We start from the raw sequence: 101,054 nt of genomic DNA on the forward strand, positions 1-101,054 counted from the left end.
AAGAAGTAATGCCAGGCATGAATGTCTAGTTGTACACCACTGAATTCAGTTAATGCTTTTTGTATGGGGAAGTAAATTTTTTTGGGACGGGAGTTTTTTGTATGGGGAGTAATTTTATTTATTTATTTATTTACAAGTGTAACTGCCTCAGAAGTGAGGGAGGAGTGGGGGGGTTTTTTTGGTGACTAATTGAAGCCATCCGCAGGGCATTAAATTAATAATACGAGGGGAGGATACCAGGAAGGCCAGGATTTAGTGTCACCATTTTACAAATATCATAAAAATTGAACCAATGTGACAAATAGGAATAAAATAAACTTCCAGTAGTGCAAGATGGTTAGGTAATGCATAAGGGGCACAAAAAAAATTCTGCTTGATGGATTTTATTGTTTATAAATGCTGATAGAGCGTATCACCTAACTACAAAAATATTTCTTCAGGAAGAATAATTCAGAACTAGACAGTTACCTGTTCTGGACTTGAGGAGACGGAGAGGAAGAGGGTCAGCTAACAGATTTGTTGACGATGTTATACACCCAGCCATAAACTTATTGGGGATTTCTTAAAATGATAAATTAACATCAATGCTATTGATCCCAGCAAAATACTGCCTCTCGTCTTTGATGTTATTGGTTGGCTTGCTGTTCTCTGTCTGTCTGCTGTGACTTCAGTCATGGTCCGACTGTTTTGAGTCAGATTGTTTCTGCTAACGTGTATGCCCTGTGGTGTGAAATGATACAGTTTGCCAAAGCTGAGTCCCAAAAATTTGGCCTAAGAGATCTCTTCTGCACTCAAGACAGTTTTGATTAAATTTCAGGACGGTGAATAAGGTCCTGGACTGGAAGAAAGCCAATGTCAGTTTTCAAAATGAACCAGCTGAGGGCTTGGGAGAACTGAGCGCTCTTGACAGCTGATGTTCCTCTTGTCTATCCTAAACAGTAATAAAAAAAGGTTGATACAAGACGCTCTTACAAGCAGAAAAGCTCATACTAATGAGCAATCATTGTGATGAGTAGGCGTAGTAAAACAAACAAGGTGTTTAATTTACTTTTAAACAGTAACAATACAGGATCAATAAGACACATCATAGCTACTGACTAAGTGTAGATACGAATGAGGAGAGTATTTCTGGGAGGCATCTGCGAGGATTATTTCTGTTGAATATTTTTCTAAATGATCTGGAAACAATTAAGACTTGAAGTTGACATGTAGTAATCAGGAAGGAAAATACAAAGTAGTGTGAATCATGGAGTAAACTGGATTCGTTCATCCAAACCACATCCTTGTACAGATGAAGGAATAGGATTAGAGGTGGTGTGTACCGAACGGTCTCTCTAGGGTGCTGGAGAAGTAGGAGTCGGATTTGGCATAATGTTTCCAGACTAATGGTGTAGCAAAAGTATAATGCAAGGAGGAAGACATTTTTATTTCAGATGTGGAATCAGCACAATGGGTGCTGGTTCCCTCAAGCTTTACTTTAAAACATCCTGTGTACGTTTTTTCCCCCTAGTTGTATACCTGACACCCTACTCCAGTTTTGGTTTAGGTGGAGGAGACAGATAAATGATCTCTCTCTCAATTTGCCTCATCTTACTCGTTTCTAACACCATTTTCCTTTTGCCTGCCTTCCTCCACATGCATATTACGGGGGAACATAGTGGACATTGTTACCAATGATCCTTGTCTTTTAGCCTGCCTACCAGGCTTTTGCTTTCCCGAGACACTTTTCCCCCTGCTGTTGGTACCAAACTGCATCACACTGCCAACTCCTCTTTGGTACCCTTGGTCATTTGGCATGCTCCGAATACTGGTCCAGGATTTTTTTCCCTCTCATCCACACTACAAACAAATTTGCATCTGTTAATCTTGAGCGAACTAAATATTCTCTTTCCATGAAAATTTGGGTATGGAGTTGGAGACCTGTGGAGGTAATCTGTGTCACAGGCGTCTGTTCCAGACTTTGGTCCAGCTGAGCTGCAGCACGGACCTCGACGCTTGAGGTGCAAGGACACATGCTTGTCTGCAGCAGCAGTCCAGGGCATCAGGACTTGATCTCTGGTGTGCCTTCGTGTCAGTACAGACACAGTCTAGAGGTCTACTGGGGAATAACTGGTTTGGTCCTGTCTTTTTGCTGGTCCACACAGTAAACATCACAAGTCTCTCCACCAGACATTACATCAGGAACAAAAAGCAACATGGTGACTCATCACATTGCACAGAAGCTGAAAAGTCTTAGTTTTCTTCTGATGTGGGGTATTCCGGCGCAGCCCTTTTATTATCCTACACTTTCTCCCCGCTGCAGGGTGGCCCGTGCAGCCCGGGAAGCGCTGCAGTGCCACAGAGCGAGGCCCTGAGCTGCAGGTGCTCCTGCTGTCCCTCGCAAGCAGCCCTCCAGGGTGTCTGGCAAGTCGGGCTGTGGACACCTCTGGCAACTCCAATGGCCCGCTGCTCTCGGTGGTGGGGAGGGCCGCATACTGACGGCTAACCCTGCCTGGTGTCACTAGCGCTATAAAAAGGCAAATTACTGGATACTACCTACAGCAATCAAGGAGCGATGCGTAAGCCGGCGGCACACCTAGCAAGACAAAAAGGAGGTGTTAGCTTGCTAGAACTGACAAATTTTTAGGGCAGCCATTATCATAAATGCCAAATAGAGTACAAAATCTGTAAAACCAGGGCAAACAGGGAATAGATAAACACGTGTGAGCTGTTTATTTGGAGGGGATGAGGGTGGTAAAGGAGAACTTAGCAGTGGAAAGAGGGGATAAGCAAAAAGCAGAGCGAGGGCTTATTGTACTGCCAAACAGCCCCAGGTCTGATCCCGTTGCCTCAGGACAACAGGCCCATCACACCGTTTGGCCCTGGTGGGAAAAACAACCAGGTTAACTGAGTTGTTGAACTCCCCAATTCACTGGAAAAGTATTTGCAACATGAGGTGGTGATTTATTTTCATTTGTTTCTTGCAGCAGAGTCGGCAGGTTTTTTTCATTGAAAATGGATGCTGCTGCAGTACCCGCGTCCACTGAAGCACAGTGACAGAACATCTCCCGAGAGGTGTCTGGCTGTTCTTCAGCTCAGGACACTGCCTAGTTATTTGTATTACACATATATTTAGTCAAGCAAAGGACAAATACAGGTAAAGGCAGTTACACTCAAAAGAGCATTGACCCAGGGTAATCTGACTTTCGTTTTAATTCTGCAACCTGGTCATAAGTGAAGACGTGGGAAACAACCCGCACTCTCGTTTGCTGGAAGTTTGATGCCCCGTTTCCACAGCAATAACCCTCAGTTACACCATGGTTAATTTCCACAATATGTGTCACGCCGTCACCGCAACACTGTTGTACCGGAGGCAACTAAACCAGTCCTACACGGCGAACCCGCCGTGCGGCGCCGTCGCTGCGGTACTGCTGTGAGAGGCCTCTGCTGACCGGCAGCCCCTTCCCGCCCCGCTCCCCTCAGCCGAGCCCCTCCCGCCACCCCGCGCGGCGCACGCGCCCTCTGGCCCGGGCGGGGCGGGCGCCAGCAGGCCCTGCGCGCGCCGGAGAGCCCTGCCTTCCTCGGGCCGCCCAGCCGAGGCCCCGCCCCCTCCCTGGCGGCGCCGCATCGGGGCGGCCATTTTGTGGCGCGGGGCGGTCGGTGGCGCTGGGCTCGGCGCGGAGCGGGGCCCGGGGCGGGTCGGCTCCGGTCTCACCCTTTTCCCGTGCAGATCCCTCGGTAAGAGCGCGGCGGCGCCCGGGCGGGCCGGGCCGCTGCGCTGCGGGCCCGAGGGGAGGCGAGGCGAGGCGAGGCGAGGGGAGGGAGGCCGGGCGCGGCGCGGCTGGCACGCGTCCCCCGCACAAAGGGCCGACCGGGCCGGGCCGGGCCGGGCCGGGCGGCGTCTCGTGCGCTGCGGGCCCGGGGCGCCGAGCGGGGTCCGCTCCCGCCTGGCCGCGGCCTGGCGTGCTGCGGCCGGGGGGCCCGGGCCGCGGGCCGGCCCACGCCCTCCGCTCCTTCCCTCTCTCCCTCCCTCCCTCCCGCCGCGCCTCCGCCCGCGCCCGGCGGCCCGCGGAGCTGCGCGGCCGGCGCGGGCAGGTGAGTATGTGCGGGCCGAGCGCCGGCGCCGAGGGTCCGGCCGTAGGTGGCGGCCGAGTGACCTTGCGGCGGTGGCGGGGCCGGAGCCCGAGCCGTGGCCGGAGCGCGGGGGCTGCGGCGGCCGGGGCTGGGCGGGCGCGGGCGGCGGCGCGGGGGTGGCTCAGGCCGGGAGCGGTGGCCGGCGGGCCCCGAGCGGCGGGGGAGCGGCGGCGCGGGGCCGCGTCGGTGCCTGGGCCGTGCGGCGCGGGGCCGGCCCTGGCGGGGCTCGTCCCGGGGGCGCTCGGTGGGGCGCCGGCGGCTGCTCCGCGCCGGGCCCCAGGGGATGAAGCGGGACAAACGCTTTGAAGGGAGGAAGGTCCTTGGTGCCTGCGGCTCTGCCACCGCTCGTCGGGGTTACCCTTTAAACACCAGTTAAATTGCCGTGCAGTAATGTAGTGCTCTGCTCCACTAATAAAAATAAGATCTGTAAAAAAACCAACCAAAAGCCAAACTGAACCCAACCTAGTGTTGAATTGGGACCCAGAAGTACATCAGGAGCCTGTGTGAGCTTTCTTTTGAAAAAAACTCTTGTGTATGGTTTTAGTCACTTTAAAATTACCTGTTCTTCTTAGTGATTATCTTACCCACCTCGTTCTGCTGGGGTTAGGCAGAAAAATCAGTAGGTTGCTTCCTCAGTGGACTCCTTTTAAGGTTGTTTCATCGGCTGTTTTGTGTCCAGTGGCTGGTGGTTTTTCCTGTGTAGCTGAAAGATGGTGTGGAGGGTCTGTCCCATGAAGTCCCAGCGGTGTGGTGTCAGTGTTGTGTGGGAGCACCTGTGCCCTAGTCGATGTCTGCCTAGATAATACACTCTTAATGCATCGGGTTGATGGGAAAGGATGTCCTTACCTATGAGAGTGATGGAGATGGTTTTCTTTAAAGTTGAGAGAATTGAGACTTGCATGCAAATGTAGATGTTTGGTGTGAAGTTTACACATGGTAGAATGGAGTTTGGCACCTTTTCTGAAGAATGCTGCTTGGTTTTGTTTATGTTATTTCACATTATAGCATGTTGTCTTGGTCCACTGCAAATCTTCAGCTTGTTTTCAGTGTTGTGAAGAGGAAAATATGCAACACTGTGGTTGCTATACTGGAAATACGTCAAATAATTTGGGTTTTTCTTCCAAATGGAAAGTTCCTTGTGCATGAAAGGTTTATCTGCTTCTTAAAGCAGGTGTGTTTTTGCATGAAACTGTTTTTTCAGGTGATTGCATTCTTTCCTGTGTTGTAAACTACTGTTTGACGCTCCTAGATATGAAAGTACATAGTTGAATTGCTCTCATAGAGGGTTGCTCGTTTCTCTTAAAGGTCTAATCAAAAGAAAAAAGGTCTTTTCCTAAATGCATTTGCTGTTTTAATACAAGTCTGAAGAGCGTAGTTGTATCTTTCTCACTTCTAAGTCTGCTGTTAATGTCCTGAAAGATCTATGAATACCTGTGTTTATTTTAAATGCCTCTATTAGGGAGTTTGTGGATGGTTTGGTAGTACTTTTGTCTTGAAGCTTACTTTGGTAATGATACTTGTAACTGAAAATGGCCTGTTTGGGTTGTGTGAGGAGGGCGCAGTTAGTTGTTCTTGGTGTGATTCATTCCTGAATAGTTTTCCAAAGAATCACAATTTTAGTATGAGATGGTGTACTAAGCAATCAAAGAGCAAGGGTTTTCCATCCTTTCTTTAAATACAAAATACATATGTTGCCACTTAAAATGTTTGGCTCTTTTGTTGAGTTGTAATCTGAGGAAGAAAATTTTTCCACAGGGATGAAAAAAATGAGAATTTGATCAGTATTTGGATAATGAAATGACTGATTACAACTGAAAATGCAGTATCTCGGTGGGGAGTTCTTACTGTGTGCTCTGTAGAGCTGACTGCCTAGAGGCGGCTGTGAAATATCACTTAGTTTCACCAGTTTGTGTCACTCCTGAAGATTTTTTTATGTGCAGCTATAGGGAGGTTTTCTGAGGTGCAGCTTATGTTGCTTTGCTTGAGTAAGAAGATGCACAGTTGATGGAAGGAATATCATTATTTTTGGAGCAAGGGTTTGTTAAAATTCAGGGGTTTTGAGTATTTAATTCTTGCTCTTTGCCTTTGAAAGAGTGATTTGTTCACCTACTGGTGATGGTAGAACTTGAAAGGTCCTCTGAGTGTTTTCTGTTGGTTCTTATATTCTTTCTGGAAGGCGTATTCATGTCTTGAAACTATACCAAAACTGTGCAGTGCAATTACCAACAAGTTATACAGGGATAAGGTATTAAAAAATGCACTTTTACTCTTGTGGTGATTATATGTCTCGGTGCCTTGTGGTGGTCACAGGTTTGAACTTTCTATTTAGACAGTTCTTTGTGGACTGTTACTGCTGTTGTGTTGCCTGCATTGATTTTTGCCTCCATTTATTCTTTATTGCAGTCTAAAAGTTGGTTTTAATTGGTTGCCCACAGGATTGGCTTGGCTTCTGCTACTTGTTAAGAAAAAAACATCTGTCTTTGCAGGTAAGAGCCTTTGAATTGAAGACTTCTTTATATGCATATTGAGTATAACTTAAGAAATATTTGAAGCTTTTTGAGTCTGAATTGGTATCAAAATACTTGGGTCAGATAATCTATAGCTAGTCTCTTTACTTTGACTCTCACTGGTGATGGTGGTTCTGGCAGTGTTGTTCTCATAAACAGCATTTTCTGCCAAACTAATGTTTTGTTGTTACATCAGCATGTGGTAGTCTGGAACACTCTCCCAGTTATTTTGCACTGCTGGAAAATGTAGCTACTTTGCTGCAGGCCATAGATCTGCATGTTTCTAACTATTGGAGTTTAGAAGTGTACAGTAATTGATTTTGCAGCTTTTAACGGGATCAGATAGGCTCAAATTAGCTCAGAGATGACTATCTTAATCTAACAGGTTGACTTTAGCCTTTTTTTTTTTTTTAAAAAAAAGGGGGGCAAAACTGTGGTCTGCAGTCTTGGCTCTTACTAGGCAGTCTCAACCCGGATACTAAAAGTTCCTCCTACAATAACAATTTTATTCCAGTTCTTAGTTTTCATCTAAGAACTGCCAAATATGTGGTGTGTCTGTACCGCGTGGGTATTGCACTTCCATACTTCCCAGCGGCTAGGATGAATCTTCGGAACTTTTCTTAGTTTGAAAAATCCATACATCTTAAAAAGCTAGTCTGGTGTTTCTATAAATTTATGCATATGAACCAAATTCTGCTTATTTTACTGACTAGCGCATAGCTGGAAGATGGAATAAGTAATATTGTAATCTTGTACACATTTTTCCCAGTGTAACATCAATGTTTTTAAAGATGTTACTGTCAAGAAACATAAAAATGTTGTTAAGGTTCATCAAATGAGTTGAATCTGATTGTCAGCAGCCCTTTACTCCATTTTTTTTGTCTTGGCTTGCTAATGGGGATGGCTTGTCCATTGTACAGCTCCAGGATTTTGTGCTTCTGGTATCTCCAAAAATATACCAACCACCCAAAATGACAACAAAACCCACTTTTGCCTCAGAGTATCTTTTTGTACAGGGAGAAAAGCAGGCAGCCTGAGAACATCTCTAACAGCCCAACAAAAAGCCTTCAGTGCACACTTAACAGGCATGTAGCCTGTTCTAATGTTGCGTCTGCATGTATGTTACAAATGAGCGGTGAAATATTTGAGCAGGCTTTGCTTTTTCATTAGTTGGGAAATTTGAGTGAGTGGGTTATTGTCTTCTAAGTGCATTTTGGAACAAATCAGACTTGTGAGTGCTTATAAATGTGGAATTTGTCCCTTTAGGTCTGTGTGATTTTTATTTTTTTTAAAAATAACAGAAGTGAAACTAATATTTTGTTAAAAGCACTGAAATCTTGGAAAAATTTGAAGCAGTTATGTTTTGAGTTGACAAAATATTTTTTTTGACAGTAGTATTCGATGGGAGTGAAGAAGTTCTTCTTATTCATACCATGTTACTGTTAGCTCTTGCTTAATAGCAAGCATGAAATTAAGTAAGCTGAAGTCATTGCAGCTAGTTTTTCTAGCAACTATATGCCAAAGCAGCCCTTTGTCGGGGGGTGGTGGGGTGGTTGTCAATAGTGATTTAGTGGACCTAAATAGAATACCTGGTAACAAACCATCAAGATATGTCTTAGCTTTTATAGTGAAGTTTTGAATGTAATGCAAGATTGAAATGCTTGCATTATCCCCCAAGTTATGTACATGTTCAAATGCGTGTACTCTTTAAGAATTCTTTTGTGACCTTATCTGGTAATTTGTCTTCTGGGCTAGATTTATGGAGACATTAGTAAATGCAGTTATCTAGCAGCTGTCAGTTCTGATAAAGAATATATGATGCTCTAAACCAGCAGATCTGGGCAGAAAAATCTTGCCAAGTTCCCTTTGTTCAACTAATGGTCATATCAGATTGTCATCCCTTCTGCATTAGTAAGGAAATCATTGAATGGTTAGGGGAAGGGACTAAAGACCATCTAGTCCAACCCCCCCTGCCATGAGCAGGGACACCTCCCACTGGACCAGGTTGCTCGAAGCCTCATCCAGCCTGGCCTTGAACACCTCCAGGGATGGGGCACCCACAGCTTCTCTGGGCAGCCTGTTCCAGTGTCTTGCTGCCCTCAGAGTAAAGAATTTCTTCCTAATATCTAATACAAATCTCCCCTCTTTCAGTTTAAAATTGTTACCCCTCATTCTATCACTACACTCCCTGATGAAGAGTCCCTCGCCAGCTTTCCTGTAGCCCTTTTAGGGACTGGAAGGTGCTCTAATGTCTCCCTGGAGCCATCTCTTCTCCAGGCTGAACAACCCCAACTCTCTCAGCCTGTCCTCATAGGAGAGGGGTTCCAGCCCTTGGATCATCTTCATGGCCTCCTCTGGCCCTGCTCCAACAGGTCTGTGTCCTTCTTACGTTGGGGTCCTCCGAGCTGAACGCAGTACTCCAGGTGGGGTCTCACGAGAGTGGAGTAGAGGGGCAGAATCACCTCCCTCAGTCTGCTGGCCGCGCTTCTTTTGATGCAGCCCAGGATGCGGTTGGCTTTCTGGGCTGTGAGCGCGCATTGCCGGCTCATGTTGAGCTTCTCATTAGCCAACACCCCAGAGTCCTTCTCCTCAGGGCCGTTCTCAATCCATTCTCTGCCCGGCCTGGATTTGTGCTTGGGATTGCCCTGACCCAAGTGCAGGACCTTGCACTTGGCCTGGTTGAACTCCATGAGGTTCACACAGGCCCACCTCTCAAGCCTGTCCAGGTCCTTCTGGATGGCATCCCTTCCCTCCAGCGAGTCGACTGTGCCACACAGCTTGGTGTCGTGGGCAAACTTGCTGGGGGTGCACTCAATCCCACTGTCCATGTCACCCACAAAGATGTTAAGTAGTACTGGTCCCAGTACCAACCCCTGAGAAACGCCACTTGTTGCCACTTGGACATTGAGCCATTGACTGCAACTCTTTGAAAACTACCTATCTCTTAGATAAATAAAAGTAATTTTCCATTTAATACAAGAAGCTTAAAATGTTTTAACTCCTAATGCATAAAAATTTCTGAAACTCATTCTTTGTATAATAGGTAATAGAGAAAAGGTAAGCCTCCTAGCAAGATTTACTCTTAGTGTTACTTTAAATTTTTCAAAGCACAGGTGCAAGAACAAGGATGCTTTTATACTGCTTGCTTGCCTCAGGATCATCTAATCTAATTCGAAAGCAGTCCTTTAACATAATGTCCTAATGGTTTTACAGTCCCCTTTAGTAGGACTTCCCTAAAGGAGGCAGAATTTTCATTTTAACTTTACTTTCGGAGATTGCTATCATTTTTAGGCGAGTTTAAAATAAAACTACAGAATCATCGAAAAATACTGCTGTTTTAAAACTGCAAAAAATTGTGTATGCTTTCTTAGTTGTGCACATAGCATAGATAGTTCTTACTTTGACTTGCTTTTTTTACGTGGACCAGTCATTTTGCTGTTGGAAAATGATTGGGCAGTGAACTTTATTCTCAAGTTAAATGTGTCACTGTAAGAGATAAATGCAAGATGTTGCTTTTGTTACCTTGCCACGGCAACGCAAAAGTTGCTTTTAAAAAAATTTATCCCTGAAGCTTAGTATATATTCCCCTTTCTGTTGCTGCCATCCCTTGGTGGAGTAGGGGTTTTCTTAGCGGTATGTACAGCTAGATTATTATTATTCTTTTAGACATTCTTATGTTCGTCTTGCAAATTCCAGTTTCTCTTTCAAGACAGTGTAATAAGGAATCGGACGTTCATTTAGAGCAGCAGAGCTTACTATGTGCCAGCGGGCTTTTCTGCTGTTTCCTTGAGGGAGAAAGGTCCTTCACGCTTTTCTGGTTTTAACTGGATGTGGGCCAATACCCTGTAATACCGCAGTATATTGCTTGAGTTCATGTATGGAAGGGGTTAGCTCTGGTTTATTGGGCAACAAAACAAAATACGTCAGTACCTATTTGAGTAATCTGAAGTTCCATCATGCAAGCAAAAGAATTGCTGTGCACTTTTTTTTTCCCTGTAGGAAAATTGTTACTTTATTCATTAAGTACTGAATTCAGCCTTACTTAACATGGTTAAATTGTTGGTAGTGGCTTTACTTAGTAGTTAAGGATGTACTCAAGGCATGTCCGCTCTAAAGCGATTGGGAGACGTGGACAGGCAAATGCAGCTGACTTAAAGATTTGACTGTATGCTGGGATACAATACTTAGCTGAATGTGAAATGTTGTGAGATAGTTACTGATCGTAGTTGGTCATAGCTTTGGTATACAGCCAGAAGTCTTTGGTGGTGCGCTGCCTCCTGGTGTTGCATTGTGTGGCCTGGTTCATCCTTGATTTCAAATGCTTAGTTAACACCAGTTGTATGTGACTAACAGTAGCCCTGATGGTCTTCCGTACAGACACTGAACTGTGTCTTGTACTGAACTTGTACTTAGGAAGTGAAGAAGTTTCAGAGGTAAAGTGGCTCAGGTGAAACAAGGTGCTACTACTGATGGCTTAGGATGAGAGATTCATTTCTGCTATGGTGAATTGTGCTAGTATTAATATGGCGCTTTCAGTATTTACTGAAGGTTTGTCAAGAATAAGTGAGAATTACCTAGTTTCCTGTTTATCTTGAACTTCTGATATGACCTCAGGCTCTTCTGTAGAATGTGTACAAGGTAACTGTCGAGATCTACCTGTTCAGAATTGATCTTAAGCTTCCACCAACCTCAGCTGTCTGAGATGGAAGGTGTAATATTAGACAGGGCATCTGCAACTATTACAAATTACACCTTGTTTTTGAAAGTTGTAAAGGCCTAATATCTAGCTAGGATATGCATAGATGTTAATGATGTTAATTTGTTTATGCAAGGTCTGTATAGTCACAAAACATGTGGGACTAGATTATAATGGTTAGCTAGCTTCATGGTCACCTAGACCTCTTAACCTTTCCTAGGAGGAAAATATAAGATCAGTATAATCTAGATGGTCCCTGTCAGGACGCTGTGTGAGTCTTGCTGTTGCTAGTTGTCCATAATGGGTTTTGTTCATAACCAACCCACCGTTACATTCCCAGTTATCTTCTCCTGTCAGGAGATAAAACCTGCCCTCAAATGGAAGAGAACTGGTTATTTCTCATAGGTGTGCAGAATTTGTTGCAGTCACTTTGCCAGGTACAGTGGATACCATACCAATGTATGGTAAATTAATTTTGCTTGGCTAAAATACTCATTTTGCTTACATTAAATATTCAACTACTGATATAATAGTTCTGACTTTTGCTGTTCCTTACTTCTTTTTTTTTTTACTGACACTTGGTTCTTAGTTTAATGGTTATTTTGGAATTTCCAGTGCAAAATGTATACTAATTTTGTTGGTAAATGTTTAATACTTCAATCTGTATGAAGTAAACAAACATGAATAAGGAACTTGGAATATAAACATGCTTAATCTTTGCAAGATGTTCTTAGGTGTATGTAAACAAATACAGTAGATGGTGTCTGTAGGTAATTGCATGGTGTCATAAACAGTAGTCTGACATAGCCGTTGCCTTTTCTCATCTGCAGGTGTGTGTTGTTTCAGCGCAGCATGGCTGTGGTCATCCGCTTGCAAGGTCTCCCGATTGTGGCGGGGACCATGGACATTCGCCACTTCTTCTCTGGATTGACCATTCCTGATGGGGGCGTGCATATTGTAGGGGGTGAACTGGGTGAGGCTTTCATCGTTTTTGCCACTGATGAAGATGCAAGGCTTGGTATGATGCGCACAGGTGGTACAATTAAAGGGTCGAAAGTAACACTACTGCTGAGCAGTAAAACTGAAATGCAGAACATGATAGAACTCAGTCGTAGGCGTTTTGAAACTGCCAATCTAGATATGCCACCCGCAAATGCTAGCAGGTCAGGACCACCACCTAGTTCTGGAATGAGTGGAAGGGTTAACTTACCTACTACTGTACCTAACTTTAATAATCCATCTCCTAGTGTAGTAACTGCTTCTACTACTGTGCATGAAAGCAATAAAAACATATCCACATTTTCTACTGCCAGTATGGGGACTGCACCTCCAAATCTTGGGAGTACCTTTGGTAGCCCAACATTTAGTTCAACTATACCTAGCACAGCATCCCCGATGAACACAGTACCTCCTCCACCAATCCCTCCTATCCCAGCTATGCCGTCTTTGCCACCAATGCCTTCTATTCCCCCGATACCTGTTCCACCTCCTGTACCCACACTGCCTCCTGTTCCTCCGGTTCCTCCGATACCCCCCGTGCCCCCCGTACCTCCAATGACGCCTATGCCTCCCATATCAGGAATGCCTCCTATGAATCCTCCACCCGTAGCACCTTTACCCACTGGAATGAATGGGTCTGGAGCAGCAGTGAATATGAATAGCGGCTTGAATCCATTGTTTATTGGTCCCATGAATCCTGTAAATCCTATCCAGATGAACTCTCAAAGTAGTGTTAAGCCAATTCCAATCAATCCAGACGATTTGTATGTCAGCGTTCATGGAATGCCCTTTTCTGCAACAGAATCTGATGTGAAAGATTTTTTCCTTGGGCTCCGTGTGGATGCAATCCATATGCTGAAGGATCATGTAGGTCGAAATAATGGAAATGGACTAGTTAAGTTTTTTTCTCCTCAAGATACATTTGAAGCACTGAAGCGAAACAGAATGCTGATGATTCAGCGCTATGTTGAAGTTAGTCCTGCAACAGAGAGACAGTGGGTGGCTGCTGGAGGCCACATAACTTTCAAGCAAACCATGGGTCCCTCGGGGCAGTCACACGCTCCTCCTCCCCAGGCTCATCCTAGGTCCAAATCTCCTAGTGGACAGAAAAGGTCACGATCGAGATCTCCCCATGAGCAGGGTTTCTGTGTTTATTTGAAAGGTCTTCCCTTTGAATCAGAGAACAAACATGTGATAGATTTTTTTAAAAAGCTGGATATAGTTGAAGACAGCATTTATATAGCTTATGGACCTAACGGGAAGGCAATTGGAGAGGGGTTTGTCGAGTTCAGGAATGAAGCTGATTACAAAGCAGCTTTGTGTCATCATAAGCAGTACATAGGGAATCGCTTTATTCAAGTTCATCCAATTACTAAAAAGGCAATGTTAGAAAAGATAGATATGATTCGTAAAAGATTGCAGAACTTCAACTATGACCAGAGAGAAATCCTCATGAATGCTGAGGGAGAACCAGGCTTGCCAAAATTGTGTGCACATATATCTAATATTCCATATAATATAACAAAAATGGAAATCCTTCAGTTTCTAGAGGGACTGGCAGTAGAAGAAAACTCTGTACAAATACTTGTTGATAATAACGGGCAGGGTTTAGGGCAAGCACTGGTTCAGTTTAAAGCTGAAGATGATGCTCGTAAGGCAGAGCGTTTGCACCGTAAAAAACTGAATGGAAGAGATGTTGTTTTGCGTTTGATAACTGTAGAAGAAATGAGAGATATTGAAAGAAACCCACCATCTCAAGGGAAAAAGATATTAAAAATACCGATACAAGGAAATGCGACTGTGCCAGGAGCACAGGGCGCTGGTGGGGATGAGCATGCCTTCTTGGGAAATGCTAAAGATGCAAACAATGGTCCTCCATTTAACTTCCCTGGTAACTTCAGCGGGTCTGGCACATTTGGTCCTCCTCTACCACCACCTGGAATAGGTGGCTTTCCTGATTCTAGACCAGGAATACCTACAGTTGCAACTAGTGGTTTGCCTGGTGCAGGTATTGAGGTCCCAGGTTTTGCAGGTGGTCCTGGTAATTTGAGTGGACCGGCAGGTTTTGCAGGGGGTCCTCAGGCTTTTGGTAATGGTCCTGGCAACTTAAGTGGGCCTCCTGCCTTTGGCGCTGGTCCTCCAGGAATTGCTAGTGGTCTCGGACATTTAAGTGGACCTCCGGGGTTTGGACCCGGACCAGGTAATATACATATTAGTGGACCCCCAGGTTTTGGAACAGGGTCTGGGAAGCCGGGACCAACTGTCATTAAAGTGCAGAATATGCCCTTCACTGTTTCGGTGGATGAAATTTTGGATTTCTTTTATGGTTACCAAGTGATCCCTGGTTCAGTGTGCTTAAAATACAATGAGAAAGGCATGCCCACTGGAGAAGCAATGGTTGCATTCGAGTCTCGTGATGAAGCTATGGCAGCTGTTGTTGATTTAAATGACAGGCCTATAGGCTCCAGAAAAGTAAAACTTGTTTTAGGGTAGCTGTTAATATGAAGTAGTTGTAGAATAGATATTCATAGTGCTGTGATAAATGCATCCAGATTGGTTTTTATAGTATTTCCAGGATAGAACCTGTGGATTGCTTAAATTGTAAAACAGGTTGGTTTTGATAAGACAGAGCACTGGGTTAGCCATTACATGAGAAACACTGCGAGGACAGATGCGCAGTGGATTTTCCCGTACAAATATGTGGAGAAGCTAGACAGATTCTTACTCATCATAGAAGTTTGGTAAACTATACTGGACACAGTGCTTATCAAGGAATCTAGATTGGTTTTACGTAGTTTCGGATAAGGGAAATAGATGAAGCCAGTGAAGCTCTTCAGTGGGTGCTCCTGCAAGCTGTTGTAAAATAGATAGCTATTTCTAGATTTGGTTAAAAGCTGGCTGAATTTGCTTTGTTTACAGGTCAAAGCTTTGTTTAAAGTCCTGATTTTACTCTGCAACTGAACGAATTCTCAGTGTACACAGAAAAATTGTTTTGTGTATGTATCTTTATTTTTTTCAAGATTCTCACTGTATGAACAGTTGAATTATGCCCATTGCTGATGTGTCTACCAAACTAATTCCTATAAGTATGAGCAGAATCGTTCTGTAAAATTCAAGCTGTTCTCTGTGGAATAACCTTTAGTTATTTATATATTGCAATTATAACTGTGCAGAATAAGACTTTTGCCACAAGTATAGCTAACCTCAAACATTACCATATGAGTTTTACAGTACACTTATAAAACGTTTGCAGTAGAAGTAACAACTTGAAAATACTCATTATTGTTTAAGTAGCTTGATTTGTTAGGATTACATGAATCGGTTGGGATAGGACCTTTGACACTAGTTGGATATTGATGTTGTATTTCTCATGTGTCTCTTGAACTCCTTACATAGAGTCTCTGCTAAGAGAACCAAAGTGATGATTATCAGTAGAAGATTGGAGTCCAGCTAAAGTTTTAAATTAGTTTATATATGAAAGAAACTTTTATCTTCAGCAACTCTGTCGTGAATTACTGCTATGGGTGAATTCAGAGATAAAATTTATTTTTTTTCCAAAACTTGAAAATACTGAGTTTACTATATATTTTTGCAATAAAGTTGTGCTGTTGTATTCAAAGTCTGTAAAGAGTTGCCATTTTCTTTGCTGTGCAGTAAAACCTTCCATGGAAAAAGAGAGAATTGGAAAGGAAGTAATTACACAAGTGAAAAGTAGAATTTTTTTGGTTCATTCTTGTTGGCTTATGATAAATTTGAAGACTTGGGCATTGCCTGAAAAATCCTGCTATTCCCTGCAAATCATTGTACTTAAACATAGTAAACGTTAAACTGTTTTGTTTTTTGGACAAAGAAAAACAGTGCCTTTTGGTGTTGCATATCATGGAACACTGAAGTGTTACGGTCAGGCAAAACTGAGAGGTGCAAGTGGCAACAGTTTTATTCATGTGGTGTGTAGGAGGGATTTGAAAACCTGTGCGGCGCTGCGTCCTGAGAGGATTTCACAGTACAGGAATACGTGGAAGGATTGTATAAAGGTGTACTTCAATAAAGAGGTGGTCGCATTACACAGATGCTTCTGTAATTCATTAGCATAATTTTGTTTTGACAGATTACTAGGTGGTCCCAACTTTGGAAAAGTCATGTGATTTGTATATACTGTTCAAAATTAAGCCTCCTGTTAATAAAACTGTCTGTCTCTGAAGCTTCATGTTATGCGTTTCAACAGTCTTTGGGAGTAATGTTTCAACAGCAGATCTTTGTTTCTTTTTTTTTTTTCCTTTTTCTTTGAAAGTCTGAAAATACTCTTGCTGATGTCAGAAAGATGTACGATTAGGAGTCAAGCCTTTCAGTTTATTTTTAAAATTATGCTCTTTGTTTTTTAAACAACTTTTATTAAAGTTTCATACTATATTGGAGTTATTTGGGTGCTTGTTTCTTCATGTTTCATATTAGAATAAAATTACTGAAAAGGAAAACTTGGCTTCGTTGTTCACAGAATTGATTTAAGATATTAGTGTGTGTTGACTTGTGGAAACTGGTGATAACTTTTTTCAAGTTCAAATGGATCACAACATTGCTGGCCTTGTTGTGAAATGTAATTAAACTACAGGTGTCTGGAATTAGGTACACAGTTCTGTGTTACTGTCTTTTGATTTCATGTCTCAATCCTCTTGGTAATAGAGGCAGGGTTATTAGTGTTTGTGTTAGACACAGCATATGCCGTGAAACATGCTTGTGTGCCTGTTCCTTTGGACTTTCTAAAAGTGCAGGTTTGTTTTGGAAATCTTTCATTTTCTGATTGTTGATTTTTCTGTGTGGTCTAAAGATGTTTAAATGCCTATCTAAAAAAGTGCAAACCAATACAAAAAGTCATTGGTCTTGGGAACACTGACATGGATGGAATGCTTCAGTGGAGGATTTGGGGTGGGGAAGGGGCTCTTCATCTTGCCAAGCAGTTGATGCTCCATATCCTTTAGCGCTTAAATTAGTAGTAAATTACTTAGTAAGTACCTCTTTTCCTTGAGAGTAGGCCCTTGGAAAAAATAGGAAGGCATAGCATATTTAGGATTTCTGTATGTACTATAAACAATACAGCTGCTGTAACAAATAGTTATGGTTGATCCTTTAAAGCATATATAGAGAAAAGTTTGTTATCAAGTGTCGCTTGCAAATACAAGTTTTCTATAACAACTCGCTTTCATGTTAGAAGCAGCCTTAAACTGCATGGTGTGCTAAATTGTGAGGATACCCTTATATTAAGAGACTGCATGGCTAGATTTCATAAAATTGCATACTTTGCACATGTTTGTATTCATAAATAGCCTTAATAAGGGGTTGGACCTCTGAGGTCCTGTCTCTAGTGTGGAAGGTATGTAACTGCCTTTGCACATACGCGTCAAGTCAGGCTGCTAACAAGAGGTAGCAACAGAAAGAATCAGCTGATGGACACGGATTGAGTTGGCAGTTGTTTTGGCCTTGATGATTTGAGTGTCAGGAACTGCCGTCCCGCTTAGCCTCATTGGAAGAATACAGTCAGTGACACCGATGTCCCAATTTCTTCGAGTTATGGAAAGAAGGTACTTGTTATATAACTGGCTAAGTTGGTGTTTTTAGCAGTTCCTTAAGTGTTAGTGTCTAAGTACTACTTGTGAAAAAGAAAAAAAAAAAAGATGTGTTTTCTGTTAAACATACGTATTTTTGTCGTTCTGCTCACAAGAGAAAGTATGAATATAATAAACTATTCAATGATAAACTTGTAACCTACATGGAAGAACTGCAATGGTTAGATGAAAGTGTGACTTCAAAGTTACCAAGTTTTCAAACAGTTACACTTAAATGTCGCAGTTTTTGTTTTTAATGTTGTGGATTTCATTTTTAACAAAAAGTCAATTCTCTAATATCACAGACAACATTAAAACCAGTTCTTTATTGATGAATTGTTGTTGCCACATTCTAAATGTAGATTTACGAGATGTTTGAGGCTTTGTAGGTTTAAAGAAAACCGAAGGATACTTCTCTCTTATTCTAAGTAGTGTTCTTTTCATAGCGTTTAATGTTTTCCTTGAACGTCTATGCTCTGAATTTGTTGTGAGTGGAGGGGAAGATCAATGCACAAACGAAGACTATAGTTGAGCGGCAGTTGACATTGAAGGTCTACCTTCTAAAGAATGTATGTGCTGGTCAGTTCTGCTAATTTGCTCATGCTTAACTCCTTGAAGAAGTTGTTGCCTATACTGCCTGAAATCATCAGCTTGTTTCACTGAGATTATTTCGGTGCACTAAAGACTGTGGACTTCCTTTGGGGAAAAAAAATATCTGGTTACCTAGGCACACTAGTGGTGTGTTAACTGTAAATATGAGTTTCTGTGTTTTGTTCCTGCTTCGTCTTCTGCTGTGGTGGTTCCAAAGCTGCTGCTTCCTGCAGTGAACGCTGTCGGTCCTCAGCGTGTTGTTCGGCAGTGCACGCCTCTGAATGGTGTTGGCCTTCTGATCTGCAAAACTGAAACTACTACGTACTATGGACCACTTAGAGCCTCTGGTCGGACAGTGGACCACTCTGAGAGCAGTTGTTTTAGGATGATTATCTAGATATATGGATTAGCCCCTGAAGGAAAGGGTTGCAATTCCTGATTAATACAGACTCTAGTGCAAGCAAAAGACTACTTTCTATCTTTGACAAGGTAATTGGTTGGAAGGAAGCTGTTTTGAAACTGGACTGATCTATTAGGAAATGTTAGAGTCTAGAGACATACACAAATTAGTCTTACGTCAATTTGCTTCTTTAGATACTGTGCAGGTCTTCAAAAAGAAAAAAAAAAAGACATGCTAAATTCTGTTGCTGTAAGAGGTTTTCAGAAATGGTGCCTCGGGCCCAGAAGCAGTGTTGTCAAATGTATTTGCTGGTCTTTGCCCTCTTGCAGGTTTGCTGATGCTCCCTTCTCTTCTGTGGCTGTATGTTCTTTCATGGTTTTGGGAAAACTGAGATAGAGCTTGCGTACAGAATGAATTACTCTTCTCCTGGTGGAAGGGGAGGTGAAACGGCGTTAAATACTTCTGCAGGAAGAGTAACCTCAAGGAGTTCTTTTCTGTCTGTTTTTGGCATTGAGAACGTGATCGTAGTTGAAAGATTTGGGTTTCCCGTGGAATCTGTTGGTTGATAGTATGCATTCGACTTAAGGTTCGTGTACTGAACTCCACTACTCTTGCCCTATCATACGATCAGGTAGGTGTACTGTAGCTTTTTTTCTGCACAGATGACTTTGTCAGTAATTTTCTCGGAGCTTTGTTACTGCATGGAATATTTTGGATGGTGTTGGTGCATGGACTGCTTCCCGCCTTCCCGACTTGGATGCTTTTCACTCATGGGTATAAAGACCGTATGTAAGAAAAGCAGGCCTGGAATTGTTCCTTTTCCATAGCTCCATAGACCGACTGCGGGTGTCGGATTATTTAGCTTGTGACTCTTCGCTCGCTGGCACTCACTTCTGAGCAGCTTCCTTTATTATCATTCTTCTGGTTTTATTTGTGTATTCACAGCATGGCAGTTTAGGAGAGAGGCAACCAGATTAATTCTGACCTGGGTTCCTTTACTGCCTCTGCAGAGTCAAAGCTTACTCCTTTGTGGCTGTTTTTCTCTTGTATGCTCCCATGTCTACAACCTTAAATTCAAATGGTCTTACCAGTTGCTTCCCAAATATGTTAAAGTAAGCTTTCAGAAACAGTGAATATATTTCCTTTTAATGGGAGTCTGATTTCCACAAAATCAATTCGGTAACTCTGTATTTACCACTCTCACACCAGCTTCATTGTTTTTTCCTAACTTCTGGGGAGGTCTTTGTTACGAGTTATCAGTGAACTAGACCGTAGTTCTTCATACAGTTGATAATAGATCACAGCCGGGGTAACTTCAAGGGGTGGAGTGGGGATTGCCTTTACGGTACATGGTTGAGGGAGTACGATTTCCCTGTAAAGTTTAAAACTGAAAATTTAGGAGTTGGAAGGCTTGCATGGGGAAAACAGGAATTGATCCTGCCCAGAACTCTTTTAGTTGGCGTAGTCTGGCTTTTTGGAATGGTCACTGCTTCTGGAAGGCTGGTGACTCTTTGAAATCTTCATATTGTAGTTACAGTATTGTTAACCAAAGAATCAGTAGGATGGTATTGCTCCAGTTTCTCACCATCTGAAGGTAGGTGGAACTTCCAGCTAGCTATTTCGTAGTTTCAAACAATTTGTTTAATTCCAGCCATTTCCCATTAAATGTGACTGCGTGGGTGTAGCATGGCTCTGTGACAGTAGGAAGCTTAGAAAGGCTTTCTAGGCACTTAAGCAGATTTTGGGAGGAAAATAGCCTTATAGTCAGAACCTAAACTACTTCAAGAATTCCTTTTAGGTAATTTTGACTTTTATGATAAAATTCGTAGGACCTCTGCCACCAAGATTCCAAGCCTCTGTGCAGCATTGTTTGCTCAGTGACCTTGCTGTGGTGGCATTTGCCAGAATGTGCTCCATAATGGGAGCTTTTTATTAGTTTTGTTTTCAGCAGTGTAGCCAAAGCATTGCTGCTTGTTTTGATGGGAGGATGGATATGGAGTGTGAGAAGCGTTGCTTGTTTCAACAGGAAGCTCATCTCAAAAGTGAAAACGATGGTTGCTGATACTATTTCGTTATTAGCCAAATTTTTCTAATAAAAGGGCAGTATTTATAAGTCCCATTTTCTTAAGGAACACTAATGCAACCACGTACAAAAGCAAAGAGGCTAATTTAAAGTAAATTTAGGCACTGTCAGTTGTTGACTGAATGTAGGGGAAATCACCTCTTAGGGAAGGGAGGCGGAGCTGTTAAGTATTACCGATCCACTTGCCTAGGATTCCCCACGGTGTCCCAGCATTGCTGCAGAGCCAGGCTTCTGTGTTAGAGATACAGTCTCAAACGAATAAATGGAGTGTCTTTTGTAATGCTTAAAGCTTTTTTCATCTGTGGACTTGAATGCGTTTAGGAAGTGAGGTAAGTGTCTCTGCAGGGCAGTGGTGTATAGCTCATTTGTCTCCGAGTAATGTTTTCATCCTCACCTTAAAGGCACATCAGTATTAGCGTCAGTGAAATGGCATTAGGATTGAAGTTGAAAAGTTGGGGCCAAGCTTTCACTCTGCAGCTTTATTAAAAACAACTAAGTGATGCTCTTACCTAAAGAAGAATGTGGTTCAGAACTTCAGCACTGAGCTTGCGTGAAAAAGAGCAGAGTAAAACAGTGAGTAAACTAATCTGAAATTTAAATGCAGTTGTTAATGATAGAATGTATGAGATGCGTAATTGATCTAAATGGTTTGCTGTTAAACCTGCGCCCTGCACAGTCTTAGGTACTCTTAGATTGTAAATCAGAATTGGTTTTGATGGTCAAGTCTGTTTTAAGGTTTTTAAAGACTACTGTAGTTGTTGTCACTTAAGTCAGTGGTAGCCCCTGTGTGTGTATAAAAGTGTTTTGAGTAAGCTGGATGAATCTCTTAAAGGGATAAAGCCTTTCAAGTATATCTGAAAAAAATTACATACACAACACCATGACGTATTGCACAAATGGCCTGAATTTTTTTGAAGGCCTCTTTTGTCGTCGGAACACTCATCCCTCCCTTTGGGTTACTGACCCTGTATTTCTGTTAAGACAAGAATCGAAATGGCATTTCTTCCTTGCAGTGCAAGCAATGTGTCAGGTTATCTCTTTGAATGAGAAGATAGTGTTTGGCTACCTGAATTACTCCAGGAGCAGAAAGCAGAGTGTGCAAACAGTGCTTTCCTTCTGCTGGACGGCTTGTGCTACTTCTCCTGTTAAAATTTGTCCAGAGTTGTGCCTGTAAAAATAACTTAAGGTAGAAACAGGAGTAAGTTTTCTGAAACCAAAAATTCTTTGGTTTAAACAAAACCAATAATAAACAATGTAATATAAATCCTAATATGAGTCTGCAGGTAACGTATCTCTATGAAATAAGGGCTGTTTTCAGTGCAGTGACTTGACTGAATATGACTGTAGTATCCCTATTTAGTTCTGTTACTGTGAGAAGTATCCCTATAATTGGGTTCTGCTCCAGCCACAGTGTGGTGGTGTAGTATGTAACCTTCCTCTCCATCGTGTTTAGCCTTGAAAAAGTAGTAAGAACCTGTTGTTTTGAATGTTTTTGAGCAGCCCACGCTCCAGGGTCGCTTACACGTATAATGTGAAAACGGATCCTATTTTAATCTTTGTGGTCTCAGATCCCTCTGCTACTGCGTTAGGTACGCATAAAAGCCTTGTTGATGAAGAATCTGCGATGAACAAGATCCTATCCGGTGTTCTGTTGTGTCTGCTGCCTGTTATTCAGCTGTTCCCTTACTATGTGGATGGTGCTCTGCTGCCCAGAGAACGTGTAATTTGTGACCTGGATTTCCAGGTTCCACCTAATGGTGATAACTCCAAGTCCGTTTAGAGTAAATGTAATTCAATTCATGCTTCTACGACTGTTAAATTGATTCTAGTTTTTTTGTCGGAGATTTTTGCTTACAGAACTTCTATCTGCCTTAATTTGGTCATATTTATTAAAAATTTGTTGGAACTATTCATTTGACTTTGAGACAATAAAGAGGCTCACCTGTGGGACAGTCTAAGGCTTACCAGTATTGGGCTCTAGGGGTTTTCAGGTTCTTAACTGGCAGAGGCGTGTGTTGTAAAGGGTGTGGAACACCTTTGTAGCAAATTCAAACTTAATGAAAACAGACTTTTTTAGGGTATAGGTTGAAAAGTATTGCAGCGCATATACTATGGGTAACAGACAGGGAAGAAGCACTTGAGGAAATTTCTGTTCACGTTTGTGGAATCTCTTCTCCCGTAATGCAGGGAGGTTGTGTGATCAGTTTGGCCCACTTGGCACTGAGACAAGCGGAATATCTTGAATCCGTTGTAATGAGTTTGTGCTTGTGGGGAGGTACACTGTCAGGAGAAGTTAGATCTGGAGGAGAAGAGAAAAGGGGCACAAGGTCAGGGTGATGTTTTGTGGCCTTTAAATACTTCTGTTGTTAGTCTGGGTGAGGGAGAGTAAAAACAGCTTTTAAAATCCCTTGCCGTATCCTTTCCTTTGTACTTCCTTATGTCGGGTTTTTGTGGTGGTAGCTTTTTTTGTAGGTTTTTCTGTTTTGAAGCATCGTTAATTCTGCAACAGATCGTGATGGAGAAGTGAAGATGTTCATACTGCAGATGGTAATAATTAAGTGGCACAAAAGTATTATGGGGGTGTGAATCTCTTCCTTTAGAAGCAGCATATACTCAGAAGGAGAAAAAAGAACTGGAAGACAATGTTGGCATAAGAAAGGTTGAACTTGCAATGAATAAATCGGAGAAATCAATGTCTTATGAGTACTGCAGAAGCATTATTATGGTATTTTTTCCAGATGATATTTCATGAGGAGCTAGATTCAAGATTAAAATTAAAGTTCATAAAGAAGAAAGCCTGACTTATATAATGAGAGACACAGTGTGGTTCTGTCATGTGTGAGCACTTGAAAGGTCACTTCTGCTTTATGTCTATACTCATTTTTTAGGCAGAAATTGTCACTGTGCAGTAATGACTCCAGGGCAACTGAGAATAGTCTAAAGAATTCATCTGGGGTATGTCAACCGTTTTTTTTTTTTTTGGGGTGGTCGTTCAGCAGTGCAATACTAACAAGAGATATCACAAACTTTTCATTAACTAAGTGGCTGTTGGTACTACACGGTCACCAAAATTCTTCGGTGATGTGAATTTGTTTGGTAAGATGTGTTACTGGCGTATTTCTTTTTAAAGTCTTATTTTGAACTTATGCTGTTCTTACAGTATGTACTAGTTCAGACAGATGGACTTTAATGAGTTTCTGCCTTGAAGTCACCTGCATGATATCACGGTTACGTTTGGGGGAATGGCTAAATCATGCAGACTCTAGAGTAAGTACAGCAGGGTTTAGATTTCCAGCCTTTAGGAATGGTCAAGGTTGCCAAAGGAATCGGCAGAGCGAATGCCAAGGTGTTGCCTCAAAAGCCATGGGTGTGTGCCGTGCGGTACGTTGAGGTACTTGCAGGTGAAGCTGCAGCATAGTTGAAGAACCGAAGAGGAGGAATATGGTGTAGTCTTCAACCTGAGTTTAAGGAGTTTGGACTGAGAAGTGGAGGACTGAGCCATAGCCAGCTTGGTTCATGTGGAGCACGAGACAGAAAGTTCAGCTGTTTGTGGCAGAGATGGGAATGGCTGGAGTTTTAAGGGAAAGAGTGAGGCCTTACGTGAGAAAGGAGGATTTGAAGTGTAAAATGGTGGGTTTGAGGTTGTTACAAAGGTCAGTGTGGTTGAGTTTTTAAGTCTCTTTTTCAGTTAAGTTGTTCTTTACGTTTCAGTAATAAATACTTGAGAATCGGGGCGGGGGGGGGGGGAGCAGCTAAATAAAAGAATATGAAAGGAACGAAAAAAATCTTATTTGGTGGGAGAAGTCAGGGAGCATTTCTAGGATTGCAGTCACTGTTCCAACTTAAGCCAAATGAATGAGCGATTCCAAAGCCTCAACCTGTTTTAAGTTATTTTTTCAGGGAAATGTTTTTTTATATTCTACTACTAAATGCTATGAACTTTGAAATGTGTTTTCTTTTGCATGAAGAGCTTGGAAATGTAACTTAGGTTTTACTTAAGTTCAGGTGTTAATTTGAACCCATTGTAATTTAATATATTACAAACAAATATTTTTGAAATAGGATGAATGTTGACCCATCAGTTTCCTTAATTATTTCTCAGGCAAGTGGAGAATATCTATTGTAAAGGCACACGCAGGCCTTTCTTTGAGCTTGTTGGTTGTGATTAAGGGTGGTGGTGCATAAGTTAAAAGGTGAACATCGAACAGCGTAAAGGCGAACTTGTAGAAGAAGGTGTTGTTTCCCTAGAAAAGTAAAGATGAAGAAATGACTGAAGTTCTTGTTCGCATTTTCTGCTGGAAATCACAATCCCATTTGTGATTTTTGGGCTTTATTTCAGTTGTTTTGTTTGGTGTTTTGTTTTTACAACTGTCTTAAACTTGTTGTTCTTATTATCCTAAATGGGAGCTGCGCCTTCTCAGTTTCCGTAACTGTCTGGGAGGTCGGGTTGCCACACCATGTGCTTCGCGCTCCTACCTGTGGGCTGCCTTCAGATACGAAAAAACCTCAAACTGTTGTGGTGATAGCGGAGCTTCAGGGTTCTAGTGGAGACAACTCAGGAAGCGGAACTAGGTCACAACTTCCATGCGTATTGAGTAGCCTTGGGTGCGCAATAGTCGATAACCTCTCTGTGTAAGGCTTGTAGACAAACTCAGAGCTGGGAAAGGCTTGTCTGGGCTGGCGGCTGTGCCACTGCTTACCTCTGGTCGTGCCTTGGCGTGGTTCGGTGTCAGCACAGCCTCACCGCTGCACCCTGGGGGAAACTTGTCAGCTTTCCGCTGTGTGTGTCCTCCCTGGGAGCTCTCACCCCTGAAACTAAGGCTGTCTGATGGACCATGGACACTCATTACTAGGACTGAACCAAGCTGCCAGAGCAGTTTCCTCAAAAAGGTGTTCTTGATAGTATTCAATATCCTGTTTCTTTTTTAACAATTAAGAGATGCCTTTTGTTTCAGGTTTTGTATCAAATTTGTGGTAACAGTTAAATAACCCCCTTCCCACAAAGTTTTGGTTGATCAGTCAAAATGTATGGTGACAGATACCTCAAAACCACAGCGTCATAGAATCATGGGGTGAGGTATAGAGTATACAGTATAGAGAATACTGATTTATTGTCTGCCCGTAGTAATGCCTGTTTTAAGAGTCTCCTCTCCAAACCCCTAGGAATAATTAAATGGTAGAAAAAATTGTAGCCATTTGTATTCTCTGCAGAGCTTCTGGGCTGTGGGATGAGGCTCTGCGGCCCATGGAAGGGCTGGTGTGCTGGAAAGAGGCTGTATTTACTCATGATTTTTGTGGACTGTGGTCTTTCTCATGAGACTCTCTTAATCTCTGTTTAAAATAAAGATGCTTTTTTAGTGCATCTAGTGATACAAACATAGCTTTACGATTTCTTTTAGAGCCTTATGGTGTTCTGGAAAGTATGATGATGCCGTGTCCTGGTTCCGGCGGGGATGGGGCTAGTTCTCCCCAGGCTCGGGCAGGGACACAGGTATTCCATCCCATGGGAGCCGTGCCCAGGCTGAGCTGCCGGGGGAGGGGGTGGGAAGTCACGGTTTGGAGTGGGCTGGGGCGTCCCGGGTCTGGTCAGTGAGCAGTGGTTCCATAATCGTGTTCATACATTTCTCTCTCCGTGTTACTGTTGTTTTCTTGTTCCCTTTGCTGTTCTGTGAAACTGCCTTTGTCTGAACCCCCGAATTTTGCCTTTTTCTTCTGATTCTTCCCCGTAGAGGGGGGGAGTTTGAGAGTGGTTCTTTGTTGCTGTCTGAGGCTAAACCATGATACACCGGAATTTTTATTTTGATAATAAATTAGAATGGTACCTCGGCGCCAGCATCGGCTTTGTAATACCAAAACCCAAACCATAACTGGCTGTCCACTGAACACTGAACTAGTTATCTGAGAAAGTGTTGCTTCCATCGGTCTGCGCGTTCAGGGATCACAGCAGGAGAGAGAAGCTGTTTAGAAGAACGTAGGGTGATAACTGCAAGATGTGGGATTAAACTAAGCAATGGACAAGGAGAGGACTACATTAGGCTGTTGGGAAGTGCAAGATTTATGAACTGGGATGGTCTGTTACATGCGTTGGGGTGTATTTCTTGGGTTATTTTGTAGGATAAGGCCAAGATGGTGAAAATTTCAGTTGGTACGTACTGCTAGCAGGATTGCTGGTACTTGTGTTGTGTTTGTAAGCAGAATGTAAGGCTTCTGCTGCTGGTGTAGTCAGTTCGGTACAAAATAAGCTCATTGGAAATCAGGTGTCCTTAAGCACATGCATTAAAGCTTCAAGCTTGAGTTAACCAAGTTCTTAAATGAGTGTGTAATTGGTGTACACTGAAATAGAGCGTGTTGGGTATCCTGTGCGGAGTGATGTAGTTGATAAGAATTTATTAGAGTGATTAACTAGGAACAAACTGCAGGTTTTCTTGTGCTGAATCCTTGCTTATATTCCATCTTACATGGAACAGTGAAACCAAGCCGACCCACAAGACGGGATTCTGCGATAACACAAACGTTTTCTCTCTAGAAGACGTCACTCCTGGCACTATTAAAAGTACTGCTGGTGGTGTTCGATGCCATGAAGTTACTAGATTTTTCTTGTCCTCCGGTTGACTCCATGGGCTCTGTGCTGAGCTGCCATACTGGGGTGATTGAGTCACAACCCCCCTTCTTCACCCCGTCCTCCCCAGGCGAAAGGGAAAGGGGAGCCTCTTGACTTTCAGGCTTGGTGCGGTACAGAAGTGTACAAAATCGAATGCTGTAATTCAGTAATTCTCACCTCATGAGTCCAGCACTCGATCCTTAGTTAAGTAAATGGCGGTACTCCTGCTGCAGAGCGTAAGTACCAGAGGAGTTTGTTTATGCTTCAAACACCTATATGTGGCGTTTTGGGGAAATGCGAGACCCTCTAAAGCTCTGAATGGGGACAGTTAAAATCTCTGAGCACTCTTGTTCTGGAGTTTGCTTCTAGTATAGGTGGACAGTGCTTTCTTCTCTTCTATTTAATTTGCTTTTAAGCTTTGATTAAGGAGAATCACTAGAAGAATAATTATAAATGAATACTAGCCTTTTTTATGGAGTAGATTTTGTTTACATTGGAGAATGTTCTTTCCTGTGTGACAGGAAGCTGATTTTTCTGCAGAAACACATGAAAAGGGTTGGACGTTCTGAAATGCTTACGTAAAACTTCAGAAAGTAGCAGGTAATTCCTTGTTCTTTTGAATGTGTAACATGGATCTCCTACGTGATTTTCCTTTTTTTTTTTTTTTGGCTCTTGGTTTGATTATTTAGGACCAAATTCTTTACTGATGTGCTTCAATTCAATGTAGAACAGCTTTGTTGGAAATATGGGATTTATCTTTCCATGTGTGTTATTCAGCTATTGGAGTTCATGATCTTTACAGGCGAAGAAGTGGTATGTGTAGTAAAAATAATTTTGACATTTTAAACTGGACCTTGGTTTGGTTGTCTGAGCACTTCTTCAAGCGTACTTAGTCTGGAGCCTTTGGTGTTTTACTTGAATTAACTGGGAATGGTGTCTAGTTGAGCAGTGCCAGACCTCTGGAGTATGCGCTCAGGATCTTAGACTTCTGCATCTAGGGTATTTTGCTCTAGAGTTTGTAGGAATAACATGGATGATGTATTATTTTTCCTCAAAATGTGGTGTGATACCACGTGCAATTCTAACTAAAGGCAAAAAATAAAGGTGCCTGATGGATCTGAAGCCGAGTGTTGGAAGCTTCTCCCTTGAGAAAGGAATGTGCAGAGTTCGGCTCAAGATGCAGCTTCGCAGGCGATGCCTCTCAACAGTGAGATCCCTGAGTTGTGAGAGCATTGGCTCAGACGTGTGTGGCTGTTGTCAATATAAATTGTTGATCGTGGCGGCATAACATAACATCAGTGGTGATTTTACAGGCTGTTTCTAGCAACACCACTTACCCAGTGGCTTGCTTGCATTGCCCTTTCTGAACCTGCTATGCCGGGATGTACCCGGTGGCTCTGTTTTATGTATTTTCAATAGAGTTTGAATTTATTATCACATTTGGTGTTCATTTTTACTTGTCAAACTGAATTTTTGTTGCTAGAATAGTTTTGTGACTTCCAGACCAATCTGCCAGTGGTGAGTAAGTTGCAGGGATTGTTTATTAAACTGTCGTTGTTGCAAGCTGTTACGGATCAATCTGTGATAAATCCTTTATAAATTGAGTGGTTTTAATACTTTTATGGAAAGCGGTTTGCTTTAGTTGCTGTTTTTGCTTTGGGAATGTCCGTTGTCTTCTGTAAACCAGAAGCTGCAAATAATGGACATCAATATTAGTTATCGAAGGATGATTATAAAGGGAGAAAATAAGAAATTTTAGCATTTCTGGAATTGCTGGAAAATAGAAAAATGAGTGTTGCAACAAATGCAGATAACATTCTCTCATAGTAAAGATTAATTGTTGCAAGTCTAAAAGCTAAATTTATATTGTGTGTATGAACGGATATAAATATTAGCATGCTCTACAAAAACTCAGTGAAACACCACGAAACTTGTTTTTGAAATGTTAACTTGAAATCTGCAAGCTGAAGGAGATTGGTGTTCTTTGAGTGCAAGCCAAGGAAAAAAGGAAGGCCACTAATAAAAATAACAAAGTCCCAAGTTCTTTCAGTTTAATTACACTAAACTGTATACTTAGCGTGGGATCAGAGCCTTCGTGCGCTGTTTGAGCATAGTAACCGCTAGAAGGTTTTTTCTCTGGTCGTGTGTCTGATACGCAGCACTGATAAGTGATGAAGCATCAGTCCGTGCTGTTCGGAACCGTACTGACGGCGCAGTGCTTACTCCTTGGGAGTAAGCTGGCATGTGCCAGCTGTGCAGCTTTCAAAGGGATGAAATACCAAGAAGATGTCGCAGGGTTATGTGGAAGTTCAGAACACAGAGGCTTCAGAGGAAAGAGAAAGCATCACGGGCTTCTGCTTGAAGAGAGACAGGACGGGGGGTGGTGCTGGGCATGGCGTCGTTCGAAGCACAACTGCTGGCTGCTGGGACTTTCAAAGCTTTCAGGATGGTCACTCCTCTCGGAGGAGGTGAACAGAGCCTTTGTGGAGAAAGGTGGAGATGAAAGTCAACTGATGTGTTTCACATAAACAATCCATTTTTTTGTAGGAAAAAAGGTGAAATTACTATAGTAAACTGCAGTTTATTGTGAAGAATGAAAGTGAATTCCAGAATTCTTGCTTTAGGGAGGAAAAGAGAATATTTGAGCCAATGCTTATCATAATTAAATCCTGTTTAAAAATAGCTGATAACTGAAGTTGGGGCTAATTGGTGAGGAACTCCACTAGTTGTTCCCCCCCCCCCTTCAGTGTTTTTGTATGTGTGTGTTTGGGAATGAAAATGTATTAAGCTTTGGACCTTTTTAATCTTTTCAGATGCAGGCAGGTTTCGAGATATTTGCGCATCTCCCACTAACTGCATGAGCAGGATAATTGGGTGAAGGTGCTTACCTAGAGACTAAGCAGATCTTCAGGCTTGACTGAAGTGTCTTAACAGACCCACCTACTCCTTGCTGTTGCTGCCAGGATACCCAGACTAGTCTGTGATCAGGATTTTCTGCTGCTATTATTCAAGGAATGGATTGAAACTGGAGAGCACCGTACAGTATATTTGGAAAGCTGTGAAGCGAAAAAAAAACTTTATGTGGGCTTTTCAAGGATGTCTGTAGGCAACAATATATAAATGATTGCTGGCTGAGGTTCAAACTAATGTGTTCAGATTAAACATGCATTTTATTTTTTTTTTATATGAATGTGCTAAGGAGCTATCCCACTTCTTTCCATAAGGGTTCTGTCTATAGTTGTTAAACCCGCATTCTTGTTATCCGCAAGTTGGTGAGGAGGAAGTACAGCCTGTTAGAAGAACAGTTCCTGCTCAACCTCTCCAAACAACCGGCCTGGCTGTGCTCTGTTGCGTCCTGGTTGTCACACGCATCAGCTGGTGCCCTGTGATCTCCCAATGGAGTAGGAGGATGTAGTGGGAAAGGGTGGATCCTTCGTGCTTTGTAACTTCCCAGGGGTTCAGCAGAACATCTGGGCTGTGTTTCGGGGGAAATCCTATGCCATTACTAAATCCGAAACAGTAGGATGAGGCAGCTTTCTGGGTATTAGTGTATTATATCCTTGAAACAGTGGAGTATTTTCATAATTCCATTGCTGCTGATCTGGAGAAGAGATTCAGATAGCAAATGGGAGTTGGTCAGGTTTGAGGACTTGTGTCACTTCACCTCCTGGCTTCATTGTCTGGTTTAACAATTCTCACCTCTAACTTTTAACTTTTCTTTATCAGTGTCTTTTTAACATGGAATAAATATGTATGAACTTGTTCTGCGTGCAACTTGAGACCGATAGTAATGGTTTCCTCCCAAAAGGGAACAGCTGCTGCTTGGGGATGCTAAAGCTTACGGGGGAGCTGTTTCTTTGAGGTTAACTTTGCTCCGGATCCTTTGTGCTCTAGTGGGGAGCAAAGGTGTCTCCTCGTTCTGTCTTCTGTTGGTACAGAAATCTCTGTCGCGGTAGAAGAAAATAGAGGAGAAATGTTGTCAGGGGAGCTGGCTGTCCTGATCTTCCTGTTAAACAGCTGATGCCATCCAAACATGTACAGTTATCTGTAGAACCGCAGACTGCGCAGACATCGGACTGTGTGAGATGTAAGCTGCTCTGGTGTAATGGTATGTGTAGGTAAAGAAAAAGCCTGATACCTGTGACTTGCGATTTTAGGAGAAATGTATTTACTAAAGGCAATAGTTTCTTTTGTGAATCTTAACTGGGGTTGAAAGCAGCTGAAATGGAAGATGGATGGCTCTAACTAGTAGTCTGAACAGTTGACAAGACTCCTTCAAACTAGCCTCTCTGAAAATGCTGGCGTTAAAGCAGATGATGATGACGACCTTAGTAGAAAGCTGAACTATGATCCTCTTTGCCTAAAGCTTTGCTGATTCTTACTGAGTGTGGGTTTTGTCCTGCCACCATCACTGGAGCAGCCGGGTGCCATGCAATAGCATTCGAAGTGGTGTCGTTAACATCTGTCCAGGGCAGACTGCTGACTGGGAGGTCTAAGGGATTAAATGTTGTCTAATAAAAGCTCACCTCTCCGTTGAGATAAATATTTGCACCCTGCAAGCGTGAGAAAGCCACGTGGATGCTCAAGTGTTAGAAAGATCAAACAATTATTTCCTTGTTTTCTGAACCCTCAAGGAGTTTTATCTATGAAATACTCACGTGTGAAGTACTTGTTCGAGCTCTCAGGCTGTCCAGTCTCTTGAATGTTTTGATGCTGGGAGGCTTATCTTCTAAATTCGGTTTTGGGAATTAGAGCTGTTCCTTGGACAGAAGCATCTGCAGTTTGATACGCAATAAAATTTAGTTATCATCCTGGTAGTGTTCTCTGAAGGCAGAACCACAGAGGGATGGGCTCTGTGGCTCCCCTGGCCCAGCGTGTGGGGCTGACGGGAGGTCCGGCAGACGGGGGCGGGGGGGGGCTCGGGGGTCCCCCGCGGGGCGGCCCGGCCGGGCCCCTTCCCCGGGCAGGGCAGGGCTGTGAGCGGACGGACAGGCCCTGGCCTTCAGGAGTTGTCCCCAGCGCCCGCCCGTGCGGCGACAGCATGCCACAGAGGCTTTTAAACGCGCCGTATCCCCCGGGGGAGCGCGGGGTGGGGGGAGAGGGCCCTTCGCTCGGGGGATCCGCCGCCGGGAGCAGGGAGACCGGGCACCGACGGGGCCGGGCGCGGCGGGCGGGACGGAACCGGCGCTTCTCGCGCGGCGGCGCGGCGCGCGCGCTCGGAGGAACCCGGCCCCGCCCCCGGCGGCGCGGGGGGGCGGGGAGCGAGGAGCGGCGGGCGGTCGGTCGGGCTGTCGGTCGGGCGGTCGGTCGGGCTGACCCTCTGTTCTGCCCGCAGATGGCCGGGTGTGTGTCCAGGGTGGAGCTGTCGGTGACCTGCCGGAGCCTCCTCGACAGGGACCTGGGCTCCAAGTCGGATCCCCTCTGCGTTGTGCTGCAGGATGCGGGCGGCGGCCGCTGGGCTGAGGTAAGGGCGGGAGCAGCGTCTGCTTTGCCCCGCTTCCGCTCCCTGGCTGTCCCTAGCAGCTACGCGACACCTTTAACTCAGACTTGCGTTCTGTGAGCAGTCCCACGGTGCCCACGCTCGAGCTCTGTGTTTGTTGGGTTCACTGACCGCTCCTATGTTCGCTTAGAGCTGCATCGGGGCGTTCATTTGCCTGTTACGACGTGGCCTGTCCCGTTTCTTTAACTCCAGAGCGCACAGTCCAGAGTACAGTGTTTTGCCAGCCTTTTTTCACCGAATTTTCAGAATTTTCCTATAGGTTAACGTTTCTTATCCGATGCTGTTTCCTCTCTGGGCGAGCCGTTGGCCAGCCCGGTGACAGTGACCTGGTTCGTCACCGAGCAGGAAGCACGGCCCAGGGTTCGCAGTCCGGCTGGTGCTGTGTTCGACCGGCACAGAGGCCTGGGGGCGCAGGCGAAAAACCACATGGGAGAATGCGCGGTTCTTGCTCCTCATCAACAGCTTTGTTTCCACATTTGTGCAGCTAGATCGCACGGAGAGGATCAAGAACTGCCAAAACCCTGAATTCTGCAAGAAACTGGTTGTGGACTACTACTTTGAGAAAGTGCAGAAGCTGAAATTCGGCGTGTATGATATCGATAACAAGTCCTTTGATTTAAATGACGATGACTACCTTGGAGGGATTGAGTGCACGCTGGGACAGGTAGTGTAGAGGCATGTTAAGTGATCTACAGAGTAGCATCAAGCATTGGGTTTATTATGAAAAGTAGGGTGAAAGATGGCTTTATCAAAGGCTTGGACACATTCAAATTTGAAAACACCTTGTTGAACAGGTTAATTTGCATTAGCATTGAACATAGTTAGAAAAATCATTGTGTCAATCGCAAAACGAGGGTTAGAAGTATGTATGGTTTGCAATTAATTGCTTAATTTAGGAGGTGCTTGTAGCAGTCTGGCAGTAACGAAGGCATGGCGCTTGGAGAGCTCTAACGGAGTTTCCTCTGCACAAAGTGATCCTCAGGCAGTAGATTTGGGGAAATAAGGCTATTTGAGATTCAGTATTCGTTTCCTGAGGAGGGGTTTGTATAGCTAGGTAGGAGAGGAAAGTGGGGTTCATGATAAATTAAATAGCCTTTTCTGAATTTTAATAGTTTTTTAGCTACTTGTGATGAAGATGCCTCTTGTGTCTTAGGGGTGGCAAAAATAGGAGGCTAAAGTTAAGTTTGGAGGCATGTTGGCGGATACTGTTTTGTGGATAGTGAGAGAAGATAATTATTGGGCCGTTCATCCATTCAGGAGCACAAACTCTGATGGTTGTTGCTGTTGGAAATGCATTTAAATCCTTTTTGATCTTTTAGAAGAATTTGAAAATTTTGTTCCTGAAGAGTAATTCCTTGCCCTCTGTCTAACTTGATATGTATATTATCTGTCTTTTAACCTTAGGTTGTGTCCAGCTCAGTGTTCACTCGACCACTGGAATTGAAGCAGGGAAAGCCGGCAGGAAAGGGCACCATTACGGTAAATAAGGCTTTTGTGTGGAAAAAATGGTTGTTTGGGACAAAGTAACGTTTCTGGTTTTCTGTCAGTGTATCTTCAAATGCTACACACGTAGCACGTGTAGATGGAAGGATAGATGTTTATAACTAGTTTCTTTCGTGGACAAACTACGAGCAAAACTCTGAGAGGTTTCTGGTTTAATTTTTTTTTTTCTTAATTTCTGTGGCACAGATTTCAGCAGAGGAGATTAAAGATACCAGGGTTTTATGCTTGGAAATTGAAGCCCGAAATTTGGACAAAAAGGTACTGATTTTTTTCAATGATACTGTCTGCTTCTGCGATAGTTACAGTTAGTGCATTTTGGCCAGGAATCTCTCTGAATTTGCAGACGTTCAACTAAGCTAGGTAATCCATGTATGAGAGAAGGCTCACTGTGTTTCGTTACTTACAGTGAAGTAAAATGGAGACATAGTTTCATGTTGAAAACCAGCATCAAATCAAACACTCAACCACCAGGTTTAGGTTTTTGGGGATTATTTTGTCTTTGGAATATTCTGTGTGTTAACGCGGTTCAACTGCATGATTGTCCCAGATGAGTATTATACCTCTGAACTGAGCTTTCTGTAATCTTATTAAAGAAAGAAAAGGTGGAAATTTAGGTGTGCTGCCTCAATGTTACTTTAAGCCAAAGACCAGTCCAGGGACTTAGTGACCTCACTGCTCAGTCAGCAAAACTGCGGGATTTATAGTGACAAATATGGTCTGAGGAGGCAGTCTTGGAATCAGAGCTGTTAAATTCTGATGACTTAGGAAGTGCGGCAGTTTAAAAGAGAAAAGTAAAATAAAAGAGGAGAACAAATGTATAGTTTGTTTGACTTTGTTTGAAGTATTGTGTACCGATTGGTCAGCTTTTCTCTCATCTAAGTAAAATATAGGAGGCTGATTACTTCTGTTGGCTTTTTGTTTGCAGGATTTATTAGGTAAATCAGATCCATTTCTGGAGTTTTACAAGCAGAATGACGCTGGCGCGTGGCAGCTGGTGTACAGATCAGAGGTAGTATTTCTTCGCTGATGTTTTTCTTGAGTTGATCAGATGGCTTGCTCCCACCGAAAGTGGGAGTCCCACTCCTGGTCACGCTTTGCAACAGTTCTGCAATGGAAGTTGCTTATATCCTAAAAAAGGGACTCTGCTCAGTGACCTGGCAGAAAATGGTTTATTTGCTGCCTGGTGACTTGATGAAGCTGGCTCAGTGAAGAGTCCAACCATGCACCGTTTGGGAAGAGTGGCAGGACTCTCCTCCCTTTCAGTGGTGATGAGCTGTTAGGTTGGCGTGGCTCTAAAATTTAACTTTACCCTGAACTTCAAACTTTTATTTCTTATAGAGCTTTTGCTTGGCTTTCCACGAATGTCAGGGTTGAATTGAGGCTGTTCTTAGGCAGCCATGCAGAACCCTCACGTTAAATTTCTTAGTGACGTACTTGTGCGTCGCATCCCTTATGTGACGTTATGCTGTAATTTTTTTTTAAGGTGATTAAGAACAACTTAAATCCATGCTGGAAGAAGATCAGTGTTCCCTTGCAGACATTCTGTGGTGGAGATTTTAATAAACCTATCAAGGTACAGTCTTGAGAAATTCTTTGGTTTTATAAATAACCCAGTCTTTGTTGATGTTAATAAAGAGTTTATTAGATTGTCTAGTTGTATATAAATTTTTAGATTGCCTTTCTAAAACAGCAGTGCGACTGTTATAAGTCACATAATAAGATAAGTGACTATATGTCTATCGTATGAAATCTGCGTTAAAAGATTATGCGTTGTCAAATTAAGAAGTTGGGAATTGCAGAAGTGATGCACTTCCTAGTGATTAGTCATAAGAAGAATTGTAACTGATTTTTGTACTACTCTGACCAGGGTTTCAGGTTGGGTTTTGGCGTTTTGTGTGCTGGGGTTTTTTTTGGGTTTGATTGTGTTTTGGTTTGGCTTGGTTTTTGTTTTTTTGTTTTTAAATTGTGGCTTTCTAGCACTGTTTCTAAGTTAACTGAGAAGCTCATGTATGTTGGACAAGCTCGAGGGCCTTAGGTTGCTGACACAGAGCGGACCTTAATGCCTCTATCAGATTCATCTGGTCGTGAGACCAGCAGGCTCGTCCCAACGCTTTTCCAGTCTGTTACAACTAGAAATTTGGGGTTGGGTCCAAACTTCAGTTCCTTGTGGTCTTGTATGTGGTGACTAGTTCTCTCTGATCCTGGCTTAGGAAGGTGGTGGCAGAAGAATTACATCTTTTAGTAAGTTTCTACAACAGAAAACCTGATAGCAAATTAACTTCTTAATTTCTATTCTCAGCAATGCATTGATAATGCAAAGCAGTTAAATCCATACATAGTTCTATGTGAGTATAGTATCTCTCTGCTTATCCAGCTCCTAACCGCTTTCCATTTGCAGAATTTTCCTGCCTCATCCTATCTGTGAAGAAATCTCATGCTGGAATTTTGATCTGAAAGGTTTAGCAAAAAGCATGCCTGCTAGTGTTTTTACTTGTGCAGCATGGCAGGTCCAACGAATTACTGAGGTTATTAACGTGGAAATAGATGTTCAGGTGCGCTGGGCTTGTGCTGGGCTTGCTGGTATGTGGTGATGTTCTAAGTGGTGTTTGTGAGCTTTTATTGCTGGGGAATCAACAGTTTTGGGTCAGAAAGATGTCCTTTTGGTCCAAAAGTGAGCAGCGAACGTGGAAAGGAGATGGCAAAGAGATGCATCTTATCGTTTGTCAAAGCTGAGATGAGATGGCATGGTTTATGCTTTCTATTAAATGAGGCTTTATTTGCTATAGTCCATAAAGATTTATGTGGGGTTCCTTTTCGTTTGTCTGTTCGTTTTATTTTGTTTTATTTGTTTGGTTTGTTTTGGGTTTTTGTATGTTTTCCAGAAGCTTTCTGCGCTTGGAATTCGGTTTGGAATGACCTGCTTCTTAGGTTAGATCTTTACTGTTAGTTCGTTTCAGCCAAAATTCTTGATGCGTGTGCAAATACTACTAAGTTTCACAACGCAGCTGCGAAAGAGGATTATACTGTTCTTGTGCTTGCAGGTTAGGGATGTCAGTCAGAAAGGGGAATCCAGGCTGACAGGCAGGAGTTTCAGTACAGCAATAAAGAATATAATATTGCGCTGGTGTTTCATTTTTCATCTGATATTTGCTGCTCTGAACCTCTTGTTCCAAAAGTTTATGTAGGAACAATTATGCATATAATTATGCAATAATGGTAGCTAGTGAAGGCAGAACTCCTTGCACTTCAGCACAGTGGAAACATTTTGATGCATCCACTAAACATCAGCTTTGACAGCTATGTATGAGGATTATGTACTGAATATGTGTGTGAACATAAATCTTCTGATCAAAATAACGATGCTACCTAGTGTTTCGGTAATTCTTTATTCATTGTAATGCAGAGTGATATTCTTCTTGTTCTGTATTAGGAACAGCTCAGATTTCTGACACAGCCTAATCTTCTCGACAGTTTTATTAAAAAATTAGGGGCAAATGAAAGTAATGTCTCTCCCTTCTAGTTATTTAAATGGAAGTAGCAAATGTGAAATTTGTGGATGTTGGTATTGGGACTAAAGTTGCCAGCCCACGTGTTTGATGGCATATACATAAAGGCAGATAAGTTTTCTGTAAATTTTGAAAGTTCCTCCTGTAGATGAATGGGGCCTTTTACCCGCTGACTGTATATTCCAAGCCTTGCAATGAATGTTGGATAGTTAATTCACAAAGAAACAATTAATCAGTAAATAACTATGTACAGTGTCCTGCAGTATTGCTAGCAAATTTTTTTTTTTTTTTTTTGCAGCATCAGCACCACTCTTTGTGCTGCACACAGTGAATCTTGGCCAGTTTTAGAAAAACCTTGCAGATAGAGGTTTGTTTTAAGCCGTATCATGCTGTGAACTAAGAGCAAAACTGGTCCTAAATGCAGTTTTATTGATGTGGCTGAGAGGGGAGAGGAGGTGCGTGGAGGCAGCAGCCGCTGAATTCTCTGCAGCTCTCCAGGGAAGCAGACCGTGCACCAGGAGTCCACTCCCTGGCTCCTGCACGAGAGCCTCCTCCTTTGGCCTCCCTGGCGTAATTCAATTGCTTTTGGTTGATGTTTGAACATCCGAATTGTTGAGAGGGGCGTAGTGGAGTTCAGGCAGGAGGGTGGGAGTTGCTTCATGGTGGAGCGTGCAGAAGAGAGGAGTGGGAAGGGTGATGGGTTGGGAAGGATAAAGGGGGAAAAGGGGGGCACAGTCTCTAAGGTGATCTCGTTTTCCCCTTAAGAGGCTGAAGGACGACACAGTGTTTCCAATTTAGGTGGCTAGATTAGGCCATAATCCATGCAGCTTTTTGTACAGGTTTCCCGCTGATACCAGTGGAAGATCCCTAGTGCGTTGTGGTCCTAAAAGAACCCTGTCTCAAATTCAGATATCTTAGCCATTGAATTTGACGTCCTTATGGAGGTGTTATCCATGTGTTTGTGTTGTCCCTTCATCCTGAGGAGAAAGCTGTCACTGTGGTTTTTACTGGAGTAGCATTGGTTTCTTGATTACTAAAGGCGGATCTCATAAAGAGAGCTTTTGAATCTGTGTGGCGTGTGAGCTTCACCGGGGAGGAAGCAGCTGTTCACAACTGTTTCTTGATTGACTGCTTCTGGAATTAACTTGTGTTCTGCAGTTGTGTGTATTGTGCATGTTATAAATGCTCCTTATAGCTGATTTTGTGGGGAACTATTGACAATATCCATCTTACTGTGTTTGCTCTAAGCCATTGTTATTAGCGTATTTTTATTTTTAAATGCATTACTCTGCTGCATTATCTAGTTCTGAAGCTTTAATGCTGATTTAAACATGACTGGTTATTAATTAAGTATTTATAATTTGGTTGGTAGAAGATGCAGAAAAAGACAGACTCAGTGCTCTGTGGAAATTGCAATTTCTTTGTAAATTGATGCTATTTCTGGACAGGAGGAAAGAGTATATTCAGAAAGTGTGTAGATGAACTTTGAATTGCTTCTTCCCATTACCCCAGTTTGCATATCTTGTCCTGAATGATCTTGCACTTAAACATCTGGGGTATGAAATGTTGGGGATTTTTGTGGGGGTTTTTTGGTTTTTTTTTGTTTTGTTTTCTTTTTTTTTTTTTTTGATCTCTTTTGTAACTGGGGAGAGCTTTTAGTTAAAACTTTCACTGGGTGTACTTAAATGGGTGAGCAATTGAACATCTTCCTTCTTCTGAGATTCACTCTGGGTGTCTGTGTTACTGTCGGGTTTCAGTTCGTGATTACGGGTGACACCGCCGCTTCAGATGGGATAGGGGAGTTCACTGGCATCGCTGCAGACCTGCTGGAAGCAGGAGGTCACGCTGCGAGCAGCTGCAGTTCTCCCGAATGCAGTACACTTTCCCATTGCGTGCACTCTCTCTCTGCTGTTCCAGGTACAGTGTGCAGATCACGACAGCGACGGGTCGCATGACTTGATAGGCACTTTTGAAACTAACCTGACTCAGCTGCAGAAAGCAGGTGACGGCTCTGCGGTGAGCTTCCTCAATCCCTTGCTAACTTAGGCTATAATTCGGTCTCTCACAAACCCTTTTTAATATTGACCTCAGAGATATATTTTTAGTTGCTGCCCCCAAAAGTGAATTTTTCTGTCTGTATCTTTGGATTACTAAGCCAGCATCTGGGAAGAATAAAAGCAGGTGTGGGAATTATATTGCTCTGTTTTCCTTGGGTAGTGTTACCATTTCTGTTCCTAAAGACATCCTTGAGCCCATTGTCTGTTGGCTGCCAGACACTTTTCCCCAGCAGTACAGCTTGCTTTTGCCACTGCTGAGCCAAGTGGAAATAAAGGGGCTTGTTGATCCTTTAACAGACGAGTCCAGAGGTAGGACTTCTCCCAGATAACATTTGCGATTGAGCTGGTGACTCTCGTAAGCGCTCCGTTCGCCTTTCTAGCTAACGGAGAGAAACAGTTATTCCAAGGGGCACTGTTCTTACTTAGTCTTGGGCATCCAGTTTAGAATAAGTTGAATCATTTGCTGCTGGTGCCAGTTGCTCTCTGTTGTCTGCAGTGAAAACCCGAACTGTCATTCTTGTGGAGATGTCTTGTCTGAATTCAGACAGATGAATCCGCGGATACAGAACATAGCCTGGGACTGCTTCCAGTTGCCAGCCAACTTGATTTCTGTGGTTGTGTTCCTAAAGCTGGTGGAAGGTTCTTGCCTTTTTCCCTAGCCCGTGTGAAATCGGAACTAATACGAGTGAAACAGAACAGTGAAACACTGCTATTGGGAACCTGCAACCTAGGCCAAAAAATACCCTCCCCACCGGGAGATGCTGCCCCCTTGTCTTGTTTGAGTGCATTCCCATCCTTTAACTGAAAAATAACGTGATTATGTTAAGAGAAATGCTTGTATTTGTGTTCAGCTTTTTTTGCCTCTGATTCAATGACGCTGTTCCGTGATTGCATACAGAATAAGAGTTACATTGCTGAGGAGAGAGACTTTTCTGAGGTCTTGCCTCGTGTTTTGCCCAGTGCTGGTAGCAAAAGCTACGATTTAACTCGTCAGATAGCAGCCAAAGTAGTTGCAAACCTTTTTTAAAATTCAGTTTCAGAATTCTTCTGCGTATTTGGGTAATTCTGAAATTGTGTGATGTCTGACATCGTTTCAGTGATTTGTCCTGCTGTAAATGCAGATGTTTTGGAACTTGCTTCTTGCATGCTTGCTTTCTGTAGGTGGAATTTGAATGCATTCATCCTGAGAAAAAACAAAAGAAAAAGAGCTACAAAAACTCTGGCATTATTAGGATAAAATCCTGCAAGGTAGGAAGACTTTTGTTGTTTTTTGTCTTTTTTTAATTTCCTGATCATAATGAAATCTGTTCTTATGGGGAGGAAGTGTAACACTGTCTGCCTGTTTCTCTAGATCGAGACAGAATATTCATTTCTGGACTACGTCATGGGAGGCTGCCAGATTAACTTTACGGTGAGTTGTTTCCCAACCGCACATCTTGGTAGGTGACAAGAGCAATGAAGTTGTGATTAATACTTTTATTTGCAGAGTGAAGACTGCAAAAAACAAGTGATATTATATTTTTACTTCTTGTGATCAAGTGGCAACTTTAATGTAACTAGGGTTTCTTAAACTTCTTTTGAGAAATAGGTTCAGTCTATCAGTGGAAAGGATTACTACTTCTTAAACATGCATGTACCCCGGTGGGAAAAGGTACGCAGGCTTGTTTGCCTGTCCCTGCCTGTGTGCCTGGGAGGAAGGGAGCTAGGTGGGCCTGGGCTAATCCTTTGTTTCTGGGTATGGTTAATTCTTCTCATTTGCTTACGGTGATGCATCAATGACTTGCTGTCATCATCTTAATGGATTAGGTGGGTGTAGACTTCACTGGCTCCAACGGAGATCCCAAGTCACCAGATTCTCTTCACTACATCAGCCCAGACGGGATAAATGAGTACCTGATTGCCATCTGGAGTGTGGGAAGCGTAGTCCAGGATTATGACGCGTATGTAGCTGTCCTAACTCATCCAGCCACTGAACCAAAAATGTGTCAACAGCAGGTGTCAGTGATCACGGCTGATGGGTTGTTCCAGAGCTGTAGCGTTTGAATGACTGAGATGCCACCTTTCCTTGGGAGATCCCTTTTCCCTTCCACTGCTTCCTCCTGCTTCTGTCACTGCCAGGGAGGGCTGTGGCAGCCCTTTGTAATTTGGCTTATTTACTTGGTTTGTCCCTCCGGGTCTACTCTTTTATGGCCCTGGGCTGCTCTGTAATGCTGCTTTATCTGGTCACTAATCCCTTGTTGCTGACGGTGCATTTCAAACATGAATGCACTGTTTGATTCAATGGGAACACGTTTGTCTGCTCTGTCCTTTAGCCAGCCTATGGTTGGGTTGACTTTTTCTCGTGCTACTTTCAAACCTCCTGAGGGTTCTGTGATGTGCCGCACTGAGAGAAATTCTGAAACTGTCAAGCCCAAGCCTGAAATCCTTGGGTGACTGGCTGTGGGGAGCTAGATGGTGTACCCGTTCCTTATGGCAGGAATTGAACCTTGCTCTCCAGCTGCTTTCTGGGAATAAAACAGAATAGTGAGTTATTAAAGACTTGCTCTTTCTCATTTCTTGTTGTTGCCATTTCTCTTCAGGGACAAGCTGTTTCCTGCATTTGGGTTTGGAGCTCAGGTTCCTCCTAGCTGGCAGGTACGGCCTCCACAACGCTGGGCAGTTGCTCTGTCTGTGTCTGCATGCCTTAACTGTTTGTAATGTCCCCTTTCCTAGGTGTCTCATGAGTTTGCTTTGAACTTCAACCCCAGCAACCCTTATTGTCAAGGTGAGGACACCTCTAGTAATATTTCACTGAGAGGGGGAGGTGTTTGAAGTGTTGTATTTCTTTCATAACTGGTGAAAAACAGATGCAGTGCCAAGACATGCAACAAACTAGATTTAGTCTCACCTGGATGCTGACAAGAGTGTATGTACGTTGATGCTGACTTCTGTGCGGTCTACATAAGCTCCAGTGAAGGGATCTAGATTTAATTTGAGTGTTAATCCATGCTGAAATTTTTGTTGCTGCAATTTGGTTACTTCTGGTGTATTATAGGTAGCGGTGGATTCAGATCAGCAACGTGCCTGTGCTGGTCATGCTTCCGGGGTGACCACCTGCTAAGGCGGTTGGAGACCCTCGTTACTTCATCAGCAAAGTGTCTATGTTTGAATGTTATCTTTTAAAGGGTTGTATTAAAAACTTACTTTCTTTACAGCTGTCGTCTTTAGTGGAGGTAGTTTCAGCTGTTTTTAATGGCTGCTCTCTAAACTGGATTATGACCTTTTAGGACTAAGAACTGTCTCAGCATGCAGTGACGCAGAATTGTTCTTGAACAAGCATTTTTAACTCCGTTCAGTTTTTCTCTGTGGTCTAAGGCCAACAAAAATTGCAATCTGAGTTTCAGTGTTAAAATCCAAGCATTTCCTCGATCAGTTTGGCATTGTCTGACATTGGGATCTGTGTGTTTGCTCTTTAAGGGTGCCTGTGGAGTAGTTTTGAGAGGTACTGCGCTAAAACCTGCATGGTGGACAATGCAAGCAGCAGTGGCACTTGAAATTCCATTGATACAAGCCAGGAATAGGCCAGTTTAGATGGATCCACAGAAGATTTGCACCGTTTAAAATCAGACTTTAAAAAAAATTTTGTTTAGTTAGCCTGAGGAAAGCTTCTTGCATAGGACAAGCCATAGTGATTGCTATTTCTGTTACAGAAATGTCTGAATCCTGAATCAGGGATCACTATCTAACTTTCACACAAGGAAAATGAAAAGTTAGTGTTCCAGAGAGCTTCTGACCTTGTTGTCTAATTAGACTATAGGCAATTAAACAAGATAAATTGGATGACAAGGTAGTCGTCAGTGTGCCTTCACCTGGGTTATTTTTCCCCACAACTTCCATGAGCTCTGTGATGTTAGAGGCACAAAGAGTGATGTGAAGAATGTAGAATGGGGGAGAAATCAGCAAATCCTGTCTCTGCAGATGTCCACTGGTTTCAGCCCTGTACTTTGTATATTTGCTGTTACCCTGCTGCTTACTTGCCCTTCAGGAGTTCACAGCTGTGTGAAAGTTGTTATCCTTTTGCCGTACTATTTCGTAGTGCTTGTAAAATAATTACTGGAGAAGTTGTGAGGCTCTTGTGGCAGCTGCCTGCCTTGTGTTTCAGGGATCCAAGGAATAGTGGATGCCTACCGCCAGATCCTGCCTCAGATCCGACTCTATGGGCCAACCAATTTCTCACCTATTATAAACCATGTGGCAAGATTTGCAGCGCACTCGGCACAACAAGGAACTGCTTCAGTGAGTGCATGTCCTTTCCTGTAATCTGCATTGGGTTAGTGTTTCTGTTTTCCATGTTCACGGTGGGTTAGAATGGAACGGTAAAGTGATGTCGCCTTCCTTCCTCGAGATGCAAAGTTTGGTTCTCTCCTACTGGCCTACAGAGAGGCCGTTGGTACTCTCTTGGTACATATTGATATGTAGAAGACGTTGACAGTAGTTTTCATTGCTCAAGTGATATTTATTTCTCTTTTTCACGGTTTGCTGGCATTGTACTTACTATTGAAGTATGCAGAGGTGCTGTGTTGGCTTTTAGACCAGTTGGACTCAGTCAGCAGTTGCATCAGTCTAACCTCTCTTGCCGAGCTCCGTCACCTATAGGAAATGCATACAGTATAGAGGGGCTCTACATATTTTATTCCAAACAATTTTGCTCTCAAGAACCTATGCAAAGACCGCCTCCAAGAAAAATATCAGAGGGCTTGACTATCCATCCCACCATGGTGGCATGCAGGATCGGGCTATCTGGAGGGCCAGATTAACAAAGGAGTCTGAGAACTGTTAAATCAGCGTGCTAATTGCATTGCAGAGCACCTGTGCTACCCTGTAGTTGTGTTGCATGTCCTGTTTGTGTGCTTGCGTGGCCAGGGCAGCTGTTAAAATTAAACTCCATTTCCTTAACATTCATTCCTTTTGCTTAAGGAATTCCTTATAGATAAAACTAATTCCATTTTGACAGACCAGTCAGGAGGAATTTTGATGTACGCCTTGGTTCTTGCTTTATGGTCTAGCTGTTTCAGTATTTTTGGTTCGACTTATGTTTGTGTGTACGTCAAAGACGTTTCCCACACTGAGGTGCTTGGTCTAAGGAGATCCATTTCTTACATTTCTGAGGGTATTTTTTAGCTTTCCCAACACTTGGGGGAATCTTCTTATTTCTTTATATGTTACATATCTCTACTTTTTCTTACAGACAGAAAACTAACTATTTAAATAAAGAACCTGTCAGTAATGGGGTACAACTGTAGTAACACTTGTGTTAACTGGGTTTTTGGAATGGGAAATGCACTTTTCATTGTGTGTGTGTGTGTCGTTTTTTGTTTTCATTTTAAGTCTGTAGAAAGCTGCTGTAAAGCAGTGGTTGCTCGTTTCAGAATTAGGTGCTAAACCTTACCGTCTAGGAAAGGAAGGAAATGTTAAACACTTTACCATGCTAATGAATTGGGTTTGAGGTATTTTTTTTCTTTCTAGAAAAGTTCGTGTGTTCTTCCCCTCTTGTTATCTCTAATGTGTCTTTGTGTCATGACATTTGTCACTGCTGTGTTTTGAGATTTCTAATACTTTAAGTTATTGGTGACTAAAAAAGAAGGCTTTTTGAGTTACACTCTAGGGATATTAAATATTGAACTTTAACCTTTTTGAGATGTCAGTGAATAAAGCAGCAGTCATCAGTGAATTTTGTATGCTTTGTTGAAGCATACAAAGCTTTTGAAGCTTTGTTGATGTAGTAGTACTTTGCCCACCTCTAGTTCTTTCTGTCAGTTGATGTAGTTGTTCTTTATAACTTGAATTTAAGCCTTTATCCTTTTTCTAGTACAGAGTGCGCAATGAAAGGTGTTATGCATATGAAAAAACGGGAATAAACATAAGTTTCTTTAATGTTCTGGTTTTGTCTTAGCCACAGCACCATCTGATTTCTTCCTTGGAGTAAGAAATTGCTCCATCAGCCTCCAGTTATGTGAGCTTTGATGTTGAACTCCCTAACTGGGTGCTTTCTAATGTTTTTCAGCAATACTTCATCTTGCTGATCATCACAGATGGAGAGATCACTGATCTGGACCAAACTAGGCAAGCGATTGTTAATGCCTCTAAGCTGCCGATGTCCATCATTATTGTCGGAGTTGGTGAAGCTGATTTCAAAGCCATGGAATTCCTTGACGGAGACAACGGTGTCCTGAAGTCCCTGACAGGAGAGCCAGCTGCACGAGACATCGTCCAGTTTGTGCCTTTTCGACAGTTCAAAAACGTAAGTTGTCTTTAACTTAGAAGAGTCCTGGTGCTGGTACATATGCAGATACTACATCTAAAAAAACCGAGCGCGGGTCTAGACAAGGCAGCAAGCTGCGTGCTCAAAGTGCTGTCCAGGCGCTGGGAATTGAGATGTTTGCTTCTGCGTTCGAAACTGTGTGCCTCGTCACAGCTCTCTTGTAGCTTCTCTTAGAGCTCTCCTGTCATTGATTCTGTGTACTGTATCTTGACCGTTACAGAGTTAAAGCAGTAAAGGAGATGTTTTCTCTCCTGGGATGCAAACATTAGGGCAAGGAAATGAGATCGTATTGTCAGTCTCTGATGTTGAGTCCCATCTTATCATTTAAGATAAGTCTTCCCTGCTGTTGAAAGCAGTCCTGTCGTTCCCCAGCTCCTCCCTACTTCCAGGGTTGGCACTAGCATTCCTGCATGTTGCACAGTGAGTTGGGTTGAAAAGTAGAGTCAAGTGAAAACCCAGGATAAGAGAAATTGTTAGTGGCTGGGGCAGTTTCCCACTCAGATCAGGGCCGTACAAAGGCTGTGTGAGCCTGGGCTTGAGGTGGTGGCAGTGCAGGGGTGGGAACAAATGATTTTTCGTCAGCTGTGCTCACCGAGACTGACTGGAAATGCTCTTAAAACTGCAGCAAGGAACTCTTGAAACCGGGAGCGAGATGTGGCAGGTGGGGGGGCTGCGCTCTGAATCTGTAAGAGAGTTTGTCACTGGGCTGATAAATCCTTTCTCTGCAGTATTTCTCATTTATTCTCCCTGTTCTTCTTGCAGGCTCCCCGTGAGGCGCTTTCCCAGATGGTTCTGGCTGAAGTGCCTAAGCAGCTGGTGTCATACTATAAATGGCAGGGATGGCCACCAGTGAAACCACCGGAAATAAAGAAGGTGTAGATCGCAGCCTGGCCCTGGCTCTCCCTTGCACACTGTGGGTGCTCAGTGTCTCAAGTTTGTATCGTTCACACTAATTCTCTTACCCGCTTGCGCGCTGCGTCTTTGATCTTTCCTGTTCCTGATCGGAAGAAATGTAAATATGGAAAAAACACAACTGCTGGCAGTTTTTGTCACAGAAAAATAAACCTTGTTGGTTTTCTACCTTGCAACAGTGCCACATCATACCACGCATCATTGCTTGACGTGGCCTATCCGCTGCTTGGTATCAGCATGAGCATTGAGCTGCTCGTGCAGCACTGCTTCAACGCTGAGATTGGTAGGAGAAGTATTGCGATCGTGCTTGCTGTAATGATACTTATCATGTGTTCCTTGATAGGTTTTTTGTGGTTGTGTTTTTTTTTCCTTCTATTAAGCTGCCTTGGGAATGGGGACCCTTCTGTCCTCATTGGTACCAAAATCTGTTGGTTGGATGCCTGAGGTAGTTCTTGTTGTGCCTTCATAAAATGCCAGTATATTTTTATATGTAGAGGTTTATTTTTAAATTTCAGTAACCATACTTCACAATCGTCTTTTTAATCACATTTTTATATTGGCAAACTTTGGTTCTGTGACGGCCTCTTGCTTAGAGCCATTGTTGCAATTTAAGAGCACTGCACTTTGCTTATTTGCTGGGGGGGATTAATGAGGATTAATCATTAGTTAATCAGAGGTGGGGTGGGATTAATGAGTCACATTGCTGGATTTTGAAAGTCACATTAACTGGAAACATTGAAATAGAGATGCTTTGAGCGATCCCTTCGTGTCACAGAAGTTAGGAAGTGAAGAAGTAACTGTGGAACTCCAAAGAGGTATTTCCTTGTCTGTTGTGAGGTCTGCAGTGTCAGAGGTGTGAAGTGTCTATTATGAGGTCTGAGGACTACGACAGGCACATGGTAGCAAAGCACAATTGTTTTGAGAGACTGGAGTTGATAGTTCATTTTAAAATAGAGATAAAGAAACTTGGGCTTGTCATTGCACTACAAGTGGTCATCACTTTCAGTTTCATAAATAAATAATTTGCTTTGACATACATAACACGTCTGGACTCTTATTTCCTTTCTGGGCTTTTCCTTTTGTTTTCCGGCAGTGTGAATGTTTTGGTGTGTGGAAGGTCTTTGCTGTAGTGCTAGCCTGGTGGTGATTTCAGCACCTGAGTTTGCCTAGGTTGAGTGTCATCAGCTGCAAAAGCAGAGCAAGTTGTCCATCATCATCGGTTTTGTTACCTGTTAATCACTAAGACTGCCAGGCATATATCCTGCAGCCCTGTCGTGCAGTAAGATGAGCTGTTTCTTTACTGTGAAATTATGAAAGAACTTGTGTATTCTATCAGGTAAACCAGGAAATGGTGAGAATACATTGGAAGACTGCCTTGGTGATCCGGGCTATGAAACTGGTAGGTTACAAGCCCATGTGAAAGCAGAACCTGGGTTTGAATCCACGCCCTCAACTAGACTAGTTGTTCTGGATGGTATCTGTGACCAAACTAGTACGTAGCTTGTGCTTGAAGGGTTGTGGGTCTAGGACCGCTGCTGAGCAAAGATTAATTTATGCTACTTTTTTATTCAAACCTAGCTTTGACGACGATGCGTTCTCCCAGGCTCTGCAGGCAGCAGGGCTGTCTCTCCTGAAACACTCTGTCCTCTAGCCTGCAGCACCCAATTTTCTTGCACTTAGATTCTTGAAGGAAACCAGGCAACCTGCGTTCTTGAGCGGCTGCCTAAACTAAAATGTGTTACAAGTGTGGAAGAGAGGGAGGAAAACTGCCAAGTCTTCTCTGAGAAACTGCACCGTTGTTGAGAGCATCCTTTAGTCATGTTTTCAGCTGCTTACGACCTGTCGGCAGAGCTCTCCTTCCCTGTATTAGCCGTACAAGAAACTAAGGCTGGTTTTTGTGTGTGTGTCTTTTTTCTTCTTTTTAATAAAGTGTTCTTTAAAGGATATTTACAGCAGCAGTTCTGAAGGCTTACCGGTCCCTTGTTTGGACCAAGAGATACTGGTGGCTGTGTGTAGTGCTTGGCTTCAATGAATGTTGTTTTTGGCAAGTTGTCAGCAGCATGTTGGGACTTTCCTTGGCTCCAGCCTTGAGGGGCAGAAGATGGGCTCTGAGCAGCAGAAATTGTAGTGGGAAATCCATTTCACCTGGCAGTTCCCACTCAGAAGGAAGAGAATGAATCTTCTGCCTCTCTGTGCTGGCTATGAGGAGTGGAGTCACTGTGTTCTGCAGCTAGCCGAGGTGTCTCCACGTGCTGGACTCATTCGTGGTAGGAGAGACCTTCCCTGTTTTGGGGAGGAAGAGGCCAAGATGTGGAAGAGGCAGGTCTGAGGAAGTTCTTCCCCCTGCAGGAGCAAAGGAGAATATGGAGGAGACGCTGTTTACTTGCAGGTAAGTGGCTGAAATGTGAATGACCAAAGGCACACGAGTCCTGTGCTTGTCACTTGAGAACTAGAGCTGCACGGGTGTGGGCCTAGGTAAAAAGCCATGGGAGGGGCAAGCTTGGAAGCTGCTGATCCGGCACAGCACAGTTGTGCCTGTTTTCTCTCATTCTTGACTCTCCCCAGGGCTCCTGCTTTTAGAGGCAGTGAAGACAGCTGCCGGGTGCTTTGGGGAGAGGCTGGGAGCTATGTGTCCTGCCTTGTGCTGCCCTGGGTGTTGCTGGAATGCGGATTTATGGCATAGTTGTCGCTTGAGGTAGATGAGAGCTCGGGTTTGAGCTCAGGTTTTCTTCCTCAGGAGAATGTTCTGTTCTTGCCCAGTGCTGATCCATCCTCCCGGATCACGCTCTTGCTTTATCTCCACAATAAGCACGGGGAACACGCTAGAAGTCTTGTTACCCTGGCCTTGGCCGAGATTGAGCGAACGCTCTTGTACTTGTGGTCCCCAAAGGGGTTTCAGCCTTGGGGCTTTGTGTAAGTCAAAAGCTAGTGCATTGGGGAGGGTTCCTCTTGCTTCTAGGACATCTGGCAATAAATACTAGTGACATGTTGTGCCAGATTACGCCATGCTACCCAACAGAGCTCCCTTCTCTGGGGGAGATAATGCTCCATCCCCCTTCTTTGCCCAAGCAGCTTATTGGGCTAAGGGCCCTACTTGGGGTCTAAAATGTTTGTTTCCTCCAGGGACTGTTTCACTAAGACTGAGGCACGGTGGTCTTTAGGTGAATGCAAGTGATGGGACCACTCCAGGTGTTTGAGGGAGCCATACAAACCCCCCTGGGAGATGATGGCTTTTGGTCAGCTTTGAGCAAATGCTGGATACACCCATCAGCGACATACTTTGGTGGTCTGAGTGTCTCATTGAACAGCCTAAATTCCCCCCCTTGCCCCCCACCTCCAGCCGTGACAAAGCGTGGGGTGAGGGCACTGAGCTTTCTGTGCTGCCCTAAACTGATTGGCTTCTCATTTGGGTTCACAGAAGTGGTGCCAGAGGCTGCTGGCCTGCTGTGTTCCGTTGCTGCGCCATGAAGTGGCATCCTCCCCGCTGCGGTGTGTTTCCACTGCCCTCGGCGCCACTTCTCTGGCGCTCCAGGAAGCTCTTGTGTAAGAGGAAAATAAAGGGAATAACCGCAGGGCTTGGTTCGAAGCAGCCTGGCATTGCATTGCACAGACATGATTCACTCCTCAGTGTTTGCAGAGCTGGATTAGCCGCCCTGGGTGGCTGCAAGGCACCCTGTACAGCATGCGCGGGTGCAGGTGTTTGCTGCTGGGTGCGGAGCGGGGAGGGAAGGAACGCTTTCCAAATCCTGCTGAGCTTTTGATGGTATGATTGCTCTAATCTGGCCTGAATCTGTGTTCTGGAAGGGCTCCCTCATCTCTCATTTACCAGTTCTTGGGCAGGTGAGGTGAGCTGAAGCAGGTGAGGCGTGCTGTGCCCCAGGTCTCCATCCTGTGAGGGGCTGGGGCTCGTGCCCTGCGCGGCTCCAACCCCACCCTCCGTGGATTTCAGTGCTCGTCTCTGTCCTGCAGGGAGCTGGCACCCGGGCTGCAGCCTCTGTCCCCAGAAAGTGCTCGGGTGTCCCACTTGCACACGCTTAGCTCCTCCGGTCCTGCGTGGGGGGGTCGCCCAGCACTTTCCTCCTGTCAGGGGAGCCCGACCTTCCTCCTCCGAGGGCTGCAAGCAGCCCGGCTGCCTTCCCTTTTCCCTCCTCCCTCTGTTTGCTTTGGAGGGGTTGAACCGCAGAAGCTGTGACCGGGCTGGAGCAGCCGCAGGGTTGGGGCGGCCGAGAGCGGAGCCTGGCCCCTGTCTCCGCTCCCAGCCTCGGAAGCCCCCCGTCCCCGTAGGCCGCGGGGCTGAGGCGGGCGGAGCAGCCAGGCGGCCTCCCCCGCCCCTCTCCCTCCTGTCCCTCGGCGGGGGCTCCGCGGCCCGTGGGGTGCCGGGGCGGGGAGCGGGCGGCCGAACCGGCCCGGCGAGTCGGGGCTGAGTCACTCCGGGCCGAGCGGGGCCGCGCTGCCCACCACCGGCTCCATGGCCCTCAGCGTCGGCGTCCGGCGGCTCTCCCGGCTGCCGGGCCGCGGCGAGCGGCAGGTGCAGCTCAGCTTCCGAGGTGGGCCCCGGCGGGCGGGCGGGCCGGGGTCTGCCTGCCGCGCTGCCCGCCGGCACCTCACGGTCTCCCTTCTCCTTCCCAAGGCTTCACCCAGAAGACGAGGAAGATCCGCTGCGGCCCGGAGGCCGTCTTCGGGGAGGTGAGGGCGAACCGGCGGCTCCCTCACGGGTGTCGTCCGTGGGACAGGGGTGGGACACGGCAGCGTCCCGGCCGATGCCTGGTGGGGCAGCAGGGCCGGGAAGCGCCCGCCTGCACCGTCCCGTCCCCGGAGCCTGTAGCTGGTTCCCGCCCGGCTGCCTCTGTTCCCCTGGGCAGGCATCGGGTGAGCCGCAACCTCGGGGCGCAGCTTTGCGATGTGCCCGAGCCCGATGGCGCCTGCCCTGGGTGATCTCTTCTCCCCAGGCACCCCTGTGCCTTCCCATGCTCCGTCTCACCCCTCAACCCCTTCCCAGAGCGACGATGCTCTGGCCCCTGTAGCAGCTGACCTGCAGCTCTGTGCTGCCGGGGGGGCTCTCGCTCCCCTCCCCGTCCTTCCTCCATTCCCGGCTCCAGGGTCTGCCCTGGCCAGCGGGAAAGTAACTTCCCCCTGGAGCCGCTTTTTGTCGCGCTCGTTGGTTCTGTCACCTTGCAGAGGAGACCAACCAGGCGCCAAATGTGGGAAAGCGTGGCTGGGAATGAATCCTCATCCCCTCCTGCTCTGTTTGGTTGTAGCTCTTTCGCTGGCCTCACTACGGGAAGCTCGTTGTGGGAGAAATGCTGTCCGTTAAGGTTTATAACTGCAGCAAGGTTTTCAGTAACAGGTAGGTTCTTTGGGTGTTGGGGTGACGAGCAGAGGTGGGGAAAGAGATATACTGGGCTTTAAATTTTTCCCTGGGAGTAGAAAACTTCTACTGGAAGTTTGGTGGAAGGAAGATGAACACTATACAGGTTATAGAAGACAGATGGAGCTGGTTGTTCTGGTGGGGCAGCAGTGCTGTATATAGTAAGTTAAATAACGCTTTGTTAGATTTAGTTGCACCAGCGATAGCAGAGACTACGCAAGGATCCAGACCAGACCCCCAGGTGGGACAAAGGTAAAATAGGCTCCTAAAAAGTAGAGCTGCAAGGCGGGACTTGCAGCAGAATGGGGACCTGCTTTCACCCTGTAGATCCACCTCGTGACCGTGACCGTGCTACATGCAAATTCAAGATGCCTATCAGCGAGGAAAAGCCCAAAGCCTGTGGTGGTATGGTTTAACCTTTAAAAAAGATAGCAATTTAAATTTAAAGGATCAGCCAGAACTTAGAATGCTTCTAGGTGGCACAGACGCAATACTGTGAACTCAGCAGTTATTCCAGCAGTTGTAAAACACTTCAGGGAATCCCGAGAGTGGAGGTGACAGATTGAGTAGTGGTAGGGGAGCAAGCAAGGGAGCAGAGACGTGTCCTTCCAGGACACGTGAAACGTGAGGATGCAGGGAAAGGTGCCAGCTCTGATAAGGAAAATGTAAGAACTGGAGCAAAATCAACAGTAACAACTTTCTAGAGGTAGTTAACAACACCAACCTTTTCAAAGCTATCGTAAGCCTGATAGAGAGGGTGTGGAGGAAACAGATGAGTACAGCACATGCGAGACACTTAAAAGATAAAGCCAGAGCAGAAAATGTGGCTGAACTTTGTGTCACCATTTACTGTGTGCTTTCCTTTGGGAGCTGGATCAGAGGAATTGTCTGTGACCGAAACGTCAATAGAAACTGCTTATAGGACAAATAGATAAAACAAACAGTAACAAATCACCAGGACCTGATGGCGCTGAGCAAAGAAGTCGATGGGAAGTGACTGGACTGGCACTGACAGCGTCTATCCATGCACCTCTGCTGCCGGGGAGCAGAGTAATGGCAGGTGACAGGCGTTACAGTTTAAAAGCAGTTGGTCAGTGCACTGGGATGATCAAAAATAAATAGGGTGTGAAAGGACAGAAGGGAAAAACTTGTTACGCCGCTGTATCAGTCTGTGGTCTCTGGCCTCCTGCGCGTGCAGTCTTTCTGTGGCAGCAGCATTGAGCTGGAAAAGCTGGAGAGGAGGGGGATGAGTGGAGAGACTCCTTCCTTGGAGGCTGGACAGGCTCTGTGTCTCAGAGAAAAGGGAGGTGAGAGGGAATACGAGAGATCAGCAGTTTGCAGCTGAAATGGAGGTGACTGGGGAATAATTCCTTCTGTCTCGGTCCCGGGCAGGCAGTGAAAAGCTCTGATGGTTTCCAGCATGCAGTAGGAAGCTCTGCTTTGCGCGGGGTTAGCCCGGCCGCTGGCAGAGCTGCCATGGGGAGATGGAGGCCAATGTACAAACGGGTTCCAGACAGCAGTAATACAAGGTGGGGTTAGGAGCAGCTGAATGCAATCCAGCACGCGTTACAGCTGCTTGCGGGGAGCCAAATGAGCCTTTCCCACGGAGAAGTTCCTTTGGAGCAGATAAATTTTGGCCCGACTTGCTGCAGACCTCCCTACAGCCACGGTTTTATGTCCTATTTCTGTATTTCCTTGTGTGGAGCCTCTGCTTCCCAGTTTTGTTTGGGAAGTCACCCCAGCCCTGCTGGGTGCCCAAACACAGGCTGGCTCCTGTGAAGCCTAGCTCTGCCGAAGGGGAGAGCTCTCACAACCGGTGGGATTGGATCTGCACAAGCCTTCAACTGTCAATGGCAGCTCAGCTGCAGGCGGCTGCCTGGGCATGACCGGGGTGGAGGCCCAACCCACTCCAGTCAGTGGGGCTCGGGTGTTTCGGCTGCCAGACTCTCTATGGAAAGCACTGCAGCAGTTCGCTGCCTTCACCGCCGCTCAGAAGGGCTGTGAGCAGGAGAGCGGAAATCCTGATACTCTCCTCCCCCAGGATGCAGGCACTGATGTTACATACAGTATTGCTGCAGCCTCTGGTTTCGTTCCAGGCTTCTCGGCACCCTTGTCCTTAGCCTTCAGCACCTGGTGACGTCTGGGAGGCTGATCCTCCGGGAGGCCCTCGTTGACAGGAACCACAGAGTCACTGACGTAAGTCCTCCGCGGGTAGCCTGGCCATCAGCAATCAGGAAAAACCAGGGGACCGGGGGCTGAGGGGGAGTCCAAGGTGCTGCTTTGAGCCTGGGAGCGCTGCGGCATTTGTGCCCTCTCTACACAGGGATGCAGCCACTTTACACACATCAAGCGGTTTTAGGAGCATCCAGAAGTGCGTGGGGTGGGCTGGGGGCCCTGGAGACCTGCTGAGGGCCTGAATGAGCAGAGGGAGCCTGCCCCCCTCTGACACCAGGGCTCACAGTGCCCTTTGTGCTGTTGGAAAATGAACAGGACACAAAAATGAACCATTTCCTGCCAGTTGGGTGTGCGGGCATGGTTCGGTGAGTGATGGACAACCAGGGCTTGGTGCCAGGGCTGCAGGCAGAGCCAGGAGGAGGAGAGGCAGGGGCGGGCAGCCCTGCGAAGTGCTGCGCCCCATTTTGCCCTTCCCACGGGCAACCTGACTCAGCCTCGTGGTGGCGTGTGGGATGCAGCCCTGTGGCCACCAGACCACAAGCCCGAGTGTCACAGGCATGGCTTTCCTGTATTGCTGAGCTGGCTGGTTCAGGGAGCAGGTGGAATCTGAGCATTTTCAGGATTATTTTTAGACCAATGCAGCTCACTGCATAAACAGTTGTGCCAGCAAAGGGACCAGGGACTAGACCGACCCTTCGGCATCGCTCCGTCCTGGCGATGGTTTGAGGGGACTGAGCGAGGGGCACTTACGTTGCTGTAAAGTCAGAGCTGCTCTGCAGCCCAGCCCGTCGCCCCTGGCTACCTCTTCCCTTGTGCTGCCAGCAGCACTCATGCCGACGAGCCGCTCTAACCAAAAACCAACTGCATCTGGTTTCGCCAGGTTAGTTTTCGATCGTGCAGCCCTGGCTGCACAAGGGCTGTGGGGGAGAGAAAAAAGGCAGGCAAGACTGGGCACCCATCCAAGGGCAGCCTGAGACCCTCTCCCTCAGCTCAGCTGGGAAGAGACGCATCCCCAAGGCTGTTTCAACCGCTCCTCCTTTATCAAAGTGGGAACAAAGCCCTTCCTGCTATTCCAAGTCCTGTTCTTCTCTGGGACTTGTGTTATTTCCATCCCTTTTTCTTCTGGTGGTTTGAAGGGGTTTTTGAGAGCCTCAGCTATTCACCCAGCTTCCCAGGCTCCTGCATCCACCCAGCCTTTGCTGCTGCCTTTCCTGGTCGCTGTACTGCTGCTTTCTTGGCCTGTATTTCTCCTCCCAGAAACACATGTTTTCCAGGGACTGAGCTATGAACGCATCCCCTTCAGCCTGCGAAGAAGTGACCTCCTCCATGGCTGCAATTTTGGCCTCTGGAGGGAAATTCTCGTGCATTTGTGTTGGTTTGAGATCAGACTGATCACTTGCAGACAAAGTATTTTCAGACCTGTACTGGCTGTGCCAATACCCAACACGCCCCGTACTTCTCTGGCTGTCTTTCTTCATCACTAATGCTAAGTCAGTGTCTCTGGGTGTGCTTCTGGCTCCTGTGGTGTTTCAAACCAAACTGTCGTGCCCGGGGATGCTCTTCCAGATGTCTTGTGCCTCCCACAGGGAGTCTGCTCCAAACCCCTGCAAGTTAGTTTGCTCTGCTCAGGGCTCTCCCCATTTCCCTTGCCAAAAGTGCCCTGAGATGGCTCTTAGGGGCCTCTCCGCGGTATATTTTAGATTTGGAAACTTGAGCCAGCTTTTATTCAGTGAATCCTGGAGTTTGGGAAACTGTAGGGGAGGGAGATTGGTTAACTCTAGCTCATTGATGGAGGCAGACAAGGAGACTATGGTATAAACAGGCTTCTTACGGGGTTGTGACCCCCTTCCTTCCCCTTCTTCCCACTAGCATCTCACTTCTTTTTTAATTCCATGCTCCCCTTCCCTTTCTCCATGACGTTTCTGGAGTCGTTTTGTGGCTGCCAAGCTCTCAGGCAGCTTCATTTTCTGTTTGTAGATCTACATTGAGTTGGATTTGCGCTACCAGCCTCCAGATGGCTCAGCTGGGACCTGGGTTGAAGAGGACTTTGTCTATCAGATGAAAGACAGGTATTGAAATCCTGGGAGGAGCAAATTTCCAGGCAGCTTGTACAGCCGCCTTTGCCAGTGGCAGCCTTTGAGATGCAATCCAGACTCAGTTACTCTCCACCTCTGGCCAGGCCGATGCATCTCTGCTCTACGGTGACAATAAGTGAGCAGGGGTCTTGGGAAGAAAAGACCTTGTCTTCACAGAGAGACCATGATTGCAACAACCCGGTGCACCCTGGGAGTCCTTTCGGACTCAAGAGCATTTCTGCAGCCTTTCTGGCTGACAGCAGCAAGACTTTTTGATTGCAAAGTTGCAGAGAAAGTGGCTTTGGACTGTAGCAACCCCAAGCACCTTGCACGCAGGTGGCGCCCGAAGGCAGGGGAGATGCGGGTGTCTGGGCGGACAGGATAACAGGCAGCAGCAAGGTCTGGAGTGCCAGAGGCAAAGCAGCAGGCACACGGGGTGAACAGTGGAAAAGCATCACTTAGGAGGATGCTCGTGTCCCTGCCAAGAGCCAAGCAGAAACATGGCTGTGGCACTATTAAATGCATCAGTGAACAGCCTCAACACACTCGTTTTTCAGCAAAGCATCTCTTTTTCTTACAGTTCGGAGTTAGTCATCTGCAATCCTGGATTTGAGGAGCTGGAGTAAGTAGTCCCACTCCCCATGGGTGGAGCGGAGTGCACAACCCGCTTATCAGGGCTGATGATGCGGCATGTGACATGGTGGGGGGTTTGCAGGGCAACCGAGGGGCCAAGAGCGAGTGAACTGGACCGGAGGGCTGCTGCTCTGGGCAGGAAGCTGGTGAAAGGCCTGGAGACTGATGAGGAAGAGGAAGAGGAGGAAGAAGATTTCTACGATGTGTCTGAGATGGAGGTCTCGGGCATCATCTTCAGCCCTGTGAAGAGGTATCCATGGCATGCTCTTCTCTCTTGCCCCTGCTTGGGCCCTGGGGCTAGTGCCAAGTGCCAGCTCATGGGGTGGTTTCTGGGGGAATCTTGCATCTCCTGACATTCTGCTTCTGCAAAATGTCAGAAACCTTCAATCTCCAGTGGCCCCGAGCAGGGGCTGTCGGGGATTTGCTCGTTCCCAGGGCAAGGGGCCATTATTTGCCATTGCTTCCCTCAATGGGGGCTTACTCAGGCCCATGTAGATGAAGAGACCTGCTCACTCGGGTTGTTTTTCTGTGCAGCCGCTCCAGACTTTGCTCCGCACGGGACCTCTTTGCCACCCCAACCCCGCAGAGCTTCCAGGTACTGCAGCGTTGGATGCACATCCATGCAGCTGCCTCTGGCCCTGCAGCCAGTCCCTTGCTGCGGGCTTGGGCTTCTCCAATTGCCACGTACCTCAGCAAGGCCTCTATCCTGAAGACACCTTCTTGCTTTGTGTGGCTTCCCTGGGCAAGGTGTGAGATTCCCTGAACGAGCTGCACCCACGAGTGCTGCCTCCAACATCAGCCAGCCCAGAGCAGAACTTCTTTTTGGGCCATGTATTTAGCTATGGATGTACAGGAGAACGGAATCAGGCTGACAGCCATACGTGCCACTGCAAAACACTGCCTGAGCAGAGCTTTGGAGATTGCCCAGGCAGGACTGGTGCCTTCCAGCCTCCCCAGGGCCTTGCCTGGGTCCCTGGGAACATCTGTGGGACGTGGTTAGGGGTGGAGGGCTGCTGCAGGGGCTTTCTTGGAGATGCCGGGAGGCTGGTATGAAGCCATGGCTCTGGCCAATGTTCTGACATCAGGTTTATTTGAAACTACTCTGAAGTTTGGAAATGGACTTCGGTCCCGTCTTTTGCCCTGCAGATTTCAGAGCAGGTCTCCCAGCCTGGATATGGATTTAAATCCTTCCCTGGTTCTAAGTAAACGTGGACTCACATTTGAGTCTCCTGCTTTTCAGGGCTGAGTCCTACTAACCAAGCAGGAAGCTTTTGTGGGGGTGGAATTTCCTACCATCCTTTTCTTGAAGCTATTATTCACCTTAACAACTGCCGGGTTGCTTATACTGAGAGCAAATGTGAGAACATTTCTCCCATGTCTTAGACTCGTAACCAGTTGCGGCAAATGAGACAGCCACATTCCAGTCTTTCCAATGGTGTCCATCTCAGTAGGATTCAAACTACTAACAGAAGATACAAAGAGCATCTTCTCCAGGATGCTCTGTGGACCCCACCATGTGGGGAGTGGTTTCCATCCCCTTGGGATCAGGAACCGAGTGGACACAGTGCTGCTGGGGAGGCTGCACTTGTCAAAGGTGCTGGGGATTTAACACTTAATTTCCTCGCTTGTCTGAAAGAAAAACGTATCTTAAATACCATTTTGGTTTGTCTTGACCGTAGCAGATTTCAGCAGCTGTGCTCTTGCCTGCCCCGAGCGTCCCCCGCTCCTGCAAGAGGGCCCTGTACATTTGCATACTGCTATTGCTGAAACAAGCTCAAGATGGAGCTGGAAACAAGGAGAGCGCTGATCCGAAGGTTTTCTCCCACATTTTCTCAGGTTGGGATTAATATCATTGAAGCACAGAAGCTGGTGGGGGTGAACATTAACCCCTTTGTGGTGGTCAAGGTTGGAGAGGAGAAGAGGCACACAACAACGCAGAAGTCCACAAACTGCCCCTTCTACAATGAAGTACGTGATACGGAGAGGGGCTCCGTCCTTGCCCCGCCAGTGTCCCAAGTGGCTGGGGCCATCCTTGCAGGCAGTGCTCAGGATGCGGCTGCTCTCAAGCAGAGGTGCTTGTGGGGCCCTGGGGCTCACCTGTCTTGCTCTTCTCTTTCAGTATTTTTTGTTTGAATTCCGTGAGCCAAGGGACATTTTATTCCACAGACTCATAGAGATCTCGGTAAGTATGTCCTCCTTTTTATCCTTTGTTGGTAACGGGTCCAGCCCAACGCTTCTGCATGTAGATGCTGGCAGCGATGGGCAAAACAAGGGTACCAGTACTGGCCAGGTTTTCCAGCCAGAGACATCTGCCCCACAAAGAGACCAAAGGGCCTTCCTGTGGCCACAGTGGAGCAGGGACCCAGCCCCGCTCTGAGCCGCCATGGGGTAGTGTGGCCTTCCCACCTCCTCTGGTCAGGTTTTCTCTGCATCCAGTGACTGAAGTGGGGCCTCTGGGGCAGTTTTTTGCCCATTGCCTGGTGTTGTGGTTTTGGCCAAATTGTCCAGTGGCTGGCGACAGATGCTCCCCTGCCCCCAACCTCTCGTACAGGAGAGGAGGAGGAGAGATAAAGAAATCTACAAGTTTAGAAGAAACTAAACTACTTTAATGAAATATTAATAATAAAATAAAAAGGAAAATAATGAAATAAATACAGTATATACAAAACCATATCAAGCTCCCAGGATGATGTCACCGGCAGGCACTGGGGAAGTCCCAGGCTGGACTGAGCGACGGGTGGGAACTGGGTTCCAGAGCTGGAGTCAGGAACACGCGGATCAAAGGCAGATGAACAGGCAGGGTCCTCCTCAGACGTCGGCCACTGAAGAAAGAGAGTTGACTCTTTGATCCCTCAGCTTTTGTACTGAGCCCGGGGCAGACGGGATGGAATACCCTGTTGGTCAGGTTTGGGTCACCTCTCCTGTCCACTCCTCCCTGCAGGTGGGACCCCTCTACGCTTTTCCGCTTCCGACCCTCCAACGGGGCAAATAACGAAATTAGCTGACCGTGGTTGTTATAGCAATAAGTATAAGCAAGAGCCTCTCTGCCTACCATTCCTTGGCACAAACTGCCTTGTCTCATCACTCTGAGAATGAGCTGTTTTCGACACCACACGCTGTTAATTTTAGAGAGTTATGGAAGACGCCTAGCTAAGAAGTAAAATTACTGAACGGAAAATGGGTTCTGTTTTACCTCAAACCGGGACACCTTGCAGCCCTGCTTTTTTGGGGAGGGTTTCCCTGCTGCCCCTTACCCTGGAGCCTCATCCTGCAGGTCGTGGAGGCAAACGGGTGGTGTGAGGGGAGCTCAACGGTGATTTGTGCTTGTAGAAAAAAAACAGGCAGGCAAAGAGTAGTCTCCAGAAATCCCCTGGCCCAAAGTGCAGGGGCTTCTCCAAAGTGCAAAGGCTTCCCCAAAACGCAGTGCTTTTCTGAAGATAGCTGAACCCAGCCAACACCTCCTTTGCCATGTTATCTCCAGCACCTTCCCTGTGAAATGCTGCCTGTCTCTTCTGCTGGTGTGGGTTCAGCAAGCACCAAGCAAGGCCTGGGTTTGGGAGAGACACTGGCCTGGTGGGGTCATGGCTCTGCCCTGACCCACCAGGATATGGACATAGGACTCCCTGGGGGAAAACAGGTCTGCCCTTGGTCCATTGTAGGGATTCGGCTTATCTGGGGCTGGCAGAAGCAGCTGAATTGGTTGCACGTGAATTTCTCTTGGCTCAGGTTTAACTGAGGGCTATGGGCTCATGGGCTTTGTGGGAATAGTTGGGCAGGAATGGGTTTGTCCCAGGGCTAGCTCATGTGGGTCAATGTACATGAGGAGCTTGCAACCGCTGCCTGAGCTGTGTGTTGGAATGGGCATCTCTTAGCAGTTGTGTCCTCCTTAGAGATGTCTGGATGTGTCACTTGGCTGCCCACATCTCTTGGTGCTCAGGGGGATTCATGCCGTCTGCAGGTTTTTCACTCAAAGAAGATACCATTCCTGGGAACGTGCATAGGAACGTTCAAGATGGATGTTGTGACGGTGTACAGCCAGCCAGGTATGACCAACTGCACTGCTTACCTGCTCCCTGACCCTGGGCTTTGCCTGAAACTGATGTTTCATTTGTGCTCTGCTGAGTTTGGTGAGGGCCCTGTCTTCCAAGCACTTAGTTCACATGAGGACCAGCTCTTGCTTCTCCGCGCAGTTGTCTGAGGGTTGGTATCACCTTCAGAGGCAGTGTCAGGGCAGTCTTTCTGCAGATGTAGTTGGGATGTGAAATGGTAACCTGGGCTCTCCACAGGGAACTCCGTTCCTTTCCTCTCAGATCACAGGTTTTTCCAGAAGTGGGCTGTCATCAGTGACCCCACGGACACCCGGGCAGGCGTGAAAGGTTTTGTGAAGTGTAGCATCTCTGTCACCGCACATGGGGATGTTGTGGGCTCCCTTCCCACCTCCTCCAGCAGCCGGGATGAGGACATTGAAAGGTAGGTGCAGTGCAGTCTTCCATGGCCCTGGGTAAAAAGGTCATGTCCTCTTCACACTACCTTTTTTAGCCCCATTTTTCCCTCTTTTGATGGGGTAAGACCTGGGGAAAGAGACCTGTGGTAGGGCAGGATCCAAACCTCCTGCCAGTCAGGGCACTTCCAACATCGTATTTCTGGAGAAGTATTTCCCGGCATCGTATTTCTCCAGGAGAGAGCCAGAACATGAATTTGTCTTTCAGGAACCTGTTGCTGCCTAAGAGAGTCCCTGCAGAGAGACCCTGGGCCAGGGTCTGCATCAAGCTGTATCATGCCGAGGGCCTGCCCAGCATGAGCGCAGGCATCATGGGTGGTTTCTCCAAGATCGTGGGGGAGAAAAAAGTATTTATTGACCCATACGTGCAGGTCTCGTTCTGTGGGCAGCAGGTGAGTCTGCCAGGGGGTCTGGTGGGGCCAAGCTGATCCTCCCTTGCCTGTGCGCGAACAGGCGCCTCCATGAAACACAGGAATCCCACTGAAGACAGGCTAGGAGAGCCAAATCTTGCTGTCTTTGGCAATGGCCAGAGCCGTGTGGCCATGGATGTGCGGTGTCTGGATGAGAAGGCTTTTGTGGGACTTCTGTTTCTGCAGAGAGCTGCATGGGGGACAGCCCCAGCCCTGAGCACAGCCACTGGCTGAGCTACTGGCTGCGCAGGCCAGTAGCTAGTTGATATTCCTAAATATAGAGAGGGGGCCAAATAAATCCCGGAGCGGAAGTCCTCTGTGGCAAGCTAGACTCAGGTTGACACCCTCAGGAGAGTTTACCGGGCTATTGGCTGTTTTCTTGCAGCTAAGGCCGGGGTTTCTGGTCCTGTGACGTCCATTAAGATGAGAATCAGTCCCTGTGCAGCCTTGTGGGCCTGGGGGTGCTCCCAGGGGACCCTATGACACCTCTGGGTCTGGTGGTGCTGCCCACTTGCTTCTCGTGTTTCCCTTGGCTGTGTAGGGCACGACCGGAGCCTTGGGATGGCCCCCCTTGATGAAGCGCAGAAAGCAACTGCTGGGACGGGGCCAGGAGCAGGGATAGTGCCACCTCCAGAGCTTGCACAGCACTGTCGGCAGGCGGGACAGGAGGACATGCTGTTCCCAGAGAGGCTCTGAGGCATGCCTTGCTCTGGCCACTGTCTGGGACTGTGTGGCTTTCACACCTTCTCCTTCCCAGGGGGAAACATCGGTGGAGACCAGCACCACTGAGCCTGAGTGGAACGAGCAGATCAGCTTCATAGAGATGTTCCCGCCTCTGGCCAGGAAGATAAAAGTCCAGGTGCTGGATGATGCCAATGTTGGTGACGTGGCCGTGGCTACACACTACATTGACCTGCAGCAGATCTCGGACCCTGGCAGGAATGGTGAGGCCTGGCATGGCTGGCCCCGGGGCATGGCGTCCTGGGCAGCCCTATGCCATGCACCTTCTGCTTGGCCATGGTGGTCTCCTGGAGGTGGGAAGCAGGAGTGGCCGAAGCATGCTCACATCCCTGTGCCTTGGGCTGTCTTCTTGGGGGAAAGTCTCTCTGCATCTCCCTGTGGTGTAATTAGACCCTCTCCCTGTTGCTGCAGGCTTTAACCCCACGTTCGGCCCAGCCTGGGTGAACCTGTATGGCTCCCCCCAGAACTCAGCTCTGTGGGACATCCACAAAGACCTCAACGATGGCATGGGTGAGGGGATCTTCTACCGTGGGCGCATCCTCATGGCCGTCACGGTGGAGATCTTCAGCAGCCCCAGCATGGCAGAGAGGAAGCTTGGGGACAAGACGAAAAGTGCCCTAAGCAAACTGAAGCTGAAGAAGAAAAGTAAGAAATCCAAGGAGAAAGCCAAAGAACTGAGGCAGCTGAAGGGAGAAGAGGAGGCTGGGGACTCTCAGGAGGCCGAGCAGCCTGAGGAGGTCACTGTGGAAGTGGAAGAGCTCCATCCGCTCCCCGAGGTGAGTCCTGCCAAGCTGGTGTGGCTGACCCATGCTGGCCTCTGGCGTGCACAGGCCTCATGGGGAAGCGGCAGTGGGATCGCTTGCTGTAACAGTGCTGGAGCAAATTCAGCCTGCCCATTGCTGGGCCATCCAGAGCTCGCTGAGCCTCTGCAAGGGCTGAGGGCCACACCCACAGCCCCAAAACGCTCCCATGGTAAGGCTGGAGCATCCCCACATGCGCTGATGTCCTGGAGCAGGGAGGACTCTCACATGGGTGTTATTCCCAGGGCACAGCTGCCTTTGAGCATGTACTTTTTTTCCCCCTGGAGCTAAGGAGGTGTTAGCTGGCTCTGGGTCTCTACTTGGCCTGGAAAAGGCAGGCAAGATGCAGCTGTGTTGGTACTGTAGCCATCCCTTAGCCTACAAACCTGCTCGGTGGCTTCACACAAGCGTCAGCCAAAGCCATGGCTCTGCACCAGCACCCCAGGATTTCCAAGAAAACTTGTCCCGCATCTGGCAGACCAGGGGTGGTGACCTCGGCAGCATCCCACTGATGTCCCTTGGGAGGGCTGGCAGGCACTGGCCATGTCCTGCTGCTTTCTGAATTTCTGCTGAGGCAGTGTTTTGGCACACGAGGCTCTTGGGCTGATTACTGTCTCCTTGCTCAGAACGCACTGGGGAGGAAGGAGGAATTCCTCCTTTTTGCTGCCTTCTTTGAAGCCACTATGATGGACTCCTCTCTCAGCTCCAAGTCTGTCAGCTTTGAAGTCTCTATAGGTGGGTATTCCCCAGGGCCCCGTGTCCAGAACCTATGGGACCAGTGTGAATCTCCCTCTGACAGCCCAAATCAGCACTGAGGTCCTAAGGTGCCAGCCCTTGTACGGCTCGTGCTTCCAAAACAGGAACACAGGGAGGATGGGGGATGAAGCCAGGGAGTGCACACAGAGCTTTAATTACCTTAAAAGTCTGGATGCTTTCCTATAGGATTGGAGATTTGCAGTATTTGTCTGAACTGCTTGTCTGGGGAGAGCGGCTGAAGCTGTCCTGGGAAGTGGGGGTGACGAGAGGTGGAAGGGTTTGGGAGCAAGAAAGGGAAGCCCAGCAGGGGAAGGTGGGATACTGGGGTTGGCCTTGTAGAGCTGAGAGGCTGTGACAGAGGGTGATGGGGAAACAATGATAGGAGAGCAGGTCCAAACCCCCACCTGATGAGTTGAGTTGAGATGCTTGATGCTGAGAAGTCTTCCTGGGTGACTGCTGCTGACCCCAGTGTAGGGCTGTAGATGATGGTTAACAGGCACTTGGAACTGGCGGAACTTGAACGCATACACAAGGACTTCCCTGCAATTGCCCAGCTCCCTCTCAGACCTCCTGGTTGTCCGTGGAATGCTCTGGTGGTTGGATGCTACTGAACTCCTAGTTTCAAAAGCAGTGCGTGCCCATGTGCTTCTCTTGGCAGGATGATGGCACTCTCATTTTGCAAGCTAGCAAACTTGTTTAACAGTCATCCTACTTATCTGTTTACTGTTTAATGCATAACTTCAAGGAAACTATGGCAAAGTTGAAGAGGTTGGGACCAAAGTATGGAGAAAAGTGGAAAAGGGAGAAGCGAAAGAAGAAAAGCAGCCTTTGCTGGACCCTGGTTCAGATGGTGAGCTGGACATTGAAGTCCCAGCCCCAGCTTCAGCAGCACCGAACAAGTCAGTGACGAAGAGCCAGAAACCAGAGCCCATGGAGTATGACAGGTGAGTCTTCTTTGTCCTTCTTTCCCACCTGCCCTGGTCCTGCCCCAGCTTCCTGCGTTGGTTATTCCAGGTGTTCTAGAGGTCTGCTCAGCAATCTGAGCGCTGTGCAGGCGTTTCTCCTCTTTGCAAGCCTGCAGCTTGCCGTGGCCTAGCTGGCTGGCATTGCCCATTAGCTCTACAGGCCTTACAGTGTCTGCTTGATGTGTGCAGGTGGCCAAGGATGTGGTCCCAGTGAAACTGTGACCCGTCAGTAACAGCAGTCCCTTTTCTGGTTAACAAGCAGCATCCTAAGGGCTTGATTCCAGCGAGGAGGAAGGGAAGGAGTATTCTGGCAGATGCTGTCCTATGTTGGGCAGGCAAGACAGATAGACAAGCACTTCTGGTGATATGTTTGCCCTGGCAACGCTGCCTGGTTTGTGCCACAGGCCTGGCAACATCTTGGTGTTTGTGTTGTGAGCCCTGTGCCTGCTACTATTCAGTCCCATAGCAGCAAGAGATCTTGGCAGCACCCAAGATTGGTGGGCTCTTCTCCAACGAGAGGTGGTCCTCTTCTCCAATGGACTGCTTCTTTGATGGCTCTCCTTCTTAAATGACTGATGTGTGAGGAGGACCCCATCAGCTCATCTACCTTTTGATCCCAGTCAGTGTGTTCCAGTTCCCATTTGTCACTGAGTCCAGTCCAGTCTGGAACTTCCCCAGTGCCTGCCAGTGATATCTCCCTGGGAGCTTGATACACTTTTGCGTATATTTGTATATATTGTATATATTTCATTATTTCCTTTTTAAAAAATTGTTTATATTTCATTGAAGTAGTTTAGTTTTTTTCTAAACTCATAACTTTATTTCTCCTCTTCTCCTTGGAGCAAGAGGTGGGGGAGAGCATCTGTCGTCTTGCCACTGGCCAACCTGGCCAAAACTGCGGCAGATTTATTGTCGCCCAACATGGGGCGTGAGCTTCCAGTTTGCTCAGGGAATGTCATTCCTAAGCGAAATGTTATATCGTGCCTTTGGAGAGCATTGTTTGAAGTAAATGGATATAATGCTGCTGAACTTGCTGAATATGTTGAATGGTTTACTTGCTCTTTGTATTTGTACATTGTGGTTTAAATGTGCTATTTTTGTATGTTTGGCATTCAGATGTATAATATAGTTACTTGGATAATGGCTATACCTGCATATTTTGGGCATCAGATGATGGATTTTATTAGTAATTACCCTTTTGGTTTCACCTGGGAAAGGTTTATGTTGTCCTTTAATGCTTATGTCAAAGAGCTAGGGGATGGCTTTTACCTCTGCAAATTGACTCAATTCACCTTCTCCTTCAGTCGCTTCTGCAACTTGTGTAGGACTCCGTACAGCAGCTTTCCACCTTCAGTGCTTTCCTACAATATGACAAGATCCATCAGTGAACAGAGCATACTGTTTCTCATTATCTTGAGAGTTCATTATATGGTGGGGCTTCCTCACCACGAGTCACCACATTCTCTGGTGGCGTTCCAAAGTCTTTGTCTTTGAGCCAGTTTGTGATCGCTTCTACAATTCCTGGACAATCTGGGTTTCCTATTTGAGCTCACTGTGTGATTAAGGCAACCCACTTGTTCCAGGTAGCATCGGTGGCATGATGAGTAGAAGGAACTTCACCCTGGAACATCCAGCCCAGGACTGGTAATCGGGGTGCCAGGAGGAGCTGTGCTTCAGTAACAATTACTTCTGAAACAGCTCTAACTCCTCCATATGCTGCCAGGATTTCTTTCTCAGTTGGGCTATAGTTGGCCTCAGAACCTTTGTATCCTCAACTCCAGAATCCTAGGGGTTGACCTTGAGTCTCCCCTGGTGCTTTCTGCCATAAGCTCCAGGTAGGGCCATTGTCCCTGCCTGCGGTGTAGAGCACATTTTTAATGTACCGTCCTGTTCGGACTGGTCCAAGATCTACTGCACACACAATCTCTTGTTTAATTTGCTCAAAGATGGTTGTCGCCAGATCCCAATGTATGTGATTAACAAAATATCAGCTATGTCCTCACCTACTAACAAAAAGAAAATACAAGTCTTTTTAGGTGTTGTAGGTTTCTGGAGAATGCATATACCAGGTTATAGTCAGGTTGTGAAACCTCTGTGTGAAGCGACTCGAAAGAAAAATGAGTTTATGTGGGGTCCTGAGCAACGACAGGCCTTTGAGTAAATTAAACACGAGATTGTGCAAGCAGTAGCCCTTGGACCAGTCCAAACACGACAGGACATTAAAAATGTGCTCTACACTGCAGCTGGGGACAGGAGATCATCTAGTCCAACCCCCTGCCAGAGCAGGGTCACCCAGAGCAGGTGGCACAGGGACGCGTCCAGGCGGGTTTGGAATGTCTCCAGAGACGGAGACTCCCCCACCTCTCTGGGCAGCCTGTGCCAGGGCTCTGCCACCCTCAAAGTCAAGAAGTTCCTCCTCATGTTGGGATGGAACTTCCTATGGTCAAGTTTGTGCCTGTTACCTCTGGTCCTGTCACTGGGCACCACTGAGAAGAGCCTGGCCCCGTCCTCTTAACACCCGCCCTTCAGATATTTGTAAGCACAGATTCATCTGGGCACGTGCTGCTCTCTGTTAGAAACCCTGTGCGCTGGTTTGGGATGGCAAAGGGCAGATCCAGCAGCTTAAATCCATGTCCATGTTGTGGTTCTCTGTGAGGAGCCCAGAGCCCAGATGCTGCTTGCTGTGGTGCGGCACACGCTCGTGCCTTCTGCAAACAGCAGCTGTAACCTCCTGTGCCTGCTGCCCATAGGTCATACAGCTGCCTGCCCATGATGCATGAGAAACCCTGCGTGTACGTGTGGAGCTACTGGGAGGATCACACGTGGAGACTCTGCATTTCCAACTGGATCGTCAAGCTGGCAGAGCGCCTGGTAGTGTGTTCAGGGTGTGCGTGGTCCTTCCCGGTGTGCTTTCCTTGTAGCACGTGCAGTTGCTCTGTGAGATGTTTGCCTTAAACATCCTCACCTCCCGTGCGAGTCGGCGTCCCTCACAGGCCTTTTAGATGTGTGGGGTAGGGCAGTGAGCGCAGAGCCACTGCCCATCCTGTGACACAGCCTGGGGGTGTCTCCTGGAGGTGTGACTGACACCACGTTGGTGACAAAAAGCTCCTCTGCTACGAGTCCTGTTTGCTCTGGGGAGACGCTGCTGCAAGCAGACTTTCAGCCTTGGGCTGCCATCAGGGCGGTGCAGTCTCTTCCCCGTACCTCATCCTTCCCTTTCGGGAAAGGGAGCTTGCCAGTGGTTTTCAGTTGCTGCTCAAAGACTGAGACAAAAGGTTTTGTAACAACCGGTGTTAAGGTTACTCCCAGGCTCCAGAGAGCCCCTGGCAGCACAGCACTGACCCGCAGCACTCTCACGATCCCTAGCTCTGCAGGACACAAGCCGTTTGTGGCAAAAGCATCCTTGCAGTGTTTCACTCTGACTCCGCAGCCAGGTGCAAGCTGCCTGAATGTTGTGCTTTCCCCACAGGAGCAGGGGCTGGACGATGTGGAGAAGCTTGTGAGAAGGCCAAAGGCTAAAGCAGAAGAACGGCTCAGAGAGGTGCTGGAGGAATTTGTAGCTGGATGCAGGTTAGCATGTCCCTCATTTCCTAAGGTTTCATGTTTTCAAGTTAGGAGGCCATAGCGCGTTCTGCCTGGGCTGTGCACAGCCTGCTCTCTCGTCCTCTTGAGACAGATGAGCGGAAGGAAACTAGGATGACCTGGGGAAAGGACCCTGTAGCTCTTCATGCTTGGAGAGGACGCCCCAGTCCTGGGAAACACAGGCATCGTAGGCTGCAGCCTTGATTTTCCTGGACTCTTGGGTGTTTCCTAAGTGTCAGGACATTTCCTTCACTCTCTTCAGTCATGCAGACAAGAGACTAGTGTTTCAATCACTGTGACGGGCCGACGGGGTCCCATACACATTTCAGTCCCCAGCCTTGTCATGGCAACAGTAGAGAGGGATCCTCAGGTGCTGAGCAATCCCCAGTGTACCTTCCAAATCAAAAAGCTTGCAGAAGAGAGGGCATTGCAGAGAGGGGGGATTCTGGTGCATTTGGGTTAGTACCAGAGAGTGGGAGCTTGTGCCCCTGCTGTGTGAGCTGTGCTCTGCCTGCTGGGCACAAGGACTGTGGAGCCTGTGCTGCTTTTCTCATTGCAGGCAATATTCACTCGGCGCAGAGAGAAAAACAATGGCCCATCCAAACAACCTTGACAGATGTCGGATGAAATACCTGATGCGCAACATCGTAAGCTGTGGGACTTAGTGGTGGGGGTGGGAGCCCACGCAATACCTGCTCTGGGGGATGCTTCTGGAGGACCGGCTAGAACTGATGCGAAGAAGGAAATTTGGGGTTAAGACATGGTATCAGTCATAGGCTTTTACTGCAGCATGTCCCGCTTCTGCTCAGAGCAATACAGCTTCCAGCACAGGGAACAGAGGCAGGGACTGGCCATGGCTGCCTCCAAATTTATGCAGGCGTTGCGCCCTGATGCCATCCTTCCTTTCCTGTGGGGCACGTGTGGCTGAGCACATGCGTGTTGCTGCAGGCCTTATGGTGCAGGCTATTCCCGCAGGCAGTTTTGGGGGAGCTCACTGAGACCCACTGCCCCTGGAAACTCAGCCCATGGGCTGGGTACCCATCCAGCAGATCTACAACAGCCATCCACCTGCCTGTCTCTGGAGAGAGCAACATCCAGGCACTCATAATCCTGCAGACAAGTCCAGCTAGCCGAATGAGAGCACAGTTACATACCTCCCATCACAGCACAGCAGAGCACAGCTATAGTCATAGTCCTCATCAGACTCCAAAGCTTTGAAATGCTGACCAAAATGCATTGACAGCAGTAGGAAATAAAAATTAGGCACGTCTGGGTCCCGGGTCCCAGCTCCCTTCCCTCTGCCTCCCCGCACGGTGTCACCTGAGCTATGGTGAAGGTAGCCTGCTAAGTCTGAGTCTCTCTGAAAGACAGAACCAGCCCAAGAGATGAGTTTTCTGGCCTTGTCAGTCCATACCGGGTTTGCACACTGAATTCCTTCTGGTTTTCATTATTAGTTTTAGTTCGTCACAAAGTCTCTCCTCAGATGTGTACGCTGTCAATTACTGGGCATGAAAGCCCAGCCCCATCTTCCAGTTTCCTACATTTTTCTGTTCCCATACTTCTGTGGCCCCAAGTATCGCCTTGTGCAAAGCCTCTCCCAGGCACTATCTGGAGCCTTCGACCACTGGCTTCTGAAATGTCTACTCCTTGTACCTCTTTCTGCCCCGCATGATGCAAAAGCGAATGGACCTCTGTTACTGGCTGGTATGGGCAGAGCTGATGAGTTACTGGAGTCTCCAGGTCTTGGCACCCTTCTTTCAATGGCTCGTGACAGGTTCATGGACGTTTGCTCTCAGCAGCTGGAGAGTGAGCTGTGGTGGAGGATGGGGTGCAATGGGGCAGGATGGACGCGATCAGCACACGGGTGCTTCCCTGCAGAGCCCTTGTGAGGGGTGCCAGCCGGGCATGCCTCAGCCACGGCTGGGCATGTGACAGCCGTCTTCTCTGTTCAGATCCTGTATGCAAAGCAGGGGCTCCGCGTGAGGCGGCGGCTGACTCGAACCAATGTCAAGGAGAAAGTTAAGGAGACAAGGAGGATCCTGGCAAAGCTGCGCTTCATGGCTAAAGAGGTACAGCTGCTCCTGGGGCGCCCCATTTCCAAACACAGGCAAGGAAAGGGCACTGGGCTGGCTGCCGGGGCTCTCACTAGCCTGAGTTGGGGCTTTTCCTCTGCTGTCTTTCCTTGCTGTGTAAAATCCCAAACTCTAGTTACTGGAAGTTACTGTATTTCATGTAATGGCTCTTAGGAGGGATGAGGCTTGGCAGCTTTGCAGGGCTCTTGGTGACGGAGCTCAGCGGTGGGTTGGAGGCAGAACCGGGCCAGCTCCAGGCCACCCAGGCCTCTCTTCCTGGCCGGCCCGAGGCTGTGCCCGCAGCGGGGCTGTGGGTGGTGTGCCTGGGAAAGCCGCCTCGCCTGTGCTGTCCACACTCCCACTGGGGGCTCACCCTGGGCACCTTCTGCAAATTCAGACTTGCGTTGAAACAAGATCTCTCATCCGTAGCAGAGACTCTCCGTTTTCAGAGTTTCGCTGGCTCATTTTAAATAACTCCTGAATGTGTTTGTGTAGTTGTAGTCTAAACCAGCATGCAGCGTTTGCTGGAGTTAGCAGACGTGTTTGCAGTTTGGAGAAGTCTTTCACCAAGCAAAGTCGTATCGTTTTCACACCTTTAGCTATGTGAGAGTAGACTTTAGCATGACCAAGATGTCACCCCTCGCGCCACCAGGAGGAGAAGCTGTCCTCAGGATCCAGCTTCACAGGCCTGCTGCAGCTGGTCCCCCGGCCAGACAGGAACCTCCTCCCATTTTGCTCTCTGCTATTGGGTGGGAATGTTGCTGTCAGCCCTGCACGTACACTTGACACTTTTAGTCTGTGCTTGGAGGCTGGTGGTCTTTGTTTGGATCAGTAATAATTTGGTTTGGCTACTTGTGTACGGAAAAGCATTAAGTACAAGTGCAAACACTAACGGCAGGGAAACTGAGATGGGGAAGGGAACTTACATCAGAGTTTAAAAGAAGTCATTGCTTCTACCTGTGCATTTGCTTTATTGCAAGTCCTGCTCCCAACCTGAACTGCAGCTTTATGCTGGGCACTCTTGTCACGATGTAACTGGGATGCCAGCTAATGTGGTGCCTTCCCATGGATCAGCACTCGGGCTCCTGTCGAAGGTGTGGAGTAAAATGCCACTTCTCCAGTCTGGCGGGCACTCCTCCTCACCAACATGGTATGGGGCTGAGCGCATCCTTCTGGTGTTCACAATGAAAAACAAGGCAGATCACAGATCCCTCTAAGAAACCCGCAGAGCCACACTGCAGGGATGAGACTTTCAGAAGCCCGTGCCCAATGTTAGGCCCTTCATTTACTCTTGGATCTCCAAAGTGGCGTGCAGCCAGCAGTCCCTCCTGTGAGGAGATGAAGCTTTCACTGTGTCAGTGGGTGGAGGACAAGATACGTGCTATTCCTCTGCTATGATGTTCCTCTCTTTCCTCCCTCCAGCCCCAGTGCACCCTCCCCGATGTATTCGTCTGGATGCTCTGCAACAACAGGCGTGTGGCATATGCAAGAGTTCCTGCACAGAACGTTCTCTATTCGGTGGTCGAAGAGGAGAAAGGCAAGGACTGTGCGAAGATCCAGACTGTCTTTATGAAGGTAGGGTTCATATCAAAAAGTGTGCTCTTGCTTCGCACTGCTTCTCCCTCCTTCATGAGGAAACAAAGCTCTTGCTCCACCACTGCCTTTTGCCTCTGTTAATGTGATTCTCTGTCTCCTGTGATCTTTGGTTAGTCACTGACTGACGGTGATCGTCTGGTCTGAAAGGGGCATGGCTGGGATGGGAAACCTGCTAAACCTCCTGTGCTTTCAGGTCCCTGGCTTGCACACTGGCGAGATCTTTGCCAAACTGGAAATCTACATGTGGCTTGGGGTAACCAAATATGCGAAGAACTGTTTGGCAGAGCTGCCTGAGGAGTTCAAGTTCCTCTCTGAGAGTGGACAGGAGATAGCCCAGCTCTCAGCGTGCAGTCCTCCCAGCCGGCTCAGCAGGGATGGTGAGCGTAGATGCCACTTTTCCATGGCTTAACTGTGAGCAGGAGAGCAGAGAGGTGAGAGGTCCTGCCCCAAGGTCAGTGTCTGAGGAGTAGGACCTGATCTGTCATCTCCAAGGCATGACTGGGACATGTTTGCTCTCATGAGGACGTGTTTGCATGCTCACAGCTGAAGCAGCACGCAGGACGGGTGCTTCGTAGGCACTGAACTTGTTGCCAAACTGACAATGGGCAGGAGGTCTGCCCCATTGCTGAGGCCCGGTGGTGCTCCCCCACACCAGATGCTCACAGCAGATCACTGCACATCTCACATGTCATTTCCTTCCCAGAGGTGTCTGGGGAGCCTGCTGCGCTTGACCAAACCTTTTGAGATGTGCTGGCCTTATGAGAGCCACAGTGAATGCCGCTGGAGGTGGCAAGGACATTCCTTGCAGGGTGTGCCCACTCCTACCTGGCTGGCCCTCTTCTTCATGCGTTTTTTGACCTCACACAGGGCTGGATTGGGGAACTGGGACTTCTCTTCTCTTTCTCTTACCAGATTTCAGCTACTTCCAGCTCCGAGCCCATCTGTATCAGGCTCGAGGGATCCTCCCTGCAGATGACAATGGTCTTTCAAATCCATTTGCAAGAGTGGTGTTTTCAACTCATTGCCAAACCACCAGGGTGAGACTACGTAAACTCTTGCCTCTGCCATCTTGGGGACTTAGGGAGAGAAAAATCATCATGTCCTCGCTGGCATGTTGAAGGCCCGTGCTGTGGCAGTCCTCCTGGAAATTTTGTAACTCCAGGCATGAGGTATTTATGTGCTCTGAGCGGTGTGACTGTGTTCAGGGAACATTTGACAAAACATATATATCATTGAGCACGGTCTCAAAGTTTAATTGGCATGTGCTAGTTGGCCCCAAGTGCTGATTTCACACTTTTACCATCTCACCTCCTGCCAGGTGCCAGCTGAATGCAGCTGTGTGGGAGACGGGGTCAGCCCATGCTTCCTCCCCCTCTTTACAAAGCGCACGTGGTTTGTTTCCACTGGCTGTGGTGTGCTCAGGCCTCCTGTCTCTCTCTGCAGATGCTGGAGGAGACACTGAGCCCCATGTGGAACGAGCTACTTCTGTTCGACCAGCTCGTTATTGATGGGAAAAAAGAAGAGTTGAAAACAGAGACCCCCATCATTATAATCAACCTTTTCAGCCACAATAAATTTGTAAGTATGGCCATGCTGCCCTCCTGCTGTCATTTCCAGGACAGGGAAGGCAGAGGAGCTCTGTGCGGGTGCTGAAAGCAGGCGCTTAGGAGGCACATCTCTGGTTTCCATGAGTCAGCTTGATCCTAGTCCGCTGGTGGTGGTGGTGAGTCCTGGGGGCTGTGGCTGAGGCGATAACAATAAAAAGAGTTTCTATAAATATATTAGTAAAAAAAGGAGGACTCGGGAGTATCTCCATTCTTTATCAAATGAAGGAGGTAACATAGTGACAAAGGATGAGGAGAAGGCTGAGGTACTTAATGCCTTCTTTGCCGCAGTCTTTAATGGTAGAGTTGGTTGTCCCCTGACTGCCCAGGCCCCTGAGCTAGTAGATAGCGGCAGGGAGCAGAATGAAGCCCCCGTAATACAAAGGGAGATGGTGAGGGACCTGCTCCAGCACCTGGACATCCACAGGTCTATGGGGCTGGATGGGATCCACCCGAGGGTACTGAGGGAGCTGGCAGGAGCGCTCACTGAGCCACTTTCCATCATTTACCAGCAGTCCTGGCAAACCGGGGAGGTCCCAGTTGACTGGCGTCTAGCAAATGTGACGCCCATCCACAAGAAGGGCCGGAAGAATGATCCAGGGAACTACAGGCCTGTCAGTCTGACCTCGGTGCCTGGAAAGGTGATGGAACAGACCATCCTGTGTGCCGTTATGTGGCACATGAAGGACAACCAGGCAATCAGGCCCAGCCAGCATGGGTTCATGAGAGACAGGTCCTGCTTGACAAACCTGATCTTCTATGACAAAGCGACCCGCTTGGTGGCTGAGGGAAAGGCTGTGGATGTTGTGTACCTGGACTTTAGTAAGGCCTTTGATACAGTTTCCCACAGCATCCTCCTGGAGAAACTGGCTGCCCATGGGTTGGATGGGAGTACTCTTCGCTGGGTTAAAAACTGGCTGGAGGGCCATTCATAAAGAGATCATCTTTATGAATGATCTGGACGAGGGGATTGAGTGCACCCTCAGTAAGTTTGCAGGCGACACCGAATTGGGTGGAAGTGTCGACCTGCTTGAGGGTAGGAAGGCTTTGCAGAGGGATCTGGACAGGCTGGATCGATGGGCTGAGGCCAATGGTATGAGGTTCAACAAGGCCAAGTGTGGGGTCCTGCACTTGGGTCACAACCCCATGCCGTGTTACAAGCCTGGGGCAGAGTGGCTGGAGAGCTGCCTGGCAGAAAAGGATCTGGGGGTGCTGGTCGACTGCTGGCTGAATATGAGCCAGCGGTGTGCCCAGGTGGCCAAGAAGGCCAACAGCATCCTGGCCTGTATCAGGAACAGTGTGGCCAGCAGGACTAGGGACATGATCGTCCCCCTGTACTTGGCACTGGTGAGGCCCCACCTCGAGTACTGTGTCCAGTTTTGGGCCCCTCATTACAAAAAAACCATTGAGGTCCTGGAGCATGTCCAGAGAAGGGTAATGAAACTGGTGAGGGGTCTGGAGGAAAAGTCTTATGAGGAGCGGCTGAGGGAGCTGGGGGTGTTCAACCTGGAGAAAAGGAGGCTGAGGGGAGACCTTCTCACCCTCTACAACTCCCTGAAAGGAGGGTGTAGAGAGGTGGGGGTCGGTCTCTTCTCCCAAGTAACAGGCGATAGGACAAGAGGAAACGGCCTCAAGTTGTACCAGGGGAGGCTGAGACTGGATATTAGGAAAAAATTTTACACTGAAAAGGTGTTGAAATGGGCTGCCCAGGGAAGCGGTTGAGTCGCCATCCCTGGAGGTATTTAAAAGACAGGTAGACATAGTGCTTAGAGATATGGTTTAGTGATGGTTTTTGTCAGAGTTGGGTTGATGGTTGGGCTAGATGATCTGAAGGGTCCCTTCCAACCTGGGCGATTCTATGCTTCTGTGATGAGCTAGGATAAACGTGCTGTCTGCAGTGCGCAGATGGCTCAGAGATGCCCTGAGCCACATCCTGATGAGTGCTCAGTGGATCCGGGATCTCTCCTTTTTGGAGAAGCACTGTGCCTCTCCCAGGTGCCTGCCCCGCTTCCTCGGCATGCTCACGTTGCAGAGGGCTTGTAGCCAGGGGGAGACACGTAGCTCATAGGCCTGTTCCTTCCCCTCTGTCCTTCAGGTGTCATCTTCCATTGTTCCTCAGTCCTCCCTTTTCTCTCTTCATTAGTACTTTGAAGTCACACTCCTGTGGCCTCTTTGTTATCGTAAGGGGAACGGTGTAACTCGCACTGGATTCTCCTGTGTAGCTCAGCAGCTTTCCTGGGTCCCAGTACAAGACAGACGTTGATGTACTAGAGTGAGTCCAGAGGAGGCCACCAAGATGGTTGGGGTTGAAGCACAGGACAGAATGAGGAGAGGTGGAGAGCTGGGTGTATTCAGCCTGGAGAAGATGAGGCAAAGGCAGTGTCTTATTGCTGCCTGCAGCTGCCTGATGGGAGAGGGCGGAGAAGGTGGAGTCAGACTTCTCTTGGAGGTACCCAGGGGCAGGATGACAAGGAACAAACACAAGCCGAAACAAGAGAAATATCCAACTTGCTCTAAGGAAGTAATTTTCACCCAGAGGGAGTTCAAATGCTGGGCCTGGAGCTCAGGGAGCTTATGGGATCTCCGTCCTTGGAGACACTTAAACCCTGGCTGGAGGAGACTCTGAGCAACCTGATCTAGCTTTGATGTCCTCTGGTGCACAGTCCCAGGCCGTCTGCCCAGTTCTGCATGGAGATGGACTGGGAGTTAAGAGGATTTGCTGCAGGTGTGTCTCATTTGCTCCTAGCTCTGGATGGAGCAAAGGGAATCAAAGCCGAGGATGGCAAGCAGTCTTGTGCTGTCCCAGATTGGCCAGAATTAGTGGTGGTCTTTTCTCTGAGGTGGTGAGATAACACAGGGATGCTTTGACCCATTCCCCCCTTTCCCACAGGGCTCCCCTGCGTTCCTTGGCCAGGCCTTTGCTGTCCCACAGGTGAAGCTGGTTGATGAGCCGTACACCAAACCTGCCATGCAGTTCTTTGATTTCTACAAAGGCACCAAAGCAGCGGGAGAGCTTATTGCCACTTTTGAGCTGATTGAGTTGGATTACAGTGGCTATTTGGAGGTAATGGGCTTGTAGGAAGCTGCGTATGGTTGACAGCTCGCTGGGGAGAGATGTGTGGGTGAAGAGCTGGTTGCACGGGGCCCACCAGAGGGTTCCCTGTTGAAAACCACATCTGCCTTTCAACTGAAGGGAGGCTGCAGGGACAGAGCCTGTGAGCCCAGGTCAAGAGGGGAGGGAGAGGGGGCATGGCATGGAGTAGAAATGGCTTTCATTCCTTGGTGTGCCCTGGCTCCACCTGTTCAGCCATCAGTGCCCGAGGATGTGGAACCCAAGGAGCCTGACTACCTGGGAGACCCTCGTGCTGGAAGGTTCATCATCCCTGAGGGCATATGCCCGGTGCTGAAGGAGTTTCGCATAGAGGTACACTGCCTTCTACTGGGCTGGCTCCCCGCGAGGCTGCACCAAGCAGACAACACAGCTGGTCTGTGCAGAGGGCAGGGCTTGTGGCGGGAGTTGGGTTTGGAGCTCAAATGTGCTTTGAGGCCTGAGCAGAAGCCAGAAATGGAGGTACTTGAGAGAGAAGCTGTCTCAGCGGTTTAGCGGCCAGAGCTGTTGAATGGCTGGGTTGGCAGAGTGGCCTCATGCCTCTCTTGAAGTCTGTGTCCTGCAGGGTGAGGGTGGTGGTAGCAGCGGGCAGGGTTGCAGGCTGCATGGCTGTGCCATGCCTGGCGTGTCTCAAGCAGCCCAGTGGCTTTGTGTTGTTCTTCAGATCCTGTTCTGGGGCCTGCGAGACCTGAAGCGGGTGAACTTGTTCGAGGTGGATCAGCCCCAGGTGATCATTGAATGTGCTGGCAAGAAGGTGGAGTCAGAAGTGATCGTGACCTACAAAGAGAACCCCAACTTCACCGAGCTGGTCAAATACATGGATGTGGTGAGTGGGAAGGGGGGGTCCCACCACGCCAGGGTCACTGTGGCAGTCTTGCACCTGTGCGCTGCCTGTCTGCACGGGGCAAGGTAACAGGATGGGAGCTGCCCCTGGGGTTTTGCTCTCTGGTGGCCACACGGTTTAGCTGCAGATCAAAACCTTTGTGAAACTGCCCACCAAGAGCAGTCTTATCCATCACCTGTCACTGCAAGGTTTTTGTTTTTTGGACAGAGCTGCCAATCAGACCTCCCTGCCACGTGGTGGGGCTGCCACGGGTATAGCCCCTGTTCCTGTGAACTCTGTGCGTGGTTCTTTTGCAGGAACTCCCAGAGCAGGTTTACCTTCACCCTCCCCTCAGCATCTTCGTGGTGGAAAAGCGGGCGTTTGGGCACACTGTGCTGGTGGGTACCCACGTTGTGTCCAATGTGATGAAATTCTCACCCAGAGAGCTGGAGGAGGAACCAGAAGATGTGTCCAAAGGTGAGATGATTGGGAGGTTCCTGCGGAGGCAGCAGGCAGGGTCTACCAGTGGCAGAGATCCCTGGCGCTTCTCCTCCCTCCTAGCCAGGCAGCAAAAGTCCTCTCCTGAGACCCGTAAGATGCCCAGAAAAAGCACAGCATGGGGCAGGTTAGGGTTGGGGGCAGGTTGTGATCCTAGTCTGTTGCACTCGGCTCCAGACTGGTATTTGGGAAGCAGCAGCAGCCAAGTGATGGAGCGCTGGGTAAGGGCTGTCATCCCTCTTTGGGGATGGCAAAGGGCAATTTAAAGGGTAACAGGTAGGGTTTTCCTGTGGAATAACAACAAGTAGGAAGCAGTAGGCAGAAATAAATGATTGGAAACATGAAGCTCTTTCTCTTATCTCAGCTTGGAAAGTCTCATCCCAGTGTCTTCCCTCTCAGACTGTGGTAAACGTTGGCCTGGCATCTGGTGACCCAGGTCCCAGCACTCAACCCCTGAGTCTTGTGAAGGTGAGTGATTTGTAGGGCCCAGCAAATTTTGAAGTTTGGAAAGCCAAACTGAAGGTTAAAAATGAAAACGAAAGTTTAGAAGTCCAGAGTTAGGTTTCAACCCGCCAGTTTTTGCTCTGGACCCAAACACTCCTCTCCCCTGACTGTTCATCGGCACTGCTGAGTGTCTGGGCTCTGGCACAGGGAGGAGAGCTGTGGTGCCTTGAAAACTGCTGCTTTTGTAGCGAAGCGCAAACCTGGGGCTACAGGTAGCTTTACACCTCCTGTGCTCTGCTTGAAAGCTGCGCCTCTGCCAGAGACTTCCAGGGCACTAGAGTAGGGTGCATGGCTGTCCTGGACGGTCGTTTCCTCCCTTGGAACCCTTTTCTCTGTTCTTTTAAGTCTCCTTTGAGGAAAATTCCAATCAATAAGCTTGTAAAGAAGGAGGATGAATATGAAGAGGAAAAACCAGAGCTGGAAGAACTGGATTGGTGGTCCAAATACTATGAGTCCCTGAAGGAGCTGTATAACCAGGTAATCGTTTGTGACAGCTGCCAGCAGAGGGGGAAAGTGGCTGCACTGGCTTGAGGAACAGGTTTTCAGCAGCACTGGGTGTCATAGGAATCCTCCTGGTATGGATCTGCAGGAAGATGTGGGCTTTTGTGTGTCAAGCGCACTTCTGGTAGCCGGGTATCAAGCATCCACCAGCTGGACTAAATTCAGCAAGCAATGGATGTTGAAACATGCCTGAGGCTAGGGTGCCCAAGTGGTTTTGAGGATTCGACCGGGCTTTTGTTGAGGTACTCCTGAAAATGTGACATTGACGATTTTAGCTGCAATGCAGGGGCTTTCATGCTGCTTACTCTCCGTCCTGGCTGTCTTCCCAGGATGTGCTGTGGGAGGTCTGTGCCAGATTTCCTTTCTTGCCCTGTGTCTCTTAGATCCCAATCAAAAACACCACTGGGAAGATCTGGGGAGAAGAAAAGGTCGTTAATGCACTCACTGGATACCCTCCTGTGATGATTTTAATCCTAAATTATCTCAGGCTAGGGATTACTGACTCTGCTGTCAGGAAAGCTTTGACAGCGTCCTGTGCTTGGACGGAGCAGCCTTTGCTGTCAGGGATGTGGGGTAACTGTTTGTGTGTGTTTCAGGCACGTAGTGATGAGGAAGATGCTGAGAACGATGACCTGAATGATGCAGGTGAGTCCTCTAGGAATAGCCAACTCTTCTGTGGAAACAACCAGGACTTACACCATCCCGGATGGTGGTGGGCTTGTGGGAAATGGGGTCTGAACAGGTAACGACTTTGCAACATTCATCAAAAACAACGCAAAAGAGAGCAGAGACTGGAAACATTGGCAAGGGCTAACAAAGGCTATTTCAAGTTGAAAACACCAAACTTGCTGCAGAAAAATTTGGAAAACTGCGTTGAAGCAAGAGCCTTCCCAAGTGAGCAAAAACCTGCAGAAAAATCACCTGCAAGGATCGTGGGATTGTCAGGGTGAGAGCAGGAAGCAAAGGTGGGATGGAGAGAGAGGATGGTGGAGAGGCAAAACTGTCCAGGAGCACCATCACCCTGTGCATGTGGGATTCTCACCTAGGGTACAGGATTCACTATGAGGTAACAGAAAGACAGAAATAATAAAGATGATCTGAGAACAGCGTTACAGCTTGTAGGCTCAGGCTTGCAGAGGTGGAAGCAGTGACTCACCCAGCAATGACCCGGAGAGGTGAGACAGTCAGTGTAGAAATGATGTCAGTCCTATTTCATGGAGAGGGCTGAAGGATGCCTGCATGCCGTGCTCAAGGGATCTGGGGTCTCTGGGAAATGAGGCAAGGATGCACATTCTCTGTCCTGGGGTTGCTGGTGCCCCGGAAAAAGGTCTAGCTATGCTCCCTCCAAGCACAGCTGCCTTTGCTCAAAGGGGTTAGTGATGCCCCGGTTAGACATCCACCCAAACCCGCAGTCCATCAAATAAGCATCCATCCAAAGAAGAGGGTTCTCTCTCATTGGTGGGCTGGTTCAGTCACCTTCCTGCATTTGGTCTCTTCCCACTTCCTTCCTAAACAGTGGCCATGTCAGCAGGCAAGTCTGCCAGTTGTTGTCCCCCTCTGCCTGTCCGGCTATGTCTGGCTGGGAAACGCGAGGTGCCATAAGGACACCTGTTAGAGACAGCGGTAGCTCCAGTTACCCTGATGCAAGTCAAAGCCCTGGGTGAAAGTGAAAGCTGTTTCTGGGGCCATTTAATGGGCACGACTTGAGATTCTGGGTGAGATCAGAGCATTTTCTAATTTCCTATTGCCGTTTCCAGATGGGGGGAATTTAAATGTATCCTCCATTGACATGGAAGCGGAAGATGAGGCAGTAATTGAAGCTGAAATTGCACGACCCAAGAGGAAAGTCATCGCCACCCTTCAGGTGATTATTCAGGTGACAGACCTGGCCTCTTCCAACCTGCAGTGTGTGCTGGGCCCCTGTTGTTCCTGGGCTTTGTAACAGCCGGCGAGACCTTGGAGCCAAGCTGGGATGTGTGTGTCCATCTGAGGAGGGACCTGGGGGAATAGGGGAAAACCATAACACCTTGCACTTACTAATACAGGGGTAAGGTAGGAACAGGTGAAATGGTTGAAGCAGGCAAAGGATGGTCTTTCTGAGTCTCCTCCCCTTTAAGATGGCAGGAAAAGGCCCAAAATTACTTTCTATTTATTTCAGATCTACAACTCTGAGCTGGAAAATGAGTTTGATAATTTTGAAGACTGGCTGTGTATCTTCCCCCTTCATCGTGGCAAAGCAAATGAGGATGAAGACGGAAATGAGGATGAACATTTTGTGGGGAAGTACAAGGTACTGTACCATTTGAATGACGTTCGTGGAAGAAGATCCTTAGGACAATCTGTATTTCAGAGCATGGTGACACCAGTAAAGCCTTGAAGAGCGTGTGTGTGTGTGCGCGGTGATGTGAGGCCGTGGTGCAGCATGGCCAGGGTACTGTTGGTGCCTGTTGAAGCAATTGTGTCCTGTGGTCCTTTGTTAATTGATAAATGCACCTGATTCACATTTTTTTAGCTCTTGCAAGGAGAAAGCATGAAGCATAAAGGACTCTCATTCTGCTTGGGGCCTCTGGGTATGTTCAGTATGCAAATAAGTATTAGTGAGCTTCACTGGTTTTAAAATTAGTAAAACTAGTTTGAAAGAGGCATCGTCATCCCACCCAGGGGCTCCTGAAGACTCCGAAATATCAACTGCAGAAGTTGATTTAAGAAGGTCCCTAGAAAACCCCTGCTGCCTCCTGCCTTTGGCAGTCCAAAGTGCCTGGACATGTTCAGATCTTCTGGCATTGACAGTGGTCTGACAGCCTGCAGCCTAACTTGCAAACAGGGGCCGCCTGGGCCATCTGGACATGACAGTGCCTATGGAAAGGACTGTCCCCATGGGCACAGCGTGTCTGTGGTCTGCATGGGGGCAATGGCTCTGATTTTCAGTTGGCAGGTGACGCTGGTGTTGGTGGCTCCAATCTCATTTGAGATACTCTTCTTTAGTATCTCACTGTTACTTGCAATGTCTCTTCTGCAGGGCTCCTTCTATGTCTACCCCACTGAGGAAGCTGGCATGGAGCCCAAGGTTTCTCAGGGCATTCCAAGGAACAGACCCATCAAGGTTCTTGTAAGAGTTTACATCGTTAAGGTGAGTCTCTGGTGGTGGTGGCAGTAATGCTTGGAGGTCTTTCCCTCCCTATGGACCTCCTCCATTCTCTGCTCCGTAAATACGAGCAGTGGCACTTGTGAAAAGCTCAATGCTGGCTTGAAGGTTCTGCCAGCCCAGTGGAATTACGCTACATCTTGTCCATGGGGAGCCTTCCATGCGTTGTGGCTTCAGGTTGTGCTAAAAATACAGATTGACATTTCTTGGCTCCTCTCGTCTGCCTTGAGACAGTGAGCCAAGTAGTTGGACAGACCGCTGGAGACATTGGTGGCTTGTTGAATGGGGACAAGTGCCTGTTTCACTGCTGGGACAGCTGCTGGAGGAACCTGACCAGCGGGCTTGGGTGGTCTTAGGCCAGTGCAGTGTTCCTTGTGCAGGTTGCTCTCAGCAGCTGGTGTATGGCAGTACCTCTCGTGTATTCCAGGCTACGAACCTGTCTCCAGCAGACCCCAATGGCAAGGCAGATCCCTATGTGGTGGTGACTGTGGGACAGACGCAGAAGGACACAAAGGAGCGATATATCCCAAAGCAGCTCAATCCCGTGTTTGGAGAGTATGCATGAAGTTTTCATCTAGCAGGTTTAACAGCAATAGTGCAAATCTGGGGGCTCAGGCTGTGGCCCAGCATGTGTGGTCTTCTGTTCCTTTCTGCTGGAGTATCTTGTGCTGTAACACAAAGGTCCCAGGCATGTCCCTTGCCTCCAGGTTAGAAGGGGAGCACTCCCAACTGCCTGATTGAACAGACAAAGTATCGAGCCAAGCATCAACAAAGCTCTGGAGAGCTTTTTCTCTAGCTCCGGCACCTTTATCCAAGGGCATACATTCCTGGAAAAATAACTCTTTTCTTTGAACCTGCACACTGAAAACCGCATGCACTGAAAACTTCACACACTGAACTTATGGAGAACCAAAATCTATGAGAGGAGTTTGAGTTGTCAAATACAGTTCTTGAATGTGTAGGATGATCAAAGCAGAGTATGTGTTTCATTTTCGTTCTCTTTGCTAACTGTACTCTCCCTGTCTGATTCCTGTCCAGAGTTGTGGAGCTGACAGTCTCCTTTCCCATGGAATCGGAACTCACTGTGGCAATATTCGACCATGATTTGGTGGGATCCGATGATCTGATTGGGGAGACCAAGATTGACTTGGAGAATCGATTCTACAGCAAACACAGGGCCAACTGTGGAGTGGCCTCTCAGTACGACATGTAGGTACCGGTGTGATATGTTAGGGCAGTGAGATGCGTTCTTCTTGCCTACTGTTTGGGTGGGTAACAGAGCACCTCCAAGTTTTGGAGGACGAAACTGGCATCCACAGTATTCTTTGAGCAGGTGCCCCACAGATTTGCCACAAGTTGCATGGATAACTGCATCTCCTTTAGGCTCCTACCAGCTTCCTGTGATAGCTCTAATTCCTACTGCAGACCAATATATTTTGCATATAGCAGCAAAAAATTCTTTAATGTTTTCATATTGGTGTTCTGTGAGAAAAGCACTCACTGGACACTGATGTCATTTGGACCTCTTTCAGAAAGTACGGTGCTTTCTCTGGCAGTAGCTAATTCTGTGAGCAGCGAGGCTCATGACGTGTTTTCTTTCGGCCTCATTCAGTATGGATTCTTTGATATCTTTGGCCAGTTTTCTGTGAACTTCTCTTCTCCTACCGCACTATCGGAGAATAATCTGCGGGCATGGAGTTAAGGCCCCAGCACTGTTAAAACCTCTCTCCCGCTTAGGAGCTGCAGCTGGAATTGCTCCTCTTGCTGCTCTGATTCTGTGGGGTGCAAGCCTGGCTCTGTTCGGAGGAGGAGAGCTTGCTAAGCTTTTCACTTTTTAAGCTTTTGTGTCCCTGTGGTTTTTCCAGTGAGAATCTGAGCAAGGATCTGGTGGCATAAACTGTGCTGTAGGGAAGGCAGGGTGTTTCACAGCCTAGGAAAATAAGCCCTCTTGTGTCTAAGCTGAAGATGTTCTCAATGTTCTCCCTTTTATGCAGAAACGGCTACAACATGTGGCGAGATGCTTTCAAGCCCACGCAGATCTTGGATAGTTTATGCAAGAAAAACTCACTCCCTGCAGCAGAGTACAGACGGGAGGAGGTCAAGGTGGACAATAAAATATTCAAGATCCCTCCAGAGGCTTTTCCGGAAGGTACAGAGAGCTTGGAGAACAATGTCTGCTCCCTTAAACAGCTGCCTGTGCTCAGCGGTGCACGTGCTGGTGAGAGGTCTCGGAACCCACAGCTTCTCTTCCCTGAAGTGTCCAGGCTGGCTGCCCCTGCTCTGTGCCCTGCATGGCCCAGCCTTCTGGGTCACCACGGGGAGCATCCTTGGTTTCAGAGGATGACGGTGTTGCACTGGGGGAAGATGTGATCCAGGCCATTACGTCCCAAAGTGGCTTCCCAGGCAGTGGGTGGAGCAAAGTAAACCCACCTGCACGGCAGTGATGTGCATGGAGGTTTGATGGCTTGTGCAGCCAGAGAAAGGCGTAGCTTATTCTGGTGGCTGACGCTGGCACAAAGCTGTACCTCCATCTGCTTGTGACCACCACTGGAAAGAGATGGGCATCCTTTCTTTGGGTTTTTTTTGTGGAGGGGCTTTTTCAGTCTCCTTTCCTTTTTTCAGATGGCTTTGTCCTTCAGGGATGCTCTCTGCTTCTGGTGGCTTTGGGTGCCATGGGTGACTCCCCAGTGCTTCTCACTACTGTTGATTTCCTCCTTGTTGGGTGCCTTCTGCTTCTCCTTTGCCCTTTTTCTTTCCTACTCACAGGTATTACAAACCCTGAGCCAGGGCCATGGGTGTCCAAGAACACAGCAACCTTTCATGCCCCCTGCCAGCCGTGACGGAGAACTTCCCTGAGCTCAGGCCTGTCCCTGCTGTGCATGTTCCCTCCAGTGGCCAACACCTGTGCCATTGAATCCAGCCTGGAGGAAAGGACGGAGCACTTGTGGATGGCTGGGTTCTGCAAGGCAATGCTATGTAGCCTGAAGGAAGGATGATTCCTGTGCCCGACCTGCCCAGGGAGGGGGGACCTACATGTATGGCCAACTTTACCATCTGCTCATTTCAGTGCTGCTGTCCCTCAGCTTTCCACTGGCCTCTATGGCTTATGTCATGACGAGGAAAGAAATCCTGCTCAGGAGAGGGCAAGGAGCCCTTTTCTCCTTTTCTCAGGTCACTGGGTACCTGGAAAGGGAGAAACAAAGTGGTCTCCTAGGGTTCCCCTGGGAGCCAGCTCTGGTTCAGTTGTGGCTGTAATTGGTGCCCCGTGAACTTCTGCTGTGCTTGGGGACTGCTTGGGACGGTTTCGGTCTCAGACTGAACCCAGAGATGCTCTCTATAAACCCAGGAGTGGGTGGGTCATTGTGTCCTCGCCTGTTGGTTTCTGCTTTTCTCCCCCGTGGCAGGATTTGGTCTTGAACTGCCATTTGGCTTCACTGTGCCAGATGAGCCAATTCACAGAGTTAATGGGTTAATTAACAGATAGCACAGCTGTGTGTCACTGCCGAGTGACAAGTGGTGCTTTCCTGGAGCCTGTGGAGTGGCCTCGCGGTACCACATGTAGGTACCGGTGTGATACGTTAGGGCAGTGAGATGCGTTCTTCTTGCCTACTGTTTGGGTGGGTAACAGAGCACCTCCAGTTTTGGAGGACGAAACTGGCATCCACAGTATTCTTTGAGCAGGTGCCCCACAGATTTGCCACAAGTTGCATGGATAACTGCATCTCCTTTAGGCTCCTACCAGCTTCCTGTGATAGCTCTAATTCCTACTGCAGACCAATATATTTTGCATATAGCAGCAAAAAATTCTTTAATGTTTTCATATTGGTGTTCTGTGAGAAAAGCACTCACTGGACACTGATGTGATTTGGACCTCTTTCAGAAAGTACGGTGCTTTCTCTGGCAGTAGCTAGATCACTGGGATAGATCTAGGGCAAAACCTCTCATCCATGGATCTGTTGGCACTACCACAGGGACGTGGTGACTTAAACTGCCCCAGAGGGTCACATCCTCCTTGGTGTCCCTTGGATCCTTTTCCCAGGGCCATAGTAAATTCTTTTTTGCCCTTTTCCTCTTATTTCTCTTAGCTTGTTTGTCTTCCTGCCTGTGGTTTTCCTCATCACTGCAACGTATGGAACTCATTCCCTTCATTCTCACCCTCCTGCTTCTCCTCCTTTTCTGAGGAGCTGCTTGTTTTTCCCAGTCCATCACCTCTCCTTACTTGTGCCTGTGACTAACATCCTAATGTGGCTCTTGGTGGCCAGATGCCTTCATCTTCTACCTGGCTATGTCCTGCTGCAGAGACGTCTGTGAGGAGCAGTAGAGGAATGGCAGATGAGAACTGGTCGGTGGATGATGAACATAAGGCTTTGTACGTCCTGCAACACTGGGAAGAGATGCCAGGATACGGGTACAAGCTGGTACCAGAGCATGTGGAGATCCGGTCCCTGTACAACCCGGAGAACCCTGGGCTTGCACAGGTGAGATGTGTTTCCTCGTCCAGCCTAGACATTGCTCTGGGGAAGGACCTTCAGGACAGGTCACTCCCAGGCCCTTGGCTGGTCCCTGTTATCCTTTTGTCTCCTCATCGTTGCATGAATCCCATGTGTTCCCCCTTCCTGGGTGGGTGAGTGGAGCAGTGTCTGTGGATGGCTGGCCCTGCTATGAAGTGCGGGCTGTTGGCTTTGGGTGTCCTTTGCTCAGATACACCCCCTGACCTCTCATGGTGCTTCTGAACACCTTTCCTCAAGGCACCTCTGTCCATTGATGTTGTGGTCACAATGCTGGTGGCACAGGGTCCTTCCTGTCTCCTCAGACCATGTAGCCCTGCTCTGACGAGGATGCTGTGTGGGTGGTAAGGGATCTGCTCTGCCTTCTGAGCCCTGCCACCATGCACCACGGTGGATAGTAGTGTCCTTGTGTATCCCTGCCTCTTCCTCTGCTTTGTCCTCTATCACTGCTGCTTTTCTCCCCTGCAAGAGCCCCGTTCTACCCCCTTGGCTTCTCCCTGGGCCGTGACGTAACTGCCGGCTGGAGGAGAAACATTCCTCCTTAATTTTATGCAGTACCGTGATCAGAGCTCAACCATTTCAATGTCCTGCGCTGAACATCTCCTGTTCCCTTGGGTACCGGAGGGCTGTAACAAAGCAGAACTCTGAAGTCACTCCGACTTTGGTCAACGTTGGAAATGCATGTGGGGAGAGGAGGGTTAGACCCATCATTTTTTAGTCCTTGGTTATGCTAAAATGTTACAACGTCGTACGCTTCCTGTTAAGACAGAGGGACACGTTTGCCTCTGAAATTAACTCAGTTCAGCTGAAATGGTTTTCCTTGGGAGCAGAGTAGGGAGGGAAATAAGCAACTTCTGGTACTTTTAATTTTTTCCCTGTCTAAAATCCAGTCGTGTGTCACTCTGAAGTGCTGGGGGTGGAGAGAGTCAAGCAGTGGCTTTCTGGTGAGAGCTTTCCTTGCAGGACTCAGCCCTTGCTCCTGGACAAGCTGGAGGGCGGTCTGTCTTTTGAAAGTCTCTCTGCTCTCTTCTCTCACCAGGGCTCCTTGCACATGTGGATTGACATGTTTCCAAATGATGTCCCTGCACCGCCGCCTGTCAATATCAAACCACGACTGCCTGTCAGGTAGCACCCGTGGGAGTGGGGCTGGGAGTGGTGAGCCTGAGTGGATGGTCACTGTCCCTTGTCATGCCTGGCGGGATGTGCCGCAGAGTCCTGCACTGGCTGAGGGCCTGTGCTAGCCTGGCCTGCAGCCCTTCTCTCTGCTTCAGCTCTGGCCATGGGACGGTCTCTTGAGTGTATCAGCACGGGGCGTAAGCGCTTCAGCTGCACAAGTGTTTGTGAAGGGCAGGGTTAAACTCTCTAAGGCTGGACGTGAAGGTGATAGAAACCCAGGTCAGAGCTACTCATCTACTAGCTCTGTTTTGGCTAGTGGACAGATGTCCTCTGGGTGCTTGGAGAAGTGAAGTTGAAGGAGGAGATCAGCTGTTTTCAGTGATCTAACGGGGCTATTAGGTGGAGAGTCCGGATTCTTCTCAGAGGTGCACATGAAAGGACAAGAGATAATGTCACAAGTTGCAGCAAGGGAAACCCCAACTGAATACAGGGAAAACATATTCCTAGTGAGAGTGAAGCTACCCTGGGATAGGGAGGGAGTGACCCAGAGAGGTGCTGGGATATCTGTCCTTGGAGATATTAAAAACTCGTGCAGACAAGACCCTGGGCCATCTGATCTACAATGAATCTAAAGCAAGAGGTCGGAGCAGAGACTGCAGAGGTCCCTTCCTGCCTAAGCCTTTCTGTGCTCCTATGGCTAAGTCGTGCCGGGTGGGTTTCCCATGCATCAGGGATTTGCTTTGCAAAAGCTGCCTGTTTTGACTGTGGGTGTTTGTCTTGTAGGGTTGTAGCTCCCCAGGAAGGGCGTTGTGCATGGCAGTGAGACTGCTGTGTTGTGCTTGGCCAGAGGAGCTCTGGCAGGGGATCACAGTGCTAGGAGGATTCAAGTTGTCCTACTGTGCCCGTGTGGGCTTGAGCTGCCCTCCCAGGCACCAGGGGTGAGAGCGTGTGTCTCACTCACCCCTGTGTCCTTCCCACAGCTATGAGCTGCGTGTTATTATCTGGAACACGGATGATGTGATCCTTGATGATGTCAACCCAATAACGGGAGAGCCTTCCAGCGATATCTACGTGAAAAGGTTTGATGGGAGCCAGAGGGAGGCCAGACCCTGGCTGTCCTGCTCCCTGCCCTACACCCTCACTGCCTCCTCTCAACCTCTGCTTCTCCCTGCCTCAGCATGAGGTGCCCCACTCCAGTCCCCTTGCTGTACCACCAAAGATGTTGGTCAGGTGTTGGTCCGGTTTGGCTCTTTGACTCTTCCTTTCCCGCTACCCCATGGGGTTCAGCCCCTCCATCCGTCTGCTCTGCCTTTGGGGCTGGCTGACAAGGGGTGGGGGTTGCTTTTGAAACTGAATTTCTGAGTTTTTCCTGCAGCTGGATAAAGGGTCTTGACCACGACAAGCAGGAGACGGATGTTCACTTTAACTCCTTGACTGGGGAGGGCAATTTCAACTGGAGGTTCATCTTCCGCTTCAACTATCTCCCAACTGAGAAGGAGATCACCTACAAGAAGAAGGACTCTGTCTTCTCTATGGAGGAATCAGAGTTTCGGGAACCAGCTGTTCTGGTCCTCCAGGTGTGGGATTACGACAGGATTTCAGCTAATGACTTTCTAGGTATGGTGTAACTTGCTGGAAGTCGGGCGACCTGTCCCTCACCTTGCTGGAGTGTTATGGCATTTCTCCCAGGGCCCAACTTTCTGAGGAGGGACACCAGGAGCATCAGATCAAGTTCTTCAGCTCAGCAATCACCTGGTCTGGTTTTTCACATGTGAGCTATAGGCCGAGCCTGGAGATACACACCTCTCCTACACAGACACATTGAGCTTGCGTGCTTGTCCCAGGAGCTTGCTGTCCTTTTTTAGGGCTTGTCACACCACAGGACTTCCAGGTTCTGCTTCCTCACAAGCTTTCGGATAAACTTGCTGGGCATGCAGCAGGGCCTGGTGCTGAAGCTGGGCTGGTGGTGATTCCACCCATGCTACGCTAGCACAAACGCTGCTGCTTCTGTCCTGCTTCTGCTGTCATCCCCATGTTTGTAGCACTCTGTTCAGTTGTCCCTCCCTTCTTCATCTTTGGCCTCCCCATTAAAAAGCAGCCCCTTTGCCCTGCTGTCTCTTGGGCAGGATAAAGCTGTCTTTATTCATCAACTTTCCATGCTATATTTAAAGGGCTTTACCTCCATGAGGCACTTCCAATGGTGATTGGTTCAGCAGTGTTACTCGGGCACTGAAGAAAGTGTTAGATGGCAATCCTAACGATTCCTGGCATGTACAGTCTTGGAAATTTCTAGGCAGGAAGGGCTTCTGCAGTCTTTATTGCAACCTTGATCTCCAAGCAGGGCTAGATGCAACCTAGGTCAGGTTGCTCAGGGCCTTGTCTGGGTGAGTTTTGAGTATCTCCAAGGATGGAGATCCCAGCACCCTTCTGGACCCCTTTTCCTGGCTGCACCATTCTCATAATTCTCAATTTTTTTTACTTGCAGCGGCTTACGTGCTTTCATCATCCAATTCCGAGAAGAGTCTAGCTCCATCTGCTCTATAGCTTCTTTTAGGCTATGAGAGAGGCAGTAAGATCTCTCCCTTGACCTCCCTTCTCTGGGCTGAACATGCATGGGTCTCTCGACCCATCCTGCTATGGCACGTACTCTAGCCTTGACCGTCTCAGCCACTGCGCTCTCTCTAGTTAGTTGACACCTTTCTTGTGTTGGGCCCCCAAAACTGGTCACTGTATCCAGATGCACCTCACTGGAGCTGAGCATATTGGCTATGCTTTTGCCAATACAAACCAGTACGTGGTAAGACTGATTTGCTGCAAGGGCTCAGTGCAAAAGTGGGACAGAAGCTCCTTCCAAGGAGGACCAGGGCACGAGGCCAAGCAGGGAAATGAACCGAGGCTGTTTCAGATGTAAGACAGATTTGAAACCTTTAAAGAGTTTCTCAGATCTTATGATTTTTACTGACGTTTGCAGGAATAAGAGGGGAAGAGGAGCTTGGACATGTGAGGAGAGCAGGGTGGGACATGGTAAAGGAGTGAAAATGACCTACCGTACCACACGCAAACCAAATTGGCCACATCAGAGATGAGACAAGACCTGTGGCTTCTGCTTCTTAGTCTCTAACTCTTTCTTGTGCTGAGGTTCAAGTTCTCCACCTATAAATGTGCAGGACTCTGCTAGATCATCGCAGCAGCTGGGACCCACTCGTGGCGGTGGGAGCATGTCTGAGGCAGAAACCCTCAGTGTGGGGCTTTATTGGGGCTGACCTCAGGATTTCGCCGTGAGCTCTCCTCTTCACTGTGCCTGCAGGTTCCATCGAGCTGAAGCTGCATGACATGGTGCGGGCAGCCAAGAGCTCAGAGCATTGCACTGTCAGGATGGCCAAGGAGAATGCAACACCTCGCTTCTCCATCTTCCGAAACAAGCGCATGAGGGGTTGGTGGCCCTTCATCAAACTTAAAGAACAAGAAGATGAGGAGAGGGAGGACAAGCAGAAAAAGAAGAAGAAGTTGAGAAGCTCAGTCAAACCAGAGGACGTGGAGTTCACAGACCCCAGTGGGAACAAGTACCTCCTGACGGTAAGGCAGGGTGTTGGCACAGGTGAGCAGAGAGCCAGTGTTTTGCCTCTGCCTTGACATGGCAACCTGTTCTGTGTGCACATAATCTGCAGAGGCAGCAATGACCCAGCTGCCCAGGACTTTGCGCAGGGTCCTGGAGACTTGTCCCATCGGCTGCAAATCCAGCACTTCATCTACTGAGAAGTGCCAGCTGCGGTGGCGTGCAGGGGGTGTCCAACGTCATGTCTTCCCTCTGAGCTTCCCATAGAGCTCGGTGAGGGGACCAAAGCAAGAGGCACATGGCTCTCCATCAACCGGACAGGACAGTTGCAAAAGCTTGTCCTAGGGTCTCTGCCTACCCCAGACAGGCAAGTGCCAGCTCTCTCGGGGCAGACTCGCTGCTGATGGTCCTGCTAGTGGACCATTGTTTGTCGCCAAGGGTGAGTTTTGCTCAGTGCCAGGGTGGGAGGCTGCAGACAGATCCAAATAGCTGGGAAGTGTGTTGCAATACTGTGTCTTGTCTCCAGAACAGTTAACTTCTGGCCAGGCCACAGTTTCCGCTGGCTGCTGAGGTGAGAGGCTCTGTAGCTAATGCCTGGAGGGAAAAGAGAGTTGCACTGAGCGTCTGCAAGTGGAACTGGGAGAAAAATGCTCAGTCCTGGCAGGGCGTGTGGTCAGCAGGCTGGTCTGAGAAGCAGCACATGCGGCTGCGGCTCAGACATGTTCCCCTTCCAGGGTAAGGTGGAAGCGGAGTTCCAGCTGCTGACTGTGGAGGAGGCTGAGAAGAGTCCTGTTGGTTTGGGTCGAAAAGAGCCTGAACCCTTGGAAAAGCCCAAGTGAGTATCTGTACCTTTACCATGGATGGACAGTGCTGGGGACAGGGAGCATCTTCTTGTCAGGAGCTGAGAGCAATCAATGAGGCCCTCGGCGGTGGGGTCTGCAGAACTGGGGCTGCTGGGGCTTCCCAGAGCATCCAGCAGGACTTGTGACTGCAGGATCTGGCTGATCTCGGTGAGGTAGCTATGCCCTAAGATTTCTTGTACAAAAAGGGCAGCTCTGGTTTAACCGTGTGAACGCACCTGTTGGCCACACGGGTGCAGAACAGCTCTGCGAGGGCTGTCGTGAGGCTCAGGTCCTGTTGTCTTCAGCGCTTTCACAGGCCCCTAGGCTGATCCTGTCTGGAAGCAGCAGGAAGAGCACCCTATGAGGGTGGCAGGGGACCAAAGCAGAAGGGACACCGTGCTGCTCTGTGGGTTGAGCCTGTGCTCATCTGTTCTTCCCTTCCTGTTCCAGCCGCCCAAAAACTTCTTTCAACTGGCTTGTGAATCCCATGAAGACCTTTGTGTTCTTTATCTGGAAGCGGTACAAGAAATACATCATTGTGCTGTTCGTTGTCGCTGTTCTGACCATCTTCCTGGTTCTTTTGATCTACACCATGCCTGGATACATCAGCGAGAAGATCATCAATGGATAAATGCTTTACAGCACAGGACTACTCAAAGACAGGGGTGATTGAAGGATTTGAGACTGGACCAGAAAGTTTAAGGAAATCCTGCAGGTGCAGAGGCAACCTTCAGAGTGAGAGACTTGCAGAAGCGGCCTCTCTTTGGGGAGTCACATTTCACGCTAAGTACCCATGAGATGCTAAGAAACCAAGGAACCAGCCTACCAAATACGGGAAACTCCTTGAAGGACAGTTACAAGTTTGGGGGAAAAAAAATTGTTCTTTGTGGGACTGGGAAAACAGGATCTGCTGGGGCTGTCCCCACGGACAGGGCAGCTGAAACCAGCTCTTGCCATTGGGAGTGATTCTGGCAGCATTGGGGACATACAGAGCCATCCATGGCCCAGCTTGACAGCACTTGGTACTTCCCAGGCCTTTGCCTGAGGAGTTCAAAACACGTCGTACAGGGGGAAGGCAGGTCTGGTGTATGGTGCCGGTGGAGGCAGGACCTGGAAGACCTTTGAATGGGGCCACCCAGGGAGAAGGATGACAGAGCCAAGGTAGCCACAAACTTCCTGCCATGTCAAGAGCACGGGAACAGCTCCTGGAGTTTAAATCATCTCTGGATGTGGTAGCACTCCCCAGGACACAGACTTTCTGGTTGTCACTCCTTACAAAGCTGCTTAACAGCTTCTCCTGGGTGTGCTGGGTTGGATCCAAGCTTGCTTCAAACTTCATTTTGGCTCTTCATTTCTGCAGGAATAAAAGCTCCTTGGCTGCTCTCTCCCATGCTGCTTGTGTTTTGGGGCTGCTTTCTGGAGCTGAGGGGCCAGGCTGCTGCAGGCGGTCCTCGCTGATGCCCCTTCGCCCTTCCTCCCGGATGGCACACCGCTGGGACGTCAGCACGGGGTCGTCAGCATGAAATCAGTATTGTGGTGTTGGGCCGATGTAAATTAAATGAATCTGATTCTCAACATGGTCTCTGGTGCCCCAGGGTTGTTGTTTTCTGCACAGACAAGCCCTGACGTGATCTGATCTCAGGCGGAGGTCCTTCACCTCGGGTTTTGGCAGAACAGATGCCTTCTGAGGGGTCTCATTCTGGTGCAGAAGATGATGGTCAGAGGGACCGTTGCGTTTCTAAAGAAATTAACTGACAGCATGTTTTTATAGTGAAGATGGTTGCCTGATGGTCTTTTAGATGGGGCAGGAATAGAGCAAGTTTTGGGGAGAAAACCAGCTGGGCAGGCAGGTAAGGAGCAGGTGAGGACTCTGGCTGGACCTGAAGGCAGGTGCGAGTGTCCGGCAGACATGGTGCTCCCCCAGGGGGGCTGGAGTTCAGCCGCTGGGTGAGGGCCCCAGAATGGCAAAGGGGGGGAGCCCTCTCTCCCCTCAGGAGTCCCTTGGGCCACTGCTGGCAGTGGCATGACCCCAGCCCTCCACCTCTGCCCAGCCCCAGTGTGACCATGGCTCCTGCCAGCAGTTCCCCTTCCTGGCACCACCTCGGCGTGGCACCGTGGCGGCCCTCGTCTCAGTGTGCGACTTCGTGCGGCCGGCACAGGAGGACATCGGCTCACCCACTACCTCTGCCTTCACCAGCCACGTGGGCCGTTGCAAGGCCGCTGCCGAGAGCTGGGAGGAGGTCAGCAGGGGTGGGGAGCCATGGGGGGTGCGTTCTGAGGGGTTGGGGGGGCCATCCCCATATCGCGGTCTGCACCGTATCATTTGTGACCGAGGGTGGAGAGTGGTGCAAGAGTCTTTGGGTCTTTGTAAAACACTCAAAGCAAAGATTTGGTGAAGGCTTGTGGTGAGCTGTGGTGGCTGGGTGACAGGCATCGGTCGGTGGGGACAAGAGCAGAGAGGGAGGGGGGTGTGTGGGAAGGCTGTGCCTTGTGCTGGGCTCACACCACATGGTAAAGAGGGGACAGAACCCTTCAACCAGACAAGCATCAAACTAAAAGCCTAACAAAAAAATGAAAGGAAGTTCTTGGGGGTAGCAGGATAGTTTCCTCACTTGTCCAGAGTTAAGCTGTGGGATGTTTGGAAGCCAAATGATTGAGCGGTTCTAAAAATTCACAAAGCCGGGGTGAGAGCTGGCTGCTGAGCGCAGCGTCCAACACAAAACTTATTTGGGCCAAATGACTTTGTCTTCTGACTGATGGCAAAAGCCAGAAGACCCTGATAGGCGTCGTCAGTCGCAGTGCAGGGGGGGAAGGGGCTGTTGCATGCGGCTGGGACACGAGGGACCGAGCAGCAGAGCTCGATGCCCTGGGGAGGCTGTGAGTGAGGTCAAGATCAGCTCAGTGGAGGGCCCAGGCTTCCCGTTAAGAGCATCTCACTGCCCACCTAGACCCACCTTAGGGCTTAGCCGAAAACTTTGGCCAATGTAGTGTCACCATCATGCTGGCCTATTCCTGGGCAAATCGAGGTCCTGTCCCTCTGTGGAAAATATCTGTGAGATGTTACCACTGTGGCGGGCCTTTCCATGTGGTGGTCCAGAGAGCTGCGAGCCTCTTGGTGCCTCCTCCTGCTAAATGTGCTGGGAGCAACCAAACCGCACTACCGCCATGTCAGCGCTCTCTCGTTATGTTGTAGTTCCAGCAGACGAGGGGATGGCGTGCGGGACGTTGTCACGGCCCCTCTGTGGGCTGTGACTGCTGCTCTCCTGTGGATCATTTTGTCAGTGGTGGTGACTGAGGTTTTTTTTTTTTCTTCTTGCTCCTCAGGCCTCTGCAGACCAGGACTTGCTCAGGAGCCTCTGGGCATGGGGTCATTTCCTTGTGTTGCTTAATTTTCAACTGTTACTTTATGTTGCACCTCCAGCAAAGCTAAAACTTCAGTCCTGTAAAACAGAGCTGCCATGTCAGGAAGCCGTGGTTAGAGAGAAACCCTGTGGAACTTATTGATGTTTAATAAGGCCAAGTGCCAGGTCCTGCATTTCGGTCACAACAACCCCAAGCTTGGGGCAGAGTGGCTGGAAAGCTGCCCGGCAGAAAAGGACCTGGGGGTGCTGGTGGAGCCAGCTTAACACGAGCCAGCAGTGTGCCCAGGTGGCCAAGAAGGCCAACAGCATTCTGGCTTGTATCAGGAACAGCATGGCCAGCAGGAGCAGGGAAGTGACGGTGCCTCTGTACTGGGCACTGGTGAGGCCTCATCTCGAGTGCTGCGTCCAGTTCTGGGCCCCTCTGTACAAGAGGGACATTGAGGTGCTGGAGCATGTCCAGAGGAGAGCCACCAGGCTGGTGAGGGCTCTGGAGACCAGGGCATGTGAGGAGAGGCTGAGGGAGCTGGGCATGTTCAGCTTGGAGAAGAGGAGGCTGAGGGGAGACCTCATTGCCCTCTACAACTGCCTGAAAGGAGGGTGCAGAGGTGGGTGTTGGCCTCTTCTCCCAGGGGAATAACGACAGGACCAGAGGAAATGGTCTGAAGCTGCGGCAGGGGAGGTTTAGATTAGATATTAGGAAGAATTACTTTACTGCAAGAGTGGTCAGGCACTGGAACAGCCTGCCCAGGGAGGGGGTTGAGCCACCATCCCTAGAGGTGTTTAAGAAATGTCTAGATGTGGCACTTCAGGGCGTGCTCTAGCAGCAGAGATTGTAGGTTGTTTGGTTGGACTCAATGATCTTAAGGGTCCTTTCCAACCATGAAGATTCTGTGAAATAAACTTTCTGTAATGCATTTCTCACGTTAGGCCTGTGAGCAGAGAAAAGAAGATAACTGCCCACATGTTCATGTCCGTTCTCCCCTGGAGCTTCACCCCAGGAATGCTGCTCCATGCCAGCTTGCTGCTGACCCCTGATCCGTTCTTGCTCTGTGTTTAGCTCCCTGGGGGGCATATCCACCATTCCTTACCAGCTCGTCCATCTTTGCTGAGGACACAAGAAGCAGGAGGAGCCCACCCCTGCCTCTGAGCATCCAGCACAAGGACGCGTCCTCAGAGCCAGCGCCTTGGGTACCGCTCGGCCCTGAGCAGCCCAGCCCCACTGGCCCGGCTTCAGGTAACGAAAGAACAGGTCCAGGAGGAGCAAGGAGCCAGACCGTGCTGGTGGGAAGGACCTGCTGGGAAGTCTGCAGTCTGGCACCAGCACGAGGTCAGGTTGGCCGTGGTTTTGTCTGGCCGAGCCTTGCTCGTGGATCAGACCCACAGCGCCTCTTGCTTGGGTGCAGGGCTGGGAGAGCTGCGGCATGGGACGGCGTGCCCCCAGCTGAGCACGGAGGGGACTCCCCTGGCTTTTAAACACCAGTGCCCCTAGAGCAGGATTATTCTGGGGTTTGCTGGGCTGTTGGAGGCGATGAATTCGGAGAAAGGAATGAATGTCCTGTCCCCATCTTTCAGGCATTGTATTTGTTTCCACGGGTGACCTGTGGCAGAAGGATGCCCCTCTCTCCACACCCAGGCAGGGTGACAGGCTAGGGGCTAAGTTAACGGCTTGCACAACACAACCCTTTGACAAAGGGGTGAATACTGCCAGGAGCAGCCCTGGGTGCTCTGGGACAGAGGTCTGGCCAGCTGGAGCCTCCGGGTGCCTCTAGGAAGTAGCCTCATCCCAGCAGAGGTCAGGAGCGTGGGGGGATGGAGGACGGTAAGTGCATGAGCTGTGGCAGCTGCGTCCTTCCCCTGGTGCTGGCAGCTCTAGGTGCACCTTGGGGCTGCACAGCTCATCTCCCCCATCCTGGTAACACGCTTCTCAGCCCGGCCTCCACTTTATGTCCTTCTGCTTCCTGGCCACATCCTCTTCTGCTGCTGCCGCTCTCCACCCTGTCCACCCCCGTCCCCTTTCCAATTCCCAGACCACACTGCACTGTGTTGCCTGACAATGGGGAGTTGCTGTTGCCCACCTTAATGAAAGGTGGGAGGAGGTGACCAGCCTGATTGTGTCATAGATGCCCTGAAAGCCACGGACTCCCTGTGCACGCCTGGCCCCAGCGAAGTGGGACAGCCTGGCCCGTACCGATCCCTCCAGGAGCCAAATCCATGTTCTGGCCGTGCATGGGATGTTTCATCTCCTCTTCCTCGCGGGAGCACTATGGTAGCTGGCCAGTGCCCACGATCAGCTCAGCTCAGCTCCCACATCTTCCCAAAACCGCTATTGGTTTGAACTGAGCTGGAGTCGGTCTCTGTAACTTCTCCCCGCCAGCACTTCTGCTGTGACTCCCTGGTGTCGGCATCTCCCTGCTAAGTGCTGCGAAGGCTACAAAATCCCTATAAGGCCCCACTGCCTTTTGAGGGAAGCCTTCTCTATGATTTCAGGTTGTTGGCAGGTCAGGGTACGGTTTTGGACAAGGACAAGGGTACAGCGTCCACACTGTCCCTGCCTTTCCATGCTCCAGGGGACACCTTTCTGCCCGAGGACACTGTGCAGAGGCAGAGCCCTTTCATTGGGTTGACCTTGGGTTGCCTGGTCTTGGGGTTGTGCTGAGCAGCACCGCTGACTCCTCGCACAGAGCTGCCCTGGGAGAACTGGCTCCCCCGGCAGCGCAGCTGCACGTGCCACAGTCCCGGGGCAGAGGAGTAGGTGCCTCTGGAAGGATGCTACAGCACGAGGAAGTGTCTTCTGGATCTCTGTCCCACCCAAACTCCCAGAAGGTGACCTGCCACCTCTGCCCTCCCTCTGTGCAGGAAACCTCCCAGTCTCTTACCCTTGCTCCTTACATCTTTCCAGGGCCTTTGGGATCAAGACGCTAGGGATATTTTAGTTTGTGTCTGGCAAAGCTGAGGAGGCCTGAGCGTGCTCTGTCCTCCTTGCAGAACAGACTGCTGCTCCACGTGCTGCTCTCTCTGACTGGGAAGATGAGCTGACTTTCCGCCCCGGTGAGGTCACCGTGGTGTCTGAAAAGCAGGACTGCAACTGGTGGGTGAGCGAGCCCGCGCATGCTGACCGGCACTGGGATGCGCGTGGTCCCCTCTCCACCCGCCTCTTGCCTCTGTCCCGTGACTGTTGCACCTGTTGTCGTCGCCTGCTCTGCATCAGTCTCTCCGTCTTCCACCTTTCCCTTGGCAACGAAAGGCAGCTGTTATGGGCCCAGTTCCTCATCCCCCTGCATGCCCCTATGCCACGCTCACCAGTCCCCTGCCTTCCTTTCTCCCCACAGAAAGGGGTGGATTGAAGGACGGCCTCACAGGAAGGGTGTCTTCCTGGCTTCCTTCCTTCACATGCTCAATAAGTAGGAGATGCTTCAATTTGAGAAGGAAGAGCTGATCAGCTGCTTAAAATGCATTCCCCCGAGCTCCCGTCTGCATCGAGGTGCCAGGGATGACTGGGCTGGGAGCACCAGCTCGCCTGGTCCTGCTTCCCTCACCTCCGCTGCCGGACCACCCCTGTCCCCCCAGCCCGCTCCTCCTGTGAGCCGACAGCAGTGCCGGGCTCTCCCTTGGCCAGGCAAAGGGAGAAACCGCAGCAACCTACATGCTCCACAGACGTGCTCCTGCCCCGTTCCTCACGCAGGACTCGGCCCTGGGGCACTCTGCTACCAAAGGCCCGGCTCCTGCCTTGCCCTGACCGTGCTGCCTGTCCCGTGGTGCTCCCTGCTCTGCTAATGGCAGCAATCGTAGAGCAGAGCAGTGCTGTGCCCTGCAGGTCTCCCAGGCCGCAAGTGGAGCGGTGCTGGCATGCAGACCCCCGGGAAAGTGGCTTCTGCTGAGGACTGAGAACGCCGGGAGCTTGGAAATGCAAACAAAGTGCTGCGGAGCCAGCGTCGTTGCCAGCCCGTGCTGCCCCTGCCCGTGTTTCACTGTGCTCCAGAAAACGTGCTCTGCAGCGGCTCAGGGCATTGCTCCTTCGATGCCTGGCCCCACCGCAATAGTGGAGATGCCATTTGAGCCCGATGCTGATAAACACTGGCTCTTTGGTGCTCTGTTCTAGTTTGAGTTTCTAGATCCTTCCTTTTTGTGGCTCTCCCTCAGGCACCAAACCTCCTCACAGGCATCGGAGCAGAGGGCTGACCTCCCCTTGGATAAAATTACTCACAATTCAGCTCGCATGGCTTTTCTCCGCTGGCGGTGTTTTTCCAGTTGCCGAGGCACATTTCACAGCCTTCATCTGTCCTCTCTGAGCCAAAATCCCATCCAGGTGAGCAAAATGAAAACCAGCTGGTGGTGTGATGGATGCATGAGGCCGTCGAGACCTCCACGTTGCTGGTGTCACTGTCAGCAGACGTCGAGCCCATGCAGCAGGACCTGCAGTGGCAGGAGGCAGCTTCTCCCACC

The 101,054-nt window shown here is 48.4% G+C and overlaps 3 protein-coding genes across 9 annotated transcripts; all 3 read left to right on the forward strand.

Moving 5' to 3' along the window:
- The first annotated feature begins 3,589 nt into the window (after nucleotides 1–3,589).
- CPNE1 (copine 1) lies at nucleotides 3,590–48,410 on the forward strand. 5 transcript variants are annotated; one of them, XM_074605704.1, is made up of 17 exons: nucleotides 3,604–3,717; nucleotides 6,517–6,599; nucleotides 32,926–33,054; nucleotides 33,575–33,754; nucleotides 34,495–34,569; nucleotides 34,780–34,851; nucleotides 35,519–35,602; nucleotides 36,077–36,166; nucleotides 40,017–40,115; nucleotides 41,318–41,404; nucleotides 41,508–41,567; nucleotides 41,963–42,096; nucleotides 42,736–42,790; nucleotides 42,869–42,920; nucleotides 44,298–44,431; nucleotides 46,200–46,436; nucleotides 47,220–48,410. In XM_074605704.1, exons 3-17 carry the CDS (start codon nucleotides 32,926–32,928, stop codon nucleotides 47,334–47,336), a joined length of 1,605 nt encoding a protein of 534 aa, XP_074461805.1. In that variant the 5' UTR covers nucleotides 3,604–3,717; nucleotides 6,517–6,599; the 3' UTR covers nucleotides 47,337–48,410. The 5 variants fall into 5 exon arrangements, with proteins under 5 accessions (XP_074461804.1, XP_074461805.1, XP_074461808.1 ...); XM_074605707.1 differs by having other exon boundaries at nucleotides 3,610–3,717; nucleotides 6,549–6,599; XM_074605703.1 differs by lacking the exon at nucleotides 6,517–6,599 and having other exon boundaries at nucleotides 3,590–3,717.
- Nucleotides 3,594–16,730, forward strand: RBM12 (RNA binding motif protein 12). 3 transcript variants are annotated; one of them, XM_074605700.1, is made up of 3 exons: nucleotides 3,631–3,717; nucleotides 6,549–6,599; nucleotides 12,147–16,730. In XM_074605700.1, exon 3 carries the CDS (start codon nucleotides 12,169–12,171, stop codon nucleotides 14,806–14,808), a length of 2,640 nt encoding a protein of 879 aa, XP_074461801.1. In that variant the 5' UTR covers nucleotides 3,631–3,717; nucleotides 6,549–6,599; nucleotides 12,147–12,168; the 3' UTR covers nucleotides 14,809–16,730. The 3 variants fall into 3 exon arrangements, with proteins under 3 accessions (XP_074461802.1, XP_074461801.1, XP_074461800.1); XM_074605699.1 differs by having other exon boundaries at nucleotides 3,661–3,717; nucleotides 6,517–6,599; XM_074605701.1 differs by lacking the exon at nucleotides 6,549–6,599 and having other exon boundaries at nucleotides 3,594–3,717.
- Nucleotides 48,411–51,837: 3,427 nt separating the features above from the next.
- LOC141750182 (fer-1-like protein 4) lies at nucleotides 51,838–94,822 on the forward strand. The gene is made up of 45 exons (XM_074604872.1): nucleotides 51,838–51,916; nucleotides 52,000–52,055; nucleotides 52,628–52,716; nucleotides 54,834–54,933; nucleotides 56,890–56,981; nucleotides 57,568–57,609; nucleotides 57,703–57,870; nucleotides 58,155–58,215; nucleotides 59,457–59,588; nucleotides 59,740–59,802; nucleotides 61,579–61,663; nucleotides 61,931–62,090; nucleotides 62,330–62,513; nucleotides 63,289–63,475; nucleotides 63,684–64,048; nucleotides 64,699–64,807; nucleotides 65,574–65,772; nucleotides 68,544–68,664; nucleotides 69,263–69,363; nucleotides 69,935–70,022; nucleotides 71,328–71,444; nucleotides 72,870–73,022; nucleotides 73,237–73,420; nucleotides 73,956–74,080; nucleotides 74,487–74,621; nucleotides 77,538–77,711; nucleotides 77,955–78,071; nucleotides 78,421–78,582; nucleotides 78,897–79,056; nucleotides 79,442–79,545; nucleotides 79,927–80,058; nucleotides 80,679–80,727; nucleotides 81,840–81,946; nucleotides 82,241–82,372; nucleotides 83,102–83,212; nucleotides 83,655–83,782; nucleotides 84,266–84,436; nucleotides 85,222–85,376; nucleotides 87,527–87,705; nucleotides 88,775–88,860; nucleotides 89,832–89,930; nucleotides 90,227–90,468; nucleotides 92,159–92,427; nucleotides 93,142–93,242; nucleotides 93,700–94,822. Exons 1-45 carry the CDS (start codon nucleotides 51,838–51,840, stop codon nucleotides 93,878–93,880), a joined length of 6,054 nt encoding a protein of 2,017 aa, XP_074460973.1. The 3' UTR covers nucleotides 93,881–94,822.
- Nucleotides 94,823–101,054: the final 6,232 nt, after the last annotated feature.

This window comes from Larus michahellis, chromosome 12 (genome assembly GCF_964199755.1).
Source record: "Larus michahellis chromosome 12, bLarMic1.1, whole genome shotgun sequence".
Lineage (NCBI taxonomy): Eukaryota > Metazoa > Chordata > Aves > Charadriiformes > Laridae > Larus > Larus michahellis.

Excerpts from the sequence above, each read along its gene's own strand:
- LOC141750182 (XM_074604872.1), top strand. The coding sequence starts at position 51,838 with ATGGCCCTCAGCGTCGGCGTCCGGCGGCTCTCCCGGCTGCCGGGCCGC. Across the intron at positions 62,514-63,288 it reads TCTCGTTCTGTGGGCAGCAG|GGGGAAACATCGGTGGAGAC; the intron begins GTGAGTCTGCCA and ends TCTCCTTCCCAG. Across the intron at positions 71,445-72,869 it reads TGCGCTTCATGGCTAAAGAG|CCCCAGTGCACCCTCCCCGA; the intron begins GTACAGCTGCTC and ends TCCTCCCTCCAG.
- RBM12 (XM_074605701.1), top strand. The coding sequence starts at position 12,169 with ATGGCTGTGGTCATCCGCTTGCAAGGTCTCCCGATTGTGGCGGGGACC.
- CPNE1 (XM_074605703.1), top strand. The coding sequence starts at position 32,926 with ATGGCCGGGTGTGTGTCCAGGGTGGAGCTGTCGGTGACCTGCCGGAGC. Across the intron at positions 33,755-34,494 it reads TTGAGTGCACGCTGGGACAG|GTTGTGTCCAGCTCAGTGTT; the intron begins GTAGTGTAGAGG and ends TTTTAACCTTAG. Across the intron at positions 36,167-40,016 it reads ATTTTAATAAACCTATCAAG|GTACAGTGTGCAGATCACGA; the intron begins GTACAGTCTTGA and ends CTGCTGTTCCAG.